General features: G+C 36.3%; 3 protein-coding genes across 5 annotated transcripts; 2 read left to right on the forward strand and 1 right to left on the reverse strand.

Moving 5' to 3' along the window:
* Nucleotides 1-1204: 1204 nt before the first annotated feature.
* LOC117330739 (probable nuclear hormone receptor HR3) lies at nucleotides 1205-55131 on the forward strand. 3 transcript variants are annotated; one of them, XM_033889197.1, is made up of 10 exons: nucleotides 1205-1251; nucleotides 29484-29608; nucleotides 30512-30635; nucleotides 35051-35192; nucleotides 43312-44180; nucleotides 48184-48292; nucleotides 49095-49236; nucleotides 50617-50747; nucleotides 51238-51333; nucleotides 51675-55131. In XM_033889197.1, exons 2-10 carry the CDS (start codon nucleotides 29592-29594, stop codon nucleotides 51857-51859), a joined length of 1815 nt encoding a protein of 604 aa, XP_033745088.1. In that variant the 5' UTR covers nucleotides 1205-1251; nucleotides 29484-29591; the 3' UTR covers nucleotides 51860-55131. The 3 variants fall into 3 exon arrangements, with proteins under 3 accessions (XP_033745088.1, XP_033745087.1, XP_033745089.1); XM_033889196.1 differs by lacking the exon at nucleotides 1205-1251 and adding an exon at nucleotides 16456-16934; XM_033889198.1 differs by lacking the exon at nucleotides 1205-1251 and adding an exon at nucleotides 16456-16904.
* A 5973-nt stretch (nucleotides 55132-61104) lies between these two features.
* LOC117330740 (cyclin-Q-like) lies at nucleotides 61105-67591 on the reverse strand. Its single transcript, XM_033889199.1, has 6 exons — nucleotides 67510-67591; nucleotides 66404-66501; nucleotides 65236-65321; nucleotides 63432-63564; nucleotides 62531-62758; nucleotides 61105-62111 (listed from the first exon to the last, which is right to left on the reverse strand). Exons 1-6 carry the CDS (start codon nucleotides 67568-67570, stop codon nucleotides 62019-62021), a joined length of 699 nt encoding a protein of 232 aa, XP_033745090.1. The 5' UTR covers nucleotides 67571-67591; the 3' UTR covers nucleotides 61105-62018.
* A 13038-nt stretch (nucleotides 67592-80629) lies between these two features.
* On the forward strand, nucleotides 80630-88297 carry LOC117330741. Its single transcript, XM_033889200.1, has 4 exons — nucleotides 80630-80806; nucleotides 83244-83394; nucleotides 84006-84187; nucleotides 87298-88297. Exons 1-4 carry the CDS (start codon nucleotides 80773-80775, stop codon nucleotides 87522-87524), a joined length of 594 nt encoding a protein of 197 aa, XP_033745091.1. The 5' UTR covers nucleotides 80630-80772; the 3' UTR covers nucleotides 87525-88297.
* The last annotated feature ends 55882 nt before the right edge of the window (nucleotides 88298-144179 follow it).

Below are 144179 nucleotides of genomic sequence, written 5' to 3' on the forward strand. Positions count from 1 at the left end.
TTTCAATATTATTTTGTGGTGTGTCCAGTTGGGGAATATTGGAGATGTTCTCTTGAGTGAAGACACTGGTGAAGAAGTTGTTAAGTTCTGTTGCTGTTTCTTGGTCAGTTTTTGTTGTGGACCCGTTCTCTCTGGTCATTGGCGGTATTCCCTCCTTCATTGATGTTTTAGATTTTACATAATGTCAGAAACTTTTTGGGTTATTCTTGCTTTCCACTGCTATCTTTCTCTCATAGTCCTTGTTTGCCTTTCTTTTGATTGTATTGGTATTGTCCCTCTCTTTTACATATTCTACGTGATTTGTCCATGCTTTGTTTCCCAGGTATCTATACCATGCTCTTTTTTTTTTTTTTTGACAGCATTTATTACTCTTTCGTCTATCCACAGCTTCCTGTTCTTCCCTGGCTTGTTTTTGCTCACCGGTATGTTTTTTCCTATACTTGAAGATATTTTTCCGCAAAAATGTTTCAGGATTCAGTAACTGTTCTTTCCCAAAGAATCTCTTGCCAGTTTATTTCTGTGATGTCATCCTACTTCATTTGCTGGTAGTTACCTCGGAAATATGCAGGCTTGTTATTCAGGACCGAGGTACATGGTTCGTTGATTTTTATTCCGAATAACAGTTGCACATGATCACTTTTTCCTAGTGGATGATTGTATTTGATGTTGTCGACCACATCCTCACTGTTGGTTAATATAAGATCTAAAATGTTCGGTCTACTTTCACGTGCTGATAAATAAAGTTGTCCTGAATACAGTCTAGACATTTACTTGTGTTTGGGTTTGAGGCTTCAGTTGTTATCTCATTATCCCAGTTGATATTCGGGTATTTGAAATCGCCCATAATTATGAATGGTTGGTTATTCAGCACAATTTTGTCAATCAATTTGTAGTGCCTAGGTGTAGAGGTTAGCTTACACTCAACTGTATTTCTAGCATCTTTAAATAGATTTTTTTTCTATTATGCATTTTAAATAAAAGACTAGACATTCCAATGTGGTCTAGACTACTTGCATGCAAATTGCATGATGATGTTAATGAAATGTTTAGTCACGTAGCTTTATAAATAAATCGTAGTAGAACTTCTGTTTGCTAAGTATGTAAGCCTATTACAGCCTACAAATGTACACGTATACGTGTAGGTAGTACGTTACGTTATATTTAGTGTACACACGCTAGCTGGTTATGACCGTGACCTTACAACGGGGTCACCTGAAAGTGCCCGGATTACATTGCAACTAACCGACGTATGTAAGTATTTTTCTTCGAATGTTTGATGATTTCTCTCTCCACAGGCACCTGATCAAGAAACGGTCAGTACATTAGTGATAATTAAGATTTTTAGGAATTGCTGATCAGAGTATTAAATGTGTGTATGGTGAGTTACTTCACAAAAAGGGGATCGAAGCTGCAGGCATGAAGCGTGCTGGTCCGTGACGCAGCCATGATGTTTCGATGAAACGGCATTGGATTTTTCGAACTGAAGGTATATTGAAGTATATCACAAGATAATTGATAATGTGGAATTAGTACATAGGGTATGTTAAGGAAGATAGCTAATCAAAATGACATGACACCTTGAACTGCTAGACTTGGAAAGGAAGATAAATTGGGCTCCAGCTCGGCCCTTCTGCTAGACCTAGCTCAAGATTGTGTATCACGTTGTAAAGAATGCGGCACATTTCCCTCCTATTTAAGTTATTTTTGTCCATAAGGAAATTTGAAATAATAAGTGAGACGTGTTTTATCAGATGGTGTCACTGACATAAAGAAATTTATAGATTTAAAGGAACTTTCACGCTGTAGGACTAGCCATATGATATGCACCTTTGCTAGGCTGTGACAACGGTCAAAGTTATGATTACCACGCCACTTGTTCATACTTAATGAGGTTGGATTACTTATTACAGTTACATGCTGGTGTTCGGTTACATTTAACACATTAAAACGCCTCCGTACTTTCCTGAAAAAATGGCCAGCCACATTCACGTTTTTGTTTACTAAATGTTGGCCTGCATGTTTGGAACATGTGGTCCGCCATATTGGAATACATTGACCGAGAAACTGACCAATCAGATCCTAGCATATTATCCATGCTCATCAACATGGGCTCGTGGGTTCAGGTAGATATGACCATCACATTGTTTGTAAATACCATTATGACAAATGTTAATAACACCCCCCCCCCCCCCCCAACTTAAACCTGTCAAGTCTCCTGGATTCTAGAGACGACTGCCAATTTAAATGAAATGTACAAAGCTCCAGACTTATTATTAAATATTAAAATCTCCATTTTCATGATTTTGCTCCACTAATGATTTGTATCGTGATAATTGAAAATTTGTAGTTATCTCCCTTGGCCATTATTGGCGTAAACAATCTGGCTGACAAGGCTACTTCAGCTGCCTATATAAAGCTGCCTGTTGGAGTTCTTTCAAATCCAAATTATCTTAATTCAGGAACGTTTTGCGGGAAACAGACAAAAATATGTCTTTTCAAAAGTTTTGTAACAGTATGTAGAATCTAGAGAGACTCAAATATTCTGAAAATACATGTACGACATTCACAAAAGCAAATATGACTACTATACCATGGAATACAGCTTCTCATATATCGTGATATGTATCAATCGTATCGTGACCCTTGTATCGCGATATGAATTGTGTCATTAGCTACCTTGTGATGCACAGCTCTTATCATGAGAAATATTTTGATGGAAAAAATAGTCTTCAAGAATGCTTTTCATCCTGATTTCTGCCTTGATAACACCAAAGTACGAATTTCGAAGAAACTTTGTTTTTTTGTTAGAATGGAGGAGAGAATCGATGAGGAGATGTTCTAATAATTCAGACATTTTTTCTCAATGTTTTCATATATAAAAAATTAAATTCATGAATTTGCTATAGATGTGTAAAAAGAAAATGTATAAACAGTCAACACTCACTTCTAAACTCAGTAAACTGTGATTTAAATTCTCTTGTTTCACTGTTTAGGTTGAATTTGGAAGGCCGGGAGGCAATCTAACAAGTAATAGTTTGAATAACAAAATCAATCACAACTGTAGAATTAAGCATGGGTCTTATCTTTTATAGCAAAGTAACCATTCATATTTATATGCACATGTATTCATAATAATATCTAAATATTACAATCACCTTTGAACATTGCTCTAATTATTACATATAACACATATGCATGCAGCATTGCTATCTTTTTATTATCACACCAATTGGCACTAGTAAATCCAAGTAGTTCTCCATTGCTATCGTTAATTAAAATCAATATCATGGTCACTCATGTACTATATGGCACTAAAAAGTCTATGAAATTTTAAACTACTCAAATTAATGCTATGCTTCTTTAGTTCTATTACGGTAAAACCATAACAGCACCTATCAGATAATAAAACACAAATTATTTCAAATGCTGTCACAAAACTGGCACTTGAAAAGTCAAAGTTAATAAAACCACACAGAATTGGTATCCGCATCTTCAAACAGTTCCTCAGATTCTTTTAAGTTTTCAAGTTTAAGTGATCCCAATGCATATATGTTAAAAAGTCCTCCGGCTCTGCAAGGTCTTTATAAAATGAGTTGACATCATCAATCATCATGAGGGATTTCAGAACTTTCTGTGACAATCTATTGTAGGGTCTGTCTTAAATTTGCAAAAAGCTTGAGAAACCTCTCTCATAATCGGGAAAAACATGGAATGAAATGTTTCAATGACTGCAGACTGACAGCTAAAAATGATTTGGATTAAGCTTTTTCTCCTGCAAGTATTAAAATTAATCACTCACAATGTCAGTTAAATTTTGACTGCTTGTGACAAAAAAAAAAAAAAAATAGGCATGCTGATCATGACTGATTCATATTTTAGTACATGATTTCTAACCATAACAGGTTAGTAATTATAACATTTTTACCTGTGAAATATCGAAAATAATACATTCATTCTATAAAAGTGATCTAGCGAAAAATATCACTTTAGATGTTTTTCATTACTGAAACTAGAAGTAAAATTAATCAATCACAATATCAGTTAAATCGGTTACAATAATCGTTCGGTTTCACTCGTGCTACGCACTTGTGAAAAATATCAAAATATTTGCCACACTCATGAAATAATATATTGGTATTACTGATCATGAAGACACTGTTAGATATCCTCTATATATCTTAATTATTTTATCATAACTTTGTTGAATCACATGTGTTAGCTATCGCATTTTGACCAGGTATTTCAGCATCTTTTACTATCATGTTGTAGGAAAAATCTCATCCTGATTGGTTCCATATGTGGTTCCCAATGTGGCCAATGAAATGGCTTTTATTCAGTTTATGTAATAAGTTGTTCACTCCTACGTTTTTGCACCATGACTTCTGATTTTATTGAAGAACACAAAAATGGAGTTAAATTTTGATAGAAATTATGAAAAAACATCAAATTTTATGTAACTTCATAGACATCTTTTACAACTGGGAAGATATATTTTATGATATTTGCTTGGGCCGAGACAATACACCGGTGCACCGGTGGATCTCAATCTCTTTCACTATGATACCAATATCTATCCAAATGCAATTTTACAATACCTATATCGATCCTGTGTCTTGCTCTTGTTGTTTGTTTAATACATAAATGCATTTTCTTCGGAAAGACTTGAATTCAAATTAAAAGACATTTGTGAAAAACGAAAGTGTTATCAATTTCCGGGAAAACCGGAGCGCTACTCTGAAAGTGAAAGCAGTTAAATGATTGGTTGAGGCTGGCTGAAGTAGGCCAATCAGAAAGCGTTTGATAAAAACTCATTCACAACAAACCAAACATCTTGGCGAACAACTTGCAATTGGTAGCTTTGAAATCCCCTCTCGGATCAAAATCTGATATATGGAAAACGTTTGGCCTTCCAGTGTTTGAAAATGATGATTAAACTTGCATTTACTACAAAAGGTACTTTGTTTTTTATTGAAACAAATAATGTATAAATTATAATGTTGAAATATGGTTTCTCTATTTATCGCAATATGTATCGGATCGTAGCTTCTAGTATCGGATCGGGGCATAACTGTACCGTCCCAGCCCTAATGTTTGCCTGGTAGTACTCATGATCAACTGGAAGCTTGTTAAAGTGTTTTATCATAATCAGGATTACTCTTGTAATACATTTCTCTATACATATAAATAGTTACAGTTGACTACTTATACAAGATGTATAATCTGTACCTAACAATGTATGTAAAATATATATCATACCCATATATCATATTGAGACTAAAAATGCCCCAGGCCTGCAACACGATATTAATGTTTCAGATTTTAATCTGAAAAAGGCCAATATTATATGAATGGGGAGCCATTTTATATATGGACTGCCACAGGGGTAAGCTGATATGAAGAGTTGCCAGCTGTCTTTAAAAGTAAGGTACCAGGTATACTTACCAGGGTTTGCTCTGGTTATGATATTTATGAATTTGGTGTTAAACCATTTTCCAGATTAAATGGGGTCGAACCTCAGTTGATAAAATGCTTCACAGAAATTCTCTATATTTCAAAGAGTATATGGGGAGAGTTTAAACTCCGATTCTTTCTGACTTATGATATCTTTTGAATCATTACAGATGTTTTCCCCACAGTGAAACATTTGTGTGTCGTATCATGTGTGTTTGATTGTTATATATCAGATCGAGATTGCACTAAAAATAGATTTACCCCGAAGCACCTGGACATATATACTGGCTATGCGTATAATGGTGTGCTGTATATATATTATTGTTGTAACAGTATTTTGCATTATACACAGAGCAATGCAATAAATTAGATCAATAGTGCAATAATTATATAATCAATCTAGTTCAACTGGTATATATATATATATGTTCAATCCAGGACACCAAGATCGAGGGCCAGTGTTAAAAATCATGGAAATGTAACCATTTTTGACACAGATTCTGTACTATCTGCACTGTATTAAAAGTCTTATACTAACGTCATCTCCCTTCTTCGATTAGCTTAGTAAACTCTAATTACTGCATTAAAATTAGCGTAAATGCAGTGAAGAAAGACTCAACGGAGTAGTAAGCCCAGGAATCAGTAACATGGTAACATAATCATGACTTCATCTCCAAATTGAGACATTACCCGAACGTCAACTAGACAGCTCCATTTTCAAAGGAATGATCAATGCAATTTAATGCACTATATAGAATATTTCTGTATCCCATTGCATGCATATAGTAAAAAAAAAAAAGGCATACAGATCTAGACATATTCATTATATAGTGCTAATGCGCTACAGTAAAACACGTTTTATATAATAGTACAAACACGCCTATAGCGATTTTATGGATATTGCGAACTGATTCCGATTCCCCAGCAATTCTCCCTCTTACTTCTATATAATTCTATAAGTATATTGCGAATTTCACATATTGTACTCTATAACGAACCAATTTAGCGATCCCTGTCGGCTGAAATTCCGTGTTATTTAAACACTGTAGTACAAACCCATCTTCCGAAGTCGGAAAGTCATGCCCTGGTGATCACAGCCGTGTCCCCGAGAAGCACCATAGGGCACATTCAGGGTATATATTTGTACGGCTATTGAATCTATTGAAATATTACCATGGGAGGCAACTTTTGTGCACAATGACATTCAACATTTTCATTTGTTTTACATTTGCTGCAATATATAACCTATATTCCTATTCAGGAATTGAGGATATAGTGATAGTTTGTAAAATCACCCTTAATTAGTTGCTAAATATAGAACACCAGCTCGTGTTCTGTAGGCAGCTGAATGACACTTGACAGAGCTAGAGGATGCAGAAAGGTCAGGGTATGATTTCTGACATGTACATACTAATCGGGTATCAGCATGATAGGTTAGCTGGTCAAAATCATTCTGATATTTTAACCAAAAGAATAGATCCTTGATGATCTGTATGTGACATTAAATACTGATTTGTTTCTATAGCAACCAATTCAATGCTGACCAAGGTGTTGTTTTAGAGGGACAGCATTCCTGACATTAATTGACATCAGAATGCTGAAATAGTCGAGAAGTTAGAATAATCTTAATCACTATCAGACCAATTAAAAAAAAATTTAGTTAATTGTTACTTTAAAGTGATAATATTGGTCAGTTTTTGATACATTTTCTGTGATTTAGTCAAATGTTGATATATAATATATGATCTAAAGAATTTTACAACCCCTCAATTAATGAAGTGCAGCATGAAAATGAATCCCTACAATGTTTTTTATCGAAAGGGAGAAAATCTTTATTACTTCAGGGAGTCAAAATATTTCCATGTCCCAATCTTTAAAGATAGAAATCCTGACTGTTTTTCTAGCAGCAGTCATTTATTTAATTGATGACAAAATGCACTTAAAATGATTAATCTTCCCCAGTGTTCCTTGGTGTGACAGAAAACTCTCCAACCCTCAGGATGATATTAAATATCTTTGGTTGTCTAATATTTGAGGCTCTGCTGAGGGTATCAATTTAAGAATGATATATGGCTGACTTTCGCTGTTTTCTGATCGGTCCAGATCACCTCTCCGTAAGGTCTTTACATAATGTAATGTTATAACCTGAAATGAGAGGCCGAATCTTCTCTATTTTTGACCAATTACACAAGAGTATTGTTGATCATTAGGCAGTCATTACCATGGCAGATATAAAACTTTATAAGAAAAGTTTTTGCTGTATTTTGGATACCAATCTACAAAAATATTACAGAAAAAACACTGAAATCAGCAAAAAATTCAATTTCATATATACCAATTAATCTATATACCACTCTTGTGCTGTTTTCGTTTTATTAGATGAACATTTTTTATAATGAATAAGAATGTTATCTTAATTACGTCTTGCATTGTGTTAAATTCAGAATTTATATTGCGAATTCTCCAAAAATGGTATTATATTTATAAGGTATCCTTTCATATCTATAACAAAACAGTTATTTACTTTGTTTATTAGGTAATACAAGGAATTGTTAACTTGAGAAAGGCCTTTGGGAATATAACCTTTCTCACATTAACAATTCCTTTTATTAACTCTTTCCGTTCTCATTCAAATTTCTCAGTTGAATCCCGAAAGTGACGGTGGGATGGTCCTCTGCTCTTTTGAAATCATGGCTGTCATTAATGCTGGCATCGATAAAATGATATTTAACGGCTGTGTGGTGCTTATAATGTTGGTATTTCACCATATCTTCTGCTGCACTGTATCACTCGTGTATATGCCCCCAAAAACAAAAGTAAAAACTTGAATCTGGCCGAGTCTGCCATTTTGTTGTCCATGTAAACAACTGTCAACCCAGCATAAACCAGCCGATTTCTGAGCATTAAACAAAGAATTGCGCTTACCGTTAATTGCATGAAATGTATTTAATCATTCTACTTTTAATGCTTACAATTTGTTAAATGCATATTTCGTTCATTCTTTCTCTCGTTCCCTACAATTATGACCATGCTTAACCGGCGAGTAACACGAACCTGTTTCACTCCTTAAGACGGCACAAAAAAATGAAGTCATGTTTATATAATTACGCGTGACATCCAAAGAAATCATGAAGGTATAGGAACACTTTTCTGGATGTTTCGAGACGTCATGAGTATGGAAGGCGATAAAACAAGTCAATAACTGTATGATATATCACATTCACCCCGAGTGTTGGCGATTTCTCCGTCACATCCTCGATGTGTGAGAAGTATATTTTTCTCCTATCATAGTATTCTATTTACACAAACCTATCTAGAAAGACTACTCAAGGAAGACACCAAAAATGGTCTTTACAGATCTAGACTGGTCAAGATTTTTGCACCAACCAACTGATTTGGACCTCAGCCAATTTATAATTTCATTGATATTTATATTTAATTCACTACACATGTATTATGCATTTTCATTTAAATTTTAAAATTAGGTTAAAATTTTCAGTTTACACACATCATGTTTATAATTAAATTATCATCAACCAGAATGGAAAACATTTGGTTTGAATAATGCCCTTTAAACTTTAAAGGATAAATTTTGAAGAACAACAACAACAATCCCAATGTTTTATACAACAAATACCAAACCTATATGGAAGATTACTCACTTTTTATTATATAGGTCTATAAATTAATGATTAGTTTCAGACTGAATGCAAATGAAACAAAACCAATTACAGATTCCTTTCCGAAATTTCATCAGTTAACGTTAACCAGTTTTGACGCGGGCTTATATATATCTCGGGACAGAAAGGATGGCTTTTGATGTAGTTTTTGTGAAAAGTTTTACAATCAAGATATTGAAACAATCATAAAGGGTATACTTTGAATATCAAAAGATTTGAAATAGTTTATATCAAAATGCATGTTTAGACAATCTCGAAAAAAATATATTTTAAATTGACTTTGTTTTGGATCGTATTAAAACTGTATGAAACATCTTCTGAATAAAGAGATATTTTAAAACATATTTTATTTTATTTATCGTGACGCAATATTCCACTGTTGATAAAAAATAACACTACACCTTAAGTAAATCAGCGTGTTTATACACATTAGATAATTCAGCGTGTTTATTCAGCCTACCATATGACTTAAGTTCTTCTTTCAATATGTGGTAGGTGTGAGAGTGAATGCTTCAATTGAAAGAACCCAATGCAAGCTAGTTCCGAAAATCAAAGGGTCAAAGGGAAGCAACTCTGTCTAGGAGACTCAGGTCTTTACACATTGATATTGGGGACCAATTCAAAATGACCAGTCATTGGTCACGTGCAGGTGGTCGTACATATAGGGTAGTAACACAACAGGTTTGACTGTTCAGGAATTAATATATATATGTTGTTAAAAAAATATTGAAATTTAACAAAATGTTGAGGTGATGTGATTGATGTGATTGAATTGTCGAGAAGATGTCGTATTGATGCTGTGACATCAAAACATGCTTTCTGTCATATGCCCTAGGGGATGACAGAGAAATCAAATTACACCCAAGGGGGTGACAGAGAAATCAAATTACACCTTAAAGGTGACAGAGAAATCACACTCTAGAGGGTGACAGAGAAATCCTACCCTAGGAGGTGACAGAGATATCACACCCTAGGGGGGTGACAGAGAAATCAAATTACACCCAAGGGGGTGACAGAGAAATCAAATTACACCTTAAAGGTGACAGAGAAATCACACTCTAGAGGGTGACAGAGAAATCCTACCCTAGGAGGTGACAGAGATATCACACCCTAGGGGGGTGACAGAGAAATCAAATTACACCCTGGGGGGGGGGGGGGGGGGGGGGGGGGGCTAAGAAATCATACCCTAGGTGGTGACAATGAAATCACATCCTAGGGGTTGACAATGAAATCACACCCTAAGGTTGGAAGAGAAATCATACTTATGCGAGGTGACAGAGAAATCACATCCTAAGGGGTGACAGAAAAATCATAACTTAGAATATGTGGCGACTGAGAAATCACACCCAAGGGGGTGACAGAGAAATCACACCCCAGGGGTTGAAAGACAAATCAAACCTTATGCATACCTTATGGGTGACAGAGAAATCACACAATAGGGGGTGGCAGAGAAATCACACTCTTGAGGTTGAAAGAGAAATCATACCCTAGGGATTGACAGAGAAATCACACCATAGCTTATAGGGGTTGACAGAGAAATCACACCATAGCTTATAGGGGTTGACAGAGAAATCACACTCTTGAGGTTTAAAGAGAAATCACACCCTAGGGGTTGACAGAGAAATCACACCATAGGGGGTGGCAGAGAAATAACACCCTAGAGGGTGACAATCATACCTTATGGGGTGACAGAGAAATAACACCCTAGAGGGTGACAATCATACCTTATGGGGTGACAGAGAAATCACACCCTAGAGGGTGACAATCATACCTTATGGGGTGACAGAGAAATAACACCCTAGAGGGTGACAATCATACCTTATGGGGTGACAGAGAAATCACACCCTAGAGGGTGACAATCATACCTTATGGGGTGACAGAGAAATCTCACCCTAGGGGTGACAGAGAAATTACACTCATGAGGTTAAAAGAGAAATTACAATACCTTAGGGGTTATGAAATCATACCCTAGGGGTTGACAGAGAAATCACAATGTAAGGGGTGACACCCTAGGGCTTGACGGAGAAATCACACCCTGGGGTTGACAGAGAAATCACAATGTAAGGGGTGACACCCTAGGGTTTGACGGAGAAATCATAACCTAGCGAGTCACAGAGAAATCACAAACAGATAAAATGAGAGACAAATCTTTGAATGATGGAGGAAAAATTGTTTAATACAAATAATGAGATAAAATTTCATTACCATGCCATATCATCCAATAATATGCTTAACATGATTGTGATATAATGGACCTTTTGATGAAGGTCATTGAGTTTGTCGACTTTACATACCAGCGTGATGATGTATCGACTACAGTAGTGTCGTCAGGGGTTACTATACATATATATATTCTCTGCTGTGTTTCCACGGCAAACTGTGGATATTCTATAATGAACGTTTACACGTACACATGAAGACAATACGTAATTTGCAAATCGTGGACAGGCATGGCTTTAATCATGATCAGAGCGTGTTTAACTCTGCATTCTTGTAAAAATCAATAATCAAGTTCACGGACATTCATTGTACAGATTATTAGAGAACATATTTTGATGATTTAGTTTCATGAAGTCCATATGAATATCTATTGAAAAATTCAAAGCAAGTGAATGATTAAAGCACTTCAAATTACAGTAAGAATGTGTTGAGTATACTTGCAAGCACATTTTTATATACGTTTGATTGTTTATGCCCCCCTGGGACGCAGTGGCCAAGTGGTTAATAAGGTGTCCTGACACTATATCATGCATCACTGGCCCTCCACCTCTGGGTCGCGAGTTCGAATCCCATGTGGGGCAGTGGCCTGGCACTGACTGTGTTTAGGTCGGTGGTTTTTCTCCTGTTTTTCCCCAGGTACTCCATCTTTCCTCCATCTTCAAAACCAGGCACATCCTTTTAGTTTATGCCCCCGCCATGAATGGGAAGGGAGAGGGGCATATAGTGTTACCCATGTACCATCCTATCCTGTCCTGTACCATCACGTCCCGTCCTGTCTTGTCCATATATATGCAATGTAACTTATAAAGCTAATCTCAGTGTAGCTGCTGAGGTTTTGTGGTGTCAAGTGGCAGCGAGGGCATTTGTGTCTTACAGCCATTTTCTAGTTTTTGAAATTTCTTTTAATATTGTGGAAATCATTAAACACATGTATATGTAGTTAAGTACATATTGTGAAGGTGATCCCATTTATTCATTGTGTCTTGTACGTATATACCGTATTTGACCTAATAAGGGCGCCCCTACCTTTTTTCAAGGAACTAAATCTTTGACTGAGTGTCAAAATGGTGTTCAAAAGTAATAATTCATGTGAAATATTTTGCTACTTAATGTATTCAATTTTCTTCAGCAAATTAAGTAACTGGAACACATGTTTTCGCCACATTTTGTGTATTCCTACAGGCTACTGTACAGATGACATCATTATTTGAAGATAAAGTAAAGACTTCATTCTTGTTGATAAATAACTTTTGTTCAGAACAGAAAGCTATTAAAAGACATTGTAAATCAATTATTAGGTCAAAGAAAACGATGTCTGATATGATCTGGGAAATCACCTGTTTCTATAAATAGAACACAAAAGAGTTCCATTTGAACATAAATGGTGGAACACACGTTCTCTGGTCTAAAGATCAGCTGGCATGGTTTACAAGTTAACAGGAATATTCAGGTGATGTTTAAGCTTGATATATGATAATGAATAGATATCTTCATCTGGAATATTTTTATGACTGAATATTTTATGTTTCCACAACCTTGGGTATTCTGCTATAAGGTATAGTCTGTTTCATAAAACTTCAGAATAACTAATCTTAATAAGGGCGTCCCCACTGTCAATTACCCGCGCCCTGCGCCCTTATTAGGTCAAATACGGTATGTGATAATAAATAATTTCTGGATGAAACTCCGTGTTGGGATCACTCCTCCTTTTTAACTCTATAAGATCATTATGCTTCTATATATACAAGTTGACATTGGTGTTTATTTAATTAGAAATAATTGTTTTTATGCAGGCACCTATATAATATTTCATATATTGATTATTTGTTTTAAAAAAATATAATAAAAATAAAAGGATTTAACTCGTGATTGCTGGATTTATAACCGTGGCCAGAGACATATATAGAGAGATTGGCAGCTCTCTATTTGCCCTTATGTCTACGTGGTGGCCCCTGATCATGACCTTCCCACAATCCTTTGCGGTCGCTCGGTTCAGTCTTCTCCTGACGCCATATTGGAGAAAACTTGAAAACCTGAGACACATAATTGTCGATAATTTCTATTTGAAATCATCACCAAGATCCAATGATGTGCTTTAATTTTATTAATATCGAAGTGCAGAAGTGTCATCAATATGAAATATATCACAATTTGCTGTCAAAGTGTTTGTATTTTAAGTATGAAAGTCAAGCACACCACAGGGAAGATCGGCGGGAATCTCAAATTTTCGAAACGTCCCTACAGGGTTTTTGAAAATATGGATAAATGACAACAATGTGCATGATAAACAAGACCATATCCCATAAGTATGATAGTTTTTGGATAATGTAGTAACTTTTAAATTGTAGTGGCCTAAATGAAATGATGTGCTTTTTGTGTGCGTTTAAAATCAGTCTGCGACGTTAACCGCAGGCCCGAGACCCGGGGCCTTTAAAAATATGGTCGGGCCTATAGTTTCCCCAAACCCACAGGCCTGACGGACCTATGAAATTTCAAAAAAGAAAATTTTATAAAAAAGGTAATAATTGTTCTATCTTAAACACGAAGCCATACTTTTTCATTGCGGTAAAATGGTAAAACTAAAATACGAAGTCATGGCATGTCGTCACACAACAGTCGAAACACGGTAGAGGCTTACAGTTGATCTTCCGGTCTAAGGGAAGTAACTCTAATTTACCTAGAAATACATTTCCGGTTCTGTAAAATTGATGATGTTTTGGTCTGACGTAATGGCAGCTTAATAACAAAACTAGGACATGTCGAATAGGACCCAATGGATTTTCGAAAATACGGATTAATGACAACAGTGTGCATGATCAATAAGACTATATCCCATAAGTATGATAGTTTTTGGATAATGTAGTAACTTTTGTAGTGGCCTAAATAAAACGATGTGCTTTTTGTGTGTATTTAAAATTGATGATGTTTTGGTCTGACGTAATGGCGGATTAACCAGAACATGTCGAATAAGTTCCAGTACATCGATACACACATGCTCAAAGCCCGATTTACCTGTGCTCGCGTGTGTTTGATAGGGACAAGGCGCTCTCGATAAGGGATATGCTTGAGTGGTTACGAATAAAGGGAGCCACCACTTGTACGGGGAAATAGCGATGTTACTTATCTCTCTATATATGTCTCTGCCCTGGCCTAATACTTCACAAAATTTTTTTGAAGTTGTCGAATTTGTGATAAATAATTGCCCCAGAAATGAAAATCATGCATAGTAACCTTGGCCTACACCTGCAATCTCTTATCAAATGCAATTAAAGGAAACACTCCCTGGGTGGGAAAAAGTAGTTCGGGCTGCATGGGCTCATTGGATACATATTTATTCATTCCAGTGTTAGCCCAGGGGGTCACCACAATTAGAATAATATATATATATATATATATATATATGTTTACAAATTTTGCTCAATATTTCAGTAAATCATTCAGGGCATAATTATAAATTGCAGGGAATTTGGTAACTGGAATAAAGATTGAGACATGATTGGATAATTACCAGATAGTGGTACATTTGTGCACTCGAAAATAATAGGTATATAAAATATTATATAACCTAAGTACTTAGTCGTTAGATTTTGATTGTTTTTAAAATTACATATATTTAATTTATGAAAGGTGCATTATAGTGCATAGAATTGTCCATTTCCTGGAACTATCCACAGAAATTATCTTTATCTCTCATATTTGATTTTAAAATTACCATTACTGACTCTACTGTTTCCATCAAAGAGCATATGATTGCCTAAGGCTGAGATCTAGACTAATTATATATATTTCTACCACAATACCCTGTGTTATTCAACTCTCAGACCATCAGTTAATCATTACAGCTGTTGATTAACAATCTGTTTATACCACACGTGGTATAAACTCTGTACGCATTTTGATTGGCTAACACGGTGAACTTTGACCCAAGCTGCAATTGTTATTGACGTCATCAATAATCTAATGACGTCACATCACCGGGTCCTGGACGTCACCGGTACACTTTATTTGCATACACGAAATTATACTTGGCCACATTTCCCTTTGATTCAAGCCGATATTGTGGTAGAAACAGGTCACACGACTCAAAATTGTTGGATATGGAATTTATTTCACACTCGTAAGTTATTTTCTAAAAGTTGCAAAAGACACGAGCTTTATATATTTCACACTCGTAAGTTATTTTCTAAAAGTTGCAAAAGACACGAGCTAAAGCTCGTGTCTTTTGCAACTTTTAGAAAATAACTTACGAGTGTGAAATAAATTCCATATCCAACAACCACTCGTTGTGTAACCTATGTATATATTACCTGCAGGGTGTGTTAAACATTAGGCACATGATGACTTTGCATTTAGTCACTTAGTTCAAAGTTCTCTATCAACTATATGTATATATATATAGCTGTAGTATATTCATCTAGATATGATCATATGTATATATAGCAGCTTGTAGCAAATAACCAGCTATTTTCTCCCCCTTATATACTGACGTATACATAATGTATATCTAGCCCTGCATGATAATGTAGAATAAAAAAGGTTTTTAATTCTTTAATTTGTAGCTATATAGACATTCTGAATGGAATTCATCAGAAGATGTTACATATATACATATATATATGTATACTATGTATATTATGGTGAGAAATATGTTTTGTGTCAAATTTTAAATGGTTCCAGTAAATCTACTGTATGATGATCATGAGTTTTGTATTAATTTGACACACATGTATGCTATATACACAGGTAAGACTAACCAGGTAAGACTAAAACGTGTCAGCTGGCTATTCTTTTTAAATTCAGAACGCGGGCCAGTTAAATTCAACTAACACTACGCCTTAATTATAATAAGTATATACACTGTATGCTCAAATTAATCATGTGATTCAGTACTATAGTCTTGCCCTTTGTTGAGCATATAGCAACAGTAATCTGCAGACTCTGATTACCAGCCAACGTATTTGCATAGAAGAGTTACGAAACCGAAGCTTCACCATTATGACGTAGAAAGTTCAAGGCAGAATATGTTAACCGGTTCATTTACCCTAGATGCACTCATTCCTGTGGATGGAAGCACAAGGTTTTAGACCGAGCTGCCTCTCGATCAACATTCAGAATATGTGAAGTTTTTTTGTCCAGGCTATTAATGCTTCTGCCCACTTAAATATATTGGAGTGTTTTTTCTTCGGATTGTTACCAGACAACTACACACCTATGTGTAGGTATATATATACACATGTGTAGGCATGTGTCGGTGCTGATGTACTTTATACACAGGAACTTAAGTACTGCTAGTGTCTGATCTGGCCAGGAGCTCCTCTCTGATCAAGTGTTATATACTATAAAAACACCTCTACCTTGACTAAAATTCCTGTCTGTTGGAGTAAAACGTGGACATTAATGCTGGGAAGTGTCTGTTTTTAGTTGAAGTGTATGTACTAGATGTGATTCACAAGCATTTTCACCCAGTCATGCTTTCCTCACATGGCTGCCGCTAACAGCTGATCCAAAGGCTAAAAATAGCGCTCCAGTGGAAGTGGCCCAGCTGATCTGAAGGTCAGGTGATCTGTCTGTATCTTATATGAGGTAAGTTCAGGCCTAAAATATTGACCTGGACATATTTATCGTCAGCTTTCTACATTATATTATATTGAATTGATATGTCATATTATTTCAGTATAAAAGAATAAGAAATGAAATCTCCCTTCAAATCGGCCCTAATGCTCTCAATATTATAGTTGATCCTGTTCCACTTCTCCAGCACGCTTTCAAATGACATTAAAATCTTCAACTGCATTAATGTGGTCATTATTCTGTAGAGAAAGATGTATAAATTGGAATATTATTTTCTTCATTCATGATCAGATGTTTAAATAGCATATATGCATATGACATCGCTGTAATGTCCACGGACTGTTTCATATTTCTGATGGTGTCGATCAATATATGTAATGGCTATAGGGCATGGTTTTAGTGTTATTAGCCTGTAGGGTAATTAAATGAATTTCTGAGACTTTCCGTAAAAAGGTGAAGACAAACTGTCCGTTCGTATACGTGCTGTCTATATGCATGTGTCCATATTCTGTGTAGTCGGGCAGCTATTTCAAAAGAACCAGAGTATGCTTCCTGTGTGATCGTAAAATAGCATGTTACCCATTATGTACCATGTTTACAAGTTTTGGCATGTATAACAATTGATCGGAGTTGGCATGACTCTTACACACCATTTTGATTACCACTTCATTGATTATTGCATGCGGCGGGTTAGTTTTATGTTTTTACTCAACGTCTGTAGAGTTCTTCCCAGTGTCTGTAGAATTATTATAAGTTGTTGATTGTCTTGAAACTCAGAACTTAATGGTAGTAACATTACTAAACTGCAGAATATCTATAACAACCAATGGAATGTTAACTAATTATTATAAATATACTCGATTCTGCTACTGCTACAGGTACATGCCATTTTGGTTGATGGCTCGCATATAATGATGTATTTAATAATTTTTTATTCAATATCATTTTGGAAAATTTGGTAACTGAAAATATACCCTCCAGATCTGGGCCCTAGCTGGCTCATTGAAATTACTTAGCAATCCCTGTGGTGCAGGGCTAGTTGTAAATTTATTTTGAATTTTGTGTTTGTAAAATACACAACTTATGTCATCCTTGAAGATTAATGGTACATAAAAGAGAAAAACCTTATAATGTCTGTCTACCACTGTACAGAATCCTGGTCTTGGAGATCAGACATATGGCATTTTCTCTCCCATTAAACTTTTAAATGTACAGTATACAATCCGAACTTGCATACACTACCATTTAGGATACACATAAGAGTTATATTGATATGTATTTGAATTTTAAATGGAGGCATTAATATATAAGCCATTTAAGGGTGTTCTACATTATACACCGTGCGTGTTGTAAAGATCTTGAGGTCAGGGACAAACTTAGAGAAATGTTTTGTTATAAAATGACTAATTGTTATTTCGCTGACGTCATAGATGTATTGTGGATTATTCTCTATTGCGGTGTACATGTATTGTTTGCCAGTAAAAAGACTTGATCGCCTGGCAAAGGTTTGCTGGTTTTTTGCATTGACATAAATGCAATGCAATTCTATATAGCAGTCTTGTTGGGCCAATATTAACTATCCTGAACTTGAAACTTAGATGTTACGTCCTGGTTATGTGACCTTGTGTATGCATGCATGCTGTCTGTAAATGGGGGTAGATGTGTATAGGACTATATAGGCCTGTGTATCAAGTTCTTTATAAACCAATTCAAGCATAATGGTTATTATTGAACATTATATATGCACAGACAGTTATAGACGTGAACTTTGGTCTATTTTGTCTAATTAATGGCTGCTGTATACTAGTGGTGGGCCGATTATCGATTATAATCGAAAATTAATCGAAATTACCAAAATACAGCGACAATCGATTGTTAAATTCATAATCGATTAGTGAAATTTCCATTGAAAATATCTCTGGTAAAAAGTGCGGCGGTTCCGGAATAAGTGCCCTGTGTTGGTTTCTGTGTTAGTCACTGTTCCGGTCACGAAATCGCTTCCCGCACTCAAATTATATACAGTTATAAAGCGTCTGTTTAACTCATACGCTTGAACAAAATGGAGGCACTTGAGACGGTGACACATGAGGCGGAATTATTCAACCACCCAGACGCGAGTACCTTTAGTATGGAAATATTTTGGATTTGGAAAATTAAAAAAGGGCCTCCAAATAAAGAAAACCTCGATATGAAGGCGGCAGTTTGTCGCCTTCGCTGGTAGTCGTATGCTAATAAAGATGAGTTGAATTTTTTTCTCCCGTATGATGGCGTATCAAGTGACTTGTTTCAATTTGAATTTCAACGTTTGCCGGTGATATTCATGCTAAAGTAAACGAAACCAAAAGTTACATACTGACTGGTCTGTTATGTTACAACTTTGAACAATGGCTTTAGTTTTGGATTACGTTGACATGTTTCTAATACTGGATTTCTGTACCAATTAATGAGAGTATTATACATATTGTGGATGGGAAATAACAACACCAACGTCTCGTATGACTTCTTTTATTTCTATTAATCTGGTATGTTCATTGGAAACTTGTTAATATTGCTTTAAACTTTTAATCATGAATTCACAATACATTTTTTCAAATATTCATAATACATTTAATAAATTACTCTGATTTACATATGATCCGATTATAATCGATAATCGATCGGAAGGGGCTATCCGATTATCCCGATTAATCGATTATGAAATCACATCCGATTCCCAACACTACTGTATACGTATATATTGTTTACAATTCCGCTATATCACAAAATGTCGATTACAAAAAATCTATAATTTACATATTATTAATTTACAATTAAAGTATATATGGTCTTAAATTTTCAAATATCACAAACTGTAATAGCTACATATTATTAGGTTGTTTAGATATTCACTTCAGGTTTAGTGTCATGTATGTGATAAAGTTTTTGGCAATGATATAAATATATAATTTCAGACTGCTGAACAGGGTTTAGGCCAAAATTGGCCATATTTTCTGTACAAATCATATATATATAACCTGTTTACATTAATTAAATCTAAAAATTCTTCATTATAAGTCTTGACATTTTGAATTTAAGTGAGCTAGCACTATACTCCAGTGCAGCAAATCAGATTCCTCTAGCATGATTCCATGCAGTGGCAGCCAAAAAAACGGTTGTCATGCATATGATCACTGATCATGATATTGAAACAAGTTACTTAGAGTTCTTGAGGCTATTTGAGGAAGAATACAGTACACAAGTTAAATTTATACAGTGGAAAAGATGTTTCTGAGCCTTTTAATTATTACATTTTACTGCTAATAAGCTCCCTATATACCCACTTTGTAAATGTAAATAATATAAATTATGGTTAAGTTGGATATGGGAGTTGAAAAGCATCATTAAAGGTTTAATGGATGATTTCAAAAGGAAATGTAAGAATTCAAAGTTTGGATGAGATTAGTATGCCTGATGACATTTATTAGAACTTCAGAAACAGAAATCATTTTAATTGCAAATGAAAGTGAGAAAATTCAGCCATATTATTAAAAGGATATAGAGTTTGTGAATTGTGAATAACTTCAGAAACAGAAATCATTTTAATTGCAAATGAAAGTGAGAAAATTCAGCCATATTATTAAAAGGATAGGGTTTGTGAATTGTGGAAAAGAACCCAGTTTTATATTCACAAAATTATTAATTATGGGATACATAATTAATAAAGGATCTTTATTTAATGTCAGTGCGCAATTTACAAAGCTAATTAAAAATGTCACCAGGTTTTCCATTTTTATCTTGACAAAAATTCACAAAGTTGAAAACTTTTAGAATTGAAATTTTGTGAACGATCATTGATGTTAGTGCATGGCAAATAAAGATATCACATAACAGTGATGTGAAATAATTCTAATTTTAGTGCAAATCAAGGGACATGACCCTTGTAGCAATGATCAATGTGTTATGTAAGGTTGTTGGTTTATAACTGCTGGGTCAGACTTAATCGATGTGTAGTGTCAATTGGTCAGGCCTCGAGAACATGATCATCATGACACGACCAGGCATACTAATAATGGCCTAATAATTACGATGGGTCCGCTTCTGAGATTGGACATGACATCGGTTGATTCATCCATACACATCAAAGTGCCATCATTGATCTACATACATGATACAAAGTGAAATTCTTAAGAAAATAATGTACAAATACTGAATTTCTTAACCTGCAGACAAGTGTTTTAAAAGAGCTGTTTTACGCGATACTAAATGTTTCCGTTGTATTGATTAAAGAACCGTTTTAAGCATAAGATCTAGAGAAGCCATTATGTTTGATCAATATTCTTTTATGAAGCTGCTTCGTAACATCTGTAAATACAGTTTTATCTCTGAGATTGCACTATAATGGTGATAGTTTATACAATGTGCGTGGATTTGCTAGGTTTCAACACCAATGTAAAACGTGAAAATTGGTTTTGTGTGCCGTGGCTAGAGATTGCTTTGACAAGGGAATGGCCATCGATCAGTTATTGGGTGGTTTGAATGACGTCAATGTGTACTCGTGTTATGGGGCATTATAGCCTCCTTATCAATCCAGACTCTGTCCTATTTCCTCTGCTCAAGTGTTCCATTACAGACACAAGCATTCTAGTCTGAACTATAGAACTGTAAAATTCCACCTGCCATCTCATCACTTATAAAAGTCCATCAATATGTGAAGAGAGAAAAGATGTAAATTTGCAGATGTCAGCAATTTTATATATGGATCACAGAAATAGTTATCACATATATAACGATTCATTACATGTATGTGCTATAAACATGAAAAAACAATATCAAATTTATAGCTTAATTATCTTCAATGGAATTTAAACGGTGCTGTAGAATTTAACTGTATTACAGATCAATACACAAATTCTGAGTTCTGACTTACGCTTTCTGTTGGAGTTATCTCCCCTGAAATTTAGCCGTCTTTTGTTGGGGGCAGGTAGCGAATCAAATTGGAAGTAGGGCTAGAATTGGAAGGCAAACTGTTGTTGTCATTGTTGTCATAATGTCAGCATATTTCTATTGCTGCAAAGAGAAATCTTAATGATTTTGTCAAGTATCCAATGAGGGAAGGTGTAAAATTTGTGATCTTTTCGCTAATTATTAAAAGTCAACAGATGGAATGCCTTCCACAATTAAAAAAAGGACTTTCAAACACTGTAAAAATTGATTGCATTTGATATTCAATTATTCAGTTGACATAACTCATGGAATGATATGATAAACTAATTATAAAGAGAAAAGGAGAAAAAATAACATAGTTTTTAAATTATAGAACCAATCGTGACCCTTCTGGAACTGTTCCTTGGGGAATTTATGTTTAAATGGCAAAGAGAAACATCAAGATAAAAAGCAACAAACACTTGATCCAGACATACCAGGTAAGATTTTGTTTACCTGGAGGCTAATTCATATACATCTGGGTCAAGGTAATGAACAAGCAACTGGATCCGGCCGGAGTCATATGTTTGTATAGACTCTTATCTATGATAATAGTACTGGTGTTGATATGTGATCATGGCAGTGTCCAGCATGTCCAGTATTGTGGAAGTTGATCACCAATATTGGCCTAGGATTATTACTGTACTGTGTTCAATTGTTCATATTGTTTAGAGTAACAAGGACGTATCTCCAACAATATGGAGTGCTTAGAAGTAAAGGGTCGTATCTCAAATTTATTCATTTTTAGATTTTAATAAATTACAGCGGTAGCTACGAGTGAGATTTTCTTATAGAACTTGTACATTATATCAATTGAAATGGTCTAATTCTGTTAAAATACTACCTGTGATTTAAAAGAATTAGACAATTTCCATTGATATATTTAAGTACATATTCTATAAGAAAAGCTCAGTCAGAATTGTAATTTATCAAAATCTAAAACTTGATAAATTTGAGATACGACCCTTTTATTATTACTTCTAAGCACTCGGAAGGACGTATCTCCAACATTGTTGGTTTGTTGGCGATACGCCCTTGTTCCTCTAAACAATATATTATAATGATGAGATGAAAAACATTACTTTGACACTAATTTCCTCAAAAAAGTCAAATCAGTGAGAATTAATGAGTTCAAATGATTAAAAAAGAATGCTGTAGATTTCATTCAGATTTAAATGTGGATTGATGATTTGAAACGTGTTATTCATCAATGCGATATACATACTGGCAGGCAATTAATTTAATTCTTAACCTCAACATGAATCTTCGAAATTGCTAGCAGATGTTGCAACATATAGCGGAAACTTAATTTCAGAATTTTGTAGTACGGTATATATACCAGCTACTGAGATAACATTTGAAAGCCCAGTTAATTTAGAATTTAAACATTATTTGACACTAATATTGTGTGATGCAATTGCAAGATTGACCTCATGAAGTCAGAAGGTGTCGTATGGCCCATAACACCTGTTGAATTATGTATATCCTTTAACATGTTTAACGAAATACAGAGTTGTTTTGCATAATTCTCAACAACAACAACTACCTGTATAGGCTTATTTGCTCAGTGAAGTTAGCTAATGTTTATATATTTTGAAAAACTTACTCGAATAAGCAAATAAAAAAAAAAAATTGTAATTGCAATAAAAAACAACAACTTTGGAATAATTATTAAGTTTTGAACAATAGCTAATTTATTTGATAATTGTGTACCCATATATAATCATGATGGAAATTATACTGCCAAAAACTGGTTGGGATATAACAAATTAGTTTATATAATTACCGGTATGATACCCCTGAGGTAGGATACAGGCCTAGGTGATGAGTTGGTTTGTGTACATTACATTTATATTGTAAAAGTTCATCTATAAGTACTATACATATACTCGCACATTTGCCGAAAAATTTTGGTTAACAATCAAAATGGGATAACTGTGATTGTCTTGGATATTTCATTGACAAACTTTATCTTGTGTTGATATTAATGTCTGTACTTTTTATCATTGAAACAAATGTTGAGAGTTTTACATTGTAACATACCCAACATTGAAGAGTATACACTCAAACTTGTAATAGCGGACACCCTTATATAGCGGACACCTGTCCATAACGGACACTTCCAGGAATCCCCAATTAAAATCACTATATAAATATCATGTATATAGCGGACACCTTCCTAATGCGGACAGCGGACACTTATTTTTGTCCGTAAAGTTGTTAAAAATTCCGTATAACGGACACGTGAAACCATAGCCGTGTTGATATTTGTGTGTAAAACGTTTCTAAATAACAAGCAAAGCCTTAATTACTCAACTCCCCTGGCAGCAATGCTAACTTAGGAAGCCACTTCATCAGTCACTAATTGTCCTGTTACCTGTAAGTTGCTGTAACAATGGGCAGTAATTACAAGAGAGTGACCGATCGCCATCGGCAGAGGTGTTTGTTTACTCAACCCCACCGGTGACAGCTAAGCTTAGCCATTCAACCATAGCCTAGACAACAAGAATGGTCAGGGGGTAATTAAATCATTATCAAGACCAACAAAAGAGGGACAAAGCAATAGTTATGTCTGTCATAATTGTTTTACTTACAAAATCCACTGTATGCAAATCTGACAGGGCAGGCACATGGTTGTCAGCCGCCATTTTCTCACACTCGGAACTCGTCGGAATATGACTACGTAACCTTATTAAGAACAGCCGAAGAGTTCCGAGTGTCTTTGTATACACTATACTAATTTACTGAACCAGAAAACGGTATTTATTAATTAAATCCCTACATGGATTTCAGAAAATATGTCTCAAAATAAATGCTTAGGGATTATAATTATCAGAGGAAAATGCACTTTCATTTATAAAGAGTTAATGTTGTAATAGAAAAGATATTTCAAACATATTTATTTTCCAAAATATTGAGGATTAATGAAAATTGTTTTACTATGATAAGAATTACCTTTACATTTTTGACTATGTTGAGTATTTGTCTGAATAGATATTCAGTATAGTATGATATTGTGAAGATTGGTTTAAAAACTATAGGCTTAATATAAATTATTAAAAATATCAACTTCAATTTTTGTGTCAGATGAATGATTGAAAATTAATTAAGCATTTATCTTTAATTATTTGTCTTTTATTCATAAGTTTAAGTGTTTAAATATAATAAATCAGCAGACATATAGTGTACTATAAACAGACTTTGGTTTGTTTCTTCGTTTATAAGGTATAGCTAGATCAATATAGATATACTAAGGAATATGTCCAAAAAGTAGTTCAGAGTAGAAAAATTGATAATTACGCCCGGTAAATATTCTTGTTAGGATCATGTTACTAAAAAAGTTAGTATTGAAACCCAGAGACTTTCAAATGTTGATCATATAGAATTAATAAGAAAATAATTTTGTTTCCATTCAAAAAAAAAAAACCCGGATAAAATCTGACATAGTGTTGTAGTTATAGTATATTCGTCCAGTGGCAGCCATATTGAATTGATCAAGCCATTTAGTACTCGTTTGTAGTCATGTGCATATGTAAAATATTACGAATCGTGCTGCTCAAGCTCAAATGGAAATCATTCATGTTGTTATACCGTATATATATTGCTCTTTTGCCAAGTGATTTTGTTATTATACACAAATAGCTAAATAAACGTGATAGAGTTGATAATTATCCTGTCGTAAATTTGGATCACTCTAAAATTGTTCCAGAATACCTGAAATTTCATAATACACAGATCGATATATATATATATATAACTGTCAATAATAAAAAAAAATCATTGTATGTACTCCATGATATAAGTAGTGGGTATTTACTCGAAGTGTAGAAAAAAATTGTATTTAAGAAATCTGTTTACAAGTACATATTGGTAGTAGAAATAGAAAATAATACAATATAATTTTCACAATGTCCGTAAAATCAATTCTGTCTTTAATCTTATTATATTTTGCTTATAGATCTTATATTAGTTTTGGCCTTTAGTTATTATTATAGCATAAATACCAGCTGAAACTACTATGGATTATATCATGCCTCGGCCATGACCAGTTATTGGCCATGACCTGAGAGTGGCCTTGAAGGTATTATGTGAACATGCTGTTTGATATACGTATACACAGGTATATTTGTCCAAGGTGTGGTTAACTTCCCACCAGGTGTAAATCCACAGGATTTTGTGAACATTTATTTTATACATTACTGCAGCTGTGTTTCTGGTTATTACATAATCTTACTGGTATAGTTTTCCTTTTCATCTGAAGGTACTTTTTATTGAAGCATTTAAAAGAAAATAGGGTTATATATGTATATAAAAAAAAATTCAAATATTATAAAAGAATTAACATTTTCAAGTAATAAATGAACTGTGGAATTGTTACCTTTTCCCTCTCGACTTTCAACACTAATTCAACATCCTGAAATGATATAATTGTCAATAAATGTTTCAAATTTTATTGAAATTGGAAAATATTGAATTTTTGACCAGTTAGAGACCAGTAAATATAATTCTGATGAAGAAGAGCAAGTTCAGACTGCAAGACTTTAAACATCTCACTCCGGGTTGACTTCCATGGGTATATATATTTACAAAAAATGACTATTATGTAAAGAGTTCATGAGGATGCAGATTAAGTAGTGTGATATCAAAAATAAGTAGACATTTGTATGCAGGAAATAGGAAAGATAAACTTGTAATGGGAGTCTGAATGTGCAACAAAATATCATGTGTAAGTATATACATGTAGCTATATATAGCTGGCCAAGAGGTCATATTGTAATGTTCACTACAAGTGTAGCTGGAGTTGGTCACGCTCTGTTTAATTATATGTACATTCTGTATGTGTATAAAATATTATAGTAACTGTTGTCTTGGCCGGGGTGTATAATGTACTATTACAACTTCAAAATTTAAGCTTGCGTGATAATGATCATGAGACAGTATATATAATATATTGTTGTAGTCGTGCTGTGTTTGTGACTGCAATAATTATATAATATGATATATGCCACTCAGTCAAATACTTGATATGTTAGAGGCAGCAGAGAAGGTGATTACTAAAATAGTCTAATTAAGCTACTATATATAAAATCCTGTTCAACTTAAATTGGATTTTTGAGAGAGCTGTTTAATATCCAGCTGCCTCCAACATCTGCTCAACTTGAATTCTGTACCCTGCCGTCATAAACAGATGAATGTTGATATAAAGATCTCTCCAATAAATTGAAAGCTGCAGTTTAATATTGGGTACATGTATATGTACATGTATTATATTCCTGACCACAGACACCAGGGATATTTTTCAGAAAAGTTGGTACAGAAAGTATGCTAATAATAGTAATATCGTTAGGCCTGCTGTTTGTCGGACAATAATCTGTTTACTTTTATATGTAATAACCCTTTACATGACTTCATCATTGGGAAATTTCATGGGGAAATCTTTTGTGACCACTGACCAGTCAGTGACCACTATAACTCCAACTGTTCTTGGCAGAATTCCATCCTGTTGTTGTTCAGTACACGTAAGTCAGAAGCTTTCAGCAGGTTGTTTGTTAAATTATAAATTTTAGCAAAGTCTGTTAAATTATAAACTGTAACCTGGTCTGTTAAATTATAAACTGTAACCTGGTATGTTAAATTATTAATTGTAACAAAGTCTGTTAAATTACGATTAAAAAAGTGTAACAAAGTCTGTTAAATTATAATTAAAAAAGTGTAACAAAGTCTGTTAAATTATAATTAAAAAGTGTAACAAAGTCTGTTAAATTACAATTAAAAAAGTGTAACGAAGTCTGTTAAATTACAATTAAAAAAGTGTAACAAAGTCTGTTAAATTATAATTAAAAAGTGTAACTGTTAAATTACAATTAAAAAAGTGTAACAAAGTCTTAATTATAATTAAAAAAGTGTAACAAAGTCTGTTAATTTTAAACTGTATAACCTTGCATTGGCTGATAAATTATAAACTTTAGCAAAGCCTGTTTATTTATATATACAGTAAACAGGTCTGTTAAATTATAAAGTGTAACCTTGTCTGTAAGATATTATAAAGTGTAACATTGTCTGTAGGATATTATAAAGTGTAACCATGTCTGTAAGATATTATAAAGTGTAACCTTGTCTGTAAGATATTATAAAGTGTAACCATGTCTGTAAGATATTATAAAGTGTAACCTTGTCTGTAAGATATTATAAAGTGTAACATTGTCTGTAGGATATTATAAAGTGTAACCATGTCTGTAAGATATTATAAAGTGTAACCTTGTCTGTAAGATATTATAAAGTGTAACCTTGTTTGTAAGATATTATAAGGTGTAACCTTGTCTGTTAAATTATATAGCCAATGCAAGTCCGTCAAACAAGGTGTGTTAAACTGTAACCCTGCTTACAAATCTGTCAAAAATCTATATTTTTTTTTGTATCGATAATTGATAGAACAAATCTTATGTTGTTGTAGCTATTTATATATCTATAGTCATACATGACCTAGCAACCAATACACTGTTATTGGACGATCCTACATGCTTATGTAATATAGAATTGGTTTGACAAGTTTATTTATAATGAAGCATTGTTTTTTAGCTGTGGTGGCTATAACCCATATGGTTCTAGTTGTTTTTACTGATAGCTTATACAAATGCCTTAGACAATCAACATAATGCCTTAGACAATCAACGTAATTATATATCAATTGAGCTGTAAAACTTGGGTGTTACAGTAGCATGAATGCCATGAAATTGTATATATGTAGTGGCCATGGTATATATCTAGTAGACACCAGCTAATATAGAGCCAAGTTATGTCTAGATTGGTGCAGAAAAGTTTATCCGCTAGATTTATCTGCATTGCAAAGCTGGCAATTAGCCGTGCAAAATAAACATCAGAACTTAAGTCATTTGTCAGTTCTGTTTTCATATTAAAAGTGCAGAAAGGAAAACTACTCTCTCCCAACAGGCCATCTTGTGTAATTTATTTCTCTGAGTCTCCATCTAACTCTCGTTACCTATACCCACTCTAAGCCATTTGTTGAGCTTCACAAATTTATTATCAACTGGATTTTACATTTCAAAATTGGTTAAAGATTTTGAAAATCCTCTAGTGAGTTTGCTGAAAAGGAAATTTTTATGAAAAATTATCCCATAACAATGATAAATATAAGGTAATGTTTTTCATTTTGCAAACATTGATGAAATTTAACTGCATATTTTCCCAAGTGGATGGAATTCTGTACTGACACCATGAAGTTTTCTACATCGACAGTTGAAAACTTAAGAAATTAATTATATAATTATAAGTTACTGTCAATTACAGCTGTGTTCCTTACAAATAGGTGTTACTATTGTAGTGTTGACTGGGTTTAATGTATGTCACTACAGTTAATTACAAGGTTATGTGTGAATGAAATTCAATAATTATAATTAACTGCATGTGGAATTTGTTTTCCAATCTAGATCTATTTGTGTCCTTCTGCTAATAAAATTTTGTTGTTGTGAATGTTTTTTTTTTGCTGATGAATTTAATCCTTATTTTCACTGAAGATAAACGTAAAGCCTTAATATATATATATATATAAAGATCGGTTTCGTCATTTTGTACTTACAGGTAGCTGTGATGATGACGTAGACGAGATCATGGAGACACTATAACACTATACTGTGCCACTGTGTAATGTCTATGAAGGAAGGAGTTGTGGATTAGCAGAGTTCATTAATGCAGACAGTGGAAGAGTGAGTAAACAAATTGCATGTATAATTCATCCTGTGCACCAGACAAGTCTTTGCATTTAACGTTTTTTGTTTTCAGTAGGTATATTTGAGCTATTCATTTCAGCAAGACCACACATACAGGTGTACATCAAGGGTTTCATTTTCTGTCGCTCTATAAGTATCATGAATATTTTAATATACATCAGTTTTGAGGTTTGAAATTTCTTTTTGCCTCCCTTGGGTGAAACATGTTCAGCCAGCTGTTGTTACCATGGCCAGTACAATATTGTTTTCATTGACCAGTTCAATATTGTTTTCATTGACCAGTTCAATATTGTTTTCATTGACCAGTACAATATTGTTTTCATTGACCAGTACAATATTGTTTTCATTGACCAGTTCAATATTGTTTTCATTGACCATAAATATAAATTGATTTGTTATACTTCAACATATAAAAGAATAAAAGAAAATCAAAAACAGTTCATTACCAACTATATGGCTATAAGCTTGTATCCCTTGTGGATGAGACGTGCAAACTTTCCCAGCTGTTTGAGTTTTTATTTACAACCAGTTTCAATTAGTGATCATTTGAAATGGTAGGTTTTTGCTGCCTTTAATATGTACAAATTTTCATAACTGTGAAAAAATGACAATATTAAAGATGTACTGTCAAATGTTTGTGGTAAATGTATCATTATAAATCAAGATATAATTGAAGAGACATCATTTCCTTGTGGATTAGTTCACAACTCCAGGGGAGCAGCTGGTCCGTGTCTTGTTGACTCAGTTGAATTATAAAAGGTTATAAATGACTCTGGGTCGACTGTACTTTAAGAGTACATGAATGTTCATGCAAATTATCTAGTTGTACATCTCTCCTTTCTCCGGTCTAATTTGGCATGGTCATGTTTGTTCTGACAGAAATCCTGCAGGTACGAAACCAGCTATGTCAGCCAAATGCGGTGTGCGAGCGCCTACCTGTAAGGTTTGCGGGGACGAGTCGTCGGGGTATCACTATGGCGTCGATTCCTGCGAGGGGTGCAAGGTAGGTAACAACATTCATCAAGCTGTTCTTTTCCAGGCTAGCTGTACCCCAAATCAGTAACCTGTAGCTCTGGGTATTTTCCACTTTTATGCCCTAGGCCTCCTGCCATTTGATGAGGTGCATTAATATTATACTGAACAGTATTAGTGTTAATTGTTAACCATGACAACCCTCCTGTCACCTCTCGTTAACCATGACAACCCTCCTGTCACCTCTCGTTAACCATGACAACCCTCCTGTCACCTCTCGTTAACCATGACCAACCCTCCTGTCACCTCTCGTTAACCATGACAACCCTCCTGTCACCTCTCGTTAACCATGACCAACCCTCCTGTCACCTCTCGTTAACCATGACAACCCTCCTGTCACCTCTCGTTAACCATGACAACCCTCCTGTCACCTCTCGTTAACCATGACGAACCCTCCTGTCACCTCTCGTTAACCATGACGAACCCTCCTGTCACCTCTCGTTAACCATGACAACCCTCCTGTCACCTCTCGTTAACCATGACGAACCCTCCTGTCACCTCTCGTTAACCATGACAACCCTCCTGTCACCTCTCGTTAACCATGACGAACCCTCCTGTCACCTCTCGTTAACCATGACGAACCCTCCTGTCACCTCTCGTTAACCATGACAACCCTCCTGTCACCTCTCGTTAACCATGACCAAACCCTCCTGTCACCTCTCGTTAACCATGACAACCCTCCTGTCACCTCTCGTTAACCATGACCAACCCTCCTGTCACCTCTCGTTAACCATGACAACCCTCCTGTCACCTCTCGTTAACCCTCCTGTCACCTCTCGTTAACCATGACAACCCTCCTGTCACCTCTCGTTAACCATGACAACCCTCCTGTCACCTCTCGTTAACCATGACAACCCTCCTGTCACCTCTCGTTAACCATGACCAACCCTCCTGTCACCTCTCGTTAACCATGACAACCCTCCTGTCACCTCTCGTTAACCATGACAACCCTCCTGTCACCTCTCGTTAACCATGACCGACCCTCCTGTCACCTCTCGTTAACCATGACAACCCTCCTGTCACCTCTCGTTAACCATGACGAACCCTCCTGTCACCTCGTTAACCATGACAACCCTCCTGTCACCTCTTGTTAACCATGACAACCCTCCTGTCACCTCTCGTTAACCATGACCAGCCCTCCTGTCACCTCTCGTTAACCATGACCAGCCCTCCTGTCACCTCTCGTTTACCATGACCAACCCTCCTGTCACCTCTCGTTAACCATGACAACCCTCCTGTCACCTCTCGTTAACCATGACAACCCTCCTGTCACCTCTCGTTAACCATGACAACCCTCCTGTCACCTCTCGTTAACCATGACCAACCCTCCTGTCACCTCTCGTTAACCATGACAACCCTCCTGTCACCTCTCGTTAACCCTCCTGTCACCTCTCGTTAACCATGACAACCCTCCTGTCACCTCTCGTTAACCATGACCGACCCTCCTGTCACCTCTCGTTAACCATGACAACCCTCCTGTCACCTCTCGTTAACCATGACGAACCCTCCTGTCACCTCGTTAACCATGACAACCCTCCTGTCACCTCTTGTTAACCATGACAACCCTCCTGTCACCTCTCGTTAACCATGACCAGCCCTCCTGTCACCTCTCGTTAACCATGACCAGCCCTCCTGTCACCTCTCGTTTACCATGACCAACCCTCCTGTCACCTCTCGTTAACCATGACAACCCTCCTGTCACCTCTCGTTAACCATGACCAGCCCTCCTGTCACCTCTCGTTTACCATGACCAACCCTCCTGTCACCTCTCGTTTACCATGACCAACCCTCCTGTCACCTCTCGTTAACCATGACCAACCCTCCTGTCACCTCTCGTTAACCATGACAACCCTCCTGTCAGCTTTCGTTAACCATGACCAACCCTCCTGTCACCTCTCGTTAACCATGACCGACCCTCCTGTCACCTCTCGTTAACCATGACCGACCCTCCTGTCACCTCTCGTTAACCATGACAACCCTCCTGTCAACTCTCGTTAACCATGACCAACCCTCCTGTCACTTCTCGTTAACCATGACAACCCTCCTGTCAACTCTCGTTAACCATGACAACCTCCTGTGACCTCTCGTTAACCATGACCAACCCTCCTGTCACCTCTCGTTCCTTTTCAATTCAATGACACATATCTTGAGAACTCCTGAACATATTTGAATTCATAAAGACATATACACCATGCAGAGTGTCAAACATTTGCAGGTAGATCACATTAATTCTTTTGGTCTTTTGTGAGAGTTAAAAGTTCAAAAATGACCTTTGATCCCGGCCCTTCTACATGTACACCGGACATTTGATATGGTTGCATATAGGAATGGACGCATTTATGTCTTGAATGACGTTTCCTAGTTCCTTCAGTATTTCTTCATGCAACACCATGCATTGCACTATTGGTTTACATTTGCTTGCCTCAACCTCTGGCATTTCTGTAAACCAGGATAGTATCTAGATTTTAAAATATGTCTTTCGTAGAAGAGAAAGACTGAAAAATATTATACAGTTACAGATATCACTTAAGCCTGCGTCGATCCTTTGGGAGGGTGATCAGTGAACAGAACAGAACAGAACATTTTCATTTTCATGACTATTTATGATGGTGTCCAGGAAGTTATGCATACATGTATATTTATAGAACTGTTAAGAGATGCGTTCTAACAAATAAGTTCTGTAACAGTGACTATATAACGAACAGCATGATTTGTCAGTTTGTGAATACCATCCGGGCCAAACAACTTCAAGTCAACGTATTTAAATTGCAATTAAATTTTCTGTTATCTTCTTGTTAACAAAAAGTTAACTTAAACATAAATTTACAATCTATTACATCCTCAGTCAATACTTTTGAAAAGACATGCATATCTAGTGAACTTTCTTGACTAATTACTTATTTCAAGTTCTATTAAAGGTAAATCTCAATTTAGCCTAATTAAATCTAATTCCAAATTGATAATCATTTACTAATTATACTGAAACCATATTCAACCATCTTTATTCTCGTAGACACCAGACAGTCATTTAAAATAAAATGCACACATACATTTACTGGAAAAAGGTTAATAAGACAAATTCTCCGGATCCGGAGAACTCTTAAAATCAGGTATACATGCATTTAAAATGTCTCTGTCGTGCATTTTCCTGCAAATATAATAATCACATTCAGCCAAAATATCCTCTTTTTATGTCTTCTGATATTCACAATAAAATATCAGATATAAATGTCAGTTTTTTTCCCTCCTGATTTGAATATATTGCGTAATGTTGCTGCTGCTCCAGATGGATGTGAAGGCTACACGAATGAAGGTCATGTTATCATGGTAGCAGTAAACAGTTTACGATTTTATGTTAAGGTCAGGTTCACTTTATTGCATTCATAAACATTTCTGATTTTTGCCTGGTTCTCTTTGTATAGAGAATTCATAGAACTTAACATAAACCACGGGTACAGCTGATTCGAGGTTATACTGGTATGTAATATTTCATTCCTGGAGATAAAATTAACATTGGAGATGTAAACAAGTTATGATAGCTCACACCAGATGGACCAATCTTTTACAAGAATTTCACAGAAAGTTTGAATAGCATTTTGTAAATGGCAAATGTAAATGCAATAGTGTAGGTCTCAGAATCAACCTCTGGTTAACTGAAATCTTGTCGAGAAAATTAAAAATGTGTATCTGCTGTGTGATATCTATTGTTGTTTTATTGTTTATAATACCGATAAAACAGCTTTTTAGGTCACTTGAGTGCAGCTTCGGTGACCATTTCCAATTCAGGGCTTTGTCTGTCATTGTCCGTCGTTAGTCAACATTTTCACATTTTATACTTCTTTTAAAAACTCAGCCATTTTTGATGAAATTTTGCAGAAACCTTCCGGGGCCAAAGGTTAACCATAGTTGTAAATTATGTGGTCCTAACTCCTCAGGGGCATGAGGGCAAAACCAAAAGAGGTCAAATTGATTGATATTTCAAAAATCATCTTCTTAAGACCAAGATATGGTAGAATCAAATACTCTTCATGGATGGAAGGTTCTAAAGGTGTTTTAGTAAAAGTGTAAATTTCATGGGTTTCATATTTCCTCCTGGGGAGGGGCTGTTGATTTTATCATAGTATAAATTATTTATATAGAAATCTCATTTTTGTTTCATTTCCATATTAAATTTAAGATTCAGGTGACTGTTAAGGCTATTGGGCCTCTTCTTAATTTTACGGTCCACTCTGTGATAGATATTGCACGGTGGTAAATATTTTGATGGAATATCTTTCAATACCAATGGACTGGTGTATGTAATGTTGTGAACCCCGCCCAATCCTATCAAACAAACAATCTCTGTATATAATGGCTATACCTATATCTTATTATTTAATCTTTCAGGGTTTTTTCCGTCGCTGCATTACACAAGGGATGACCCATAAGTGCTCAAATGATGAGAAATGTGAGATAACGCCTTTTACACGGAACAGCTGTCAGTACTGCCGTCTGAAAAAATGCTTCTCAGTGGGCATGTCCAGAGAAGGTTAGTATCATTCACGAATGTCCTGAAGAGTTCTCTGTATAATGTTAGCAATATTTACTGTGAATTAATAATATTTCACAGTTAACGGGTTAGCACATCAATTCATTTCTGAATTATAATTAAAGCACAAAATATACACTGAATTTCAAAGAGATTATAAATAATGGTAAAAATCTTTTTTTTTTTAAGTGTATTTAATTTCTCACGATCTTTGATTAACGATAATTCTTCATAAATATTACCAACTAGTAAATGTACGAAATATTTGCTCTCGGTTATAATGACAAGACAGCTGATACTGTTATCTATAGTTAAAGGCATGCATAGTTGTTTGTATTGGTTTTGATTAGGACTGTGATTCCTCAATATTTATTTAATTTTTTGCATTTTTTTTTTGTATGACAATATCGACCAATGTACGGTACATTAATGGCTGTTAAAAATTATGTAATTTCAGTTGATTAGCTCGCCTCTCTAAGAGAGGCGAGCTTATGTTGTCACCCTGGCGTCTGCATCATCATTGGTTTCTAAATGTTAAGTTTTTGATGCAAGTGTTAAAAGGCATCAGTAAACTCCTTTGTAATTGTATAAGGGTTCAAATATTTGGTCAGGGTTGCTGTGGGGGTTAATATTACTTCCCGGAGTCAGAATTATATGTTTGGGGAATCTAAAGTTTTATATTTTAGACTTCCATCTTTTTATGTCAAATCTGACTTTTGGTACATGTGTTGAAAGGCATTAGCAAACTCCATAATAATTTATATGGTTCGACGGATGTTTCATAAATATATATATAGAGAGAGGATATCTAACAGTGTCTTCAGTAATACCAAATATATTTTATTTGCTATGCACTCGTAAAAAATATCAAATATAAGCCACATATGTGAAATATATACGATATTACTGAAGATACTGTTAGATATATCCTGTTTATTATAACATTTTATAGCAAAATATACCGAGGCAGCTCAATCTCTCCCAGAATTCATTGCAGTCACCTATCAACGGCTCACAAATGTACCCCTAATCATGACGTTATGTATTCTGTCTTGCATTATGCCGTCATACAACATAGCGGAGAGCTATGTGTTAATCTTAATTTTCCCCATTGTCATTTGTAAGCAGTGTTCTCATTGGTCAAATCAGAAAATTTTTCACTAGTCCAGTGAAAAATATAAGAAAAATAAAAATATCACTTTTATAGAATGAATACTTTTCGATATTTCACCGCTAAAAATGTAATAAATTTCAATACTTTGTATATCAATATCATGCATTAATATATTGGGATATAGATAGTGGTGAACTAGCCCCTAGCTTGAGGTATAGTGATATTGGCGAGCTTTGTACTGCAGGTTGTACTCTTGTTTACAAAAACTGTCCTAATTCTCTTGAAATTTATAAAACTCTACTTGAAACAAGTACTGCTTGTGAAGCAGTGTGGTGTCACGTTTGTTATGTAATGTTATCAGAACAGACACATGTTTATGAATAACTGTGTGTACACCATTGGGCCATATGTTAGAATATTTAACAGTCTATAAATACACGACCTTGGGGATTATTATGGATATCCTACTCTAAACAAGATTAAACTGATAAAAACATGAAAAACAGTCGGTCTGATGCTGCAGTTTAGTTACAGGATGATATATTTAGTTACTGCTCATTATCTCTGAGGAGTTTAAAGCCTTTGAGCAGTTAACACCCAATGATGGAGCATAACCTGATGTCCATGCAGCGTTGTAAGGCATATGTCGACCCAACACAACCCGGTGAATTTTTCCACGATTTCTCTGGTAAAGACCTGGAAGTCTGATATCTCGGGAATTAAATTAAATATATATATTAGTCAAAGCTGACTTGTCATCTGTTTCATTCCATGAATATTTTAATGTCACAGTATGTCATATATATAATTCTTGAAGAAATATAAAATATTTGATAAATAAAGATTCTTCCTAGATTTGATTCTGATAGCTTTATTGAAGAAAGCATTTTTCAGGAAGGGTCAGGATGACCTAAAGTAGCTTTATTGAAGAAAGCATTTTTCAGGAAGGGTCAGGATGACCTAAAGTCATCATGCTTTGTCCGTCGACTGCCGTCCACTTTTCGTCGTCCGCTATGCTTAAACTTTTTACAATTCTGACTTCTTTTCAAGTTCCAACAGGGGGACTGTAATGATCCTTAGATGATCCTGACCAAATGTTATATTGTGGGTCAATTCGAAATCCAACATGGCCACCATCTTGAAAAACAAATTTTAAACTTCTTACCAGTTCCACTGATAACCATAGAGCTGAAAATTGTTGGGAATGTTAGGTAAGGAGAGCCAACAAAGTGTTCTTATTTTTTGGCCTGGCAAAAACTTATACATGGTAGCCAACCGCAGCCATTTTGTAACATGATTGCACAATCACGATTTTCCTGAATAACACCAATTTCAAACTTCTTCTCAAGTTCCAGTTGTAGGATTCACCTCTTACTTACCTGAAATGATCCTGAGATGGTCCTGACCAAGTGTTGTTATTTTTCTGGTTGATCCCAAATCCATCATGGTTGCCATAGCAGCCATCTTTTAAAACACATTTCCACTGGTACCTTAGATACAGCTGAAATTGATGGGAATGTTGAGGAAGGGAAGTCGATCAACAAAATGTTGTCATGACAGCCATTTTGTAATATAAATTTATAATAATACTTTTCTTTAACAAAACCTATTTTAAACTTTCTGGTTCCACCAGTGAGATTCAGCTCCAACAAAATCATCCTGAAATAGTCCTGACCAACAGTTGTTTTATTTTGGGTCGGTCAGAAATCCAACATGGCCACCATGGCAGCCAATGCAGTCATGGCCAACAGTACCAAGTACTATACTTGCTATACTGAGTATGTATACTACATACAATAGTACAAGGACTTTAGTCAGATGACCATTCAGGCCCTCAGAAAATGGGCCTCTTGTTTTGTTATGGTTAAATTATAAATTGTCTTGGTCGAAAATTTGTTATTCTATGGATGGTGAAAAGAAGAAGAGTCTTTCATGGTATGATTCATTATCGGTGCTGATAGAATCTTTTGTAAATGGTCTTACTTAGATCTATGGGGGATATTCAATAGACAGGCTTAAATAGGTTCCCCTTGGCAGACAGACAGTGAGATTGTTTTTGTTTCAGATTGGTCAATAACCACACATTACACTAATGTATTGTGATAGTTTCTTGGTTGTGTAAGACCCAAAACATCATTAGTTTTCAATGAACAATGCTCTCTGCCAACACAATTGGCTGAAGTGATAGCACATATATATGATAAACTTTTTCTTAACGAAATAAAAGAAAACATCTTCAATGTGAGAGTTGTGCAGCGATTGTACATTCAGACAAGCTATTGAAATTTGTGACTTTGTTATGTGCATATGCACACAAAATGTATGGATAAACAAACATGTTTTTGTGAATCAATATTTTCACTCTTAAAAGCCTGTCCAGTGTAAATGCATTACATTTGGTATAGACTATGTTATTACTTCCCCAGATCTTCCTTACCAAAAGTGCTCGCTTGTGATTGCTTTTCAGGTCCAAAGGTCAAAGGTTAAGGTCAAGGTCCCTGTTACTAAGAATAGAAAATTTGTTTCCATTCTTAATATTTTTAAATACTGATTTCAAACATATACCAAATATCATTACATTTATCATTTCACAATGCTGACATTGGCATTGAACTGTTTAGCCTAACACTTACACCTCTGTGCTTATGAGGCACGATAAGGGGTATTTATTTCATTTCAAACAAGAACACTTTTACAAATAAAGATAAGATCTTAATAAAATCCTTAACCAGCTCTACCGATGGTATTCAGGACATCAATGTTACATTTTAAAGTGGTGACTGATCTATCATTAACTTCCTATTGTGTTTGTTTTTGTCCGCTGCAAAAATAACCTGTACAGGGCCTCATCTAAATTCGATGAGAAACTTCAGCTTTCTAGCTCTACTTGTTTTCTTATAATGATAAACAGACTGTACTGCTTCAATGACGCATGGTGATTTGTATAATTAGTTTCTTCCACACCATTTTAATAAGTAAACCATTAAATCATAATGCTCCTTAGTCATAGGTGTTGGGTACCAATTTACCTACAAGTGTATGCCCCAAAACGTTACGACAACGTTAAACATTAATTGCCACAGGTGACGATTTCACGGTCTGTTTGCCGACACCTATCATGTTTGCTCAGGTAAGGCCAGGTAATCAAAAGTAACTTTAGGTTAATTAGCATTTTAAACATTCTGGACACAAAATTGGATTGGTATTCGAAATTCAGAGGGATCAGTATTGGGAAGTTTTTTTTACTACTATGAAAAGGAGGATTGATATTCTGTAATATCGCTGTTTCGATCAGTATTAAGATGCGATTGGTTTAGAAAATCGGAAGTTGCAAATAATAGTAGTGTATTCAAATTATAAAATTTAGTTTATATCTCTTTTAACTGCTACAATATATATAGCTATCTAACTGAAATAGAATCTTTTGAAAAAAATCTGACAAGAGTTTTCTCCCTTAAATTTGGAATCGCTATGGTATATAACCGGCTTTGTTGTGAAGGACTATAGATATACATACAGATGTATAGATAAGTTATAAAGAGGTATGTTCTTTACATTTTGTTTGTGCTCCTTCTTGACCTCGGCTGAATGCTCCATTACCCATGATCACTTAGCCAACAGCTGCCACTAAAAAAGTTCTGCACACGGCTGTGTGTAGGAACATTTCTGCTAAAGCTTCCACTCCCAGCTCGTAACCTTTCACACACGTGATATGTGCCAGATTATGAAAACTTAGATAGTTTTATCCCAGTGGAGGCATGAAACATTTTTTGATACAATCTCATTAAGTTGAAGCTGTGTATGAAAGTCACATCAAGTCAAATTTGAGCGCTATCTCGAGTTTTTAATCAACCAATGGGAACAAAAATGCATTCACGAAAAAAAAAAATCTTTTTTCATTTAGTTTTTGTTTCAATTGAATTTATTGTTTTAAAACAAAATGTCAATCTTGCAACACAGAATTTGGGAGTATTGAAAATATAAATTGATTATGTTAAATTGAATGATTTTAGATAAATAGCTTTACTGTCAGCTAGTAAAGAGAATTTGACTTTTGTCTCGATTTAGGGGTATACATTGAAATTGACATTTATAAATGTGTAACTTAAGGAAATGAAATTGATTAAGTTATGTATAGAATTGACATATAATTGCTGTGATGAAATTTTTTGATGAGGTGAAATTGGTGATAATGAAGTTGACCTGAACTTTGATCTGAAGGTTGTATTTGTATTTTCCGATGATTAAAATTAGACTATGTGTCTGTTTTCTGTAGCAGTTTTAACTCCCAATAGTGAACCCAAGGTGTCATTTCATAAACATATTGCTCATGCCACAATTATGCAGGATTTATTACAATTCCCTCAATTAACTTCCATACTTATGAAGGATTTATTAAAATCCCACAAACATCCATAATTATGTATGCACCATTTACCAAAATTCCTTCAAACTTCCAAAATTATGCAGGATAGTTGTGCAATTGTGTGTACAGGCTAACAGAGATGTAGACACACTAGTAAATGTATGTGCCTGTTACAGTTGTATTTTATATATAACACAACAGACAATCCCCTGTACAGTTTAAGGCTACATGCCTGACCCTGAACTTTATCCTATCATAAAGTCATGCAGTTGTGTCATACAAGATTGGTTCTCTTCTGTGTGGACCACAGTTGTTGAAAGAAGGTCATTTTGAAAATTTGACCATGAATTTCTTGTCAAGATCTGAGAAGTCCTGTTTAAGGATCTCATTATGTAATCTAGAACTTCTACATATGATTGTGAGATTTTGAAAAAAAAAAGTTATGCTTTAGTTACAGTTGTTGAAAGATTGAAGGTCATTGTGAAATTTCACCATGAATGGCTTGGCCTGATCATGAATGAACGAAGTGCTGATACGTTAATTATAGGGCCTGATGTAGCTGCTCGTACAACTATGATATAAATATGTATGTGTACATTGACCTGCATGCTGTTTATATGATTATATTTATAGATGTATGTACACATCTGTTATGTGATTTGGCGTCATAGAATGTGAGTTCAAGGGCTTTACTTAAGGCTTTTTGTGAGAGATTGTGGGAGGGGGGGTGGGAGTGCGCATTATGAGCCTGTTCTCGATGGAAAAAAATCATTTTTAAGCCAAATTTCTAAATCTGCTGTTATCCCCTGAAAATTGCCTTCATAATTCACTTTATTTTTTTTTTGAATGAAGCAACCATCCCTACCCTGTGACTAGAAGTCCTGCCACAGGGTCTGATTATGTAATCCAGAAGTTCTGTATAATGTGTTTGGCAGATTTTGAAAAAAAAATCCTTTGCATATGATACCATGTTATAAATTGTGGAGGGATTCAATGTGCATGTTCTACCAACTTAATTTTCAAGCCAATTGTGATGAATTTGATTTTGAATTGATGAAACTAAAAATCACTTGCTTACTTAGACTAGAGGACCATGTATTAACCCTCGTAGGAGTTGATGAGGTCACCTTGGTCTGTTACTGTAAATAGAATATTCAACAAACTAACACTACCAGATTTATTCTGCATCTGAAATTAAGAACCACTTTGTAATTTTTATATGCCTGTCAAATTTGACGGGAATTTCATCGTATGGTGTTGTCCATTCGTCTGGCGCAAACCTTTTTTTGTCCAGCAATCTCCTCCTATATACATATTGACTGATCTCTTTCAAACATGGTATATATATATTATTACCCTCAAAAAGAATTTTGATTTGTTTGTTTTTGCAAAAGTTATTAGTCCCCTGACGGTGTCTTCGTCCGTCTGGCCATCTGTTTGTCTGTCTGTCCAAATGTTAGTGTCCAGATGATAACTGGAGAAAAGATGGATGGAAATGAATAAAACTTCACTCATGTTAGGTTATGTCAGGTAATAAAGAGTGTTATTGAGTTTGGGGTCGAAAGGTCAACTACTATGTCACTTAATTGCTAAAAATACATATTTTCCGTCAAAAGGTTATTTTCATAGGTCACTGTTACTAAAAATATACTTTTATTGTCATATTTTGCATCCAGATGATAACTTGTGATAGGATTGACTGATTGTTTTGAAACTTGATGCAATCTAATATTATAAGAAAATATTTATAGTGGGAATGAGTTAGGGGACAGGAGGTCAAACTTCATGCTATTTGCATACAAAGTGAAAAAAATTAAGAAATGAGACAGCTGTTTATTAGATTGTTAAAATGAGACCTCTGTTATTCCCCTTTGTTTATTTCAGTATTGACTTTCTGTCTGGATGTTTATTTCAGTATTGACTTTCTGTCTGGATGTTTATTTCAGTATTGACTTTCTGTCTGGAGAGCTAGGTACATTATTCAACAATTTCTTTATGATTTATAATCTTGATATGTTGGTGTCTTTTTCTGAAAAAAAAATATGATTCAATGATTTTTGCAAAATTATTGCCCTTCGTTTATTTCTGCATTTGATTTTTGTCTGCAGACTTGCTCCTAAATTTTTTTTGGCCAATTTGTTTGAAACTTGGAATGCATTAGGGTCATGATATCAAGTTGTTTCTCTGAAGAAACTCTGATTCATTTTTTTTCTACAAGTTATTGCTGTCAATATTTGATGTTGCAGACTTGAGTACTTGTTTTCCTCAAAATATCAGAAAATCAAATTTTGACAATGCAGTGAAAAGTGAGATTTATTGCATGCCAGGTAGCCACTCTTTATAAGGTGATGCAAAGTAGTATATTAATACATGAGAGTATATAACAATATTTGTAAATGACTTTGACAGGCGTATTTGTTCCACCCTGTGGTACTCTTGTTCTATCAGTTCCTGATAAAGGGGTTGGGTAGAGGGGGAGGGGCACGCCATATTTTCAGTTTTTCAGTATATAACCATACTGAAAAATATCAAGCAAGACATCAATACATGTCAATTGTTTTCAAACATGAAATAGACTTATATCAAAGATTTCATTCATGTCAAACACAAATTTTGTAACGCAATTCTTCTGATTTCAGCTTCAAGATTGGGACGGCGACCAAAGCGTTTGAAAGACTCCAGTGGAGACACAAAATCCCAAGGTTCTGGGAACCTTCCAGCCATTGCTCCTTATCCCCCTACTCCGTCCGATCTGTACAAATTGAAAATGGCTGAGTTACAGACTCTGCTTCAACAGAATGGCACATTTAAGTCAGAGTTGATGCAGGCCTTCTTGTCTGCAGCCCAGGCAAGCTTCAAGGAGCACCAACGCAACCCTTCAGCAAATGACAACGAGGACAGCAAGAGCAAGGCTAGACCCCAAGCTGGAGGGGAATCTGGCTACTCCAGTTTCAGCAGCCCAGGGAGTAGCAAGAGCCATTCCCCCATTGGCGAGTTAAACAACTCCTCGGGAGATATGTCATTCAACAACAACCCTGAAATGGCACTCGACAACAAGAACGACATTGACTTGACAGACATCAATCTTGTTGATGAAAATATGTTATCAGAACTTGAGAACGCAGGCAATTTCAATGCATTGAGTATCAAGTCTGAACCTTCCAATCAGTCGTGTAGTGGTATGGCGAACACTGTCAGCCCGTCTCATGATGGAGCAAACTTTACGTCATTGGGTTCGGATACAAATCTAAATATGGATGTTATGCCTCAATTTCCCAGCATAGATTCCTTCCCACCTTACATGTCTAAGGTGTTGCAAAATACTGACAGTGATGTTGACATGGACCGCATAATGTCTAACGTCACTCCGACGCCTTCCGAGTTGAGGAAAGTACTAATTCAGCAGGTTACCGAGAGCATTTATGCTGCTCACATGGATACGTGTAAGCCGACCAACGAGGCAGTAAGGGAAGCTAATGCACGCATCTCAAATTGTAAAACGGCTATGGTATGTATTGTACATAGGGTATAAAGAGTAAAATGGTTAAAATAGGGACCATTCTATTGTCTTGGGTGACCTATTTCAATTGTCTTGTGTCTGTTGTCCTTGGCCGTCCATCAGTGAACAATTACATTTTTGACTTCTCTGAAACTCCTGAACCAATTTCATTGAAACCTTCTTTGGCCAAAGTTCAACCTAATTTGTGAAATATATTATCCCAACCCACCAGAGGCTTGAAAGGTGGGCCAAATTGATCAAATTGACTGAACTTTCAAAATCTTATTTTAAATACCAGATTACATACATTGAACATTTCATAGACGGACGGGTCTTGTGAATTACAGGCCCCGAGAGTCCCTGGGGGAAGGGGTGAAATTCACTATAATAGTATATACACTATATACAGTTTGGTGTATCACATATTTGATCATCATTAATTGAATTTCAATTAAAAATGTTTCTTTTTTTCAGTATCGCCAGTTTGATTGTATGCACATATTGGCTCTGACTAACCCACAAGGACTTTATATAAATGGCCTGGGCCAAAATGGAGCAAATTGATTGATATATATCATGACCTAAGTTCTGTACTCCATATGCTGTCCCTAGCCTCCAAATGCTCTCCTGACTGTCATATACTCTCCTGACCTCCATATACTCTCCTGACTGTCATATACTGTCCTTGACCTCTAAATACTAGCTGACTGCCATATACTGTCCCTGGCCTCTACATACTCTCCTGACTGCCATATATACTGTCCCCCATATGCATGACCTCCATATACTCTCCTGACTGCCATATATACTGTCCCCCTGACCTCCATATACTCTCCTGACTGCCATATATACTGTCCCCCTGACCTCCAAATACTCTCCTGACTGCCATATATACTGTCCCCCTGACCTCCATATACTCTCCTGACTGTCATATACTGTCCCTAACCTCAAAATACTCTCCTGACTGCCATATACTGTCCCCCTACCTCCAAATACTCTCCTGACTGCCATTTACTGTCCCTGGCCTCCAAATACTCTCCTGACTGCCATATACTGACCTTGAGCTCTAATACTCTCCTGACTGCCATATACTGACAGTGAGCTCTAATACTCTCCTGACTGCCATATATACTGTCCCCCTGACCTCCATATACTCTCCTGACTGTCATATACTGTCCCTAACCTCAAAATACTCTCCTGACTGCCATATATACTGTTCCCCTACCTCCAAATACTCTCCTGACTGTCATATACTGTCCCTAACCTCAAAATACTCTCCTGACTGCCATATACTGACCATGAGCTCTAATACTCTCCTGACTGCCATATACTGTCCCTGGCCTCTACATACTCTCCTGACTGCCATATATTGTCCCTGGCCTCCATATACTCTCCTGACTGCCATATATACTGTCCTCCATATGCATGACCTCCATGTACTCTCCTGACTGCCATATACTGTCCCTGACCTCCATATACTCTCCTGACTGCCATATATACTGTCCCCCTGACCTCCATATACTCTCCTGACTGCCATATATACTGTCCCTGACCTCCATATACTCTCCTGACTGCCATATATACTGTCCCCCTGACCTCCATATACTCTCCTGACTGCCATATATACTGTCCCCCTGACCTCCATATACTCTCCTGACTGCCATATATACTGTCCTCCATATGCATGACCTCCATGTACTCTCCTGACTGCCATATACTGTCCCTGACCTCCATATACTCTCCTGACTGCCATATATACTGTCCCCCTGACCTCCATATACTCTCCTGACTGCCATATACTGTCCCTGACCTCCATATACTCTCCTGACTGCCATATATACTGTCCCCCTGACCTCCATATACTCTCCTGACTGCCATATATACTGTCCCCCTGACCTCCATATACTCTCCTGACTGCCATATATACTGTCCCCCTGACCTCCATATACTCTCCTGACTGCCATATATACTGTCCCCCTGACCTCCATATACTCTCCTGACTGTCATATACTGTCCCTAACCTCAAAATACTCTCCTGACTGCCATATACTGTCCCCCTACCTCCAAATACTCTCCTGACTGCCATTTACTGTCCCTGACCTCCATATACTCCTGACTGTTATATACTGTCCCTGGCCTCCAAATACTCTCCTGACTGTTATATACTGTCCCTAACCTCAAAATACTCTCCTGACTGCCATATACTGACCTTGAGCTCTAATACTCTCCTGACTGCCATATACTGTCCTTGGCCTCCATATACTCTCCTGACTGCCATATACTGTCCCTGGCCTCTACATACTCTCCTGACTGCCATATATACTGTCCCCCATATGCATGACCTCCATATACTCTCCTGACTGTCATATACTGTCCCTGACCTCCATATACTCTCCTGACTGCCATATACTGTCCCCCTGACCTCCATATACTCTCCTGACTGCCATATACTAACCTTCAGACCTCCATATACTCTCCTGACTGCCATATACTGACCTTGAGCTCTAATACTCTCCTGACTGCCATATACTGACAGTGAGCTCTAATACTCTCCTGACTGCCATATATACTGTCCCCCTGACCTCCAAATACTCTCCTGACTGCCATATATAACGTTCCTAACCTCCATATACTCTCCTGACTGCCATATATACTGTCCCCCTGACCTCCAAATACTCTCCTGACTGTTATATACTGTCCCTGACCTCCATATACTCTCCTGACTGTTATACTGTCCCTGACCTCCATATACTCTCCTGACTGTTATATACTGTCCCTGACCTCCATATACTCTCCTGACTGTTATATACTGTCCCTGACCTCCATATACTCTCCTGACTGTTATATACTGTCCCTGACCTCCATATACTCTCCTGACTGCCATATATACTGTCCCTGACCTCCATATACTCTCCTGACTGTTATATACTGTCCCTGACCTCCATATACTCTCCTGACTGTTATATACTGTCCCTGACCTCCATATACTCTCCTGACTGTTATATACTGTCCCTGACCTCCATATACTCTCCTGACTGCCATATATACTGTCCCCCTGACCTCCAAATACTCTCCTGATCGACTGCCATATACTGACCTTGAGCTCTAATACTCTCCTGACTGCCATATATACTGTCCCCCTGACCTCCATATACTCTCCTGACTGCTATATAATATCCCTGGCCTCCATATACTCTCCTGACTGTTATATACTGTCCCTGGCCTCCGAATACTTACCTGACTGCCATATATATATACTGTCCTTGACCTGAGCTGCATAAATTCATTACTTATTCCCATTTACTGTATCATACACACCCCCTTAATCAGTCCCTGTCATGACCACCATATACTTTCTTGGTCACCAAATACTGGCCCTGGTCTCCATGGACTGTGACCATCTCCCATAGACTGTCATTAACCTCTATCAATTGCATATGACCTCAATAAACTGCCCCTGACCTCCATAACTGTACTGTCTCTGAACTCCCCTGACCTCCTTAACTGTACTGTCTCTGAACTCCCCTGACCTCCTTAACTGTACTGTCTCTGAACTCCCCTGACCTCGATCCTTAAAAAGTACTGATCTCCATTATCTGTATCAGACCTTCATAAACTGTATCTGACCTCCATAAACTGACTTTGACCTCCATTACTGCACTAACTTTGACCTCCATTACTGTACACTGACTTTGACCTCCATTACTGCACTAACTTTGACCTCCATTACTGTACTGTCTTGGACCTCCATTACAGCACTGACTTTGACCTCCATTACTGTACACTGTACAAGTCTTTGACCTCCATAATTACTGCACTGACTTTGACCTCCATTAACTGCACTTACTTTGACCTCCATTACTGTATACTGACTTTGACCTCCAATACTGTACACTGTACATGTCTTTGACCTCCATTAACTGCACTAACTTTGACCTCCATTAGACTGTATACTGTCTTTGACCTCCATTAACTGCACCTGAACCCTGATTTGTTGTTTTCTGTTTGACAGCCTGACCTCAGTAAACTGTCCCTGAACCCAGACATGATGTGGAAACAGTTCCTCCAGAACATGGTTCCAGAGATCACACAGGCAGTTAAATTTTGTAAAAGAATTCCAGGTATGTTCTTCTTGTATACAAACTATTATGTAGCAGTCTGTTTTGTGGTTTGCACAAAACAGTTTTAAGCTATCAAAATAATCAATTAATAATAATAATTAAATAATAAAGATAGAAAAATAGTATACAGAATATAACAAATGTAAGGTTAGGTACATGTATTACTAAATACGTAATAGATTGAAAACAGTTAAAAAAAAAAATAACAAAAAAGTGACAAAATGGAACACAAAATCAGTTGTTTTGCAGTGAGGCTAAAATATTTCCACTTAATCTCAAAACATTTGGGTATGTTGGCAGAGAACATATCTGCAAAACACTGGTTATTTTTCTTGTTTAGTACAGTGAAACCTCTCTATTGAGACCACCTTGGGGACTGAGTGAAAGTGGTCTTAATAGCAGGGTGGTCTTAATACTGAGGTAGCCACATTAACCTTTGACCATCAAGAACCTTAACTCTATGATATACCAGTATAGTAAACATGTGTATTGAATACTATTGGTGCGGACATCAGTCAGTGATTTATATCAAGTTAAGAGATCTAGAGAGGCTCGAGATGTATTAATAATGTTTATATTTAATCTCCTCAGCAGTTATTTGCTGAATTTATCATATTTTTCAAAAGGATAGAAATTAATAGGAGACTGAATGAAATTTAAAAAAAACCTATATATTCATTGACCAAAAAAATCCATTTGAGAAGTACATATGGGTTGATCGATTCTCCCAATATTCTGTAAAATAAGGATATTGTCACATTTGTGTAAAGCTGTGTCCTATAATGTTTAATCTGTGTGACAGGTTTCGGTGAGATTGGTCAAGACGATCAGATTCTGCTGATAAAGCAGGGTTCATTTGAGATACTGGCCTGTCGAATGTGTAACCTCGTGGATGTGGATTCGCAAGAGATGTTTGACCCAGATATGCAAATGAAGTGTCCAAGGTAAGTTCATGATCAACACAAGTCCTCTAATACCATTTACATGATGGGTTAATTCCATACTGTTACATGCTAAATATTATCTGATTTTGATGAAATGTTGTCTGAACAAATAAATTAATAATTTATTGATAATAAATAAAATTAATGAGAAAAAAGAAGTAATTCTGAGTAAGATATTCCGTCTAAAGCAATTACTTTGTTATAAGAAAAAAATGACATGATTTGTAGGGAAGACTTTCCAATACAATTGTCAGGGAGATTATACACCTGGAGGCCTAGGTCGGGGAAGGTTTATGGAGGTCAGGGACAATGGTATTGTTATTGAAATGACCGCTTAATGTCAGGAACCTGGTGTAAAACTTGTTGGTCATGATCAGTGTTGCTTTGATAGGGTTTCATCTTTCATCAGGTATTCGTTCCAAGAAATGCATTTATTGATTAAAAACCACATAAGTGCCAGTTCCCATTCGTCATGAGATAACTAATAGCTACACTTTGTAAGATTGGTCAACACTTAATACTGTAAACGTGGAAATTTACACGAGAGGGAAATTTACGCTAATTACACAGAGTCCTTTTGATTGCGAAAATTTCCCCCACCTGTATAATTTTGATATCAATTTTCAAAATCCTGAACTACAAACGAAGGTGGATCGATGGCGAAAATTACCCCAACACGTATAGTTTACATATCGAATTCGTGAAATTAACCCCCCGTGAAAATAACCAAGTTTACAGTATATTAATTGGATATTGATTTACCTTAAAATCTTAACATGTCACATCTAGTCATCAGTTTTCTATATTAGATTAAATTTGAATTTTAAACAAAATTGCTAGATTTAAAAGCTCATTTGATTTTTTTAAATTTTTTTTTTTTTTTTACTTTGCACCAGAGAGTGATTAACTTTAATTATCAATTTGTTCCAATGCTTAAAGTCATTCTCTGATTAATATTGTTTGTAGTGTTTTAATGTTAGGTGCTACAAGACTTTCTGGCAGACTTCTGTGGATCAGAAATCATTCACAAACCTGAAAATCCCTCCCATAAACATTTGTTTAAATGTAAACATGTATTTTAAACTTTGTAAGAATTAGCATTTAGATCGATTCCTGTCGAAGCAGAAGTGGGGGCATTTATGTTTCACAACCATTCTCTAGTTAATATTGTTTTGTGAAAAAATATATTTAACATACCATCAATAGTATGTAAGCAATACATTTGCTTATAGATGGTACATTTTGGTCTATATAACAACGATCTTCCTTAACCAGGCCATGCAAAGAAAATTAAGGATTCTCAAAGTGATCTTGCTTATACTTTTCTAATTATTTATGTAATTGAAGACCATTTATTCTTCAAATCTTTCATTTTTTCAGGAAAGTGATACAATCAATGCCAATGGGAAGTTTCATGGACGAGTTTTTCATCGTGGCTGGAGAGTTGAACCCCATGAAGTTAACGGATGTAGAAACTGCACTTTTTTCCACGATTTTGATCATTTGTCCTCGTAAGTGAAAACACTGTGTCTGCTTCCTAAACTTTCTTTATGATTTTCTCACACACTAGATAATTATGCACAGTTATTTGCACAAGATACTTGGAATGGCAGAGTACCTGTTAATAAAATCATCCTTCACTGAACTGAAAACAGAGTTATGTCCCTTGGTTCACTCTTTGCCATTGTCTTGTACATCCTACTGTAAGCTGACAATAATGATTCAAAACATTTAAATTTTATGACATGTTGTTAATTAAATATTTGGTGAAATGTGTTAAATCTACAAATGACATCTCTTTGTAAGTTATCGGTACTAGTAGAATTAGACTGAATTTTCCGCAGCCTTTTTTTCTTTCATTTGATTGTCCAATACGAGCCTTTATTCAGATAATCATCATGAAATTGTCTTGTGATAATTAACAATGTAACTCTTGAGTGTTAATACTCAAAAGGCCTTTTGTTTTAACTGTTGTTTTTATTTTCAATGTTTTCCATATAGATCGCCTGAACCTGAAGAACGCTAAAGCTATCGACAAACTACAAACACTGCTGCTCCAGTGCCTTTACCAGTTAATGCTGAGTTCGCACACAGAGAGTAAGTATCCAAGAAAATCTCGTTCCCACCTCTGAGGACATCACCATAACCTCACAAGTTTGTTTTTATTTTGTAATTGGAAAACATTTCTAACCTAATATTCAGTATGTTCCCAAATGAATTATTAAAAAAAAAAAAAAAAAAATTTGAAGGTGTTCACACAAGTTTTTCGTCAATGATTCTCAAATCATTGACGAAAAACTTATGCGATACCTAATAATCAGGTCAACCTTCATTCACTTCAATTTTGCTTTGCAACTGATCCTGGAAAACTCGGAACTGTGTTCGTGATTCTGATCATCACAACAGTATTAACTGGTATATAATTATGTGTGTTACAGATGTGAACCAGATGTTCATGAAGACAATATCACTCGTACCATTCTTTAGGAGACTAAACAACAAGCATTCCGAGGTTCTCAACAGCATGAAACTACAGGGCATGGAACAGCAGAAGGACTTCCCGCCTCTGCATCAGGAAGTTTTGATGGCAATTACTCGACAGACTAATTCCTTGAATCCCTAGATCACATATATTGTCACTAGTGCTCTTGACTATGATTTAGCAGTGTACGGTCACCTTAATGACGGATTCACATTGTGCTCAACTTGACCACACAATGGTAGCACTAGACAAAATAGACTACCAATGTTAATGTCTTGTCCTGTGGTTAATTGGTGCAGAAATCACAGATAAGGATAGATGCCTACTTGACTAGAGAGTTTCAGAGTAAACAACTTGACTACATGGAAACGGCGTTGGAACGCTTCATTGTTTCTGCTGTCACACCCATGTTTGGGTCACCAGTCTCTATACAATGCCCTGACCGCTTTCACTTCTACTGAGCTCTGTGAGGAAATAATGTTTGAAGTAATCTTTGTTTTTCTAGTGATTTTTGTGTTGGAATACTTACTGAACTGAAATAAGATGCTTCACAGCAAAAGAATAAAAAATAAATGGTACACAGTGGTTTTCCCCTACTGGAGCATACGTAGCTTCATACTTGTCTGTAACACATGTATTGTTGGTGATGAATATTGGACAGAAATTGTTAAAGAAGATTTATCATGTGTACCCACATCTAATGATGTATCTTTCTACAGAAAATCATGCCCGGTGGATAAAGTAGACTAATGACATTCTGTGGATTCCGTGCTAAATGTTCTGAAAATGTAAAGAAGGGTGGAGTGTCCGCAACAGAAAATGTTTTAAAGATGTGTACCGGACTCAAATCCACAGTGTGAATGAGGATTTGGAGCTCAGGACTGTATACCTAAGTGTATTGAAATATTAGGCTGTGGCCTCTATTCATGTACAAGACATAACTACACTGCTTTACCTCTGGGGGTAGGGTAGTGTTTGGATGACGTCCCTATTGAGAAATGATAGTGCTATTATATATAGTGCTAATAAAGAATTATATTGTGTGAAATGCCCTCAAAACCGTGCGGGACATGATCAGTGAGCTAATTATAGAATCTGGTTGGGATTTTCTCTATAAAGAATTAGGATTGATTTGAGGTAAATATATTAAAGAAAATTTAATGACCGGTTAAAAAGCTACATGTGATCATGACAGATTTAAAAAAACTACAACAGTCTTCAGGAGATTTAAGTTATATCAATTATATGTTAAAGAATTGCTTTTATACTGCAATAGAATTTCAACATGTATACAGTCATATGAGAAATAGAATATCAGACTTCTTGGCTAGGATTTTAGTTATACTGTAGCTGTATTTCTTACAGAAGTATAGAATGATGATTAGTGCAACCAAAAAAATGTTTTTATTAGCCAGAAGATTTCTCAATTATTTAATTTACTAAATATTAAGTTGTGATTATCTTCTTTCATGGACTAAGACACTACTCTCAAGTACCTTACATATACAGATACAGTTATTATTAAGGAACTATATATTCATGACTATAATTGCCAGTTATTATTAAGGAACTGTTCATGATTATAATTGCTAGAAATGAAAGAACATTGCAGTTTTAAGCAGTCCTTGGTATGGATGGGGGATTGTGATCTTTTCTTTCGTAGCATTCATGTTAAATTATTTGCGATCAATATTTTTTCAGATGATTCACGGTTTGACATTTGATATGTGGTAGGTGTTAATGAGTGCAGTTATACCTGGACAACATTTTATCAATCAAAATTTAATTGAATACATACATAAAGTTTTGATAATATTAATGAGAGGATAAAGATTGTATTAGGAATCAATGCAAATAGATTACAAAAGACTTGACCGTTTCCAATTAAGTCTTAAAGGGACAATTTAGTCAAGCATGCTTTTTATAATTCAGACAGAAACGATAAAACATATATATATCCATGCAGACAAAAACATTTGCGGTCAATAATTATCTCTACGTAGCCAATGTCCATTATGGTCAGTTTAAGTTTTGGGAAAGCCCACGTCAAATATAGCTATACTCCAACTATAGTGCAACTTGTTGCGCCCTCTGGCGGGAACAGAGTTGGTTGTAAGTGACGACACGGTAGATCCGACGTATACTTATTCCTTTGGATTTCGATTTAACAACATGCGTGCACGTGGCAAACAGTTGTTACATGTATCATAATTGATAGATTCAATAATGATTTATTGTTTTGACAATTCAAATCGACCAAACACATGTTTATTCCAGGGTCACCGAACGGGAATTTGTGTTCATGTAATTGTGTACACACATGCATGTATACGGCCGATACGTATGCAGAAAAAGATTGTATTTCATTTGTGTGCGAATGCAAACAAACGCTAACACCAATCTAGGTGATTTATTTCATCCATGATGTAATCAGAACAATAATTATAACAAGTACGAATGGAATTATGATACTGAAATTTGTTCAGAACAAAAATATCGCACCTCAACATTACTCCGTAGGCCGATCTAGGTCAAGTCTCGGCAAACTCGCTCGCAACTGTATGAACTTCTTCATTGTTGTCGCAACCGTTCGAAAAACTCACATCTGTTATATTCATGACCTAACAGTTATTCTCCGTATGTTTTGTTTATCCATTCACTGTCTACGTTTGGTACGAGACCCGCAACCTATAGTTAAAATATCCGCTAACAGCTTCAAATGCAAACCAATGTTGTTTACAGTCACGAGACGGGGCTGTGCTTGCACACATGTATACAAAGTGTGTAGAGACGACTTGCTCATTTGCATATAAATCGTAAGGTTATACGATTATGATCCCCCTTACGATTAATTAAAAAACGCAGTGGAAAACATAAACTTGTATCAATATATGACCAAGGATAATTCATAAGGAGAACTGAAGTACACTTTCATGAAATAATTTGTGAAATGATAAAAAGGTAAACAAACTTGACTAAATTGTCCCTTTAATATGGTAGCAAATCACTTGTATGGTAGCAAATCACTTGGTTGGATAAAAGAAACATTACCCAAGAAACACACACAACCTAAACGTCTGTGCACAATGATCCATAATGAAAATTTTGTAAAGATATTTCAGGGTATTTAACAAAAGATATGTTCAGAGATATAAGCTGATGAACAGTTGGCCATGGTATATGTTAACATTTCTATTCATGGAAAGAAGTTCAAACCAGGTTGAAATGTGATCTGCCCCTTCTGTCAAGTATGGCAGGGAACTACACATTGTAACTCCCTGTTAAATAATGGCATTCATAAAATGAAGATTCACAAGAAAAAAATGTATGTTCCTAATCTAGCTGTTATGTCATTTGGAATCAGTAATAGGCCTTTAGTGTTGAAATGGGAAATGGGTAGGGGTGGGGGTGGGGGTGGGGGCTGGGATAAAGGTTTCCTCTTCTTCCATCTTGAATTATATACAAAATGCCAAGGTCTGTCATTGCTCTATCGGCTTCATTCCTTGAGGGATTTTGATCAAACATTCATGCAGTGATAAGGACCATAATATCTCGGATATACAATGTATGTTCCAAGTTTGGGGTATTTGGGTCAAGGTCAAAGTCACTTATACTATTATCAGCGGCAGCCTGAAGGGGATATGTATTGCATTAACAATACCAAGCATGCTTCTTAATCATAACATTCAAGATTTCATAAAGGAGTTTTCGCAAGATTACAAATATAATCATGGTATTAAATTAGTGTGTAGGGTTAGAAAATATCAACAAATATTTTAATAAAACATACCATTTGATCCTACCCAATTGGAACTTGTATTCAAGAACATGCCTATGTATTCGTCTCGATATTTCTATGAGTGTTACTAAAAGACTCAGTTTGGGACTTTTTGAATTGTTAATTATTTCCTAATTGTGATATTTTTTAACCTGAACAAAGTAAGTTGTGAATATTTGTATGTACATATATTGGATATGTCTGGGGCAATCTAACAATGGATGATTCTGATAGTTTTGTTTTAATCTTGACGAGTTGATACACTGTGGCCTGTTTTTAATCTTGAAGAGTTGATACCTGTGGCCTGGTTTTAATCTTGAAGAGTTGATACCCTGCGGCTTGCTTTCTAGACTTACTTTCCTGTTTTTATCCATAAAAGAGCTCTGTAAATGATTAAATTTAATATAGACTATTAAAAAAACTAACAATGATAATTAACATATGTCCTTGTGACTTATCAGTGGTGTCTGTTATATTAAGATATTCATGTTTATGACAAAGTATTCGGCATTAATAACATATTATTGTTCATATTATGGGAGGGAAACACGTTTATGACTTTGTTAATACATGTATTTGTCTTCATTTTAAAATTTGCTGCAATACTTTGAAATTATCAATTGTATTCTTATAGTTAGTTAATTAACCCAATCCAAATAACCGTTTGTTTTTACCATATATTTTGGTAACAGTTTATTTTAAACAGAAAATAACTCAACAAATAACTAATTTGTCTTTGACGTCTTTTTAAATGGAGTTGCTTAAGCAATTTGAACTTGACATAGAGCTATTGTTGAATGGATATAGCTTCCACTTCATATCTGTATGTGTTAACGTTGTCAAATGCATGTATACAGGGGGTTATGTACAATGTAGTAAAGAATTGGTCGCACTTTGGTCCTAGTGTTTGTGTGATAGTGTATTAAGATATAGGGCAGGGATATATTTACCACAGTGCCTAACGATGGGACAGATTCCTCATGTTGTATTTGTTTGGCTGTCATCGGCCAGGTTTTGTGACTTGTGAGTACACTATTTCCTGACACATAGCCAATGCTCATGTTTTGTTGATTATGTGATTAGTGTTGAATTTTTTCCCCCCTATTTCAAATTCTCCAAAATTATCAATGTTGTCATTAAATTCAATAAAACTAGATTTTTTTGGACTTTGTCAGCAACTTTTCAAACATTAAATTAAGTAGCATTGTATTAAATAATTTCAGTTTTTCATTTCCGAGAAATTCATGCAATAATTCCAATCTCTGAGAATATCATTTTATTACTTAATTAAATTTTTCTTCAAAATTCTTGATTTAAAAAAAAAAAAAATTTTGAAATTGTTTTGTGAAATTTATTCACATTTACAAGTGTGCAGAATGTCACATTTCTGTGACACATTTTAAGTGATATGTGTAGGCTATTTGCTATGGGGATACTGTGATCTCACAAGTTTAAAAAGAGTCTGAATTGCCTTGAACATGAACTGTTCAATTAACCATTCTAAGACACTATGAAAATATGTTTGGTTGTTGTGATATTTTTCTTGAAATTGTTATTGTTTGAATGTCTGTTAATGGAATTTCTTTCCTGAAGGTGGTATTGTGCGTTTACAAATTATGTGAAAAGTGTGTTTCCTGTAACAAGAGGCCGCCGGCCGTTAGTACATCAGTAATAAGTCACTAAGTGACCATTGATCAATGGATTTAAAGAATATTGGAACACTTTCCTAGGCCTCTGAATTATTTTCAGATATAATCACACTTAACCAGTCTCCTGATATCTCAAAATATAAGTAAAATAGCATAAGCGACCATCAGTGGTCTCTTTATAGGTTTCGGTTGTGGATTTTTCTGCTTATAATAGAGGTGGTCTTTTATGGAGGTAATCTTTCAACAGAGGTGTAGTCGATTAATAGAGATGGTCTCTCAATAGAGGTGGTCTCATGACGCAGGTACGTGGTCTCTCATTAGAGGTGATATATCTCTACAAAGATTTTTAGCAAGAGTAGGGTTTCTCAACAGTGGTAGTCTCCTGATCTCTAATATAATCTGTAGATCATTTCAAGAAAACATTTTTGGGGGATGTGTATAAGGAGATTGATCACTATAAATCTGTACTTAGTGTTTTTACAACATTGTTTCAAAAATTCCTATGAACATTTCAAAAAATTGATCTCATCAAAGAGTTAATACTCTATAATTTATAGAAAAATCTGTTTATAAATGTAAAATGTATTATTATGGTAAAAAAAAAAAGACAAAGTAAAACAACAACAACAACAAAAAAAAATTATTCTTCTCCGAGAAGTTACATTTGGGTAGATTATGATCAGCCTAAAGTAGCTTTTGAATTCTTTAGGACTTGTTGAGTTTTAAGTAAACATCAGTTTAGACCACAATTTGGCCTGATATTTCTAATAAGGTTGTAACATTGTTAGTAAGTTAGTTACTTTTAGGCCATGATACTGATAAATAGAACCGAGATTGTAAACATTTTTGGGAAAACATGTTTTTGTGCCGATATATAAGGCACTTTCGCTCTTCGTGTGAAATATTTGGTTTAGTATTTTCAACCCGAGTAGTGTTTAAAAAAAATATGTTCACTGTAAATTTTAAATGGTGTCAATTTTAATTTAAGTTAAAAACGATTTTACCTTTTTCAGACGAAAGTTATTATTTTTTTCATACATTTTAGAAAAAAATTTATTTCACATTTTATCACGTAGTAGTTGCATTCAGATAGCAGCTAATGAAATTTTATATACAATAGTGATTACATTTTACAAATTTATTTTAGTTTGTATAGACGATATTTAAGCATAAATATACATTTTCCCTCTTTTCTTTGGAATATCATCAATATTTTAAGAAATTTTTACTGGCGTTATTTCGAAGAGGAGACATATCATTTAGTGCTGAATTAAGTGTGTATACATTGTCAATTTCACCCGACATTTAGTCTGCAGTGTCCCATATATATATAAATTATTTATGATGCAACATACATGTATGTATATATATATAAACCTTCATATCGCCCTTAAAAATTCCCATATATAAAAAAAAGTGTATCAAAAGTTGACTTGGTATATATATATGCATTTGTATATCATACAAAATCATGCAGAAATTTGTGGAATTGTGGAAATGGCGACGTATATTTATTTCTTCGCTAGCAGTTCTATAAGTTGAAATTATATGCGTATATACACTTTATGAATGTATTTGATGCATTGTCTTTGTGAGATTGATATATAGTAAGTTTGAAGTGCATTTTTCCAACACCATCATCGAGTGCATGTGTATATATATAATTTAGCTACGTCATGTTGAGTGCTAGGCTTCTGTAATATAATTAACCTGTTATGTTTGTAATTAGTTGTTTAGAGGTACCTAGTACCCGGCATTACCAAATCACCCTCTCTATAAATAAAAATACCCATATAATGCATTATACACCCTACTGGTTGAGGGAATCTCGAAGATTTTAGGATCACTTCATGTTTAAAACATAAGTGTAAGTTTTTCAGAGACAATTCAGATTGAGTCTACCATGTTTTGCCTCAAATTTTAGTTTATCATTTCAACTCAAACCTCTAAATTTCACCAACCTTAACTCCATTTTATACAACACCTCATTACTTGTCTTCATTGTAAAATGACTCCATGAAGATTTTTCATGGTTACAGTAAGGAATACAAAAATGAAAAATAAATAAAATGAACATTTTCTGACTTATCAAAAATTCCAATTTAACATCCCAAGGATAATAGCTCATAAGTAATTGAATTTGTGAAACGATATCTTATTTGAACTCCAAAGTTTTTTCTGGACAACTCTTGCATCTAGAGATTATTTAAGTTATAATATGTAAAGTTCCCCAGGTTTTCTCGGTGGATGTCACAAAATTATTCACAAAATTAACTCCATGTATGGGTGTTGCATCTATAAAAAGTTGTGATACCTTAAAGTGAAATGTCCAGTAGTTTTGTAATGTTACAGTAGTTAATTGGTTATCAGGGAAACTTTAATCAAAATGTTAAAATGGCATACATATAATGTACTACCTGTATTAAATACTACTTTCAACATGTACACGATACTTTAAGGCTGATTTGATTAAACAAATATGTATATACATGTATGGACTTGTATATATATGAACGTATCTGGTGTAAATCATAAAATAAATAAAATGTTTTACAATCAAGTTTTCTCTCAAGTCATCGGTTAATATTTTAAACATTTAATTCATATGGATGCAATTGTCTGTAAACGATTGGATGGCCCAGTTAAACTTAAAAAAATACTTTATCCAAATATTCTCCGAGGCACACTTTTCGGGAATTACAAAATTGTCCATTGAACATTCTATGGAAGTTTTGAAATGTACAAATTAGTAAAATATACAATGTTCAAAATCGGCTCAAAGAGTTCAGCACAATGATTGACTGCTGTGAATATATTACCTCACCTCTCGGTGGCCCATGAACTGGTTGTAAAACAAATGTTTTAATCCTCAAAGTTGATGTAGCCATTTGGGTTGCCCTAATTAGCAGCTTAATTAACTGCTGTCATTTGTAATTTCAGGTCATCTGTGAACTTATATGTGCAGTAATAAAATAGGTAAAACCTGCCTTACTTTTTGTGTTGTTTATAATTTTGGCTCTTCGTTGTCATACCTGATCCAGTCTGGTGTCTGTATAACAGTCGGAGAGCTCATGTGATACATCTTAAATTATCATCTTAATGCTCATGATCATACAGTTTGGTGTCTGTATAACAATCCGAGATGCTCAAATGATACTATATATATTGACTCTTTGACTCTTCATCGTAATGAGTGACCCAGTCTGGTGTCTGTATAACGGACCAAGATGCTTATATACTTTATATTGACTCATCATCGTAATGACTGATCCAGTCTGGTGTCTGTATAACAGTCGGAGAACTCATGATCATGTGATACTTTATATTGACTCATCATCGTAATGACTGATCCAGTCTGGTGTCGGTATAACAGTCGGAGAGCTCATATGATACTTTATATTGACTCTTTATCATAATGTCTGATCCAGTCTGGTGTCGGTATAAGTTGGAGAGCTCATATGATACTTTATATTGACTCATCGTAATGCCTGATCCAGTCTGGTGTCTGTATAACAGTCGGAGAGCTCATATGATACTTTATATTGACTCATCGTAATGCCTGATCCAGTCTGGTGTCGGTATAACGGACTGGGAGAGATGACCATGTACTTTATATTGGCTCTTCATCGTAATGTCTAGTAGACCATTCAACCCTTTATGAGATGTTCAGAAATCTCCTGGGGGAAGAGAAACAACTTTTTCATAAATGGTGACAGGTCCCCCTGGGGCAGGAGGGGTGCCCGGGGCCCTAACACGGGAAACCGGTTTTGTGACTATCGGGTGAATGATGCAGGCCCGTGGGCCTCTTGTACAAATAAACACTAAGATACCTCATGGACCCCTTAACAGATTTAGTTCTTACTCATACCAGAACATCACACCATCAATTTCTACATCTATTTAAATGTAGGACTTTGTGAAAAAATTTGATGGACGAAAAAAAAAATGCAAACACTAAATAAGTATCAAATTATTTTAATAAAAAAATATGTCTGGCAAATTCTATTCGTGGAATTTTTTTCATTTGCAGCGATAATTTCTCAAATTTCCCATCACCATATCTCCAATAAAAATGTGAGAGTGTTGTATCCACCTGGGTTATGACAACTTGTGTTCAGAAAAACACAGGCAGCCAAGTGGTACTATATATCCATCATGCTTACTGTACAATACATTTCTGCTAAAAGTTTGAAACTTGCACAAAAATTCACTCAAGGTATGTCTTGAACACAAGTTTGGAACCACGACAGTCTCTTGGACAGCTGGACGTTATTATAATGAAGATACATAGTACATATGTAGTCAAACTTTCTTGTCATTTGAGGTTATGATATCAGTCACAAATGAACTGGTACACCTTTCTTTTATCACAAGCACAAACTTGACAACCTGTTATATTTTCATCTGGAGTTTTACTAGAATACAAGAGAAAACCAAAACTGTCTGAATGAACTGGTACACCTTTCAATAATCACAAGTCCAAACTTGCATAATTGACAGCTGTTCCCATTTTCTCTCGAGTTATACAAGACTACAAAACTGGAGGTGCCATACAAATGCTATGGCACATGCTTATCACAAGGACAAACTTGATGGTCTGTTCTGCTGTCAGCTGGAGTCTAACTAGACTTTGTTCACGGGACAAGACTTCAGGTATCTTGCACCCTTTCTTCAAACACAAGTTAGATTCTCAAAAGTCTTTCATTGCTCAGCTCGAATAAGAAGATCCATTCAAGACAGAGGTGTATACTTCATATTTCTCATCTCTGAATCCATCAACTTGATGGTCACGGACTCCAGCCTGCTGGAGTTGTCATGGAGTTTGGGCTACAATGATGTGTTTTTTGTCACAACAGAAGTGATGATCATATTTTCACGTCTGAATTGATGTTTCTAGATCGTAAATGTCAATAATATCACTCATTATATCCTTCAAGTTTCCGATCGTAGCATCCTCTGCCAACACCTACAAAAGAAAATTTGGGGATTTTTTTGTTAGTTTTACATTGTGAAGCAAAATGTGATAAAAAAAACCTTACTAAAGATGATATACAGATTGTCTGCTGTAGATCTGATGTCTTTTTATTCCACAATAACATATTGTATTTCTAAACTGTACAAATGCTATTTAACAGTGATTCTCAATTCTAAACGCCATTTATCATCATTATTTTCAAGGTTTTACATAACATGCTAATCATTGCCTACATTTGACTGAACCCGCCCACACCTTCTCTACATTTGTATTTCCAGAACCCAACCTGAACAAATTCTCCTGGTTATCTTCGACTCCATCCACCCTCTAATTGAGTCTTGGAGACTGCATGTTTAAAATCAATATCTTAACAAATCTATTTCTGACAGTGTCTTGGTAAGAGGAGTTACCTTCCACCAGGGCGTATCTGACTGGTAGTGATAAGGAACGTCCACGCCATGACACTGAAGTGTCAGATACAAAATGGCCACAGCAATATGATCAGGTTTGTACTTCAAGGTGACGTTGCCATGGTAACAGTCTCGTAACAGTGCCCAGGCTGTTCTAGCTATAGGCAAATCTTCCCATCGATAAGGCTCAAACCAGTCCTTTATGAACTTCAGGTAATGTAAAAGGTACTACAAAAGTAAAAAATAAATAAATAATTAAAAAAATTAATTAATTAAAAACAATGAATTTCATTCTAAACCCTTTTTGGATACAACTAATAGCCACAAAAAAATATTGTTAGCTTCATTTCCTGGCGTAAATTCATCAGACTGATATACTGGAATATTTTCTTCAGGTTGATAAAGTAAATATGATAGAAGTTATATGACACAATCAATATGATAATTAAGAGTGTGACATTTCAGATTGATTTTGTAATGTGTCTGTCTACTTTTACACAGTCTAGTCCATAAAAGGGAAAATACATGTACTTAGAAAACCTACTCCATGGTAAGGTAGACAAGAGAAATAGTAAATCCTTCTCACAGAATCCTTTTTCTAAAGTCTCGAGGATTTAATTTCTTTAATATAACAAATACAAAAGATCATTAATGGGCTGAAAAAATGCTTGCTTATCAATGGTTTTGTCATCAGTATGGATTGCACTTAAACAGTTTTTTTTAAAGTCATACGAAATCAAGACAAGAATTTTTTTGCAATCTTATCTGGTTACACATGTATATAGTTAGCACTACAAATTACCAGGTATGTAAACAAACATCAACCCTTGCCCTCTTGTTGAGCTTCCTCTATCTACATCTCACGGGAATCACAAATTTTATTGTTAAAACATAAACTTACCCTGTGAGGGTGGTCAAACACCACTTTGAAGTTAAGCATCCTAAGAACAAAGAGTTCACAGTTAGCGACAGAATCTCTCAGCTCCCAGTACTTATCGCCCATCTCAAGTGGAGGCTTGTTCTTGTGTAGGGTTCTACAAACAATCACCAAACAATTATCACTCTAGACCTTCTACAGGGATTAATATCTCGAATTTAGGGGAACTACCATTTTTGGACAAAGGGGGAAAATCAGTTATGAAAAGGGTAAATTTGAAAATCACGAAGTTTCAGTTTTGTATCTTAAAAACACAACACAAGTGAAAACAGCAAATGGTTATTAGGAAAGCAAATCTGGAGGATTTGGGGATATAATTGTCATAAAATCAGGGAAATACAATATTTCAGTGAATTTTACTTAAGTCTTAAGTCATGAGGGGAAACAACCCATAAATGGTAGTGAAAAATGCCTAGATCGATCCCTTTTTGATGTAGGAAACTTAACGATATTTGTGAAATCGCAATTGTTTGGCCTAGATCTTTTTATAAGAATTTTTTCTCACACATCAGACTTTTGAGAAATATCCATTTACAATAAAATTAATTGACATCATTTGCTTTGTATTACTTGCCTTTTACTGAAAATTTACATTAAATTCCCTAAGATTTACCCTATCTGGCATCAAAGAAGCTACACTACTGACAGTGTATAGTACTGCTGGTCACATAATGAATAAAATATTACACCAACAGTATCTAAATATTGAATATCATTAAATTAAAAAAAATAATAACCAGGGATTTTTCTCACTGGTTTGGGATGACACCATTTTTGTCTCATTTTGGGAAGAAAATTGGTGAATTGGTACAGATTTTTTCAGGAGTAAAATGCAAATTTTGGGAATTTGGCTTAAATATAAATTAATTTTAATTTTGAACAGGGTCTTTCAATGGCCCAAAAAAGCACTCAGAAAAAGTCCTGATAACTCAGTGTCATATAAATACTTACTTCCATAAAAGTTACTTACCAAACATAGAGGAGGGATGCAATTAATTATTTATATACTTTAAAAGTTAAAATGAGAACCTCAAATTTTTTGAGGATGATTCTGATAACAGGGTAAAGTGCATGTAAGTTTTGGTATTGTAAACTTTGTCCTATATAATATCCTTTATATTGAACCATAAAATTAGAGCACATGTTCATTAATGTGAAACAAAGACAAAGAACCATAATAAAATGTTGTTTCACACATTTTGAAGTAGTTTAATATTAAAATAATGATTGAAAAAACCCTCATCGGTTATTACACCAACAAAATGATTAAAATATTAACTCCCTTCCTCATCTTTTTTTTATAGGAAAATTGGCCCCAGAACCATGTAATATTTTCTTTGTCTGTGACTTTGTTCTTTTTTTTTTTTAATTATTACTGTATCATTTTTTTTTAATTCTGGGATTGAAATCATATTTTATATTAATCTGATATTGTTATTATCAAACTTTTAAATATTTTATATTATTTCCAAGGAGATAAATTAGACTTTCTGAACAAAATCAAAGGGAGGTAACCCATTTTCATGGCTACAAAATTTTCTGCAGAATCTTTTACAAGGTATTTGGACGAAAAAACAAAACTATACATGTAAAATAAGTTGACAACAATCACTCCTAAACCATACAGAAGTCAACTTTCCATAAAACTTTGCAAATATAAACTATGTTGTATTTTTGAGACCTGTAGCTGTCATAATTCTAACTTCCAAATGCAGCTTAAGCTTGTAGGAATACAAGAGTCACCAGTATAGTGAAAATAACTTCCTACCTGTAACAAACATTGACAACATCTCGTAGCTTCATAGGTTGTTCCTCCACTTTTCCAGCCAAATATATTGCAGTTGTGGCTATTGTCTGTAAGTACAGAAAGTACACAATTATTTTACTACAATTTATTAATTATGTACTAATAATTAATATAACATGGAATTCTCCTGCACCGTTTGGTTCTGGAATTTGTGTTGGAGAGTTTTGTTCATATCTTCTTCACAGATGACATTAATTTGAGATTTACTTATGGATGACACTAATTAGAGATTGAATGTTTTGAGATAAACAAAGTTTTCATTTATTTATTTTTTACACACACATATATATGATAGGTGTACGTTGTGTCATGCTGAATTTATTTTGTCTTCACCTAAATCTTTGCAACGGTAAATTCAAATCATGTTGAAGAATGCAATATTTTCATATGAAAGTGTCCAAATACAGTCTAGTGATGGGAATCGGTTTCACTTTCCGAATTGATAATCGAAAACTCAAAATCGATCAATTATCAATTATAATCAGTTCTCTAAATTTAGCACAGAATTGCCCTTTTATAAAAAAAAATTATGTATCTCTAGTACATTTATTACACACCTTAGCCTTTGTTATCAATATTTTTAATGCTTAGCAGAAAAAAACATTTAACAGATATTAACTTATAAAATATCTTGTAATCAACCAATGAAGATATCAGTACAATATATAAGATCAACTACTTCTTGGTGGGTTATAACATACACAGAAGTTTCCTACAAAATTTCAACTCGGTCCAGGGTCCATTGAATTGAGTAAAGCTATAGTATAAAATTAAAATGGCTGCAAACACTGCTTCAGAGATAATATTATAAATATAGATTTATTCAATTCTTAAGTAATGAAAAAGTAATATCTTTTAAAGGATTGTGTAATTGTAGGCTAACCGATAAAAAAATGGTTTACATGATGGGTACACTTACCAATTTTATCCGATCATCGATTTTGAAATTTTAACCGATTCCCATCATGATCACTTCTCATAAATAATCATTTGACCTGTTCATTTATTCTTGGTGGAATATATTTATAAACATTACAGAAACTGTTTCCAGAAATTTATAAATTTCCTTTTCACATACATCTATCTAATTCCCTTATACTGAGCATTGTATAAATGACTTTGAACTTACATAGGGATCGTATTCATGTAAAGAATTTTCTCGGAAAAATTTGTGGTATATAACAGCTGCAGTGGCCAGTGATACAGACTCTAGTCGTAACTTCAGACCTGTAAACAGAAAATAATTTTTTTGTTTTGTTATTACAATCTACAATATTTTTTTTTTTTTGTTTTTTGTCTTTTGGTGTTCTATGTCCTCGCAACAGGCAGGGTCATGTGAGGACAGGTAAGAAAACAAAGCACATAAAGTTAAAGACAGTGCAGTGATGAGGAAAGATTGAAGAACGTAAGTGTTAGAATGGGGGTAGAAGATCTGTTTTGGTCTCTTCAATATCCCCTTAACAGAAGACACAGAAGGAATTCGAAATCCCAGATTCTTTATAGGGGCGTACTTTCAGTTGCCTTTTATATTATGATCAACATACATCAGGATCGATACAGAGAGCCTTATATGCTATAGCTTTATCATTATTTTTCTATGTCTCCTGAACAGAAGCAATCATGTATCTGCCAGCTACTTTTACAAAAGTGAAGATTATATAGGTCACATGACTAGCTAAGGCTAGCAGTACAGTGTAGGCAGGATAGCTTTCATTACTGATTAAAACAGAGTCTTTACTAAAATTTGGTGCCACAGACCACTCCAAATGTTAGCTAACGGATATTGCAGAGCCTGAACTCCTTATCGTCATGGCAGAGCCTTTGTGAAGGAGAGGAAGTAACTGTAGTGCACAGGTAATTTTATCAATTTTATTAGTGGACAGTATATATACAGTAGCTATAGATCGATCATGTCTGTTCAGGCTAGCGAGGAGTTAGAAAAACACATTCCTCACCTTGACCCTTTTCAATAACACTCCATCATCCAAACTGGATTATTGTTATACTTATATATCAGCATTTGGTTTTCTACATGTAGGCCTACAACTTGTACTCCTGTTTTGCTACAGCTGTTGCTGTAGACTAAAAATGTATTCGTCAAAACTGGTGATGGCCCATGCAAATACATAGATCGAGATGCTATCCATGCATGCTATTCATGTGCCAGTTCGATTTATATGGAGATTAAAAAAGTATGTTCATTAAGTATATTGCATAAAATCGTAAATTTCTCACCGGCTTCGTACATAAATCTGACAACCCGAAAATTGACTCGACTTTCAGTGTTTAAAGCCATTTCGCCGGAAGGCGCGCTCTGTCTGCGGTTGTAAACTTCCGGTTTCATATTTCCAAAACCATAAAAATAGAGGTTCGATGCCCAGCAGTTCTTTTTTTTTTTTTTTTTTGTTAAATTTTATTGTGATCCTATCATTTTTTGATACTTAACATACATAATATAACATGAAATACCATAGCTCGCATGAATAGTAGCGATTTGTTTGATTAAAAATGGTGGTGGTGGTGGGGGGGGGGGGGGGGGGGGGGGGGGGTCAATCGGAACTCCTCGGCTGTGCTACACAGACACAGACAGTGATGTTGCGTAGTTACATCCGAGGAGTTCCGAGTGGTGGGTGTGTGTTGGGGGGGGGGGGGGGGGGGGGGGGGGGGGACCTCCATATATGCATGTTAGGGGTACCGTTAATACTAGTCCTTTCTTTCCATATACAAATTCAATGGAGAAATTTTGTAAAATAAAGTAAGTTTACATTTACATTACATTTGCAGAAATTTGGTACTTTTATTAATGGAAACTACGGATTTCACGAATTTACTAACATATGATGATCTAAAGACTATACCCGCTCTCAAGCCACCATAACGTTAACCCTCATGCCCTCAAACACATCCAAACCTCCAAAGACTGCTCTAAATACTCCTTCTAACCCAAAACTACAACACAATGGAATCTTCTCCCTCTTTCGTTTCTGTTGACACTGTTGATACGTTCAAATCCACCATCATGATGTTCTATCTCTCACAACCTCATATGTTTTGATCAATTTGTTCAACCCATAACAAAGCTAACAAAAATCAATCAATCAATCAATCAAAATTAAGAAAAAAACAACAAAATTAGTAAAATACGAAAAATAAAATGAAAAAAAAAAAGAAAGAAAAAAGTTCTTTTAATATTTTAACCAACGCCTTGCGAAAAATCTTCAGTATTGAAGGATCGCTACTATCGGGAAGAAGACTGTATTTTTGCATGTCATTGTCGAATTGAATGACTTAAATTACCAGGCTTGCTGAACTTAAATGTTTCCCACTCAGACTCATAATAGAAACACCAGTCGTTATTCTGGCAGCCTCTAACTCTGACCTGGATTTCGATTCTGCACTGTACAATTTACGGCAAGTCTGTTATCACCTAACTTTGAAAATATATATTTGTAATTGTGTTAGGGACGCTTTATATAAGTTCAATAACTGGTGGCTAATCATTTTGTTTCAATGAGGTATGTTAAAACAGTGTTTATTACAGACATGCGGTGTCCTATATAAATGTGATATCCAAATGTTCCACAGAATCGAGCCTTGCATTATGTGCGGTATGGTGGTATGATGATAATTATAAATTAAACCTGTATCCTATCTAACTACAAACACTATTTCTACCCTTGTATAGCTCGCTGTAAAATAGTCACATGGCAGTTTCCTAATAGGCTATATACCCTTACATAGGAAATCCTGTTAGAGTGTATACTCAAATATTGGCTGATCAAAAATGTTAGTAACGTCAGTTGGATTTTCAGACAGGAGAGTACGATACTCAGACAGGAGAGTACGATAATCAGACATGACAGTACGATACTCAGACAGGAGAGTACGATACTCAGACAGGAGAGTACGATACTCAGACAGGAGAGTATGATACTCAGACAGGAGAGTACGATACTCAGACAGGAGAGTACGATACTCAGACAGGAGAGTACGATCCTCAGACAGGAGAGTACGATACTCAGACAGGAGAGTACGATACTCAGACAAGAGAGTACGATACTCAGACAGGAGAGTACGATACTCAGACAGGAGAGTACGATACTCAGACAGGGGAGTACGATACTCAGACAAGAGAGTACGATACTCAGACAGGAGAGTACGATACTCAGACAGGAGAGTACGATACTCAGACATGAGAGTACGATACTCAGACAAAAGAGTACGATACTCAGACAGGAGAGTACGATACTCCGACAGGAGAGTATGATACTCAGACAGGAGAGTACGATACTCAGACAGGAGAGTATGATACTCAGACAGGAGAGTATGTTACTCAGACAGGAGAGTTTGATGCTCACACAGGAGAGTATGATACTCAGACAGGAGAGTACGATACTCAGACATGAGACTACGATAGTCAGACAGGAGGGTATGATACTTAGACAGGAGAATGTGTTACTCAGACAGGAGAGTACGATACTCAGACAGAAGAGTATGATACTCAGACAGGAGAATACGATACTCAGACAGGAGAGTATGATACTCAGACAGGAAAGTACGATACTCAGACAGGAGAGTACGATACCCAGACAGGAGAGTACGATACTCAGACAGGAGAGTATGATACTTAGACAGGAAAGTACGATACTCAGACAGGAGAGTATGATACTCAGACAGGAGAGTACGATACTCAGACAGGAGAGTATGATACTCAGACAGGAAAGTACGATACTCAGACAGGAGAGTACGATACCCAGACAGGAGAGTACGATACTCAGACAGAAGAGTACGATACTCAGACAGGAGAGTACGATACTCAGACAGGAGAGTACGATACTCAGACAGGAGAGTATGATACTCAGACAGAAGAGTATGATACTCAGACAGGAGAGTACGATACTCAGACAGGAGAGTACGATACTCCGACAGGAGAGTATGATACTCAGACAGGAGAGTACGATACTCAGACAGGAGAGTACGATACTCAGACAGGAGAGTATGTTACTCAGACAGGAGAGTACGATACTCAGACAGGAGAGTTTGATGCTCACACAGGAGAGTATGATACTCAGACAGGAGAGTACGATACTCAGACATGAGACTACGATAGTCAGACAGGAGGGTATGATACTTAGACAGGAGAATATGTTACTCAGACAGGAGAGTACGATACTCAGACAGAAGAATATGATACTCAGACAGGAGAATACGATACTCAGACAGAAGAGTATGATACTCAGACAGGAGAATACGATACTCAGACAGGAGAGTATGATACTCAGACAGGAAAGTACGATACTCAGACAGGAGAGTACGATACCCAGACAGGAGAGTACGATACTCAGACAGGAGAGTATGATACTCAGACAGGAAAGTACGATACTCAGAGAGGAGAGTATGATACTCAGACAGGAGAGTACGATACTCAGACATGAGAGTATGATACTCAGACAGGAAAGTACGATACTCAGACAGGAGAGTACGATACCCAGACAGGAGAGTACGATACTCAGACAGAAGAGTACGATACTCAGACAGGAGAGTACGATACTCAGACAGGAGAGTACGATACTCAGACAGGAGAGTATGATACTCAGACAGGAGAGTATGATACTCAGACAGGAGAGTATGATACTCAGACAGGAGAGTACGATACTCAGACAGGAGAGTACGATACTCAGACAGGAGAGTACGATACTCAGACAGGAGAGTACGATACTCAGACAGGAGAGTACGATACTCAGACAGGAGAGTATGATACTCAGACAGGAGAGTACGATACTCAGACAGGAGAGTACGATACTCAGACATGAGACTACGATACTCAGACAGGAGAGTACGATACTCAGACAGGAGAGTACGATACTCAGACAGGAGAGTACGATACTCAGATAGGAGAGTACGATACTAAGACAGGAGAGTATGATACTCAGACAGGAGAGTACGATACTCAGACAGGAGAGTACGATACTCAGACAGGAAAGTATGATACTCAGACAGGGGAGTATGATACTCAGACTGGAGAGTACAATACTCAGACAGGAGAGTATGATACTAAGACAGGAGAGTACGATTCTCGGACAGGAGAGTACGATACTCAGACAGGAGAGTACGATACTCAGACAGGAGAGTACGATACTCAGACGGAAGAGTATGATACTCAGACAGGAGAGTACGATACTCAGACAGGAGAGTACGATACTCAGACATGAGACTACGATAGTCAGACAGGAGAGTACAATACTCAGACAGGAGAGTATGATACTAAGACAGGAGAGTACGATTCTCGGACAGGAGAGTACGATACTCAGACAGGAGAGTACGATACTCAGACAGGAGAGTATGATACTCAGACAGGAGAGTACGATACTCAGACAGGAGAGTACGATACTCAGACATGAGACTACGATAGTCAGACAGGAGAGTACGATACTCAGACAGGAGAGTACGATGCTCAGACAGGAGAGTACGATACTCAGATAGGAGAGTACGATACTCAGACAGGAGAGTACGATACTCAGACAGGAGAGTATGATACTAAGACAGGAGAGTACGATTCTCGGACAGGAGAGTACGATACTCAGACAGGAGAGTACGATACTCAGACAGGAGAGTACGATACTCAGACAGAAGAGTATGATACTCAGACAGGAGAGTACGATACTCAGACATGAGACTACGATAGTCAGACAGGAGAGTATGATACTCAGACAGGAAAGTACGATGCTCAGACAGGAGAGTACGATACTCAGACAGGAGAGTACGATACTCAAACTGGAGAGTACGATACTCAGACAGGAGAGTACGATACTCAGACAGGAGAGTACGATACTCAGACAGGAGAGTACGATACTCAGACAGGAGAGTATGATACTCAGACAAGGGAGTACGATACTCAGACAGGAGAGTACGATACTCAGACAGTAGAGTACGATACTCACTCAGACAGGAGAGTACGACACTCAGACAGGAGAGTATGATACTCAGACAGGAGAGTACGATACTCAGACAGGAGAGTACGATACTCAGACAGGAGAGTATGATACTCAGACAGGAGAGTACGATACTCAGACAGGAGAGTACGATACTCAAACAGGAGAGTACGATACTCAGACAGGAGAGTACGATACTCAGACAGGAGAGTATGATACTCAGACAGGAGAGTATGATACTCATACAGGAGAGTACGATACTTAGACAGGAGAGTACGATACTCAGACAGGAGAGTATGATACTCAGACAGGAGAGTATGATACTCATACAGGAGAGTACGATACTCAGACAGGAGAGTACGTTACTCAGACAGGAGAGTACGATACTCATACAGGAGAGTACGATAATTAGACAGGAGAGTACGATTCTCAGACAGGAGAGTACGATAATGAGACAGGAGACTACGATACTCAGACAGGAGAGTACGATACTCAGACAGGAGAATACGATACTCAGACATGAGAGTACGATACTCAGACAGGAGAGTACGATACTCAGATAGGAGAGTACGATACTGAGACAGGAGAGTATGCTAGTCAGACATGAGAGTACGATACTCAGACAGGAGAGTATGATACTCAGACAGGAGACCATGATACTCAGACAGGAGAGTACGAAACTCAGACAGGAGAGTACGATACTCAGACAGTAGAGTACGACACTCAGACAGGAGAGTACGATACTCAGGCAGGAGAGTACGATAATGAGACAGGAGACTACGATACTCAGACAGGACAGTACGATACTCAGACAGGAGAGTATGACACTCAGACAGGAGAGTACGATACTCAGACAGTAGAGTACGATACTCATACAGGAGAGTACGATACTCAGACAGGAGAGTACAATATTCATACAGGAGAGTACGATACTCAGACAGGAGAATACGATACTCAGACAGGAGAGTACGATTCTCAGACAGGAGAGTACGATACTCCGACAGGAGAGTACGATACTCAGACAGGAGAGTACGATACTTAAACAGGAGAGCATGATACTCAGACAGGAGAGTACATTACTAAGACAGGAGAGTATGACACTCAGACAGGAGAGTACGATACTCAGACAGTAGAGTGCGATACTCATACAGGAGAGTACGATACTCAGACAGGAGAGTACAATATTCATACAGGAGAGTATGATACTCAGACAGGAGAATACGATACTCAGACAGGAGAGTACGATTCTCAGACAGGAGAGTACGATACTCAGACAGGAGAGTACGATACTCAGGCAGGAGAGTATGATACTCAGACAGAAGGAGAGTACAATACTCAGACAGGAGAGTACAATACTCAGGCAGGAGAGTACGATACTCAGACAGTAGAGTACAATACTCAGACAGGAGAGTATGATACTCAGACAGAAAGAGAGTACGATACTCAGACAGGAGAGTACGATACTAAGATAGGAGAGTACGATACTCAGACAGGAGAGTATGATACTCAGACAGAAGGAGAGTACGATACTCAGACAGGAGAGTACGATACTAAGACAGGAGAGTACGATACTCAGACAGTAGAGTACGATACTCAGAAATGAGAGTACGATACTCAGACAGTAGAGTACAATACTCAGACAGGAGAGTACGATACTCAGATAGGAGAGAACGATACTGAGACAGGAGAGTATGATATTCAGACAGTAGAGTATGCTAGTCAGACATGAGAGTACGATACTCAGACAGGAGAGTATGATACTCAGACAGGAGAGCATGATACTCAGACAGGAGAGTACGAAACTCAGACAGGAGAGTACGATACTCAGACAGGAGAGTACGATACTCAGACAGGAGAGTACAATACTTAAACAGGAGAGCATGATACTCAGACAGGAGAGTACAATACTCAGACAGGAGAGTACGATACTCAGACAGGAGAGTACGAAACTCTGACAGGAGAGTACAATACTCAGACAGGAGAGTACAATACTCAGACAGGAGAGTACGATACTCAGACAGGAGAGTACAATACTCAGACAGGAGAGTACGATACTCAGACAGGAGAGTACGATACTCAGACAGTAGAGTACGACACTCAGACAGGAGAGTACGATACTCAGGCAGGAGAATACGATACTCAGACATGAGAGTACGATACTCAGACAGGAGAGTATGACACTCAGACAGGAGAGTACGATACTCAGACAGGAGAGTACGATAATGAGACAAGAGACTACGATACTCAGACAGGACAGTACGATACTCAGACAGGAGAGTATGACACTCAGACAGGAGAGTACGATACTCAGACAGTAGAGTACGATAATGAGACAGGAGAGTACGATACTCAGACAGGAGAGTACGATACTCAGACAGGAGAGTACGATACTCATACAGGAGAGTACGATACTCAGACAGTAGAGTACGACACTCAGACAGGAGAGTACGATACTCAGGCAGGAGAATACGATACTCAGACATGAGAGTACGATACTCAGACAGGAGAGTACGATACTCAGATAGGAGAGTACGATACTGAGACAGGAGAGTATGCTAGTCAGACATGAGAGTACGATACTCAGACAGGAGAGTATGATACTCAGACAGGAGAGCATGATACTCAGACAGGAGAGTACGAAACTCAGACAGGAGAGTACGATACTCATACAGGAGAGTACGATACTCAGACAGTAGAGTACGACACTCAGACAGGAGAGCACGATACTCAGGCAGGAGAGTACGATAATGAGACAGGAGACTACGATACTCAGACAGGACAGTACGATACTCAGACAGGAGAGTATGACACTCAGACAGGAGAGTACGATACTCAGACAGTAGAGTACGATACTCATAGAGGAGAGTACGATACTCAGACAGGAGAGTACAATATTCATACAGGAGAGTACGATACTCAGACAGGAGAATACGATACTCAGACAGGAGAGTACGATTCTCAGACAGGAGAGTACGATACTCCGACAGGAGAGTACGATACTCAGACAGGAGAGTACGATACTTAAACAGGAGAGCATGATACTCAGACAGGAGAGTACATTACTAAGACAGGAGAGTATGACACTCAGACAGGAGAGTACGATACTCAGACAGTAGAGTGCGATACTCATACAGGAGAGTACGATACTCAGACAGGAGAGTACAATATTCATACAGGAGAGTATGATACTCAGACAGGAGAATACGATACTCAGACAGGAGAGTACGATTCTCAGATAGGAGAGTACGATACTCAGACAGGAGAGTACGATACTCAGGCAGGAGAGTATGATACTCAGACAGAAGGAGAGTACAATACTCAGACAGGAGAGTACAATACTCAGGCAGGAGAGTACGATACTCAGACAGTAGAGTACAATACTCAGACAGGAGAGTATGATACTCAGACAGAAAGAGAGTACGATACTCAGACAGGAGAGTACGATACTAAGATAGGAGAGTACGATACTCAGACAGGAGAGTATGATACTCAGACAGAAGGAGAGTACGATACTCAGACAGGAGAGTACGATACTAAGACAGTAGAGTACAATACTCAGACAGGAGAGTACAATATTCATACAGGAGAGTACGATACTCAGAAATGAGAGTACGATACTCAGACAGTAGAGTACAATACTCAGACAGGAGAGTACGATACTCAGATAGGAGAGTACGATACTGAGACAGGAGAGTATGATATTCAGACAGTAGAGTATGCTAGTCAGACATGAGAGTACGATACTCAGACAGGAGAGTATGATACTCAGACAGGAGAGCATGATACTCAGACAGGAGTAACGAAACTCAGACAGGAGAGTACGATACTCAGACAGGAGAGTACGATACTCAGACAGGAGAGTACAATACTTAAACAGGAGAGCATGATACTCAGACAGGAGAGTACAATACTCAGACAGGAGAGTACGATACTCAGACAGGAGAGTACGAAACTCTGACAGGAGAGTACAATACTCAGACAGGAGAGTACAATACTCAGACAGGAGAGTACGATACTCAGACAGGAGAGTACAATACTCAGACAGGAGAGTACGATACTCAGACAGGAGAGTACGATACTCAGACAGTAGAGTACGACACTCAGACAGGAGAGTACGATACTCAGGCAGGAGAGTACGATAATGAGACAAGAGACTACGATACTCAGACAGGACAGTACGATACTCAGACAGGAGAGTATGACACTCAGACAGGAGAGTACGATACTCAAACAGGAGAGTACGATACTCATACAGGAGAGTACGATACTCAGACAGGAGAGTACAATATTCATACAGGAGAGTACGATACTCAGACAGGAGAATACGATACTCAGACAGGAGAGTACGATTCTCAGACAGGAGAGTACGATACTCCGACAGGAGAGTACGATACTCAGACAGGAGAGTACGATACTTAAACAGGAGAGCATGATACTCAGACAGGAGAGTACATTACTAAGACAGGAGAGTATGACACTCAGACAGGAGAGTACGATACTCAGACAGTAGAGTACGATACTCATACAGGAGAGTACGATACTCAGACAGGAGAGTACAATATTCATACAGGAGAGTATGATACTCAGACAGGAGAATACGATACTCAGACAGGAGAGTATGATACTCAGACAGAAGGAGAGTACGATACTCAGACAGGAGAGTACGATACTAAGACAGGAGAGTACGATACTCAGACAGTAGAGTACGATACTCAGACATGAGAGTACGATACTCAGACAGTAGAGTACAATACTCAGACAGGAGAGTACGATACTCAGATAGGAGAGTACGATACTGAGACAGGAGAGTATGATATTCAGACAGGAGAGTATGCTAGTCAGACATGAGAGTACGATACTCAGACAGGAGAGTATGATACTCAGACAGGAGAGCATGATACTCAGACAGGAGAGTACGAAACTCAGACAGGAGAGTACGATACTCAGACAGGAGAGTACGATACTCAGACAGGAGAGTACAATACTTAAACAGGAGAGCATGATACTCAGACAGGAGAGTACAATACTCAGACAGGAGAGTACGATACTCAGACAGGAGAGTACGATACTCAGACAGGAGAGTACAATACTCAGACAGGAGAGTACAATACTCAGACAGGAGAGTACGATACTCAGACAGGAGAGTACAATACTCAGACAGGAGAGTACGATACTCAGACAGGAGAGTACGATACTCAGACAGGAGAGTACGATAATGAGACAGGAGAGTACGATACTCAGACAGGAGAGTACGATACTCAGACAGGAGAGTACGATACTCATACAGGAGAGTACGATACTCAGACAGTAGAGTACGACACTCAGACAGGAGAGTACGATACTCAGGCAGGAGAGTACGATAATGAGACAAGAGACTACGATACTCAGACAGGACAGTACGATACTCAGACAGGAGAGTATGACACTCAGACAGGAGAGTACGATACTCAGACAGTAGAGTACGATACTCATACAGGAGAGTACGATACTCAGACAGGAGAGTACAATATTCATACAGGAGAGTATGATACTCAGACAGGAGAATACGATACTCAGACAGGAGAGTACGATTCTCAGACAGGAGAGTACGATACTCAGACAGGAGAGTACGATACTCAGACAGTAGAGTACAATACTCAGGCAGGAGAGTATGATACTCAGACAGAAGGAGAGTACAATACTCAGACAGGAGAGTACAATACTCATACAGGAGAGTACGATACTCAGACAGTAGAGTACAATACTCAGACAGGAGAGTATGATACTCAGACAGAAGGAGAGTACGATACTCAGAAAGAGAGTACGATACTAAGATAGGAAAGTACGATACACAGACAGGAGAGTATGATACTCAGACAGAAGGAGAGTACGATACTCAGACAGGAGAGTACGATACTAAGACAGGAGAGTACGATACTCAGACAGTAGAGTACGATACTCAGACATGAGAGTACGATACTCAGACAGTAGAGTACAATACTCAGACAGGAGAGTACGATACTCAGATAGGAGAGTACGATACTGAGACAGGAGAGTATGATATTCAGACAGGAGAGTATGCTAGTCAGACATGAGAGTACGATACTCAGACAGGAGAGTATGATACTCAGACAGGAGAGCATGATACTCAGACAGGAGAGTACGATACTCAGACAGGAGAGTACGATACTCAGACAGGAGAGTACGATACTCAGACAGGAGAGTACAATACTTAAACAGGAGAGCATGATACTCAGACAGGAGAGTACAATACTCAGACAGGAGAGTACGATACTCAGACAGGAGAGTACGAAACTCTGACAGGAGAGTACAATACTCAGACAGGAGAGTACAATACTCAGACAGGAGAGTACGATACTCAGACAGGAGAGTACAATACTCAGACAGGAGAGTACGATACTCAGACAGGAGAGTACGATACTCAGACAGGAGAGTACGATACTCATACAGGAGAGTACGATACTCAGACAGTAGAGTACGACACTCAGACAGGAGAGTACGATACTCAGTCAGGAGAGTACGATAATGAGACAAGAGACTACGATACTCAGACAGGACAGTACGATACTCAGACAGGAGAGTATGACACTCAGACAGGAGAGTACGATACTCAGACAGTAGAGTACGATACTCATACAGGAGAGTACGATACTCAGACAGGAGAGTACAATATTCATACAGGAGAGTATGATACTCAGACAGGAGAATACGATACTCAGACAGGAGAGTACGATTCTCAGACAGGAGAGTACGATACTCAGACAGGAGAGTACGATACTCAGACAGGAGAGTACGATATTCAGACAGGAGAGTACGATACTCAGACAGGAGAGTATGATACTCAGACAGGAGAGTACGATACTCAGACAGGAGAATACGATACTCAGACAGGAGAGTACGATACTCAGACAGGAGAATACGATACTCAGACAGGAGAGTATGATACTCAGACAGGAGAGTACGATACTCAGACAGGAGAGTATGATACTCAGACAGGAGAGTACGATACTCAGACAGGAGAATACGATACTCAGACAGGAGAGTACGATTCTCAGACAGGAGAGTACGATACTCAGACAGGAGAGTACGATACTCAGGCAGGAGAGTACGATAATGAGACAGGAGACTACGATACTCAGACAGGAGAGTACGATACTCAGACAGGAGAGTACAATATTCATACAGGAGAGTACGATACTCAGACAGGAGAATACGATACTCAGACAGGAGAGTACGATTCTCAGACAGGAGAGTACGATACTCAGACAGGAGAGTACGATACTCCGACAGGAGAGTACGATACTCAGACAGGAGAGTACGATACTCATACAGGAGAGTACGATAATTAGACAGGAGAGTATGATATTTAGACAGGAGACAGTCTCTATATTTTATAAGTCAATATCCAAATGTGCTATCATTGCTTGTTTGATAGGGGCTTTTAAATAATAACTATATAAGGCTTTGTTGAAAAACGGAAACATATTAAATAATTTCACATACGAGTAAAATCAGTCGTCATTCCTCATTGTGCCTGTACATGTGTTATTAAAATAAATAAAGGCCAAAAGGACATCCTTGGAAATGTCTGCACTTTATATTTAATATTTATAATAAAACTGGTTCTAAATCATACTACATCTGAATATTGAAATACCATATACCTTATGCATAGCTAACAGCAAAAAGCATAGTCAACTCCAAATAAAAAAACCCACTTTACCCTTATTGCTCTGGATGGCATGCGACGGCCCACCGGTATGTTGTTCTGTGAGGTAGTCACCAACTACTACAAGGAGACCCCGTCTCAAAATGACCCTGGCTGTTCACGGGGCGACAAGCCCAGCAAACAAACACTGCGGACGTAGTTATTGAATCCGAAGACGCTTCATCTTCCACGACACCTGGTCTCAACCACCTTGTACGTTTCAATGGTTTTCGTGTAATTATTTATGTTGTTTACACTGTTCTTGTTTTCATGCATGACTTCAATTTAGAAACACAATCGTTTCTACCGTAGGCATGTCAGTATATATGTCCAAGATGTCTTTGTAATTTTTTGTTTGTTTTTTATTCATAACCATTCGCACTAAAACAACGACTTCACTTAAATACATGTATATAAGTTTTTGTTGACAATACTTCATACTTCGTAAATAATATCAGAAATTCCTTACGTCACAGTTTGTGGATTTATTGTAATTAAATGTTATCCTATATGACTATATATTATATATACATATATAAGAAATGGCTATAAATTATATGTATACATATGTAAAATATTCCTCGATCTTACCTATAAATGTATATTGTTTGTTTGTAGGATCATGTGTGACAGTACCAAATGTAGATCTCGATATTCACGAGCGGAGGCCGAGCGTGACATACATGCACAATGCGTACAGGTGTACCCGTAAAATAGTACGTATAGGTGGTCGTGACGCACCTTTTACGTAAACAGAACAGGGAAGTTGTTAACACGGGAGTTAAAATGGCCGTACATTGTAAACTGGACTGGGGAAGATAGAAAACAACAGCTGGGCGTGTCCATATACACGACAATATGGACAGAACAATAGCAATAGTATTTCTCCAAGGTATGTAGCTATACCTATAGGGAAACTGGCGTGTAACAAACGACCAGACATACTCCACCGACACTACACTGTTTTCAATATGCTAGTAGATATATGTATATAAAGGTAGATAGACAGTTGTATATGTGTCATTAATTATATAACTGGAGAGAGAGACACACACATATACCGTATGTATAAAGCATGTGGTTGGGAAGGAACGCGGGGTGGGGGTTGGGGGTTGGGGGTAGCTAAGTGGCGGTAGGGTGGTTTGTGTGTGGGGGTGCGGGGGAAGGTATGTGTGTGTAAGTCGGTGTGATGATACATGTATTTTAACATGCTACATGAGTATAAATGTTTCTAAATATTTCTTAAAAAAATATTTGAGTATTTAATTTCTACACAAGCCGTCACTGTTTCGAAATTTGAAAGATTTGTATTGTCCACAAATTATAATCGTGTAATTTCAAAGTTCGATTTAGTATCACAGGAAGCTAAAGTGTTTGTGGATTTAGTGTCAAGTTCTGTGTGTTTACATCAGGTCACGAGGCCCAGTTTAAATAAATGCCTGAATGACACATACACATTCTAGATCATGGTTTGATAATAAATCCAGACGTCTCGTTATTCAATCCCTAACCATACTCAACAGACAACACTTGTGGGACAAAATGATTTTACTTATACAAGGTCCTGAACACACTTCCTGTACGTAAACAGGTAAACAAAAGTCTATATTTAGACACTCACCTGTGTGTGCGCTTGCTGTAACGGTTTGATTTTATCTATAAACTAGATTCGTTTAGTCTTACATTACACCATGCATTGGAAATTCAAAACTGGAGGTAGAAATACACAACTACAACATATATCACCTCAAAGTAAAACTGACTTCCACACAACATATACACCATTAACAAACACCAAACTATAAAGGGAAGTATACATGTACATGTACAGTGTATACACACTTTCCTGAATGATGTGGCGGCCAATGGCTTCTACACAACCGCCTATAACTACATGTACCTCCCCTCGCGTTCTTGCTACAACTATGACACTTTTGCAATCAAAATGGTGCACATTGTTAATTAGCTTAAATTCAAAATTTTAATATACAGATGTAAAATACTCGAACATTACCACTTCTTCGTTATTTGATAAAACACTTTCATATATACAAATATACACATATTAGTCCATTTCCGTTATACTAGATATGGAACATCGATATTTAAATTATATTAAGTATCTTACACCAGATATATGTATTTGATAATAAAATGCGGATAAAGGGAGGATCATGCCATGCTTCAACTTGTCGACGACGTGTTGCAAGTTGAACTACATGTACAGTGTATAACACATTCACTCGGCCAATGACATACTCTTGACGCCACAGACATTGGCCACTTGTCCCGACGTTCGCGTAAAACGTGACTACCTTCCGCCTACCACTTACTTACTTATATGCTTACGAACTTACCATTTCTTGATGACAACGTTACCGCCTTCTATACAACGGTTGTTTACGTTTCTCAGTTGTTTTAATATTTATGGAGTTACTGATAATATTACAAGTTTCGCGATGTTCGGCCAGGGTGTTCAGATTAAGGCCTAATGGGCACCTTATCTCGTTAATAGGACACGTCCTTCTTCGGTATTATTACAAAGTCTACTTTTGTTTTCAGTGTCTCGGTTGTTAGTTCAAGGACGTTACATCACTTTCGTATCTAGTTTTATCTAATACTCATGTACTTCTATTGTTGAACCGTTATGTATGTCTGTAGACGTATTTCCATAAAATAACTTTGAATTGAAGTGAATTTATTTGTAACTACTGTGTATCACGGGGCTTAGCACGATTTTCCAAATGATAGTCCATATATATATAAATATTAAAGTGTCTGACACTATAATACATATATATATATATATATATATATGGACTATAATTTGGAAAATCGTACCAAGCCCCTGTGCTGTGTATGGCAAGCAGTGTCGCTAAGTCAGAAGACGGTAGCTCTTCCGGAACACTCGGTATTTTCGCCCTGTATTTCCCCTAAGTGTCGTAGCAGTGTCTCATATAGCGCATTTCGATACCGTCATAAAACAAAGAACCGAGGAGAAATTCAGTCTGAGTGTAAATCTTTCCTTGCTTATGCTCAATGATATGGTTTATTGATTTTGAATTTGATTACATTTTTTGTCTGCAGCTCTGGGTGATATTTTCTGATATTATATATCCATTCATATCCTATATGGCGGACACTATCGCACACAATCGTGGAATCGTCAGTACTTTCCATAAACAGGAAAATATTTCCCCGTTTTAATGAGAGAGAAAAAAACACACATCGCAGATGAATTAAAGAAAAACCCATTTGATGCAAATATTGTGATAAAAATCAATTGGCATATCCGTCTGAGTAATTGCAATCAATCCATGCATTTGCAGGTTTGTGTTCCTATACTTCCGCGTACACAGCCACCTATTGTTCAGCACAGGACGGAACGGCACTAGAAGTATACTGTAGTTATGGCTGTTGTGGTAACTTCTCCAGGACGACACCATGTTGTACGGCGGATGAAGACTCTTCAGCATCTATGTAAGTAATACACGGAAGTGAAACTGGTACTAATATATTTATTTCAATTCACGTGTTTACTTTTGCATTATAGGTGTTGATGAATTGTCTCCCTTGTGGAACTGTATTGTAGTAGTGTTAATTGCAATGACACAAGATGATAATGCCTTCAATTTTGTCTCGACATAAAACGTAGGTCTGCGCCCATCAGTATTTATTTTTGATTGGACGACGAAAGGAGAGTAGAGAACTATGACATGAAATCAGGTAATCTATCTAATGACATGGTTGTACTTTACCTCTCACTACCAGGTTTTAAAGATAAATATATCTTAACGGGTACAGTGTAAGATATCGGACAATTCTGAATTCTGTCGGAAAAACAACCAAAAACAACAAAATAACAACAAAAACAAAAGACAAAAAAACGAAAATAACAAAAAGCAAAAAAAAAAAAAAAGCAAAAAAAAAACAACAAAAAACAACAACAACAACAACAACAAAACAAAACAAAAACAAAACAAAAAGAAAAAGAAAAGGAAAGAAAAAAAATCTCCCAATCTGCCATACCTATGTGTAGACGAATGTCTCACAGTTCATGCAATGATTTGCTCTGTTTCTCTTCATTTCAGACCACCGTTCAGTATATTCTTTTATGCGCTAACCGTCTTCATTCTGTTTCTGCTGATTGTGTGTTGTGTGGGTAGAGTTGCCCGACTGAAGAACCGACAACCAAGCGCAGCAGCACTGCCAGGAGGACGTCAATCTGTCCGATCTGGCTCACGCTCACAGAGGAGAGTTACAACTGATCTGAGTACGTATGTAAAAAAAGAGGGGATTGTCAAATAGGTCTCTGTCACTCTGCCGACACAGCAAGCTGTATTAGCCCAGTTGGTTATTTAGATAGACATAGCTAATCTTCTTACCAAATGTCTCACAATTTGCTGGTGATTGATAACTATGTTTTAGCATGGTTTGGTCATCTTTAACGTCCTTAACGAACTTTGCGACTTAAGATAAGAACCGTGTACACGTAATGGAACATTTAAGTGTTTTAATTACTGGTTCCAGATTTGTATTGTTCACTCAGACACATATATGTGTGTTTGACTGTTAAAAGAGGTATCATATAAAATGTAATTTTCACAAATGGCGGAACACAACAAATCTTATTACTCATGAGAATCTGGTGTTATCGTCTACATGTCTCTGCCTATTGCTAGGTTCCGCCTCACGAACTTTATTTTAGTCAGTGCTCCGTCCGCCTTAGTTACAGGTTTATTGTCTACATGTCTCCTTCTATTGCTAGGTTTTGTCTCGCTAACTTTACTTTAGTCAGCGCTCTGTCCGCCTTAGTTAGTTACAGGTTTATTGTCTACATGTCTCCTTCTATTGCTAGGTTTTGTCTCACCAACTTTAGTCAGTGCTCCGTCCGCCTTAGTTAGTTACAGGTTTATCGTCTACATGTCTCTGCCTATTGCTAGGGTTTGTCTCACCAACTTTAGTCAGTGCTCCGTCCGCCTTAGTTAGTTACCAACTTTAGTCAGTGCTCTGTCCGCCTTAGTTAGTTACAGGTTTATCGTCTACATGTCTCTGCCTATTGCTAGGGTTTGTCTAAACAAATTTAGTCAGTGCTCCGTCCGCCTTAGTTAGTTACAGGTTTATCGTCTACATGTCTCTGCCTATAGCTAAGTTTTGTCTCACCAACTTTAGTCAGCGCTCTGTCCGCCTTAGTTAGTTACAGGTTTATCGCCTACGTGACTCCTTCTATGGCTAGGTTTTGTCTCACCAACTTTAGTCAGTGCTCCGTCCGCCTTAGTTAGTCACAGGTTTATTGTCTACATGTCTCCTTCTGTTGCTAGGTTTTGTCTCGCTAACTTTACTTTAGTCAGTGCTCTGTCCGCCTTAGTTAGTTACAGGTTTATTGTCTACATGACTCTGCCTATTGCTAGGTTTTGTCTCGCCAACTTTAGTCAGTGCTCCGTCCGCCTTAGTTAGTTACAGGTTTATCGTCTACATGTCTCTGCCTATTGCTAGGGTTTGTCTCACCAACTTTAGTCAGTGCTCCGTCCGCCTTAGTTAGTTACAGGTTTATCGCCTACGTGACTCCTCCTATAGCTAGGTTTTGTCTCGCCAACTTTAGTCAGTGTTCTGTCCGCCTTAGTTAGTTACAGGTTTATCGTCTACATGTCTCTGCCTATTGCTAGGTTTTGTCTCGCCAACTTTAGTCAGTGCTCCGTCCGCCTTAGTTAGTTACAGGTTTATCGCCTACGTGACTCCTTCTATTGCTAGGTTTTGTCTCACCAACTTTAGTCAGTGCTCCGTCCGCCTTAGTTAGTTACCAACTTTAGTCAGTGCTCCGTCCGCCTTAGTTAGTTACAGGTTTATCGCATACGTGACTCCTTCTATTACTAGGTTTTGTCTCACTAACTTTATTTTAGTCAGTACTCTGTCCGCCTTAGTTAGTTACAGGTTTATCGTCTACATGTCTCTGCCTATTGCTAGGGTTTGTCTCACCAACTTTAGTCAGTGCTCCGTCCGCCTTAGTTAGTCACAGGTTTATTGTCTACATGTCTCCTTCTGTTGCTAGGTTTTGTCTCGCTAACTTTACTTTAGTCAGTGCTCTGTCCACCTTAGTTAGTTACAGGTTTATTGTCTACATGACTCCTCCTATAGCTAGGTTTTGTCTCGCCAACTTTAGTCAGTGCTCCGTCCGCCTTAGTTAGTTACAGGTTTATCGCCTACGTGACTCCTCCTATAGCTAGGTTTTGTCTCGCCAACTTTAGTCAGTGTTCTGTCCGCCTTAGTTAGTTACAGGTTTATCGTCTACATGTCTCTGCCTATTGCTAGGTTTTGTCTCGCCAACTCTAGTCAGTGCTCCGTCCGCCTTAGTTAGTTACAGGTTTATCGCCTACGTGACTCCTTCTATTGCTAGGTTTTGTCTCACCAACTTTAGTCAGTGCTCCGTCCGCCTTAGTTAGTTACCAACTTTAGTCAGTGCTCCGTCCGCCTTAGTTAGTTACAGGTTTATCGCATACGTGACTCCTTCTATTACTAGGTTTTGTCTCACTAACTTTATTTTAGTCAGTACTCTGTCCGCCTTAGTTAGTTACCAACTTTAGTCAGTGCTCTATCCGCCTTAGTTAGTTACTGGTTTATCGCCTACGTGACTCCTTCTATTGCTAGGTTTTGTCTCGAGAACTATAGCCAGTGTTCTGTCAGCGTTATTTATTTACTGTTTTACCGTTTTCATGGCTCCTATCGTTAGGTTTTGTCTCACTGACTATCGCCAGTGTTCTAGTCGTCTTATGACATTTACAGTAAGGAAAACAAATGAAACAAAAACAACACAGATACTTTATAGAACATTTCGAAGAAATAGAATTAGAACATTTTCGAAATCTATATGGTACCTATGAATACCTTCAAAATGAGTTTAGCATGCATTGTTATTTAAAACCATTGCTGCAAAAAAAAATAAAAAAAAATGAAAGACTTTACTTAAATTTAGCGATCAGTTTATGACAAAAAGTTTGACGAATTTCTGTATCAAAATATTCAGTGAAACGTTTGTATGGCATGCAGTTAAATGACGAATTTCGTTTAATTCATTAAGAAATACTCCTGTATTCTGTTTTCTTTGCAATTTTGAAACGGTAAGTTAAAAGTATTTTGTAAAAGGAAGTGCGCTTTGAATAAAATAATTATTTACTGTAAACGGAAAAAAGTCAACAATTGGTTAAGTATATTATGTATTTGTTAGCGAAGAAATCAACTATCCTAGTTGATGTATTTAATATTTTAATGTTTTGTTTACACCGTGCATATTAAAGATATGCGTCGAAGGTAGGGATACCTCTAAAGACAAAGAACTTAATATATTGGTGGATATGGTACTTTTATATCAATTTCGAATTTTTCTAGGTCGGACATTAGTTATAGCAACGATTGAAAATTTGATCAGAATTGGACGGCAGTCAAGCGAGTCAAATCAAAACACTGACGAGCCAGTTCATCCAATCACCGACGTGCCTTTGTCCCCGCCAAGTTACTACGACGCAATGAAAACTTCTCCACCAGATCTGCCGCCGCCATATTCCGAAGTTGTGAATGAAAATCTTAATTCTCCACCGGTTGATGCCCAGGGGTAAAATTGTGTCCAATGGTCCACCGATAAAACTGTGCCTAGTTATAAAGTACCAAAAGGTGACCTCCCCCTATGGGTTTTGTGTATAATGTTTGAAGTTGCAACTTTGGCGATGTACACAATTCCACACCGAATGTATAAAATGACTGTTAAAACATTGCCAACAAAAATGTATTTATTGTATCAAAATGGTTGTCATAGTTACATGTAAGTTCTTGCTTATTTCTGCGAAAATTATCAGAATAATATTAGTGCCAAAATAATTGCTCTTCTTCAATGATAGATGTGCTAGTATCTTTAAAGGTAAATTGGCTTGTGTCATTTGTCCTGCTTTAACATTCTTTATCTACAGCCCGACCATATAATGCGTAGCTCCAAAAAGTCACATTTTAAGATATAGTCGACGTGAAATGACAATGAGATGTGCTATATTTACCTCACATGATTTCGTAATGTTGCAAACAAATTCACATAATAGTGGGGATAGAAAGAACCGACCGAGAAGTTTTTATCTTTATTCTCGACCATGTTAAATCTTGTATAAAATGCGAATATTAGATAATTGAAGCTTTTGAATGATAAGGGTCATAGCAAATATAGGATCTCTTGTATTGTGACTGTCCTACATACAGTTTCTGCACTCCCTTTCAGTCTCTCCCAGAATGCATAGCGGCCCACTTTACAGCAATCTCTCCCAGAGTGCATTGCGGTTCCCTTCATAACGGGAACCGCAATGCACTCTGGGAGAGATTGACTTTGCAGCACGTGAATGTAGCATACAAATGAAACCATGAGAATGATTTCCACATCCAACACTATCACCTGTCCACGCGTTGGATAACATACTCACTCCTGACCTCTATTGAGAACTGATATAATTGTTTTTCTCCCAACATATTGCGCCCTTCTTCCATTGACTCTTCCACAATCTCCACTAGAGTCGTCGTTCCTTACACTCACAATGAATGTTAAAGAACGACAACTCTGAGTAGCAAGTGATTTCGTTTATTCATTAAACAATCTTTTTTTCTTCTGACAATATCCCCCCCCCCCCCCCCCTCCCCCTCTTCCTACCTTCAACCAGTCCAATATTAAGATTACCCACCTACATGATTGCGAATCCTAAACGAGTTGAAAATGATTAAGTACACTTCCGTCGTGGCTTGTATTTATTGATCGATAATTGAAAAATCGCAACGTATCGGTAATTTCCGTCAAGGGTCGGTTTGATTGCGAGTATTCACGGAATTTACCGATATGTTGCTGTTGGCTCTGTGTGATATAAAACAAGTAAATTTGTGGATCAGTAAGCGATATAGCTCTTCAATTATTACGTTAAGGTGATAACATAAATATGATACATTTTGATATATGCTATTTACATTATTAATTCTCGCCGGTGCTAACACTCGATAAATTTGCTTTGCCCGGGATGTGGAATGCTTTGACGTTTAAACATAATGGTAAATTTACAGTGAATTTTTTGTTTATTTTTGTCCCGAAATGTGTCTGTACAAACATATATCATCACATAACATCACTGGAATACCAATGTGTTATTTTGTGTTTAATTACCCTGTAGAATGTACATATGTTTAATCTGAACTGGTTACTCACTAACGATATTTTATATCCTGTATCTGGTAACCCTTACGAGAAGTAAAATGTCCATGGTATACATATTGTTTGTAGGTATCGTTCATAAGGGGTCCATGTATTATACTCGGATTGTTGTTGTTATGTTTCGTTTCCATATATGGACATGTATATTTTAGTATTTGATTATTTGCAGATTTACATTATAATTATTTTGTTTATGGATTCGGAATGGGCTGTCGAGTTTTGATACTAAGGGGTATATTTTTATAGTTACATTTACGCTGCAGAGTCACTTTATCAACCTAGTAAGTCCCGCTCCGTGTTACCTAAGAATAATATTTTCTTTCTTTTTTACAGCTTTTTTAAATGAAGCGTATTTAGCTGTTTACAAGCCAGTAAAAAACAACACAGCTAAAAAAGATTTCTTACACATATTTTAACATTAAACAGTTTTTTTTTGTTATTAACGCTACTTTAAAATATCAATAATCGTCATTTATTGGACTTTAAATGCACTGATGTCAACTGAAGTTCACCTAAGTATAGGGAATACACACCGGAAATGTAATTATAGTACTATGAACCGAAATGAGTATGAATACAAACGGTGATTGATGTAAACAAGTGCTAGTTTTCCAAAAAGCCAAGAGGACTTCCAATTGCATTATTTATAAGTCAGCAGTTAAAGTAAATTTTGAGATAGATGGTTGTGTAGGAACTCGCGTAGTTATACTGAGAATTTATATGTGAGAGAGATATAGAGGATATTGAATGGTTTCCCGTTTAATATAAAATATACATGTATTTCACGAGTATGCCAGAATATCGATATTTTCACAAGTGCCAAGCACGTGTGAAAAATATCGAAATATAAAAATTAAAAACATCGAAAAATTAATAGTGTCAAAAAGTGCGGGAATCAGTAATGACGTCATCTCTTTGTGACGTTACTCCAAGTCAACTTGACGGCGCCATTTGGAAAGTACTGATCAACGCGTTTTCTGCTGTTATAGGAGAATCTGTGCATGAATAGCTAACGTCAAGTGAGTATTTTGTCAAAAAGTAGTCTGACAATTTCAGAAATACTGCAAAATAACCAATTTATTTATATCCGCGTCGATTCGAAAAATCGGCAAGTTTCGACGAGGTGAATACAAAGGTCCCCTCTGATTGGTCAAAAACGGAAAACTTATATTTTCACTGCAAAACTTATATTTTCACTGCAACATCTTATATTTTCACTGCAAAATCTTATATTTTCACTGCTCATTGCTGCAGTAAAAACATAAGTTTTATTAGTTTGATAAATTTCTATATTTAACTGGCAAAAATGCAACAAAACTTGGTATTAATTACGTCTACGAGCGGACAAGTTAACTTGTTAGTCAGGTGGTTCTATGGAGTTGCTCTCATGCGCATGTCGCTCTGATTTTATCGATTTCTGACCATAAACAAACAACAGCGCCGCCAAGCGGGGAATAGCAGAACAATGTCCAACCATCATGTATGAACATTAACTCTCTGATTATATCAATCACGTTTTGTATGCAATTAATTTCCCAATTGTACCTCTTCGAGTGGTTATGTCACAGGCAGCAGACAACCAATCAATACTAGCGAGCCAATCAAAGTAGACAGACTACAGTCCATGTACAGTTTGTATAGGAGCTAATCAAAGTAGACATACTACGATGTACATTTACGAGCCAATCAAAGTAAAACATACTGCGATCCATGAATATACCAATCTAAGTAGACGGATTACAATCCATGTATAGGACCCAGTCAATGTAGACAGACTAAAATCCATTACAATCCCCACAATATGGCCAGTTCAGCGACCAATTATAATGATACCATCCTGGGATAGTAGCAAATAATGCAAATCAGACTTAACTCTCGTTTGGACGAGAAGTGATAGAAAACGTAGGTGATTTGTATATTTTCGCTTAATTATCATTTTATCACGTTTTGGACGGAACTTAAACTTGTATAAAGAGTGAATGCGTTTTTCATTACTCACTGACCGCCATTTGTAGACCATTGATTCGTAATTGTCAAATATGTCCAGTAGCGTTTCAGCGTAGTTTGAAATTATGCAAGACTGGAAGCTGACGAGACAAATCTGGCGAAAGATTATCCATACCATTATAAACAGCGTAGAATATCGCACAATTGTTTTGACATCATAAAACTCAATTTTCATGGCGCCCACACTATTCAGTTCTTAATATTAGCAGAGATGCCTCCGGAAGGCAACGCTATAAATACACAGTGTCAATCACAATAGAATTAAAAAAACGTAGTATAACTGCACCTTTAGACAAGAATAATGTAATACACATGTATATGGAAATGTTAGAAGCGATGAAATATATTTTACAATAGATGTGTTTCGCGGACTTTGGTTTAAAGTCTTCAGGAGAAAGCGCATGGAAACGTCAGCACGTACTATGGACTGTTCCGATAAGTTTACATTCCAAAGACTCTTGGATATATTTCTTACTGTATTTCCTGTCGTAATCATTTTTGGTTTATGGTAAGGGGTGGGAATGTAAACGTAACTATGAAACTGCATTCCGGTTCGGGTTATACGCTCATGAACGCTGTAATGCAGTTGACGTTCATATGTCATTAACGTGAAATGTTGTTTAGATGATTAAAAAAAACCTGCTTACTATATATCATTATTGTGCTATTTATATCGTAAGTGGTCTTTTACTTAACGTGTCTTTCATTAGTTGAAATCTCATCCTTTTCTTGTATCAAATCAAAATATGTTAATCAGATATCTAGAGATGTTTGATCCGTGACGTACTACTTTGCGTTACTAGTTCCGAATTAGTATTTATATGTATATATTTATATTTATACATGTAATTAAAGGTAAACAATGTCCTTGTTAATGATGTACATAATGATAATAAAAAAAAACATAAAACCATAAAATCACAAGTGCTCTCAGTTGCTTTGAGTGAAGATAAATACCTTAAGAGCTTGCTCTGAAAGCAAGTGAAAGCGCTTGTGATTTTATAGTTTGTGTTTGTTATTATTATTATATACATGTGTATATTGATGTGGTAATATGCCATTGCTGTTTTGCAGATTTTTCTTTAAATATTTGACAAAAGGGTGTTTAAAAGTAATCGCTTAGAGTTATTTTGTAATTTCCTTATTTTTATATATAAAGTGTTGAAGTTTGGAATAATTATCATTATGTAAATAAGAATTAAGTAATGTATGTTTCTTATCCTTTACGATTGTTAAACAATTAACATTCATATAGAAAACCAGAAATTTTCCCTGTTTTCCTTTTCCTTCGTGTTTTCCTTCAAGACAAAATTGAATATGATAATTTATTTATTGTACCATGACATCATCTACTCCCATCGAAAACGATTGAATGTTGTTTTGTTGTCAGTTTTGTTTGCCTACAGCACATCAATTCGTCATATACTTAATTGGTGATATGGCATCGTCGATGTTTATTTATTATACCAATTAAAACCAAAAATGTACAAATACATTTCTAATATTTAACATATCAGTAAAGATGATAACAGAATATACATAGATATGTTTATGATAATGTACACGATTTATGATAATGCTTGTTATTGAAATATTTACGAAATAAATATTTTATACTAATTTAAATCTTATTCTTATTTTTCGACGATATCGCTTTCACTTCTTTAATGACAACCCTGACTGGTTTTAATTTTTGGACACCTGAAAGATCTTTGGATTATACGTAAAAAAACAAAATTTGAATCAATCGAACAAATATATAAAATGAAAATAAGTATTGTAATGAAAGCACGAGTCTATTTATGTTTGAAAAAATATGAAAGGTAATGGAATTTATTTTAGAAAAAACAGTTTGGGCTTGGTTCGACTGGACTTCCTGAGTTTGACCAGTCTCCACTGACCGTCTAGTCTATGTTGGGCTTGTAAGGACGGGTTTGACCTTGGACCACCTGGCCCTAGTTTTAGTTATAGGTAAGCTACATACTCTGTATTCAAGTTATATATATATATAGTCTGTGTATGTAAGTGTGTGTGAAAGTTGTCTTTGTTTCTTTCTGTATCATGTAATTACTTTATGTGGAAAATCTGAATAAAAATGTCACAAGTAAAAAAAAACAGATTTCCTGAAATTAAGGAATTCCTCAACTTAAAAAAATCACAGGAAGCCATTACAGATTTTAAGAAAAGTTTATAAGCAATCCTATCATTATTTTATTGCCCAATCTTTCTACAGAACTAGAAACTTTCAAGATCCATGATGGTGTGAAGGATGCGAATCAACATGTACCTAGCCTTAATAAGAATCCATTTAAACAACGCTATATTGCTGGCTCAAATAGTTGTTCATCGACGCCCTTACCTTCAATTCTTACCGCCATTCTTAGTACAAACAAGCCAGAGATGCATTCCTATTGGGATACAGTTTACTCCAGAAGCGGATTTAATGGAATGTGGATTTTGAAAACTCCAAAGATCTTTCGATTTATCTTGAACATCCGCCTCTTGGTTTGATTTGTTTTTGTTTAACGTCCTATTAACAGCCAGGGTCATTTAAGGACGTGCCAGGTTTTGGAGGTGGAGGAAAGCCGGAGTACCCGGAGAAAAACCACCGGCCTACGGTCAGTACCTGGCAACTGCCCGTCTGACATCCACCTCTCTGAGCGTTTCTTACATTCATTCATTCTTCATTCTCCTTTTATGAGAACTTTCCCCCCAATATATACGGTATAAGTACATAGCTGTTAACGATACCAGGGTATACTTGGTAAAACATACTATTAGGACTAATAGAAAATACACCGAAGATTAATTCGTGAAAATGATTTAATTTCTGATCGATAAAATCTTTGTTGAGTATGGTTACCATATTCCATAAAAAAAATACCCTGTAGAACTTGGAATCAAGGACACTGCAGACTCTTCAACATCAGCCTCTTACTTCGATCTTTACATACAACGTAACCAATGATTAAGCTGTTTGATAAGCGTGATGATTTCATTTCCCCAAAAGTCTTTCTGAAAAAATGACATCCTTCCATTCCCTACCTGTATTTACATATCCCATTTGATTCAATATTGAAGGGCTTGTTCCCATTGCTTTAGAAGTCTGTCTAAGATGTCTTCTGCTGAAACTAACAATACCAGATTTTGAGCAATGCAAGTTGACGCAGACCATGGGGAAGTTTCATGGTCGAAATCATGAAAGTATGAAATGTTGGATTTCCTGGTGCGATATGGAGACTGGTGCTTGTTGATATACCAGTGGTTCTCATGTCGCCACGCTGTCATTTGAGATTGTGACTTCACCCGGATTTGACCTAGATCGGCATGGCGGATGTCGTTAAAGAGGCAACAGACTCTTCCACAGTACCTGGTTTTATTTTCCTTGTATTTTGTCCACAGGGGCTTGGCACGATTTTACAAATGATAGTCCTATAGTGACTATAATACATATATATATCTATATGGACTATCATTTGTAAAATCGTGTCAAGCCCCTGTGATTTTGTCCAGAGTTTCTATGCATATCTTTATTTGTGTTTATGTTTTGCCCCCCTCGTTTAATTGATTTTTAATTGGAATTATGGTTCTGTTATCATGTTGTTATTCTTCGTTGTTTTTCGATGTTAAGAAATAAGCTTCAAAGTTCCCGAAGGTAACGACCGTTGATGACACTTGGACTTGGTCTGTTCTTGACTCTTATCTAGTCTTATTGTGTGGCCTTGTTCAGTACAGGACGGGACGGACTAGACTGTACTGGTTTAGATTGGACGTTGTTCTTTTCAGTGTTTCCATGTAAATCTTTTATTTTTATTTATTTATTTTTTTGCACCGGTTTTATCGATTTTGAGCTATGATTACAGTTTTCGTAATATGTTGGTAGTATCTGTTGTGTTTGTGTGACAGTAATGTAAAGAAAAGTAGTGAATATCAGCGCGTATCTATGGTAATGATACTCCCAAAAATGTAAGTGACCGGCTGACCGCCATTTTAATTCTAAAACGTGTTGAGTTACACATGAACTAGAGAAAAAATGATGGCTCAGACGTTACATTGAATGTTACATAATATCTTAAGGACGATTTGTAATCTGTGGTTTTTCTCCGGGTACTCCGTCTTTCCTCCACCTCCAAAACCTGGCACGTCCTTAAATGACCCTGGCTGTTAATAGGACGCTAAACAAAAACAAATCAAATAAAAAAAAGTAATCTGTATTTTCCCCCTATCTTGTCTAAATTTTATAAATGTATTCTTTTCAAACTTGATGCATGGCGTATTTTGTGTGTTTGTTGTAATCCGATTAGCATTTTTTCATTCTTTTTTTGTGCCTATCGTCACTGGAGAGAATGTTTAGATATATGGGATTCAATATTCAACAATGTATGAATTTTCTACAGTTAACCTGTCTAGTAATTAGAGGTTATGAGCCTTTGATGTTTTTCATGTAATTAAACTTGATGCATGACGTATTTCGTGTGTGTTTGTTGTCCTTGGAATGGTGAAATATCACGTATTTAATTCCTGTCTGGCGTCTCACTCTTTCAGTTGACGACTGTGGGACAGGTTTCGGAGGAATGGATCCACGTAAAAAAAAGTCATAATTATATCTGTATCCACAGCATAAATATGCAATGGATTTGTAAATAGATTTTCGTACACCATAACAAGAGTTGGATTTGAAAACAAAAAGCAAAACAAAAAACGTGTGTATGCGATAATTACATGTATACACGGTATGAAAGTGTATGAAATTGCAATCAAATCCACAGGTATTTTAGGCAACCCTAAAATTAGTTTAGTCACATTCTGAATAATAGGTAATAAGTTTTATAGATGTTAGGGTACATGTAGCAGGCTAATTGTTCAAAATAGTTATATACATATACAATTACATACATATTTCTCTCGGTACAACGACAGGAAAAAGTTGTCTTCCTTCGTCATTTGTGTTTCTATGTTATATATACAATTACATACATATATATTTTTTAATGCGTCACAGTAAAAAATATATTAAAGAACTGAAATTTGCTTTAAAAGGTGTTAACAGACTTGTTTATATTGTTTGTTATGTTGTTTTGTTTATATCAAATTACTTCCAGGAATTTGGCAAATTCAGCACGAGTTGTCATTGGACTTCCATATTCTTTCGTATCTGACTATATGACGCTGAATGCCTCGAATGGAGGAAGGCTCGTACCTCTCTCCCATTTGGTTAGGAATATTCATAAAGAACACACAAAGTAATTTGTTTAGGCGGGGAGGAGGGAGAGATTCTGTAGGACGTATTTCGCTCAGGTTAAAATATTTGTAGATTATATTGACGTCACAGTTGGTTTTTCTTTCTAGTGTAATTGTTTTCACCTTGATGTTTATGAAACTATCAATATCAAAATCGGCCAAGGAGTTATCATGCAGACGTTTCGGAGTTTTGAGATTCTGACGGTGAAGGTTATCGCGACAAAATGACGTTAACATTTGGGTTACAAAAGTAACTTGGTCATTGTTATGGGGATTGATATCAAGACCGACGAGCGATAATGAAGGTACACAGAAGCTTTTGTTTGTTTTTGGTTAACGTCATATTAACAGCCAGGGTCATTTAAGGATGTGCCAGGTTTTGGAGGTGGAGGAAAGCCGGAGTACCCGGAGAAAAACCACCGGCCTACGGTCAGTACCTGGCAACTGCCCCATGTAGGTTTCGAACTCGCAGGTGGAGGGCTAGTGATAAAGTGTCGGGACACCTTAACCTTAACCTTGGCCACCGCGGCCCCTAACACAGATGCAGATGACGTTGACGACCGAGACAAGATTTATCACCGTGGCTCTGTTGCCATTTGACCAGAAGCTAGTTCGATGTGATATCAATCGAAACCAAAATCTATAGAACTTTTAGATATTTTCCGGATTGTACCCATTTTCCCTTCTGCAAGCTTAATAATTTAATTTTGTATGAAACACGCATTTTCATCGGCTGAAATAATTTTGTTATACCTCCATAACAAAATGTTTGACATTGCGAAATGTAACGTCATTTTTGATTGGCTGATGACGTTGCGTAATAATTTATCACAGAAAAGAGTTTGCCAAAGAAAGTGAAATATCTTGGTGTGTGTATAAGACGAAATTAAATTATAAGAATTAACATAAATTATTTTTTCTGTTATACAGTCATAACATAAAAAAAAACGGAGTGTACTCTCTTCATAAACCGCTTCGCGGTTTATTTAGAGTACACTCCAGTTTTTTTCTGTTATAACTGTATAACAGAAAAAATAATTGATGTTAATCCTTAAATAATTGTGTCGTAAACCTGAACGACAGGTCCGTATAGGACATTGATTATCAGGCAGATGACCTATGTGGCATTGAATCATGTGGTTAGAAAAGTTGTTTCCGTCAAAAGGTTCACGGTGTCTGCCAATACAAAACGCATTATGGGTTGAATCAACATATGGTATAAACTATTTGTTATTCAACAGCATCCGGAACTCCAACTGGAGGATGATTACTTCATGGGAGTGAAATAACAGCAAACTCTTGTGGTAGAAATATAGGTTATGTTCGTTTAATGTTTTGTATGTAATCAAACCTCATGCCTGAAGTATTTTTGGGGTTGTCCCTCTTGAACGTGAATGTCATGAACTTTAATCCTTCCGAGAAATGTCACAACAGTCGTAAGCGTGGACGCTTGACAGGAACAAATTACATTTAGATTATTTAAAATGCTACATCATGGAACCGTGCAATCACACACCAGGGAATATGTTTGAGCATTTAGCTGGTTAAAAATACATTTCAATTATTATTGTTACGTTCAAAACAAATAACATGCTATATAACAAGTTTGTTTTGTACACAAATGTGTCCCCCTGCCTACCTACAGCGCATTTGGACGAAATGTCGCGCTACGAATGTGAAAGCTCACTTCACTAACTCGGACTATTTAGGTAGTTAGCTGATTTCAGCGGCCAGAACACCGACACACGGCTGTTGTACCCTTTGCTTGTCAAAGGAAAAAGACGTTTTCGAAAGCTCGCAATTGAGGTTTTCAGTTTCTGTTTGGGTACAAATTAAACAACCTTGTTATATATCATTTATACTAAACTGATGATTCTTATTCCTAATAGATAACATCCTCTTTTGTGTATGACTATAAATTAAAGCGTATAAGCAAATGATGAAATTCACTTCACCAAATAACTTCTCAGAAGACAGAAAATTGATTAGATTGATATCATATTATAGCGATATATAAAACATATCACGTGATCTGTTTCTTATACAATAGTTTTTCGGGATTTAAACATTGCTCCAAAAAGGCTTATGCTTGTACACACCACAGGGTTTTACTGCTAATGTATGAACTAAAACAAATAAATGGGTAACATGAACAAGCTCTTTTTTCTTCAGTAAACAAGAGGGCTAGTGTAACAAAATAATTATATGAATAAATAAATAAAACGTGTGCAATTACATATTCTATTTCTAGATTACTAACGGGTTATCTCCGTCTAAAGCGACTTTCTTTCCCCAATTTCGCTTTCTTTAACATCGGCCACCGTTCTTTTCCGAGACTAGCACATACATAGCGTTCTGCTGACGATCGGTAATCTTTAAGAAATGAGCTGCCTCGTTGCTTTGCTTCCATTTTGGCTTATCATCCAACATGGTTGAGACATTAATCCATTTTACATCCGATGATATTTTCAAATAGTGGTTACAGTCTCTATCAATTCCGTCTTTCGAAAACAGTTAATCGGGGGACATGTTGGGTGTCTCCGTCATACCCGTTTCGCGATGATTGGTCCTCGTATACGGTATGATATCAAGATTCTAAGGAGGTTATAACATATCTCACTTGTCCCATAAAGAAAGCACTAGCATTAGAATACAACAAAACGGAGCCTCTGAATAAAAATCCCCTATATATGGGTGGTCGTGACGAAAGTCAGAGATAAGAATTCAGACTATTATTTCCCCTTATTATTGCTCAGGAGGTTTAAGGGACTGGCTGCCCTAGGATTGTTTTGTCAGTTCTGAACATACACGTATGCAGGTGGTTATCAAAATGGTTCATTGCACTAACTTGACAATTTCTGAATTTCTTTATTCATATGAGGACAGATGTCTATGATGTCATGAATGGAAGAAAAAAAAAAAAAAAACGTAGGAGGAAAGAGAAGTCGGAGCCTGCAGGGATATATCTAAAGTATAGCAATATAGGGATGATTTTGATCCCTCGGAACACAAAGAGGGAAATCACTTTTTTCTGCAGGGTCCATGTTTTTAGTCGCCTCGTAGATCAGCAGGCAGTATGCGCCTTGGGACAAGCATCCTATTACAGTAATCGCTAACTTTTCATACTTCAACGTCAAATGTCAAAGTGTTCAAAGATATGTAACAATTCTTTTCTGTCATTTTCGAACTACTTATAAGCATTGAGTTATTCTCAGTGAATTTTTGAAACGTTTACAATTACGACAGGAAAGCACCATTAAAATCCATAAAGAGTTTATTTACAAAATTTTGAAGGTAAGCAAAAGGCAATCAGTGGTATATTTTAACTACTCAAACACCACCTTGGCAAACATATTATTCGAACATATCTAGACAGCTTACTTAAAAAGAAACAAGAAATCCTCGGAAGTGGACGTGTCGCCTTCACTTCACGAAATAATGTGAAAAGTAAGGAAAATTGTTGAATCATGTTTCTGGTTCCATCTTTCGAAATGTCCAATTTGATTTCCACAAGAAACACCAGCATCACTCATACATGCTTTGAATTCAGCAATACAGAACAGACACTTTCGGTAAATGAGCACAGCATGAAGTTTGAGGTTGATCGGCCCAAGAGAACTGGGGTCATTATACGGGGGGAAAAGCTAGATTACCTATTTATAGTAACAGCGACCTTTGACCTTTGACCTTTGGACAAGTTACAAAAACAATCGTATGCAAGCATTTGTGGTAAGGAAACACAGCATGAAAATTAAGTTTGAGGGGCCCAAAGGCCCAAAATCACAAGGAAACACATGTTCTATTTCTAGTTACTGTGACATTGACCTTCAACTTTTGGACCTGAAAGAAATCCGAAGGAAGCACGTTTAGTAAGGAAGATCTGCATGAAGTTTGTGATTCATCGACCCAAGGGAAACCTCTGAACGGACGTCGTTGTCGTCGCCGACGCCGACACGAGATACCTATATGTCGCCTACGTTTTGCAGGCGACTCAAAATGTGTTAAAAGAACACAGATGTCCCTCTCGTGTGTTGATGGATATGGAACTTAAAACCCGAATCATGCCAACATTTAAAAGGATTGTACAAAAGTATGAAAAGTCCAATTTCACTAGCATTTATGTTCAACAATTTATTGCCAAATACCAGCATCTTATCCCAATTATTGAGCGCAATACCAACTCTGTCAAACCTTTTAACCAAAATATCAGATGCAAACATGTAAAGTCAAGAACATGTCAAAATTTAAAAACATATATAATTCTATCTTCCACTATGGCTACACATCGTTTGTGGGTGGGCAAAAAAGCTTTTATTCCAAATACCTGGTATCTCCAATCAATAACTAATAGTAAAAACGTTGTGAATCACTCCTTATGCTATGTCATGGAACAGTGATACCACACCAGGGAATTTGTTTGACAATTACCGCGTGCATGACATGCTCTGAAACCAATTTGGTGACGGGTTACGACGGGCCGCGTCGTGTCAGGGGATTAGAATAACAGATAGGTTATAGTTTTTCCTAATAAAAGATAATTAACCCTAATAACTAGATGTTCTTACCATTTAATGGCCTTATTAGTAATAAAATAAATGACTTTCATGAAATATACAACAGATAGATTAACTGATAAGTACCACAAACCAAAAAAGGAAAAGAAAGTCAAAAACATGTCAAACATATATCAAAAACCGCAGCCTTTACAAAAACATCTGTTTTTTAGACCAAATCATTTATGGTCAGTTCGCATAACCGCCAGCGATCCTTGTTGGAACTCTGCATGATAATGTGAATATTTGAACACTCTAACAAATTTCCACATTCACATTGTATGTAGCATTGGGTTTCTGTAGAAATGGAACTCTGTGACAAAAATGTGCAAAACGCTATATCCGAATCCACGTTGCATTTGTCATTGGAAGAAGGCATGGATGTTCCAACCTGAAGATAAATGATATAATATATATATATATAGAGAGAGAGCACTTAACAATTACCTGAATAGACAAACAACGAAACTGATGAACTGTTTTGAATATAACCCATTTTTGATTGGATAGTGTGCAAATCATTATATATAACCTTGCGACACTTTCTAGAAACGAGTTATTGATAATATGTTAGTATGCACGGGAACATTTCTATTAAGTAAGGACTTGGTATATATCTGTTGTGTTAGGCTCAAAAATTGTAACTAGTATTGCAAAAAAAATATCATTGAAAAACAAAATGAAAGAATTGTGAAAGAAAAAAAAGCAAATGCAGTCCTCAGGCCCATTGGGTCGGGTTAAACCAGCGTGCCGGGTATATGCTCGCAGCATTACCTACAAGGGATCATTGCTACATTGTTTCATTGAAATCAGACTTGTGGTATCATGGACGAATTTAATTAAATCTGAAAATGCACTAGTTGAACCGAGGGTCCTTGAGGGTCTGCAACTTGCTAAATATAGATTATGATCCAAATGCGGGGATTACTGTTGAACATTTACTACACTTTTTTTTGGTGGTGGTTCGTGGATGTTTCTTGTTCATTTGCCTGAAGTATTTGCTACCACTGTAACCTACTTTTCAGTTTGGACATTTTTGTGAACAGAATTTTTTGAACCCGGCACTTATTCAACAGAAACTTGAAATGGTATCATTTTAACACCAATATTAAATTTGCATCGGCTCGAAATGTGAAATTTGAATTTTTCATCATGACATCTTTGACCTCTGAAAATTCTGTGCTCAGAAAAAATGTTGTGAATAGCAGATCATTTGCAGCTGACCTTAGTCAAGAGGTATCTTCCTGTAAAATATTATCGCCATTTGAGAACATGTCAGTGATTCTAGGGACATCATCCAACTATGTTGTCCTTCTTGGACTCTTCAGTGGTTCAGGGGAAGACATATGTTTTCCGCATAGAACACGTCAATTATGCTAAGGACACCATACAACTATGCTGTCCTTTACGACTCGTCAGTGATGCAAGGGAGCCAAAGGATGGAAATTCAGAAATAACCGTTGATAAAAGTTGATCAATCTGTTTTTGGATACACTGTTTTATAATAGTTCAATATTTCAATCAGATGTGACGTTCAGTCACTGCATAACGTTTGTAATTTAATTAAATCTGTTCACAAAATTAATTTCGTTAATATATAGCCATGATACCTAACTTAAAGAAATGTAATGCTACCACATGTGAATTAGGTAGCCAAGGTTTCCTACTTGAGATGTTTGGTTCTACACTATATAAGATGGTGCCATAAACAAGTTGATATCTCGTAGACAGGACAAAATAAATTACAAGCTGTGCATACTATGTTTAAAGGTAGAAGCTAATTAATTAGTAATGACAATTAATAACTTACTTTAACGATTTTCTGTCCGTGGCGTGTACATTCTATGCCTTCGCCAGAGATGATAATTTCAACTTTCATTGACGTCACCCTAAACAAAGTCAAGTCTTTAATCTTTAGCCACAGCATGGAAGGATTATCTCCCGCAACGGGCAAATTAATGCACGTGTCCACGTCCTGGTCAAGGATTTTTGGTAACAATCGCGATATTCCGTTGTTGGGATCTTTTACTACGGTGATAAACTCTTTAACTGGAATATAACGCATTAGCTATATATTTTGAAGTAAACATTTTTTACTTACAGTTTCCCTGTTTTTGTATATTTAAATTTAAATTTATTTAGCCTCATTATTCATTTATTTACAAAAACAGAGAATGATTCTGAAAAAAAAACATGAACTGTTGATTCATTCTATATGCTAAAATAAAATAATGTGCTACAGTATGTAGAATTATGGTTTACACTATAGTTTAAACAATTACGTAGGTCTTCATTGATTTGCTTAACATTAACATTACAATAACGAAAGAACTTTAAACCATGCGTAATCTAGATTGAAATATGGTCTTAATGAATCATTCATGTGCTCTAAATTATCTTTTTCAAGCAGAATCATGCTTGATAATTTCAAGTATATTTTTTCTTAATCGTATGTACTTCAACAAGTGTCTGCCTCTATTCTCCACATTCACGTTACAAAGAAATTATATGTCAAATATACGTACGCGGAAGCCATGCACTTGTGACATCGCAAACAACAGCACAGGCATCGGTCGAGAAATACAAGTAGGAGATGAGCGTTGGAAATTCCAATTTGAACCTGTCATTGCCATTTGCCCACTGTAGATGAATATATAAGGATTAGAATTCGAGATGATAGTGTCACGCAAAGATTATACGCATTACTTCATTAATTCCACGTTATATTAAAATGATTAAGTTTTTTCGCTTAAGTTTAACCAATGATTACCAGGATTTGGTTTTATCACCAACACGTTTACCCAATATTTACCATGGTTCGTTTGTATCACCAACAGGATTACCTAACATTTACCAGGATTCGGGTTGAAGGGGTTAAAGATTCCAATAGTATAGTACAGATGTACTCAGTAAACATATTGATAAAATAGTGCTAATTTTTTTGTCATCGCTAAAACCCCTTATATTCTAAATTTAAGCTTCATCATACAATATCTCTATTCTGACCAATTAGCCGCCATTATGTTTCCAAAACCTGTGTATAGTGACTTAGTTACCATGAAAGAACACTTTCATATATAAGGTTCCTTATGTCTGTATAGTTTCATGGCCTAGTCTAGGACAACAATTTTCCATGGGAAGACAGACAGACAGACAGACAGACAGAAGATAAGCTGATTCCAGTATTCCTCCATCTACCTTCGTTGCGTGAGCAGGGTTGGGAATGGGGTTGATGGGGTATACTAACATTGAATTATTTATTACTTGAAACTGAGCTTGTTTATGGTGATAGCCATTAGATAAGATCAGTATAGTTCATAGAGGATGACATTTACGAGTGTTTCATTATCGAACGGTTACAATTTTCATAATCATGTTGATGCCCCATGACTAAGCGAAATATTCTTTCCGTGATGGTAATCTACTATAAGGTAAATTCTTCACAGGTACCCCGCTATAACATTACATTTGAGGACTATCGTCATCGGACAGTAGACGCTTACCGCTAGGGCCTCCCTGAAGTAGTAGCTGCCATTTAAACTGTAGTGGTACCATAAATCTGTGACACCATTGTCAAATTGTTTTACAAATTCTGTCAGAACAACAAAGCCAGGATAATGCTTCTGAAATGAAAATAAATCTGCTGTAGTAGAAAAGAAATAGGACCGACTAATAAGAATATTAAAAGCTGGTCTCAACAGGCAATTGAAAACATGCATTATTTTGTATACTTGTTTTGTAACGCATGCAATGTGATGTCATTAAGGTCATTTGAAAATAAACCTTGTAACATGAAAAACCCGGATGTTATATATATGTGTGCTAAGAGGCTCTTGCAATTAAAAAATATTTAAATATAAATTGACTCCAATTCATACTTACGACTGCTCGTTTTGGTACTGTGACATTTCCAGTCCACAGGGTCTTGTTGTTACTGAGAAGAGTTGCTTGAAGCGTCGGTGGGATCTTGTTGATGTGATTTACGTCATCGACAATAAATTTCGTATACATATCGACTAAGAAGTAGTTTACATCTGCATTTCCTTTTACTAGGGGTGACCGAAGCATGACATTATTTAACGACAAAATATCGAAATGAATTGCTTCAATCAACCCGTCATCACGTCTGTAAAACAAAACGAAACAAAAACCAGGTATTTTTGATCCCGAATATATAAGACTCATAAGGATTTAACTGGTTAAATGTAATGCAGAAAAAAGAGACACATAATGTTTCTTTCGCTAAAAAGTGGCAAAATGTATCATTGAACACTATTTCTTTTTAACCTCATGTTATGCATATAACTATTTAGCTATATGGATGGTCAGAACGGGAATGTTCATAATAAGAAAGTTATATTGCTATGTGGACAAATATGCTACATCCCTGAAAAAAGTGCAGTTATGAATGATTTAACCAAGATCCTCATTCCATAAATCGACCGATTCCTCCATTCCTGATATAGCGGAGTGTTTGAGACTATTCTATCTCCGATAACTTAACTCGAGCTGCCCTACAACAATCGAGGACACTGCCATCTTGCAGTAACCGCCGATGTATTAATTGTAATATATGTTATATGTACTGATGAGATGTTAAGTTAATAAAATGAATTGAATTTAATCAAACTCTGCGTAAATGAATCGGAAAAGCAAGTCATCAACCGTGAAACATCATTGCATAAAATATCAACACCTTTCGAATACTTGTTATCTTGAGATGTACTAGCGGAAAAAGGAAAGACAACTTTATGTTCGATAGTTATTATTTTACATGATTTTTTGATGATGTATTCATGGTGTGAGTTTCTCGATTATTTCATATTTACTGAATTCATATTGATGATTTTTGTTGTCCTACCAAAGAGGTGTTAGCGTGAATACCATTAAAACAAGGGTACTCTACGCCGTTTCCTGATCTAAATCAATAGCATATGTGTCATCCCTTGGTGTCAGTCGCTACTCCTACTCTTCTTAACATTGACTCCATCAAGGTGTTTATTGCCCTTTGAGGGATATTATTCCACTCCTTAATAAGGGCCGTCGTGAGTTGAGCGACGTTACAGTGTATATGGGACGTTGACGCGCTTCCTAACCCTCCCGTCTAGATCGATTGGGGAACTATTAGACGGTATGGTGGCCAGTCAAGAACATGAACGTTGCTTTGAGCACGAGAGTCACAACAAACACTAGCAAAGAGGGGCCTCTCGTTGTCCTGCTACAACGTGATGCTACGTTGATTTATACGAGTTAGAACGTGTAGTCTCAAGACCTGATCATATCTTACTGCTGTAAGATTACCATGGATAACCACGAGATGTGTTTTAACGACTTGATATATCCTTTCCCATTCCATAACAGACCCTCCAACGAATCTGTTTCTTTCCGTTATGCAAGTGTCAGAATATCTCTCACCACAACACCGATATACACGTTGTTGTGCATCTGACCCGTAAATCGAGACTCGTCAGTGAACATGTGCAAGCAGCCGTCTGAAATTGGCTAGGGAGGTGCGAGAGACGTATGCCCGCTGGCGTCCGCCCCTTGGACGGTCATCCGATCTCCTTTGAGACGCCCAGTTAAAGGGATATTGTTGTTTCATGTACACCATATTGCTGAACTACATGACGTTGCGAATACCCCTGCATTATCAGAGCAATGGCCTTTCCCCTATCGGCTTCACGCAATCGCGATATTTCGCTGTACTATCCCTTCGAAAAGAAATATTGTGTAACTGTTCCAATGTTCGAATCTTAATGATTTATCAGCACATATGGTGCAAGAATACCCGGATGCACGCTTTCTTGAATAATCTGCTAAAAGCATATAGGTGAGTGTCGTACGGTGGCTGATTTGTGCCATTTCGTTATTTCGTCTTTTCGCCCCGAAAATTTAACAAACCTTAATTCTCGTCTTTTCGGGGCGAAAAGACGAAAGAACGAGAATTTAGATATTTCATTTTGGTCTTTTCGGGGCGAAAAGACGAAATAACGAAATGGCACAAATCAGCCACCGTAGTGCCGACTAAATTTTAACTGGAGAACATCTTAACAGTACATGGAGATAGCTCAGTGTGACATTTAACTGAATTTAGACCACATGTCTAAAAGTTATAAGAAAAACCGAACTTGCGTTTCTTTTTTGACGCTAGTATAAAGGAAAAAAAAGAAAAAAGAAAAAGAAAAAAAGAAAACAAGGAAAACAAAGACATGATGAATGCTATAACTCAAATGATGGGCTTAGAAATAGATATATGTTCATGCACACACCCCGCCCGACACGTACACATGTATACATGAAAGCGAGGTCCATTCCGATACTTGTAAATTCTTCTTGATGTTGTTTTGTGTAAGAGAGGTTTATATGTAAGTGTATTATTATAGATTAACTACACAAAACAAGCAATATCAGACGTTCGAGGCCTAAGCCCTTGTCCCTACAGTTCAACGTCCGCCATTGTCAATTGTCAACTACCAGTATCCATACCCATACCCATCCATACTGGCTCTACGGCACGCGCTCTCACGCTTGTCACGTCATAGCCTGGAATCTCTCTCTTAGCGGCGAACAGACAGCGAGGTAAACATAGCCAGTTTTGACGGCTTATAGGGACCACAGAACCAAACCAAAAGTAGATTGTGGGTTTTCCCAGTTTGGACAGAAGATTTAATAGGAAGGTGAATGCATCGGGGCCTACTGATTGGATATTTAGGTGAGAGAAGTTTCCAAAGTTTTATGTGTGGGCTGGGCAATACATGTAGATGTAAAATATATAGAAAAAGTTATTTTTTCTAGCCTATTTTTGTCAGGGGGAGTTAATTAAGTGTGTATTTTGTTGTAAATTTAGGTGAATTTTTGGTGCTGAATTCAATATGGTTGCCCCATACAAAAAACGTTCAAATTGGTAGAATTTTTAATCATTTCATTTACAGGTTTTCGAGATGACATTCTTCAAAATTATGGTTAGTTGACCAATGTTGAAAACTTCATTTAAGTAGGACAGTGGTAAACGTTAACATTATCGTCTATGGGAAATCATTTGGTTCCGTTGTTCCTATATCTCTGGACAGATGAGGCGGGTTGTGATGCACTTTTGATAGCTTCTAATGCGAACGACGAATTTACAGTTAAGATATAAAAAATCATTCAAGATCCACTTTAACACGCACAACAAGGAACCATTGGGAACGTATGAAATCTGAGGAGGTCCGTCCGGATCCATTTAGTGCATTCTAAGAAATAACCTTACCAAACTTCAACTGTTAAAAAATTCAAAATGGCTGCCTTCCGGCCGTTTTATTTTTCGATCAGTCTCACAACTTAAAGACATACACATCTAGCAGCTAAGAGAAACAACACTTCTATTCGAAAAAGAAATATTCAATAATTTCTGAAAAAAGGGATAACAAATTTCAATTAATATCAAAATTGAACACTCACTACAAGGGACCGGGGGAACCTACATATGAAAATTGAGAAAGACTTTTTTGGAACTTCCGGGAAATAGTAGTAACAAGGATTGCTAACGGACGTCCGACAGACAGACAGACGGACTGCAGACGAAAGGCGATTTTAAAACTCCAACATCATCAGACGTATTTAAGGTGACACATTAACGACCTTACATTATGCAATAAATTTTCTAAAAATATTTTTTATCACATAAATGACCCGTTCTGCGATGTCATACGGGCATGTCATAAATTTCGTAAGACACATTTGTAATGGCACTATTGTGACGTCATAATTTTGCACATATTCTTATAAACAGTAGTTTTGTGATATAATCTTACACTCGTGGCTATGTCATATAAGATTTATTGAACTCGTTAAATAACTTCCATATGACATAGCCACGAGTGTATGATCTTCTATTTCTTATACAGCCACACAACACGCACCAAAACTAACTAACTAACTAATGATCGAAGGAAGGTACCTGTTTAGAAACAGTGATTTATATTTGTCCTTTCTTACCTCTTTATATTATGGTTTTGAAAAGCAATAACGTTGTATTCAAAAGTAAAGCCAATGTCACATATTGCAATAGGGTGATTGACTGATGCACCTGCAGAAATGTCCAACACCAGTCGACCATACGCTTCATTCTCTTCAGTAAGTAATCCAAACGACACGCCCGTGCTGGCAGTCCCAGACAGGCATTTTTTATAAAAGAAGATGTCAAAAGGGAGATCACCGTTTTCATCTGGTTCCTAAAACATTAAGAGTGAAACGACAATAGTCTTTTCTTGTTTTGTTTCATACGTTCTCTTCAGCTTATGCTGATTGAAAGCAAAAAAGAATTTTACAAAATTCACAAATATTTTCGCACAGGGTTTTGCGTCTTCCTATTTAATTCACGTACGCATGATATTGTTCACTATCATGATCTAATTCATGGCGTTGTTCACTATCATGATATAATTCATAACATTGTTCTCTATCATAATGTTATTCATGGCGTTTATCGCATTCATAATGTTATTCATGGCGTTGTTCATTAGCATAATGTAATTCATAGCGTTGTTCACTAGCATAATGTAAGTCATGGCGTTGTTCACTAGCATAATGTAATTCATAGCGTCGTTCATTAGCATAATGTAATTCATAGCGTTGTTCACTAGCATAATGTAAGTCATGGCGTTGTTCACTAGCATAATGTAATTCATAGCGTTGTTCATTAGCATAATGTAATTCATAGCGTTGTTCATTAGCATAATGTAATTCATAGCGTTGTTCACTAGCATAATGTAATTCATGGCGTTGTTCACTATCATAAATTATTCATGGTGTTGTTCATTATCATAATGTAATTCATGGCGAAGTTAACTATCATTATCTAATTCATGGCGTTGTTCACAATCATAATGTAATTCATGACGTTGTTCACAATCATAATGTAATTCATGGCGTTGTTCGGTATCTTAATTTAACTCAAGGCGTTCTTCACTATTATAATGTGATTCCAATATAAGACTGACAAATATAAAACCCATGTGGATATTTTGGAAAATGTTCCTACGGTTGGTGGCATAAAACATATTAAAAAACCCAAATCTCAACTGTTAAAGATATCAACGAAAACAAGTCACCAGATTTGCTTGTTATAAAGCATGTTCATATGAATTATATAATACAAATATATCATGGGTGTCTTTGCAATAGTCCGAAATATTTGACACGAGGTACTGATATTTGACCGCTGTTCTATTGCACGAGGCCTTCCACCCAATACATATACTTGTTTTATTACATATTCACTAAAACACACTTAGAATCATTGAAATCTCGACTTTCCTGTAAGCCTGGAAGTCGCCATGACTGTCGTCTGGAAGTGTGGACATTTGAGTGACTCATTCCGAAAGGTGTTCAATAGTTCGCACGTGACCGTGCAATAATCATTTTAGCCGTGCAATAGTTCATAATATATCTTATGCGTTTAGTTAAGGAAAATAAAATTATGTAATAAATATAGATATGTATGTGTATATACATATTTGATTGATACTAAACTTTCAAAAATTTTCACTTGTAGACAAAAAAAATAAACAACGAATATTTATCAACATAATAGACATCTTTATTTTCATGGCTCTTATACCTTGAATCAAATCTAATTATAGTACTTACCGTGAATAGTTCCTCGTCGGTAACGTTAAAGTAAAACTTGAATATCTGAGGTGACCCATCGCCATGGTAGGATACTGTAACTGCAAGCTCATGAGAGGAAAATGCTTCTGCAATGTCCGGACGAAACATAACCATTATTTCAAAGCGAATGGTGTTAGTATTTGGTGATAATCCGTCGCTGAAAGGTATGCTTGTGATACGACCTTTCATTTCCACAAGTGGTTTCCACTCTTTAGGTGGGTCATTGCATTTTATGTTAGACCCAATGCTAATCATTTTAGTTCCTAAACAGATCATTCCTAGACCACCTGGCCCAGAATAATGCCTCGTTGTTACTGTCATCTCGTATAATTCTGAGGAATATGGTGGTATCTCCCACATTAATGATACATTACTTTGCCCACCTTTGGGAAGTGACGACGGTCCCTGGATGGTTGTAACGTTTATCTTCTGAATCTGTAATTAACAAATAATATATATATATATATATATCGGTATAAGCTAAGGGTATTTCTGGCTAGGCGATTGGGTGCCGTAAATCGTGAGTTCTAGGCCCATAATAATTATACTAAATATATAAATAGGGGATATCTAATAGTATCTTCAGTGATACCAAATATATTCCACGAGTGGTGGTAATATTTTGACGTTGCACGAGTGAAAAATATCAAAATGTTAGCCATACTTTTTTATGACCAGGAAGGCAGTTACATCGTTAATTATTTGGAACGAACCGACATGCATTACAGAATAACTCTATCAATTACCTTGTTACTGTGTTGTACAGCTTCGGAAGGGTAAGAAAATAAGATCATTTGGATTTATGTTTTTTATTCTATGTCACTCAAACGTCATTGAAAATAATATAATAAATGCTTTTATATTTATCTAATAATACGGTACTCAACGTAAATGCAATGCATTTTGTGTCATATCTTTTTGTGTGTGTGTGTTATTGAATGTTACCAATGTACATCATAAGGACGCGACAAAGACATTACACAAATATGGCAAGAAAATTACCATGGCCTTAAAACGAAATCAGATTACAATAACAGTGTTCATTTCTTAAAATTAAATTTGATATGCAACCAATTTAAAAAGAATATAAAACTATATGTTTAAATGTATAAGTATAATGCATTTTTAACAAATAAATTCAATACATTCAAATTAAAAATCTAATATCATATAAGAAAAATGGTAAAGGTTGGATTATTTACGCAAATAAGAATTTTGAATTTTGAAATGTAATTTGCGTCTATTTCTTTTTTGTTATTGTCGTGGTTTTCATTTTAGGGCATGACATTATCTGGATTCGACAAAGATTCACTTTGCGGTTGTCGTCGATGAAGCGGAACACGTAGTAATACTCTATTGTCTCTTTTTCAGTTTTTCCATCTTCGTTATATTGATGATGTTATGTTATCTATGTTATCCCGATATTCATATCCATTTTCAGTGTCCAACTTGCCTAACTATTCAGTCGGTAAACTCTCAAACATTTGAAGGATTTCTTTTGCTTTGTCACTGGCGCTCAAGCCCTTTTCAAACGTAGATGATTTACTTCGGAGGCCTTTTTTTTATTTTACAGATGTGTGGTATGGTGCTCGCAGACGTTACAATGTATGACGCAAAAACATTCACTGACTGTTGATATTTCCTCTTTATAAGTAGTAGTTCACACCTTAATGTGCATTTTCAAGCAAAGTCTAATTGCCATTGGTCATAAGGTGATGAACTTGATATATAAATAGAATACTAATTAAGAAAAAAAAATTAAGTAAAAATAAAAAAACACCCGCCAAAAAACAAACAAAACAACAAAAAATAAAAAGCAAAAATGAAAGTTTTACCGTGATGTCGCTTTATGTATTTTCTGTTTTAAAGTATACTTACTGGAATTGCGTTGGTAGCCATGACATTTTTTGTAGTTTGTGAAATTACCAAAGAATCAACTTCCAAATCTATTTCAAATGCGTACGTTTCACCAGGGGTCGATAGGTTAGTCATTAGTAAGACTACTTCCAAATTAATTGTGTCAGCTCCTATATTGGAAAAAAGGGAAATGCATGTTGATTATGTGAGATAACGCATTGAGAAGGAATGTATCACTTTAAGGCGTTGGTATGGTACATTCACACACAAAAACCCAGATAAAGTTGGTCCATGTATCTTCCGTATCTTCTCATTTGAGAAGGAAGTGGCATGAAGAAATATATTTTTAAAACAATACCTATTTACAGCTTTATGTCAAATATATTCAGGAATATTTTTTAAAATGATTTACTTCTGCAAATTACTTGCTATGCTACTATAACAAGACATTACCTCTGGTTGGCAAGTATCCAAAATCTTTTATCCGTGTGTCAGGTCCTGCCTCACAAAGCAGTTCTTCATCTGGTCCAGAAACATCTGTTGGTAATATGACAACTCCTTTATGGATTTCTCCGAAAGAAAGTACACGTACCGTAGCAATTCTGAGGACTGTGGAGGAACTTCTAAATACTACCTTGTATGTTGATAAATCCTCTCGTAACATTGCCTGTACTTGGAATGATTTCGCACTACTTGCTGGCAATTCCAATGTATCAGGGATATTTGTAGACACGTTGGACGTCTTTGACGAATTCTACAACGTATGGACATTGCAACTATGAAGAAAGCTTCATTGTATACTATATTTTAATGTCTTCTAATTTGGCAGTATGCGTCAGTTGTGTAGCACTAAACGGTAGACATCAACACTATCACATGGAGAGAAACTCTAACCTCAGCCTCCCAAAACACACACACCCTACCCACAAACTTGCATCACACACACAAGTGAGGTCGTCCTTGGATTATTATATCTGTTGATAGGACGTCGAACAATACTAAACCAAGCTAACCAAACTAAACTATTCAGTTAATGATGTTTAGTATGGGCGAGCATTGATCGTATAGGAAATTACGGGATACTGCATTATTTAAGTACATGAACAATGCTTCTTGCAATGTTTGCATACCTCCATGTTATGGGCTTCAAAACCTGTTTCAAAACCAATCGCCACGTACACAAACGCCTAAATATACAGCAAAAATTATTGAATTGAAGTAAAAACCTCGAACGTCATAATTGCTGTACAAATACTCGAATCGTAACTCTTTTCCGTAACGCAGGTTAATATAAGAGTTGAACACACACGATTTCTAGAGAGCAAATTGAAAGTGTCATGGACTATCACTTCATCATCATCACTTATCACTCCTCTTGAGTACACTAATACTTATAATGCACTTTAATTGTACCAAGATCCAATGAGATCAAACAAACGGTACAGAAGAATATTTTGCTCAAAGGAATTCCTTAAAAAATAAACGACAAGACAGAGTTGAAGATGTTGTATAGTTATTTAATTTCTCCAGACTCATAATTCGGATCTAATTGCTGGTATTAAATTTAGATAATATATATAACACATCGGATCGGTATCTATTTTCATGCTGTCATTATTGACCGCGAATGAAGTAAAATTATATCCCCGTGAATATTATTATGTAGACAGAAAAGGAGTCAAAAAGGTTTATATTGACATCTTGATACTTACCCCGGACAAAGGTCTCATTACAAGCGTTGCGTCAGTATCTATTGTTACGTTTGATGAAACGAACGTTGCAGTTACGGTTTGTGTGGAATTCTCGGAGACGCCTAATATGTTTGCCATGAGGTACTCTACCGTTATTTGCATTAGGCAGTAGTTACATTGGTCTTCTAATTGACGAGTACCATTACAGTCAATATCTCCAAAATCATATGTACCCTGAGTGGAAAAATTAACCAGCTGTAACGAAAAGAAAAGAAAATAAATATTTGTACATTTTGTACATTAGGTAATTAATAATTTGATTCTTGTTTCAGATATCATGCAATCATTTTTTTTTTTTTTTTACATTTTTTTTTATATTTGTTTGTGTTTTGTTATTAGCGACATAAAATTTACTGCTGGGAACTTGGATTGTATGCTAAATAAAGGTAATCAACTCTCCTAAATTAAGCTAAACTTGGGTCATGTCTATTTCATCTGATCATTACTTATTTAATCATTTGCCACGTAAATGTTTATTGCCATCATCCTGAAATAGTAGAATCCGAGAGACTGTGACCTATGACCTACGGCATATGAGGTATTGGACTGACCTGCTCAACTATATTAATTTTCTCCATACTCTAGTTGATTCCTACAGTAAACCTCCTCGTGCCTATATGCTTACCAACAAGATTGACTTGTATATTATGAAATGACTATTCGCATTTATTTCAACATTTGTATATCCTACTGTCACAATGATCAATTGCAAATTCATATTTCATACAATAGGTAAATTTTGAAAATTATTAAGAAATTTGGATAAGAGTGACCATGTTAGCGTATGGGTTGGATGGAACTAGAGCTTGATTCTTTATGAAGCAAAATGAGGAAACATTTGAACCTTGAATTTGAGATAGAGAATCAATAAAACTAATATTATTTTCAGTGTGAAACCTACATAAAGACTTTTAAAATGCAACAACTACAACAAATCGAAATAGAAAAAAAAATGAACACGAATATATTAATAGAAAAGATAATGGTTTTTGATAAGCTTCTATTGAACTTACGATATATTTTTACCTATACCTGTAAAACGTCAATACATGTACTATCATTGGTTATCTGTTTTGTGTAGTTCTTTTCTGTTACATTTTGTATAAAAAAAACTTACCCCTCCTGGTGCCTCTGTCATCTGTGGTTGATAGCTGCCTTCTGTCATTCCTAGAGTGCCATCTTGAAACGCGAGATATGCATCCGATATTATAACAGACATGTCAGAAGGTGTCTCGAGGTTAAGTGACGCCGTTAATGATTGTCCTTTTGGAACGTACAAATCTAACAGAAGCTCTGTTATTTTTCCTGGATAAATATGGCTTCCGGTTTCCATGCATATTTTGTATTGTGAGCAAGGCTGAAGGCCGTTTGTCTCACAGTTTTCCGAACCTGAGCAAACAAACAAAAATGAAATTATACTTTAATGCATTTGACTGGTAAATACATGAACATCTCTAGAAACAACTGTTCAGCTTTAAATTGAAAATGTCTCATAAAGTTTGTCTCGTAATAGCAACAGTCATGGTCATATATAGCAGAAAACAAAACACGCGCAGTCGCGGATACAGCGGACCTTTTTCTTGGGCTCTCCAAGTCCCCGATACGGAAGACACGACTTTTACTCTTAATAAGCCGTTCTAGTTAAGTATATTTGCTGCATCAAATTACCTGTTGTGAGAGGCAACAAATGGTGCCCCCAGTCCACTCAAGCAGGATCAGTCGTGGTTTTCCCGAAGTGAGCTGCGAAGCGGAAATTGGGGCATTAAAGTACCCTAGAATGTTTTACTACATGTTGCTCGTACTGCAAACTATCACTTGCACATTTATGTGTATCCTCTGTCTTTTCCATAGGGAACTGTGTACTCATAATACTGGCCATAACTGATTTTTTTTTTTTTTTTTGCTAAATTTTGCAGGATTTCATATTTTCCTTTCGTTCATGTCTACTGTTTAATTCTACGTTTTTGCTTTCGTCTGTAAGTTTCCCTTATCCACATATATCTATGACTGCTGCGGTGGTTTGCTGCTATTTCGCTATTTTACTTCGCCACAACAAGGTGAAATGTACATGTAACATACTATATCTGCGTATGTCAGCATACGAACAAAAAGGTTTTGCATCCGGAAACAGTCGTTGCATAATCAAGACAAAAATATTTTATTGACTCCAATGCCACCTTAAAGCCGAAAAGGAAACCTTCTTTGATTGATTGTACAGATGACACACAAATGAATCGCACCTTCTAATATGAAGTTATAAAAAATCCAGTTCTTTTCTCCTTTCATGACTCGTAAGTGAGAACAGGAATAAAAGGTTGGGTCTAAATAATGGTAAAACAGAACGGGAGACGCAAGAACCCTTACTTTAAAACCCCAACAATGTATGCCACATGTTGCGAATCGTCTATATATTTTTCTTTTTTTTTTAATTCAAAAATTAGGTTAAAGCTGTATTATTCTTATCTAACGGTCACTTACCTAAAGCGTTCACAGCACAAGCGATAAGGATCGGTCCAATCAAATGAAGTCCTAGTGTAACGCCGGCTTTATGTACCATGATTTGTCTGTTTGTTTTTCACTCAGATATTTGATTCAATTCAGCTGCATAATAAACCAACCATACATAAGTTTTTGAAGTGATGTACTTTTTTTAAATCCATGCAGCTGCCGAAGAAAAAAATACTTTTGTACTCTTTTAAATGAAAATTAATTTGTCATTTAATTGATTTATTTGAACATGAAAATTACAACAAAATCCAAATAGTTGTCAAAAGAACAATAATGCAGTTTCAGTAAAATGATGTCTTGCTGGTCATAGTTATACTCATACCGTTTATAAAAAAATTCAGAAATTCACCGACGTAAACCTGGAACTCACATCAACTTAGTATAAACTACGGGGATCACTTCTGTTTTTATACCCTTATGCAGAATTAGTACCCGTTTGAGTAGCTTTAACTATTATTTTTCATTATCTTCAGAGTGGTTGAGACGTGTATAACTCCATGGAGATACGCATAACCGCAGCTTTAGGAGAGGTTTGTTGTGAAAATGTAAATTATTCATATAGACATATATTATCATCATTTCAGTTTTCTTTTTTTTTCAATATTTGTTATTCAAACAGCACATATTATCAATATATTATTATCATTTCAGTTTTCTGTTTTTTCAATATTTGTTATTCAAACAGCACGAATTGCAATGTCACATATACGTTTTGTTCATCATAGGATATTAATTATGAATGTGTATGCTATATACGTAAATAACGTTAGGTACAGCTGTGGTTCAATAGTTATGAGACAACTCACTAATTAGCAATACGTATTTACTACAGAAAAGTCCTATTACTTTACAATAAAAAAAGGATTTTATGTTCAGTGCCTAATAGATGTACTGGGGAAAAATGCTGACATCAAAACGAAATCGATGACATTGATTATGGAATTCAAGCGCGTTACCACTGCGCCGCCTAGACTCCATATGCATAGAATGCAAACTTGTAGTTGAGAAGAATCGTACTTACAACTATTATGCATTACGCTCGCCAAGAAAACAACTTTCTGACGTCTCCCTTGACAGTACCTTAATTCGGCTTTCAGTTTAGCGTTCGCATCTGAGATGAAGGCTTTGGGGTTTTTGCTCCATAGAGGCTATTACATAAACGTATTAATTTGTATGGAGATTCTTCAAAAAGTCGAAGCAGAATATGACCATGTTTTCAGGTAGGATACTCTGCTTTATAGACGACACCCGCCATATAGATCTAAGTCAACATCATGGTTAGTCGCAACGGAACCAACACGGACATCCACAGAGGCACCAAATTATAATTCATACCATACAAGGAAATACGATATGTCCAATAAGATCATCAGGTATGCCATAAAACGTTCCCATTGTCTTCATCAACCCACCTCACAGCATTGTGTCGCAAATTTTCCCGTTATGAGATAATGGGAAGAAGTGTTTGAATATCGAACCAACTGGGACATGTAAATACCATAAGTAGGAAACACAAGACTGTTACTATCTAGAAATGGAAAATTCATATAGAGGAATTAGTAGTTAGCTGTCCCTGCTGGTTTCGTTTTTAGTAATGAACGAGGTTGAAGAGCTTGTAGTGTTCTTGCTTGCACGTTCAACAGGTAAGTCCGATCGATATGGTCAGTGACGATTTTGTTATCTGAAGTTACTACGGCGTTAGTATACCTGTAGTTGAAACTAAAGGGCTGACAAGGTCTTTGCTATCTGTTCTTTTAAGCTTTGCAGTATTATTTGCCTTGTACGGAAACAGAAAAAAGTCAGACAACAAAGGGGCACAGTTTCCATGGGTATGTCCATAGTCTGCACTTATAATGCCATTCGCCGGTCTCGGAAAAGAAGTTTCTCTAGATTAAAACATTCCCTAATCCAGATATATACAATAGATTGATAAAGCTGTTACCACTTAAATCAAAATCAATGCGGTTTTTTATTGGGTAATGATTTGATAACGGTTATCTGGTTGGCCTTTTGTACCGTCTAGGTCAATATCGATTACGTCGTCTCTGAAAAATGACTTAGAATTTATATTTGCCTGACTACATCTTGACAAGGCGGTCATTGCAACCACATGACGCAGTAGTTCCAAGAAGTCTGACAAACTCTCGCTGTCTATGGTATTTTGTACTCAGTTTTAGGCTATTACTATTAGGGTGTTGCTTTTCTAAAATTCGGACCAACATAGAAAGAACTGAATTATCAGGGAGACTGAAATGTTGATACAAACATTGGCTCCCTCCACTTTTCACTTCATAACGATGAATAGTCATACGTTGTCGTAACTATCATTTTATTTCATCACAAATACACACCAAGGACACAAAGACAACATTAGAGGTTTTGTAATTGATGAGTTCTAGAATATTCTTTTTAGTGTGAGAACTACTGTAATATTAGTCAATAGTGACAATACTCTTGAGTTTTCTTCGACTTAAAATGAATACCTGCTAACGCTCAGCAGCTTATGAGTAGGACGACAGATTCTCCCAATATCAGGATAATGTGACCGGATGTGGTGTGCTACCGGCAGTCTTCGGTACTATACTTCAGTGAGGTAGCACCATAATGTCAGCATAAGTTTCGCACTATCACTCACCACAGGCATGAAGTTCGCTTACATGTCACGCCGTCCCTAAAAGCCATATATGTTTTATTAGAACGTTAAACAATGTCACTCCTTATTTGACTGTCTGAACAGACGGGAAATGCGTCTTAAGATACTTACTTAATTTATACATTCTCTACTTCGCCGAATGGAGAAAGGTCGTCAAAGTTTAGCCTTCTTTCATTAACAACGGAAACATACTTTTCGAAAGCTCGCAAACACAGTTTTCAAACGCTGTTTGAGTTTGAAAAAAAGCATATTCATACCATACAGGTGAATCTCATTCCGAACAGACCATATGTGTACTATTCAAAATAAAATCATCACGAAGACATCTTAATATATTGGTGATAGCATCAACATTACAAGGACGTGTAATATTATGTAGTAATGACTACATGAGTTGTTCCCCCTGTTTTTGAACTCCCCGAATGGTGAGGAAAAGGGTGAAATTCTACACCTGGATATCGACGATCAAGCCGGCTGTTAGTGGAGACATATACTTATGACTATGTGATATCATACATTGTGTGTGACGTCATCTGTGTATGTATTTCTGTGTATGTATATAATTAGTTGTTAGTGAATTACAACAATTGTAAAATTAAATAAATTAGACAAGTTGTTGATTAGATCTGATTTTTCCTCTCGTTACGTATTTCATGACAATACCCTCAACATTGTTGTCGAAGTAATTGATTATCGTCAGATTGCGAAGAAATTATTAATATTTCATTGTGTGAAACAGTCAAGCGACTCATTATCTTAGCCAATGAAGCATGTAATATGTGTATTTGTTGGATACACGATCCCGGAGTTGGTGCTCGATACATATTTTGTCAGGCATATGTAAAGAAATTGTGTCCAGTTTAAGTGTGAAAATGCAGTTGCAGCTGCTGCATATCTTACTGGTAGGATTTACCTTCAATATCAGAGGTAAGTATTTACTAACATGTATTGTATAAGAAGGAAAAACCCATGTTGTAAGCTGTGTGGGTATATTTCATGAGAAATGTTGGGTATGTGGTATGTAATGTTAGGATTTTTTAAATATTTTCAATTCAAATTCTTCTAGAGTATTGTCTGGGTTCCAGATTTAAGACACCATTTTGCAAAAGTATTGAAATCCGGAAGGGATGTCAGAAAAAATCCTGTCATAATAAAGCAAGAGAGGTATACTTTTTACATTATTACATATGCTTATTCCATATGGTCCTCATCCAGGATATTTATTGGGATTGATGTCCGCGATGTTCATTTTCCTCTATTTCTATAAATAGACACTGAACGTCTAACTACATTCCTTATATGTTTTGCAATATCTATTTTTGTTCTTTGTCTGATAAGGCGGCACGTTACATTGTACCTCAGGGTTGACAAAGGTCTTTTTACCATCCTTTGTGTTAAAAAGTGATTTTGTTTCATAATAATTATTGATACAATTACTTGTTTAACATTAAAACAAAAACTACAGTGCAATCACTTTGGTTGTTTCGGGAAGCATCCAAAAATCGTAATTTAGTACATATATATATATTATTACAACTCGTACCTACAGGCAGACATCGTACCAAAAGGCCTACGCGTCAAGTGCTCACAAAACATTGGCACTATGTCCAATTCAGCTATATCACGATTCGATAGGATCCTACATGTTTTCCAAATTAAACTCTTGCTACTCTTATAGGGAGTGTGTAGCAAAAACTGGTCACTGTACACAAACGGTGGCTCATAATCTCAGAAATTTGCAAGAAGCACTGGGTTACGATACGAACCCGCTTGTCTAAAAATACACAATTTTGAGAGAATAACACGTGCATCCCTCGGTCAAAACCCAATTAACAAATTCCAACGTGACGGTCTGAGCTAGCCACCGGAGATAATCATAACACCAACTGTGACACTACACAAATCCCGGAAGAGAAGACTCGGCCCCAAACATAGGCAAGCCACGAAAACGGTCAACATAGTAGTCAATCTCTCTGACCACACCCTGAGTGCCCAAGATTAAGTAATTTCACTAAAGGATTAAACTTCTGTCCCATCCCACGGAATCCCAACAATGCAGAAAAACTTGTGCAGGATATGGAGAGCTTCTACAGACGACTCCGTTCATTTCACCAAAGACGAAGACTCTGATGACTCTGACATAGAGGCCCCTGTTAATCCATTTAAGAAAAGAACACATGGAACCCTCCACTCAGTAAAGTCCCAGCACTAGAGACATTCATAGATGCTGTAAAACAGGATATATCCGATCACCACACCATGACTCACATCCAAAGAGACAACCTAGGGACGTGTGAGCGCAAGGCACTTCAGTCTCTGAAAAATAACACTGACATTGTATTCAAACCAGCTGATAAAGGCACTGCAGTAGTTGGCATGAACAGAGAGGACTACATCCAGGAGGTCAATCGCCAATTGTCGAATGAGACGTTCTACCGAATAGTCGATAAGGATTTAACGGCGGAGCATGCTCAAAAGGTCAATACCGCCATCAGCAGGATACAGCTCAAAGGATATATTGACAAGGATACAGCTGAATTCTTGAGCTGCAATTCCCCAAGGGAGGGAATTTCTATCTCCTTCCAAAAATCCACAAGGTTGGTAACCCCGGTCGATTATCAATTCGATTGGCCACTCTACAGAAAAGATGTCAAAGTTCATCGACTTTCACTTGAGACCTCATGTCGAGAGCTTACAATCTTACTTGAAAGACACCACGGACTATCTTAAAAAGACACCAAGTAGTCATCAACCTGATGATACACTCCTGGTAACCATTGATGTAGTTTCTCTCATAACAAACATCCCACATGAGGACGGGATCATAGCCTGCCGTGCGGCGTGAGCCACTCGGGGGAATAAGCATTCTCCAACAGATTGCTTAGCTTAGTGGAACTTCTTAAGCTAGTACTCACGCTGAACCCATTCAACGGGGGAGTACTATCTTCAAATTAGAGGTACGGCAATGGGCACCACAATGGCACCATCTTACGCAAATGTGTGTATGGGTCATCTCGAGTCAAGGCTACTTATAGCAGCCCAATCATAACCAGTCAGCTGGTTTAGATTTGTTGACGACATCGAGATTAAGTGGACATCCGGTAGGGAGTCCCTTTTTGCGAATGAGCTCCATCGGACCATGAAGTTTACTGCCGACATCTCTGACGTGAAAAATACTTTTTGGACACCTGTTCCACGCTCTTCAACGGAAAAATACACACAGATTTATACAGTAAACCGAAGGACACTCACCAGTACCTTCGCCCGTCTAGTTGTCACTAACCCCACACTACAAGGAGCATTCCATATTCTCAGGTTTTGAGAATCAGGCGTATCGTCTCCGAAGACGATGACTTCAGACGTCGTTGTGTAAAAACAAGATCCCATCTACTCAATGGAGGGTATGGATAAGCCCTGATTGATTGTGAGGGTGAAAGAATTGGACAGGGCGAGTACACTGGAATACAAAGCCAGACCGAAAACCGGAAGAGTACCTTTTGGGGTAACCTTTCATCCCGGCATGCCAGCTTGCAATTTTCCAGAAACACTGGCACATCATGTTGTCGTCCAACAAACTCGAGGTTATTTTCCCGGAACCCCCTATACTACATTACCGCAGACAAATAACATCAAAGATTTGGTAGTCAGTGGTAAGCTAAGTTCACCCTCTCATGCTACTGCCACTGGCTGTTTCGAGACATAAAAAGGTAAGAAGTCTAAACTCCGTATACTCAAAGCACCAATTCATTCATCATCATCATCATCATCATCATCATCATCATCATCATCATCATCATCTCCGAAATAGCACATCACAAATATAATTATTTAAGCTTTGATGTTATATGATAAATAAATCATCTTTTTCTTTTGACACATGGTTTCCAGATCTTGTCTTGGGGAAATGTGTAACGGAAGCCATGCAGAATTGTTCGCAATACAAATTATGTGTCGAAGATGAAGACAACTATATTTACCCAGGGAGAGTAAAACAGCTGGTGTATGATTTGTATTTTCCTCATGGATTGGCCTATATAGCGTCTATGAACCTTGTAACACCCTCGGCCATGACTGTGGTAATAATGGGAGCGTACCTGGATCTGCTGAATGACACTTTAACTACAACAGAGAAAAAATATATACCAACGATTGAATACAACATCAGAAGGAGTAAGTAGATCTTGATAAGTCCTTGATTAATTACTAATCAGTTAATGATCACTTTGTTGATATGTTATTGATCAGAATTTGATCAGTTATTTATCAGTAATTGATCAGTTATTGATCAATTAGAGATCAATTAGTGATTAGTTGTTAATTAGTTATTGATCAATTATTGGTGAATTATCAATTAGTTATTGATCACTTATTGATCACTTATTGATCAATTGTTAATAAAAAGAACGTTTGTTGATGAAAATAAAGATGATCAAACCGCTGACCTATTCCGGTTCTAATAACATTTTCAAATCTTTTGCATTCTTTGAAGTTTATCATATTTGATGACTCAATGGCACTGTTAGCCTTCTAACGCATTGCATTATTACGTCTTGACATCTAATCATTAATCGTGTGTCTCTATAGTCGATTGAACATTGGCTTGATGGTACTTATAACATATCTTTAGTATGGAGACAATTTTTTTCTCGAAAGAGTATTGGCCTCCCCATCCATGGGAACTAACTGTTCCTGTATGCTGGCCTTCCTGTTTCTTGCATGATGGCTTTAGCATCTCAAGTAATTTTCTATTTTCTGACAGAATATTTACATTTCTGAGTTAATTCGATATTCAGGGAGATGTCCCCTTTATCACGTTTTTAAATAATGCAGGCTGAGGTACACCACCTGGAAGTTATGGTAGATGCGTGTTGATATGCCTAGTGGTTCCGTTTTCACAACCAAAGTTCTCATTTTGAGAACGCGATATAATCACGAAGTTGTCCAAGATTTGGGAAGCTAGTGTCTTCAACAAAGCTGGAGATGTTAACCCTACCAATTTCTATTGATGAAATCCATGTCCGAACGATGATTATATGAGTATTTGTATTTATTATACATGTTTTGAAATTAACACCAAAATGTCCAGGAAAAAGGCGTATCGTATACAAATACCGTGTGTCTGTGCGGTAAGTAGTCCGGGTCGAATTAAGAATTTTCAAGACTTGATACTCGAACGCCTTTGGTTTATCTTGAAAGTAAAACTGAAGTATTAATTTAAAGATTATAACTTTTGCTACTTGGAAAAATACATATTTTCCAAGAGGTTTAATTTTGACGACCTAAAGTTTACTCCAACGAAGGAATGCCCCTTTAAGGTTTTTTTTGTGCAAATCTATATACATGTACATTGTTTGCATTTCCCCCTCGTTTTCTCGATTTTGAGAATTGTGGTTATGTTATTAAGTGGTTATTCTCCGTTGTCTTTATAATACATGCGATGTAAAGCATTGCTAAACATTTTGCAATTTTGCAAACATCTTCAAAATAGGTTTATGTTGCAACTATTCAATAATTAACAAAGAAGCTAAATATTTCAATTCGTCATTCTTGACCCCGTGATGGATGAGCGCAGGGGTATTAAAGTGTACTCTGGAAAAGTTAGCGTAATTTCTTCTGTTCGCCGAGGTGAAAGTCTTGTTCATAAGACGATCCGTTTGGTAATACCTCTAACAGAAATGGCAGAGATATAGTATTTTACTGATGTATCGAATCATAGATTATCTATCATGAATAGTGGTCTGAAAACATTCTATTCTGGATATGTAACAAATACTTTTATCTGTTGAAGAAGCCTTTTTGGAAATTTGCCGTTTATTTACCAAACGACAATTGAAATTCAATACAAGTTGATATTTCAAATATATAAAACCGCCAGCCTAAACTTTCAAGAACTAAAGTTACAATAAAAAACTTAAAACAATTTACAAAATACACAAACAAATGTAGATATTAAATCTTTGGTTTTAGGTGGAGTTACAAAAATGACCACCTAAATTTCAAAGAAATAACCTTGACACAATCAAGTTTCTATTGAATGCTCAAAACTTATCACCTTTTAAAATTGTTAATAACAAAAGGAGTATGCTGAGGAGGAGGCAGGTAGATAAATTACACATTTTAAATTGATGTAAATGCAAACTGACCTTGACCATAACAAATAAAATCAGTTTCAGTGGTGTGGTAGCTACTGATACCGTGTTATAGGTATATAAAGTCAAATTATTACGCGTGAACTTTCACCTCCGTAACCCTGCGCCCTCACTATGTTATGAAACAATAATAGGAACTATATTAGCATATAATATATACTGCATACAATCAAACTCTGCCACTCTTCTTCTCTTCGCTACAGCGTGTCAGTTTTTGTACTCGGGCAGAATACAGCTTCGGGGACGTTTATTGCAAGGGGATAAATGAGGATCCATGCACTGTTTGTCAAATGAAAGTGACTGTAGAATACCTCATGGCCAACATATTAGACGTTTCAGATAATTCGTCGCAAACAGTCAGTGCACAGCTAGTTGCAGATAACGTAACTATAGTCGTGGGTTCAACGCTTATATTACGACTTCAGAACGTAAGTATATGTATCATGTTTCAATACACAAATTGCATAAGATAATGTTTATTTGTCCCTTTGCATTGTGTCCGTCCGTCCTTCCACAATTTACCTTGCCCGGGTTATACCCCATATAACAGGATCTTCATACTTTGGTCAAGGGTTCACCTAGGTGAGGTGGCGTGCCATGTACCTGTAGTAGGTCACTCTGACCTCCATTAAGACCTTCAAGCTTCTTCAAAGAAAGAATCTGTCTTAGCCTGATCTGCTACTCTTCTTACCTCTTGGTTTTCTTACTTGTGGTTCACGTGCATTGGATTTCTGAAAGTAATTACTGTATTATTGATATTCCTAATTCATTTGCATTGATCACACAACAGCAATGCGGATGCGATTGATGCGTAAAACAATCGATGCATATAATTAAGTCCAACACAAATTAATTATCTGTGAATTCTCGGCATATCATATCACACCCTGCTGGTAACTGTAATTCGCTGAATTGGTTTTTTTTTTTTTTTTTTTTTTACATCACACGTAATATGCAACAGTGGATAAGGAAATATGCGTCGCTGGTATACCAATACAAATCCTTAAAAAACTGTAACCATTGCTCATCTAATTGCAAGTACAAAGTGTTGATCCTATTTTTCACATAACGATGAAAGGTGGATGAACTGCAGCATCTGCTATTGTGTAAGGAGAGTAATACTAACTTTACTGTGGTCGAGAATCAAGCTGTTTAACAGGTGACGCGTTAGCCGTTCACAGGATGAATGAAACGTCCCTGTAGGGCAGTTTCTATGGCGACTGACCATGCATTTTCGTCTGGATTCTCGATCATATCAAAATTGCCAATCGCTCTTATTTAAGGCAATGATGTATTGTTTGAAAATAAACAAAAATCAATGAATATAACCAACAAATAAATTGAGGCCTGTTACCTACACTAAAATGATGTATTGAACCGAGATATAAGGACTGCTTACCTCAAAGTTTTCATCAAGTAAATCCCTTACCTGCGTTATCGTTTGTGACCTAAAGGTGAACAGTCAAAGGGGTTATAGCAGGGTTTTTTTTTACGTAAGAACCCTGTTGAGGAGCACGTGATATATGGTAAATTCTTTTTATTTTGGTGGAGTCGAAATTAAGCCTCGGATTTACTTTTAGTGATGGTATTGATGAATCGACACACAGACTTCTTTTGTAATATGCATACAAGTAGATATATCTAAAGATTGCTATAAGAGTAATCATTATTTTAGAGAAAAACGCAAATAAGATAACCGCAAAAACCAGCAGGCTAAGTGTATTACTTCATTAAGATCGACACATTTACAATGAACTCTATTATCACGAAATGATTACATAACAGAGCTCAAAACACGTGGTTGCCACCTGGTTTTTGTTAAAAAGGCTTGCAAACTTGTCACTTAAGAATTTAGATCACTGTAAGAATTTAGATCTAAGCTGTCTTTAGCATACAGCGAAATAAGTGGTTGCGTTTTCAAAGGTAATGCATGCATTGCTAAGTTATCTTAACTAATAATAAATGTAAGATAAGAAAGCATCTGTGTTTATATAATACCATCTTCGCAAGTCAAGACTTCTGATTACGTTACACTCCACGAACCCTTGGCAGATATAGTCGACAGTCCTGGCCCTCTAGCGGAGATTCGAAATTACCACCCTTTACGCATGAAGTTTTCGACCAATCAAAACGAACGTTACCGATTTACTTCATCGGTGATGTTTACAGACACACATGAAGGCTTGTGTCAATTTTGATGAGCTGTGTGATCAATGACTTATATAAATTGATCAACCACTGCGAATATTTCCCTAAAGATTGAACGTCTCTGTTTTTAGGTAAAATATCATGACATAGTCGACAATAGGTAAAATATCATGACATAGTCGACAATGTAGCTCTGCACTGGGCGCCGTAATTTTTGCTTACTGCGAAACCAAGCCTGAATGTAAAACGCGATTTGATTGGCTGCCCTGGGATTCCAGGGCGCGACGGTTTGAACACGACTATATCCACCAAGGGTTCGTGGAGTGTAACGTAATCAGAAGTCTTGGCTTGCGAAGATGATATAATACGGAAATGGGAATGTTTTTCTCTAATGGTATTAATTTACATTACAGGAATCTTCCAGGAATTCATCCTTTTCAACAGATATCCCCGACCTGGTGGAATTTCCAAATCACAGTTTCAAAAAGTTTCAACTACACGCAATGTTTCGGAATCCTTTATCCATGTACACACTAGTGATTTCAAGTCCAACAATCTATATTAGGATTGTCTGGGTGCGCATAGTGTCTATTGGGGAAAACTACAAAGACATAATCAATGTTTCACCTTTTAATCGAAGTGCGGAGGATAAATCCTTTTGTGATAGTGGTCCAGACAACCGAACTCTACGATTTGGCTACTTACCTAATAAAGGTAATGAATGAAGGTAGATTAACATTAAACTAATTACTTCATATGAATAATATAGTCTTAGCACGACATTACGCAAGCTGATGTCTTGTGTGAATTTGCATTTTGGTGGATTGTAAGGATGGAGAGAGGACGACATTACGCAAGCTGTTGTCTTGTGTGAATTTGCATTTTGGTGGATTGTAAGGATGGAGAGAGGAAGGGGTATGGGGTATTTACTAAGTTTTATATAACACATTCTTCTATCATATGTAATGTTATATTGCTTTTTTATTCATATAATCATTAAATTAAAATCACTGACATTAAAATGTTGTGTAAAATGTGTGACCTTAGGCCTTTCGCATATTTGTTCAATGCGTTAAAACAGTGTTGTTTTCATTCTAGGAACTTTAGATCAGGACGATTCTGGAATTCCGGATCTTATCGGATTCGATGTTTTATTATCTATGACTTCTCAAGGAAAAAACGGAATCAACTTCCCCCTCCATGTTTACTTGGTAGTTGATTATACAGAAGTCATGAGAACAACCAAATATTTCAAGGCAACCCCTTACGTTCCGGTTAGTATATCGGAGGCGATTATGTCATCTCTAGTCTGATGTAAAATCTGTTTCTGTTCTGTTTATGACTTTAAGTATTTCCATGGGGATGTATCTTTTTTTAATTTTTTTGTTTTTGTTATGTTTTTTATTTAGTTTTTTGTTTTGCTTACCTTTTTAGCTAATCGGTTACGAGTAACCGAGAGCTAATGCTGTCACTCCGGCGTCCTCGTCGGCGTTCCACCCCAAAACTTTAAAGTTTTTGGGGTAAGTTTTTGGAAAGCTTGTAAGTCCAAAAGCATACACCTCATGCCCTTCTAATTTGGTTTATACATTCATTAGAGGTCTAGGAGTGATGTTACGGCAAAATCATGCAGAAAAAAAATTGTGATTTTTTCGCATTTTACCATTTTGTGGACTTAACTTTTTTGGCACCAAAACCCACTTTTAAGTTTTTGGGGGTAAGTTTTGGAAAGCTTGTAAGTCCACACCCTTCTTATTTGGGTAATACATCCATTAGAGGTCTAGGAGCGATATTATGTGACATACAATTTCAAAATGACATGCTTATACATACATACAAACTGAATGCATAGTGTGATTGCTGCCGCCGGTGAGCTTTCGCAATCATTGATTGCACTTGTTTGTTTTTTGTTATAAATTTGAAGTTTGTATTTAAAACTGATTGACTATATCATGCGATGGAAGCTGATTAGCAGCGAAAACTCTAGATGATTCCCGAATGTTCATCGTTAATTTCGTTACTATACGATATGTATTCATGATTTACTATTTGATGAATATATGCCCGCAAAAAATGTGAAGTTGACCAATTTCAAAAATTAAAAAAAATCCTTTTAGGTAAAATTCAACAACGAAAGCCTATGGAATGAATCCTCTTGTTTTTTTTCTGTTATTTTCTTATCACATTGTTTTAAATCCAGTTTTGCATTTCATATACTGTTACCTTAATAATTTGAAAACCATACACATTGCAGATTCAAAAGATAAATGTCAAGAGTACTCAGAAATCTCCGTTGTTACCTAAAGGTGGTTCAGGAAAGGTCAAGATATTACTTGATATACCCGTACTTTCTCAAGGAATGTACAAATTCAATACGTCAACAAAGTTGTATGCAGGACCAGGTGAGGACGGTTTAGTCCTCGCAGCGGTCGCCCTTGACCATGGGGAGGACATACATTGCCTTTCAAAGTCCCAACATTGGAAATTACCAAGTACAAGCTCATATTTTTGTCAGGAGCATACCGTATGGAAACAATGTAACGTCAAGCACATTGACTTTCGATGTAACGGTTATCGCAGCACCACACTTAGTTGAAGCCCATTCTTCTCATGAACTGACATTCGTTTTAACCTACGACGGTGAAGGTTCACCACAAAAATTTCAATTCTATTTCAACATCACCAACAAAGAAATATACACGGTAAGTCAAAATTCGACGTGTTGTTAAATTATTACATACCGCGATTGAAATAAGAAAGTATTAACTTGAATTCAATGCAGTTTGTTATCTATTGGTGATTGCTTGTTCCTCTATTTATAGAATTGTGGTTCATACCAGCGTCTTTTAATATATGTATATTATAAAACTAGCAAAAAGAAAAATGGAAAGGGATATGGGGTTTAGATTCATTATACACCTCCAATGTCCATATCTTTGTCAAATTGATCTTTCATATCTCTGAGTAAGTTTATAGGGTTTTACAAAATGAAGACGTGAAATCTGAGTCGCGGTAACATATTGTTCGTGCATTGGCTTTCACACAAATATTGCATGGTAATAGGACTGCGCTTTGCTAATTAGTAGCATTAAGAGAGGTGACGATCGGCTTCATTAATCACAACCCTAATTGCAGAATAATATTTCGTTCAAACACTTCTATTTCCGTTCAGTTCCTGTTGCTACCGTACATCATTTTAAGATTTTTACACCAAATTGAAACGATGAATTATATTTTATAACTTACCAGAAAATGCTTTAAAAAACTATCTTTTGTCTTTGAAATTGCTGTTGTTTGTATATACTACATGTTTAGGTACCAGGCAGGTATGGTGGAATTCCTATGAAAATCTACTTTTATGAGCAATGTCCGTCCGTAAGCTCGAGCTCTGACGTTGTCCTAACTTTGCATACCAATTATGGACAAACTTATGGCCGCCTGTTCGTGGAAATAATGCCTTCGGAATCAACAGCAGATTCACTCTTCATGTGTGACTTTGAGATAGTTTGGAAAGGACATAACATTTTTGGCGACTTTCGGACGAACATCACAAAGTAAGAACAAAATGAATATATATAATTATCAGGTAGTATTTCAGAGTACTGTTGACTATGGTTACATATTTGTCAGCTACAATGTGTTCATGTCGACTTCGTCGCATTTAAAAAAAAGTATTATTGTCTTTTGTTTTTAATGGCCTATATACTTAAAGGCTAAAAGTCAGAAAGCGCAATATGTTTGATGATAAAAAGTGATCGGCAGCCATGTTTATTTTCCTTAGAAACATGCAGCTGTATCCATACACTGACCGAATCACTGCAAATTGTATACTGAGGAAAAAGAAACGAAATTAGAAACTGCCCTGTTTACTATGGTAAATAAAATGGTGTTATAGAATGTAAGATTAGTGTAATTCAACGATAGGAAACCACTCTGTCGTCTGTGTAAATTTCATCCATTTACGTACCCTCGTCAGATTCCAGGTGGATCTAGCGGTGCCGTTCTGAAAAATATATAGCTCCCTACATTATGTATGCCCTCATGAGATGCAGTGGCTACATGCATTCTTTTGTGCATTGCATTAGTCAGGTTATTGACCCTCCTCATTGGTATACGGTTCCATTCCTCATTAAGAGCCAACATAAAATGAGTGACATTGATTTGAGGGTCCGGCCTACGTCTTATCATTCTGTCCAACTCGTCCCATAAATGTCCTACTGGGGAGAGGTAAGGCTGAATGGAGACTTATCTAGGGTGGAATGTCTTTGTTGAGACAATCTCGATAGATGTTGCCGCTAGAACATCAGACAACGTTGCGGTACTAGAGGAACAACACGAGCGGCCGTGAGATTTCCATGAATAGTGACTAGAGGAGTCTTGATATGTACAATCCGACCCCATACCATGACCGATCCTACACCGCAACGATCATTCTCGATCACAGAAGCATCCACATCTACATACACCACATCGACCGTCTGCTGGGTAAAGCGAAAACCATAGCACATCGGAGAACATCACCCTTCTCCTACTATGAATTCAGAAGCGACTTATGGAATGTAAGTTCAGCCATTGCATTCGTATGTTTGCCGATCAAAGGCCGAATGCGCGCAGTTGATTACGATATCTTTTTTGGGGGATATGTTGAAACAAGGTGATGTCCTATTGCGGTCCTTTGAGAAAACGGTTGCGCAGGTGCGAATGTCGCATTACTCGATCCTTCTGACGCGTCGTCACACGAGGCCGACCGGTTCTGCAACCCTCACTTTGGGACGAGACGACAATTGGTGACTCCAACTTGATTTATCAACCGATCTTACATAAGCTGTTCAAAGAAAATGTCTCAGGGATTGCTCACAGAAATTTTAACCGATCCTTAGATTAGGTCCAAGATAACGTGTTTTTCTCTATTCTTTGAACAGTCGGTATGGGCAGTATGTATTACGCATCAGTGATTTTAAAAAGTGTACCCTAGAAAGAAAGCCTTCATGTGCAAAATTTTCAAGGTTCAAAGGTCAAAGGTGTACATCAAGCATTTGATCTACAATGCCGACTTATCGGCCATTGCGTTTCTTTATTCGTTCAGTATACGCGTACGATATCATGCAATACAACTTTGTTAATTTACACCAGACAATGTTCTCATTGTTTGTATAAAACTACCACTATTATATTATGATTTAGTATTAGTGAAGCATTGAATAATTATATATTTGCCTCACACTTAATGTCCTCCTTATTATTAGATTTCTATTACAATACAATTTATAATATTAATATCAAATCATATTCTAGGGAACAACCAACCAATTGAATAAAATAGACTTTTGAAACATCCCCTGTGTATAGAAAAGTTGAGCCAGGGATAAAATGCCTGGCAGCCACTGATTTGCCAGTATGTTATGAAGTAACAAAATAGATATGTAGCCTGATAGGTAACTATCCATAAGAAATGTTGATATAAATTTTGTAAGTCCATTTGAATTTTTTTCCCAAAATGACGGGTAATAATAATTAACAGGTATACATTTCAGATTTCTGAGAATTTTTTTTTACCTTTGAAAAAAATTGATCTGAATGATCCAATAACTTTTTTTTTGATTACGTGTTATATGAGACCCTAAACTTTTGTTAAAAACCATAATTGCCATATTGAATTCAAGAATTTTAATGATATTCTCCAAAATGTTAATACTAAAGTCTATGGAAAAACAATCGGTTGGTTGGTCCCTATTCTAAAACGATCATTCGTATGTGTTCTGTTTTTCATTTAAACAATTTTTTTTTTATTTAAACAGGCGCAGTGATGGAAGGCTTGAGAAAGTACTCGTAGATATCTCACCGTTGACCAATATATTTCTTGCAACGTACGACAGATTTACTGTGAATCACGTCACGATGAACATGGTCGTGACATTTATCGGAAATGACAATAACAACCTTCTATCGTCGTTAAAAGCTAGGATTATTAGTAACAATAACGCTATCTGGACTGGGGAAATAAAACTTTCTAGAACCGTAAGTATGAGCTAGTGTTAAGATTTAATCAATTACACATAAATGTCTGTTTGCATAACATAAGCGTACAAATTTTAGCGGTAATATTATTTTACCGCTAGAAGTATATTCCTCTAAATCATGATTTCGGTAATTGCGGTTCAGCTACATTGGGTTTCTATGACAATCATTGCGCTAAAATTTCAGTGCGCATATAGCAGTTACGAATTACTTTTGCCAAGTATGTTCGGTTAAATCCGTAAGGTGAATATCAGATAATGTATGTGGGTTCATTTACATGTAATTACATAAAGTGCGACCGTTCCTTGTCTTTTTAATCAAGAAGCCTGATAAGCAATAGTGCCACAGTCTGATATTTTATTTTTTCGTTTGAAAATCTATAGTTGTATTTATTATTTTTTTGCCTAATATTTACATCCTTGTTTTACATCCTTCAGGAATATTATCCAAATTTTATAGTTATGACTGAAATTGTTAAATTTGATGAAGTAAATCAACAAGACATCTCGTTCTTGTACACTCGAAATGGCACCTACTACCACCAGGATGTCATTGAGGTAAGCCTCTGTTTTTGGTGAATTGCTTGTTTTTACTTTCCACGTGTTCCTTTATTGTGATCGTACCAGTTGTACTCTTAATGGATAGTGCTGCACTAGCAAAACCGAACCAGTTCTCGTTGATCTTTTTTCAAACATTTGGATTCAAGATGGCGTAACTTTGAATCCTCATTTGTCATCCAAAAGTAATTTTGGTTAAAACGAGACGGGGATTCTCCATTTGTAATGAAATTTAATAAATCATATAAATCACATGTTTGACGGAACTATTCAGGCATTGATTTTACATCCGTTATGCTGTAAAAAAGAAAATAATCGGTTTATATGTTTGACGTGATCAATAGTCGCCACCTTGGGAACTCGCTTGATATTAAATTACTGAAATTATATCATTATATCATACCATACCTATTAGGTACAACGAACACGATAAAGTATCACAAAGTATCTTATTAGTAAACTGTCTTAATGACGGCTATGTAGTTCGAGTAATCCTTAAGGATATGGATATGATACTCAATATGAGACTTTTTTAAAGTAAGATTCATTTCAATCATGTATTTCTAGTGTGGAATACAAATATACCTTCAATGTTGTACCGCTTTGTTAATGCGACTTAATGCGAATGTGAATCAAGACCCAGAACTAGCCCTGAACTGCTTAGGGCTTTGTAACTTCATAGTTTGGTAAAATTAGTTAATATACACCAAATATTATGTATTTTTAACCATTCATTAGACACAAGTTTGTTAAGACGAATTACAGTTTTGTTAAGAAGAATCGCAGTTTTGTTAAGACATACTACAGTTTTATTAAGACGGAATACAGTTTTGTTAAGACATACTACAGTTTTATTAAGACGGAATACAGTTTTGTTAAGACATACTACAGTTTTATTAAGACGGAATACAGTTTTGTTAAGAAGAACTGCAGTTTTATAAAGACGAATTACGGTTTTGTTAAGACGAACTGTAGTTTTATTAAGACGCGATACAGTTTTGGTTAGAAGAATGACAGTTTTGTTCAGACGAATAACAGTTTCGTTGGGACATACTACGGTTTTATTAAGACGAAATACAGTATTGTTAAGACAAATTAATGTTATTAGGACGAATTAAAGTTTTGGCAAGACGAATTATAGTTGAGCTTAGATGAATAAAACTCATAATTGAACTCCACGATAATTGGACGCCGAACACGCACACTAATCCGCACTTCTTTGCTAATGGGTTTAATACATGTATTAATATGCTGTAAAATGTAATCGAATTCTGGCACACATTAATTGGATATGTTTCACAAACTAGATTTTCATCTTTGCTAGGAATCGAGTGACACTAAATAATTTTAAAACGGTTTATGTTCCTTTTATCTATTTCTTGCAGTGGGAAAACAGCAATAACGTGTATCTGTTTGACGCCCCAAAAGTTGTCGCATCATATCATTTTATGAAGAGTGCTTGTTCCGCCATTTGCAGTGTTTTCATCAAAGCTACATGGTTTCCGCGTAAGTACATTTTCGTATAAAATACGCATATGGTTGATTTATTGTACCTTTCATGTAATATACCGAAAAATAGGTGCAGTTTTTGCTGTTTAACACGTACGACTTGATTCTCAATAATATGTTTTGGATACTTTTCAGGGGAAGAATAGTCCGTTACAAACTTCACATGTTTCATATATGTCGTTTACCGTTGAATATAAAAAAAAAAACACAAAAAAAACACATGGAAATAATATTGACTTCTTTCTTTCTTTCTTCTGCAAATTTCGCGCAGACAATTTTAAACTCGGCCTGTTTGTCGACAGAAAAATTCTTGATCCATACCGAACTTGCTTCAAACTTGTTATCGAATTTTGTCAAAATTCGTTTTTAAATGAGATTGAACAGATTAAAGTAAATTCTAAATTTGTTTATCTTTGTATGGACCGAATGCGTTCGAGCACTATCTTTATTAACTACTTTGCCGTTTATTTAAAGTTCATTTTGTTGATTTTGGTCATGACATAGATTGACCAATATATTATCTCGCAAATAGTTTAAAAAGTAATTAAAGATAATGTTGTCAGTGACGTAATGATAAAAGTTCTTTTAAACTTTGTGATAGAAGACGGGATTACCCATATCAACAATACTGATAATAGATTTATTAATAAATTATAAACAAAATAATAGATGCCGAACTTATCTGGAGTAGGGACACGAACATATGAAAACAAGTATTTTTTGCATATTTCAGTAAGGGATTACGTCACCATAGTGAAAGATACAAACAAGTATCATGTTGCGGCAGGTGCCAAATGCCCTGGACCAGGACTTGGACACGTGCTTTGATTTGCCCGTACCGGGTGATTCTCCATCTATGCTGTGGCTGATGATAAAAAACTTAGATTTGTTTGGAGTGACGTCAAAAAAATATGCGGTACACATGACTGGCGAAGGCATCGAATGTACAAGTGTTGGACAAAAAAGTATCCAGGTAAGCGTCTGATATAGTTGTGTTGCTCTTTTGTCCAACAATTTAAACCAAAAAATACATCAAAGTCGGAAAACCACCAATTAAAAAAACCCCGACAAGGACAATGTCTCGTGGGTTCCCGACGGTGGTTGTGCATATCGCATCGACCTTTTTAAATGTCAGAGTTAATTGATATCGCTACACGAAAAAACAAAACAAAACAATAAACAAAAAATAAAATACACAAAAAAATAACCCTTTGCGATATGTATGGTGACTGTTTTATTCAATGAACAAGGCTTTTGCTTAAGGGACGATTATGCGAATAACATTTGTTTTAACGAAAATATCAAGATTTAAAACAAAATAATGCTGGTTATTTGTTTAACCAATATTTCAGGAACTGACTCAAGGCAAAGGATTTAAAAACTTTCTTCACAGAAACGTTGTCCGTTTTAATTGATAAAACTGTATAATTGGTCATTCAAAAACGCATGAAACTTAATAAAATCTCGACGTGAAAATTTTTAATTTCGTCTAAATTATCGGTAGGTATTTTTTATCGATAGGACAAAAAGTCAAATGAAACTCCTCCCGCATTTATGTGAACTTTATGTGCACATCTGGTCAGACTGACTTTAGACAAAATTACGAGGCCGTTTTCTGTTTAATTGCATTTGACTCTAACGACACAACACCTTTATAGAGATATGCCTCGAAACTGACTACGATGTATGTCATTCTCGTGTGTAAGCAAAGTAGAAATCACAATGCCCTGAATACCTCCATATCTGTCATTCACAATTGTTCCAGATAGATATCCAGCAAACAGCATGCTTGATGCATTTTTCTGTTGAGGATTTAGCAGAAAAGAAATCAATTGAAAATGTTTATCAATCGTTCATTTGAAGCACTGGTCATATTAGTGTAAATTACACACGTAGTTTCCTCTGAATTAATGCATGTCTAGCTAGCATTTTATGTCAGCGCTTTGACTCGTGGGATATCTTCGATACATAGTTGAGTAGCATCGATTTTCATCAGGTTGAATACTACATGTAGTATCAATATTAAATTTCTGGTATTTTATTCATTTATTAAACCTGCGAGTCTTTTCTCTAAAACTTGGTTTCATTTTTACTAATGAATGTTGTAGTTCTTTTGATTTTATCTCATTCATTACAACTGTTCATTCTATACAAAGACGAATAATGAACAAATTTACAATCTGTCAACCAAGGAGGAATTTATGCGGGAAACATCGCTGTTCACGCAGGAATTTATTTTTGCCTAGCCAATTTGTTAACAAACGAGCGTTCTACTTTTGGCAGTTTGTTAACAAACGAGCGTTCTACTTTTTGGCAGTTTGTTAACAAAATAGCGTTCTACTTTTTGGCAGTTTGTTAACAAACGAGCGTTCTACTTTTTGGCAGTTTGTTAACAAAATAGCGTTCTACTTTTTGGCAGTTTGTTAACAAACGAGCGTTCTACTTTTTGGCAGTTTGTTAACAAACGAGCGTTCTACTTTTTGGCAGTTTGTCGCCACTGACGATTCATAGAAGGACACAACAGATTAATGAGGCAATCTTATAATCATTAATCAGCATATACTGCATGTAATATGCAGTATATGTAAAATGATTAATAAAAGAATAGTTATATCATTCACTCTTGTATATTTTGAACAACGCCAATGTGAATTTATTTTCAGGTTGGAACCACCGGACCGGCTAACAATGACAAATGTACCATCGAATCGGATATAGCATTCTGCAAGCACGCTTCAAACAGGATCATCTCTACACAAACTCAGTGTGAAATAGTATGTGAATGTGGAAATTGGCAACAATGTTCTAATGTTCATATCATCATGCAGAGCGCGAACAGGGATGTCTGGAGGTTATGTGAACTCACCATAGAGGACGTGACGTAAATAATGATGACTTGAGGATAGGAGAACTCCTTGAATATGCTTTCAGATACAACAAAGTAGGGCCATCTGGCAAACACATTGGTCCAGTTGTTGTTGAAAAGTCAATTAGGCTAACCATTGTTTAACAGCAATTTTAAAATCCTGATAAAATATATTTTTTAGTTATAACTTATAATAACTCTATCAATCAATATAAAGATTAACAAGGATTATTTTTTATTTAAATGGAAATCAAAGTATGAATTTTGTAACATTTTATTTAATTGATGTGGTCGCGTTATCAATATTTCCCAATAATAAAACGATGTTTGGAGGTTAACATTCTTAGCATACCTGTCCATTTGAATAAGGATGGCTAAAGGTATGGAAATATAAAAAAAAATCATAATTCCAAATATCACTTAAAATTAGAGATTTTGCTATTGAATCTTGATCTATCAACTATGATCTTAGTTGTCGTGTGGAATTGATCAATCACTTTATGAGTGTTTCTTTTTTTCTGTTTCAATAAGGGGCTACTCCAATATCAAAACATTCAAAGCATTTGAAACCTTGGACTACTGCTCCTTCCCATCGAGACTTTGACATTTCCTTAACGGATTTTGAACTTCCTTTGCGCCTCCTTTTAATTTTTTAGGCTCTTAACATCACTCGCAGCTGTTTTGATGCTGGTTAATTTATGTTCAAGTTTGCTCCTAGAGGCTATCATATTCTGACAACGATGGATTATATATACTTATGTGATGTTTTGTAAGTGATATTTTTGACTTTGTATCATCACTTGTTTCTAACTTTTAAGATGAGCCTGTGCAAAGATTGGTAATGTAAGTGCACTTAATTTGTGACATAGGATCCCCCGGAGTAGTCTGTAATTGACAACTAAGGAGGTTGATATGAGTAGTATACATAGAATATGATGTCAGCAATAAAGTTTATTATACAGCTTTTAATCAAGGGTGTAAGTAGTTAATATTAGTCAATGATGTTATTACTTAACATTAATATCGTAGTTCATACATAATGGTCTTGAAACCATTGACTATAGAATTTGACGGAATTTTGAAAGTCCAGATAATTCATTTGTGAGAGAGATTGTAGCCCTGGAGACCCCGGGTATGCTTACAGAGAGACACGAGTCATTCTGGTGGAGATTTGTGGCTAGTTTTCGATACATATACAAGGACAGTTGCGAAAGACTGTGATTGACTTCTGATTAGTCCACTAAGTAAAAGAAAAACGTGTTAAATAGTTAGTTTATTAGTTATTTTGTAGCTATTTGGTCTATTGTTGAGTACTTACGACAAATCTTGATTCTGAAGTTTATTTCGGCAATAAAAACAAAGAAATGCGATATTTTTGTTAACTTCTGATAATAGATTTTGTAAAATTTTACCTACTATTATCAATTCTGTTTGGCAGATATAAAATAAAAAACCAGCATAACATTTCTAAAGGAATTTTATACAAAGATGTGTTTAATGCTTTAAGGACAATACATAAGAATAATGTCAGTATCTTAGAAAGAAGAAAGGAGACGAGCCTATAGATATAGATATAAATAAACTGACTTCCATTGTAAAACAGGTATGATATAAATAAAACGAAGGAAATGGCAGGGTGCAACGCTAAGGTTATTCTGGAGTGAAACTTGGCAAAAGAAAGGTAAGGGTTTTAAAACTGCTTCAAAACGTTAGTACTGGACAGTAATGCAACGTATGTATGACAAAGATATATTATAACATAGCAGTGTTTTTTCTATGGAATGAATGGTGGAATCTCGAGACTTTTGTATCATCTTATATTCCCGGTTTAAGTGCAGAACATAACTGTGATGCTTGAAAATATATTTTGGGATGTTGTCATTTTCATTGTAAAATTGTAAATAGATACAAATATGTATTGTTTACCTTTGTTCTAGACTTGTTTGTATGTTATCGGCTTTGACACTAAGAACAGGGGAAACCAACAGGCAGGGCAATATGAATACGGATGTCAAGGAGACCCGAACAGCCATGGTGATATGAGGATGGATGTCAAAGAGACATAAACCTTCAGAGTGATTTGAGGACAGGTGTCATGGAGAAAAAAATGCCTATGGTGATATGAAGACGATTGTCAAGGATACACACAGCCAGGATAATAGGAGGACTAGTATCAAAGAAATACACAGCCAGGATAGTATGAGTACGAATATCAAGGAGACCCAAACAGCCATGGATATAAGAGGACGAATGTTAAGGAGACACTCAAAGCCAGGGAAATAGGGAGACGGGTGTCAAAGAGACACATATAGTAATAGGAAGACAGGAGCTGTGTCAAAGAGACACAAGCAGGCAAGGTGGTATGAGGACGGATATCAAGGAGACACAAACAGGGTCATATGATGATGGGTATCAGGAAACAAAGGCTGGGGTCTTATAAGGACAGATCTCAAGGAGACACAAACAGCCAGGGTTATTAAAGGACGGATGTCAAGGAAATTCAAACAGCCAGGATCATACCATGAGCAAGAGTTTCAATAAGAACCAAAACAGCTGATGTAATTATAAGAGGAGGGGTATCAAGCAGGAACAAACGGTCTCGGTATAATTGGACTGGTATCAGGTGAAAAAAACCCAGACAAAGTCATGCCACTGGTGTAACGAGACTAAACATAGCCAAAGTCATATCACTGGTGTAACGAGACTAAATATAGCCAAAACCGTATCACTAGTGTAACGAGACAAAAAATAGCCAAAGTCATATCACTGCTGTAACGAGACAAAAATAGACAAAATCATATCACTGATGTAACGAGACAAAAATACACAAAGTCATATCACTAGTGTAACGAGACAAAAAATAGCCAAAGTCATATCACTGCTGTAACGAGACAAATATAGACAAAGTCGTATCACTAGTGTAACGAGACAAAAAATAGCCAAAGTCATATTACTGCTGTAACGAGACAAAAATAGACAAAATCATATCACTGATGTAACGAGACAAAAATACACAAAGTCATATCACTGCTGTAACGAGACAAAAATGGACAAAGTCGTATCACTGGTGTAAGGAGACAAAAAATAGCCAAAGTCATATCACTGGTGTAAAAGAGACACAAACAGCAAGGATGATATGCGGAGGGAGTCAAAGAGACCTGAACAGACAGTCATATGAGGACGGGTTTTTAGGAGACACCAACAGCCTGGGTGATATATGCACATATATCAAGGAGACACAAACAGCCAGGGTTATATGCGTATGGGTGTCAAGGAAACACCAAAGCTTGGGTGATATGTGCACAGATTTCAAGGGGACACAAACACTCAGGCATATGCGGACGACATCAATGGGAAACAAAGATCCAGGCTCATATGACTAGTGTAAAGGCGGTACCAAGAGTAAAAAACTATAGATAATCGGGCAATATTATTCCTCGCAATACCATGTTCATGACAGCAATTTCATGTTTGGTAACTATAAACGTGTATCGTGACTTCTGTATAAAATGACTGATTGACCGTTAAAAAAAAAAAAAAAAAAAGAGTAAAAAACTAGAACATAGAAAAAAGACAGGAAAATCGGAAGATAAAGCATCAGATACTTACAAGATATCCATTCAATCCTTTCATCTCTGTCTTTCTGTTTTCTTTTCTTTATACTGAATAGACCAGGATCCGTTCCGCATAGTATTCTGATATTAAAGTATGAAAATATTGAACTTAATGTCATCATAAGGTTTGATATTTTCATTCAGAATCTACGATGTAATATACCTACCATTGTCAGGGCTACTGTACTTCGACAAGCAGACACCCAATGTGATAATGTGTGATCATGAGTTATGTAGCAAAAGAATGATTGACAAGTTACGGTTTATGTCACATTATCCACAACTGATTAAGAGGTTTAGTTGATATGACAGATATTATTCAATTATGGACCTTTGGTGAGGTCATTATGGTGTTAAATTAACCTGGAAGAATAAAATATTTTATCTTCTACCAGGTCTGTATAACCTAATAACCGAGGGTCCTTCTTTTTATATTAAACTTGTTTGCATAATGGTGAAATTGCATTTTATTCATCTTGCTAACAGGAAATTCACTTGGGCATTAATCGTCACGTCACAATAATTACGACGTCATTAACGCAATATTAACTCGGTATTTCTACAAATAGAAACGTCTGGTTAATATCACAAAACATTGACCGCCACGTGACCATGTCTTAGCTAATGAGAAAAGAGGAAAATTGAACCATATGTAATATAAGATAAAGACAAGTAACCGGACATAGTCGTCAATATTTACATTTTCATAGCAAGTCCACGATGTAAACAAAAATGAAAGAAGCGTGATTTAAAAGACTATGAACGACATCCATAAAGTACAAGTTTTGACGTCATAGTTGTAGCTGTTGGGGACGGCCAAAGGTTTACGTAGAAATGACTGTCACATCCAAATGATCACTCTGCCTTGTAGTTTGTATTAATTTTATTTTTAATCTTATAAGAAGATATAAAAAAAACTGCAAAAATGTTAGATTGAAGATCTAAGAATAAAAAGCCAAGATCTAAGCTGGTTTTTGATAAAGTATAGCGGAAAGAGTTTTGCAGGTATAGCGATAGCTATATACATAAGCGCACGAGTTATTGGTCACTAATGTCACAAAGCAAAGTCACTTCAACTACATTTTTGGATGATATTCCGCCACAATGTACTGAGGTTCTGGTTCCAGATAAGTATTCGAATTGATTTGATATTGCCTACGGCCTTAACCATGTAGACAGTACCCAATATTTTCTATTCCAGATTTTTATCATGCTCATAGCATTCATAGCTGATGACATACTCATCAAAAATTTAACGTAAGAAAGCACTTGAAAGATGAATTCGAATGTAGTAAACGTTATACTTGGTTGCTGGCACGAACATGCATTCTGTCAACACAGACGATCCTATTAGTAAAAAAGATAATTGACATTTCTATAACACCAAATAAAAAAAATGTTAGACTAAGTTTCATGATGAAAGATATTTGTTTTGAAGCGAAATGTTTCCTTGATTTTATTTTAATTATGTTCCTTAGTGCGAGTTTTGGAATTCTGTGAATTGACTTATAATCGCCAGTAATGTATTTTTGTGATATTTAGGACAATCGCGAAAATGTTTACATAAATGCTAGTGAAAACTGAGATGACCCTGTTATATTATCGGTAAATATGAATGCATGTTTAATTTGCTTCAAAATCACAGCAAAATGGCATTGAACCAGTTTGATTAAATATAAATGTTCAACCTTTCTCGTTCAATTTTATGAGCCCTGTATTATACACCATCATATCTTGGTCAGAACCACAAACCTTACTCAGGTCTTTGTAACCACAATCGTAATTTTATTTGACAGGCGAGGACAGGCGATGTTTGGTGACATTTAATGTTTATAAGATCTACGTATGGTTTAAGAAATAGAGAGCAAAATTTTGCGACTTACATGTGACTTACATGGCAAAATGATGCGTCTCCGAGAAAATGTAAAGGTTTGCAGCAACTGCATACAATACGGAT

Source organism: Pecten maximus, chromosome 7, assembly GCF_902652985.1.
Source record: "Pecten maximus chromosome 7, xPecMax1.1, whole genome shotgun sequence".
Taxonomy (NCBI): domain Eukaryota; kingdom Metazoa; phylum Mollusca; class Bivalvia; order Pectinida; family Pectinidae; genus Pecten; species Pecten maximus.

Excerpts from the sequence above, each read along its gene's own strand:
- LOC117330739 (XM_033889197.1), top strand. Across the intron at positions 49,237-50,616 it reads ATGCAAATGAAGTGTCCAAG|GAAAGTGATACAATCAATGC; the intron begins GTAAGTTCATGA and ends TCATTTTTTCAG. Across the intron at positions 51,334-51,674 it reads GCTGAGTTCGCACACAGAGA|ATGTGAACCAGATGTTCATG; the intron begins GTAAGTATCCAA and ends TGTGTGTTACAG.
- LOC117330740 (XM_033889199.1), bottom strand. The coding sequence starts at position 67,570 with ATGGCTTTAAACACTGAAAGTCGAGTCAATTTTCGGGTTGTCAGATTT. Across the intron at positions 66,502-67,509 it reads CAGATTTATGTACGAAGCCG|GTCTGAAGTTACGACTAGAG; the intron begins GTGAGAAATTTA and ends TTCTGTTTACAG. Across the intron at positions 62,112-62,530 it reads CAGATACGCCCTGGTGGAAG|GTGTTGGCAGAGGATGCTAC; the intron begins GTAACTCCTCTT and ends TTTCTTTTGTAG.
- LOC117330741 (XM_033889200.1), top strand. The coding sequence starts at position 80,773 with ATGGACAGAACAATAGCAATAGTATTTCTCCAAG. Across the intron at positions 80,807-83,243 it reads AGCAATAGTATTTCTCCAAG|GTTTGTGTTCCTATACTTCC; the intron begins GTATGTAGCTAT and ends ATGCATTTGCAG. Across the intron at positions 83,395-84,005 it reads GAAGACTCTTCAGCATCTAT|ACCACCGTTCAGTATATTCT; the intron begins GTAAGTAATACA and ends TCTTCATTTCAG.